The 144,179-nt window shown below is 41.7% G+C and overlaps 7 protein-coding genes, 1 non-coding gene and 1 pseudogene across 16 annotated transcripts; 5 read left to right on the top strand and 4 right to left on the bottom strand.

Annotated features, from left to right (window-relative positions):
- Positions 1-7,159: 7,159 nt before the first annotated feature.
- LOC110498125 (snake venom 5'-nucleotidase) lies at positions 7,160-18,156 on the top strand. The gene is made up of 9 exons (XM_021574721.2): positions 7,160-7,643; positions 7,990-8,212; positions 8,345-8,533; positions 9,701-9,898; positions 10,490-10,644; positions 10,803-10,911; positions 11,162-11,311; positions 11,582-11,782; positions 16,200-18,156. The coding sequence occupies exons 1-9, from the start codon at positions 7,302-7,304 to the stop codon at positions 16,364-16,366; spliced, it is 1,734 nt and encodes a 577-aa protein (XP_021430396.1). The 5' UTR covers positions 7,160-7,301; the 3' UTR covers positions 16,367-18,156.
- Positions 18,157-35,867: 17,711 nt separating this feature from the next.
- Positions 35,868-44,494, bottom strand: LOC110498127 (heterogeneous nuclear ribonucleoprotein Q). 4 transcript variants are annotated; one of them, XM_021574726.2, is made up of 12 exons: positions 43,913-44,494; positions 42,320-42,479; positions 41,463-41,581; positions 40,914-41,021; positions 40,674-40,787; positions 40,255-40,431; positions 40,016-40,151; positions 39,010-39,215; positions 38,651-38,800; positions 38,428-38,549; positions 37,874-38,238; positions 35,868-37,200 (listed from the first exon to the last, which is right to left on the bottom strand). In XM_021574726.2, exons 2-12 carry the CDS (start codon positions 42,465-42,467, stop codon positions 37,175-37,177), a joined length of 1,671 nt encoding a protein of 556 aa, XP_021430401.1. In that variant the 5' UTR covers positions 42,468-42,479; positions 43,913-44,494; the 3' UTR covers positions 35,868-37,174. The 4 variants fall into 4 exon arrangements, with proteins under 4 accessions (XP_021430401.1, XP_021430400.1, XP_021430402.1 ...); XM_021574725.2 differs by lacking the exon at positions 43,913-44,494 and adding an exon at positions 43,695-43,842; XM_021574727.2 differs by lacking the exon at positions 43,913-44,494 and adding an exon at positions 43,695-43,841 and having other exon boundaries at positions 37,901-38,238.
- Positions 44,495-59,534: 15,040 nt separating this feature from the next.
- LOC110498386 lies at positions 59,535-63,239 on the top strand (annotated as a pseudogene).
- LOC110498128 (glycoprotein hormones alpha chain 1) lies at positions 63,008-64,556 on the top strand. The gene is made up of 4 exons (XM_021574729.2): positions 63,008-63,157; positions 63,287-63,399; positions 63,636-63,823; positions 64,026-64,556. Exons 2-4 carry the CDS (start codon positions 63,306-63,308, stop codon positions 64,098-64,100), a joined length of 357 nt encoding a protein of 118 aa, XP_021430404.1. The 5' UTR covers positions 63,008-63,157; positions 63,287-63,305; the 3' UTR covers positions 64,101-64,556.
- A 4,835-nt stretch (positions 64,557-69,391) lies between these two features.
- LOC110498129 (zinc finger protein 292) lies at positions 69,392-81,742 on the top strand. The gene is made up of 8 exons (XM_021574730.2): positions 69,392-69,694; positions 72,780-72,934; positions 73,239-73,317; positions 73,572-73,707; positions 73,832-74,034; positions 74,420-74,556; positions 74,914-75,055; positions 75,156-81,742. The coding sequence occupies exons 1-8, from the start codon at positions 69,545-69,547 to the stop codon at positions 81,288-81,290; spliced, it is 7,137 nt and encodes a 2,378-aa protein (XP_021430405.2). The 5' UTR covers positions 69,392-69,544; the 3' UTR covers positions 81,291-81,742.
- Positions 74,218-74,287, bottom strand: trnaa-cgc. The gene has a single exon. It is a non-coding gene; the product is annotated as a tRNA-Ala (tRNA).
- A 695-nt stretch (positions 81,743-82,437) lies between the features above and the next one.
- orc3 (origin recognition complex, subunit 3) lies at positions 82,438-91,274 on the top strand. Of its 2 annotated transcripts, XM_021574731.2 has the most exons (20): positions 82,438-82,597; positions 82,807-82,861; positions 82,988-83,085; positions 83,357-83,501; positions 83,757-83,861; positions 83,979-84,139; positions 84,294-84,433; positions 84,775-84,934; positions 85,199-85,312; positions 85,512-85,645; positions 85,761-85,824; positions 85,930-86,046; positions 86,161-86,240; positions 86,411-86,544; positions 86,637-86,722; positions 86,874-86,971; positions 87,118-87,259; positions 87,500-87,616; positions 89,583-89,662; positions 91,098-91,274. In XM_021574731.2, the coding sequence occupies exons 1-20, from the start codon at positions 82,577-82,579 to the stop codon at positions 91,201-91,203; spliced, it is 2,157 nt and encodes a 718-aa protein (XP_021430406.1). In that variant the 5' UTR covers positions 82,438-82,576; the 3' UTR covers positions 91,204-91,274. The 2 variants fall into 2 exon arrangements, with proteins under 2 accessions (XP_021430406.1, XP_036811001.1); XM_036955106.1 differs by lacking the exon at positions 83,757-83,861.
- A 7,339-nt stretch (positions 91,275-98,613) lies between these two features.
- LOC100499589 (akirin 2(2b)) lies at positions 98,614-101,439 on the bottom strand. Of its 5 annotated transcripts, none has more exons than XM_021573141.2 (6): positions 101,261-101,439; positions 100,744-100,942; positions 100,125-100,259; positions 99,676-99,825; positions 99,500-99,571; positions 98,614-99,334 (listed from the first exon to the last, which is right to left on the bottom strand). In XM_021573141.2, exons 2-6 carry the CDS (start codon positions 100,916-100,918, stop codon positions 99,324-99,326), a joined length of 543 nt encoding a protein of 180 aa, XP_021428816.1. In that variant the 5' UTR covers positions 100,919-100,942; positions 101,261-101,439; the 3' UTR covers positions 98,614-99,323.
- Positions 101,440-105,266: 3,827 nt separating this feature from the next.
- Positions 105,267-108,421, bottom strand: LOC110498131 (cannabinoid receptor type 1A). Its single transcript, XM_021574733.2, has 2 exons — positions 108,132-108,421; positions 105,267-106,982 (listed from the first exon to the last, which is right to left on the bottom strand). The coding sequence occupies exon 2, from the start codon at positions 106,936-106,938 to the stop codon at positions 105,541-105,543; it is 1,398 nt and encodes a 465-aa protein (XP_021430408.2). The 5' UTR covers positions 106,939-106,982; positions 108,132-108,421; the 3' UTR covers positions 105,267-105,540.
- Between the last annotated feature and the right edge of the window lie 35,758 nt (positions 108,422-144,179).

The raw sequence follows: 144,179 nt of genomic DNA on the forward strand, positions 1-144,179 counted from the left end.
TGGACGGTGTCACAGGAAATGAGATGATGATTGATGATTGGCTGGTATTTATGCAGGGAGGTCATGATGATAATGGATCGTTGAAGAGTCCATTTAGGAGGTGAATGAATGGCGGGTAACTTCCTCGCCACAAAATATCAATGTGCCTCCCTCACTCCATCAGTACTCATTAAGTGTAGGAAGTGGAACTGTTCCACACTTTGTTGAGGATAAAGCGCATGATGATGTATCAAGACAAGGGGGTTTACTCTGTTTGGATAATGTGATGATGCCCTAGAGCAGGGGTATCAAACGTATTCCATGGAGGGGCTAGTGACTACTGGTTTTCGGTTATTCCTTTAAATGAAGACCTAGACAACCAGGTGAGCGGAGTTCCAAACTAATCAATGATCTTAATTCATTAATCAAGTACAAGGGAGGAGCGAAAACCCACAGACATTCTGGCCCTACCTGGAATGAGTTTGACACGTGTATCATAGAGCGTTTACCATTGTGGATGTTGTAGGTATTGTTGTTCTCTAAGGATCCTTCTGGTTCACCAACATTAATTTCAATTCTCACGCTCCTTTCATCTTTACAACATTATGATCATGGGCATGGGTGGCCATTTTGAAAGTTCTGCACCAGTGGTTCAACCTCACTTTTCGAGATTACACAAAAGTAGATCAATCTAAAAAACAATATTGTACTCTCTTTGGGGATTTTCTAATGCTGAGATAACACACAAAGACATCAATGGATGGAATATCAAGCAGAATCACCCAGGAGGACTCATTTCAGTCTTTTGTAGGTAGCGATCCCGTGTAATGTCATACTATCTGGGGTGACACTTTATTCACCAGCTCACGGAGATAAAAGCTGTTGCTTTTTTAAAGGGTTTGTGTGTCCGTGTGTGTGTGTGTGTGTGTGTGTGTGTGTGTGTGTGTGTGTGTGTGTGTGTGTGTGTGTGTGTGTGTGTGTGTGTGTGTGTGTGTGTGTGATGGTGGTGGTGGTTTGACGGGTGCTGGTGTATGTGGTGATGGTGGAGGTGGTGGTGGTGGTGGTAGTGATGGTGGTGGAGACGGTGATGGTAGTGGTGTAGGAGATGGTGGTGATGGTGGTGGTGGAGATGGTGGTGGTGGAGGTGATGGTGGAGGTGGAGGTGGTGGAGGTAAGGAAGGTGGAGGTAGTGGTGGAGGTGATGGTGGTGGAGTTGGAGACGGTGGTGGTGGAGTTGGCGGTGGTGGACCACAATTTTATTACGTTTGCAATCGCAACAAATAGTCTGTTCAGACCCCAACCAAGAATCATCAAAAGTCATGCCTTAAATTCTCAGATAACCCAAAGATTATTGATGCCCTTCCAGACTCCCTCAATTTAACCTTGCTAAAAACATTTGTCATAAGAAACTAGCTCCCTGGAATACAGAAAATACCCGAGCTCTGAAGCAAGCTTAAAGAAAATTGGAACGGAAATGGCGCCACACCAAACTGGAAGTCTTCTGACTAGCTTGGAAAGACAGTACCGTGCAGTATCGAGGAGCCCTCACTGCTGCTCGATCATCCTATTTTTCTAACTTAATTGAGGAAAATAAGAACAATCCAAAATGTATTTTTGATACTGTTGTAAAGCTAACTTAAAAACAGCATTCCCCAAGAGAGGATGGCTTTCACTTCAGCAGTAATAAATTCATGAACTTCTTTGAGAAAAAGATCATGATCATTAGAAAGCAAGTTACAGACTCCTCTTTAAATCTGCATATTCCTCCAAAGCTCAGTTGTCCTGAGTCTGCACAACTCTGCCAGGACCTAGGATCAAGGGAGACACTCAAGTGTTTTCGTACTATATCTCTTGACACAATGATGAAAATAATCATGGCCTCTAAACCTTCAAGCTGCATACTGGATCCTATTCCAACTAAACCACTGAAAGAGCTGCTTCCTGTGCTTGGCCCTCCTATGTTGAACATAATAAACAGCTCTCTATCCACCGGATGTGTACCAAACTCACTAAAAGTGGCAGTAATAAAGCCTCTCTTGAAAAAGCCAAACCTTGACCCAGAAAATATAAAAAACTATCGGCCTATATCGAATCACCCATTCCTCTCTCAAATTTTAGAGAAAGCTGTTGTGCAGCAACTCACTGCCTTCCCGAAGACAAATAATGCATACGAAATGCTTCAGTCTGGTTTTAGACCCCATCATAGCAGTGAGACTGCACTTGTGAAGGTGGTAAATTACCTTTTAATGGCGTCTGACCGAGGCTCTACATCTGTCCTCGTGCTCCTAGACCTTAGTGCTGCTTTTGATACCATCGATCACCACATTCTTTTGGAGAGATTGGAAACCCAAAATGCTCTACACAGACAAGTTCTGGCCTGGTTTAGATCATATCTGTCGGAAAGATATTAGTTTGTCTCTGTGGATGGTTTGTCTTCTGACAAATCAACTGTAAATTTCAGTGTTCCTCAATGTTCCGTTTTTGCATTGTCTGCTGTCTGGGGTTTTAGGCTGGGTTTCTGTACAGCACTTTGAGATATCAGCTGGTATCATCTAAGAAGGGCTATATAAATACATTTGATTTGAAATTTGATTTTGGAGGTGGTGCTGGTGGTGATAGCGGTGGAGATGGTGATGGTGGAGGTGATGTTGGAGGTGATGTTTCGCTGTCTCTATCTGTTTCTATGCCTTTGTATGCTAGTCTGTCTCTCTTTCCATTTCTCAGTTTCTCATTTCTCTATTCCTCTCTCCCTGTCTTTTCTAGCTCCCTTTTGCCCTTAACTAAGATATATGCCAACTCACCATGAAAGGAGTTTTTAATGTGATGCCATTATCTGTCTTTTTGAAGCACACATTCCCATATTTGATCTGACTTACAGAGAGGTCATGATTTCCTTTCTAATCAAACTAAGATACTCACTGTGATCATGTAGAGACCACATATTATGTCCACTCAGGAGAGGTTATGTTGAGGGTAATATCAAATACATTATAGTCAGTGGGATGTTAACATATACTACTCTGACCCATATAGAGTGAACCTTTAAAGTTGCAATATATAACTTTTTGGGCGACCCGACAAAATTCACATAAAAAATCCCATGGAAAGCAAGTCTAGGAAGCGGTAGATCTGTTCTATGTGCGCTATTTCTATGCTTCATGTTTTTAGGTTGAGTTTTTGTGTCTTTTGCTTTCAGTTTTGTTCGCCAGCTTCAAACAGTTGAAAATACAATATTTTTAGTTATGGAAACAATATTTCACAGCGGTCTAGATGCTACAATCATTCTCTACACTATACTTTCTTGTTTTGACACATAAACTGAAATTAGGCAAACTATTAGAATTTTTGCAACCAGGAAATGGCAGATCAATTTTTGCATAGTGCATCTTTAAGTGTATTTTAAAGGGACATTAAAAGTTGGCATACCAATATACCAACTTACCAATATCAAAAAAAAAATTATGGAACCTATTTTCACGCCATTTGTTTTGTAGATGGTGCCAATCCTTCCCATTTAGTCAGATTTTCTTATCAAATCAGCAAGGAGTTCTGTTTGTGTATGAAAGGCTGTGAAGAATTTGTAGTCAATCATATTAATAAATTGTGTCTCATCATTAGAGATCTGTAGCTCCTCCCATATTCTAATTCCTCATTCTATAGTTCCAGCCATCCTGTTTTCCCTATTAAGTAGTATTCTTGATTTAGCCAAAGACATTATGCGTCCATCAGAAATGCATGTTTCCTCTCCAGTCGTTACCACAAACCTGTCCTACCCAATTAAAGTGCCACCAATCTCTTGTGGTGGATACCCAGACTGCTCTCAGGGCAGGTGTGTGATGTAAGAATCAGGCGCAGAGAGCAGAGAGTTCCAAAGGGAAAAGTGCACTTTAATATGGCACCAAAATACAATGCCCAAAGCAGGGCGCGATAAATACTGACCAACCCAAAACACAGATTACACGGTCCGGAGCACCAACACACCCAACGACAACAACAACAACAACAACAACAAAATCAAACCCGCACAAAACAAGGGCGTGTTTACTAGCCTTAAATAAGGAAGCACATCAGGTAAACACAATTAGACACAGGTGCAACTAATAAGACAAAACAAACAGAAAGGGGAAAGGGGATCGGTGGCGGCTAGTAGGCCGGTGACGACGAGCACCGAGCACCGCCCGAACAGGCAGGGGAGCCAACTTCGACGGAAGTCGTGACAATTGTCCCCAACACGACTCAAACATATCTAGCTACAACCAGGCCTGCCCTGAGAACAGTCTTGGTTTTATTTCGGACATGTAGGCTAGGAATTGTATAGTACAATGTTCTCCAGTGCCTTGTTATATTCCCTGTAATTATATAGCTAGGTAACTTCTGTATAGTTTATGTGGGTATCTTATTGTGAATTGTTTCAGGCAGTTGCGTGAGGATGATGGTGCTATGTTGTAGAGCGGTGAGGCGGCTAACCAGCACCTGGGAGCGAACACATAAAGTAAAGCCTAAGAATTTACAGACCACCAAGTTCTTCATTACAGTTTGACAGTTATGGCTTCGGTGTAGTTTTCCCACTTTGGGACTGTGCACACCTTTGTAAGGCAATAATACGTTTTGTTAAGCACTACAAACAAAAAAGTAAAGGAAGTCATTTTATTGAAATCCCAGTGATCTCATCATAGAGAAGTTCTCTGTTTATCTCTGTCAGCTCCTCTGTTGTATTGCAGTGGAACCTTTGAGTGTTTGAAGTGTTACGTGTCACCACCTGCCGTGCAGTCTTCACATCACATTTCCGCTTCACTTCTAACAAGCCACGGCATCTATAAAGTGATGACAGATGTCATATGCAGTATATTTTTGACTCTTATGATAAGGATGTGACTGTTTAAATGCATTCCAACTTTATAAGCAATGGCATCAGTTCGGATGGTCAAGTTTAAGTGTTTAAGTATCTATCAGTTGTGATCACAAGGAAAGCCTTAAAAATGTTACTGATGGGACCATTTGAAGACTGCTATGAAGGACTTGATGAATAAACTGGCAGTGTGCCATCATTCCTTTTGGATCCCCACCTAACCCCAGAGACTAAATGTAAAAAGTATGTCCCTTATCTCTCAGGATGTGAACTCTGGAGATGCCAAGATTGCATCCAGTTCATTTTGTGGTGAGCCATGAAAGCGGCACAGACTTTGATATGACTTTAAAAACTCTTCAAACGTTCATGTTGCACCCATCACATTTGTTTGAAACCTACCAGTGAGATATTCCTATTAATTTGTCATTTATTTTGGTCTAATTAATTATATTATCTTTTGCTCTTCTTGAAAGCTCTTTTTCTACCTTTTGTTTTATGCATTGACCTTGCCACCCCTTGATAAACTTGCAATAGCTTAATGTTGATGTTTTTTACTCTTTAATCAAATGTTCATTTAACTAATTCATCGTAAATGTGCAGGTTTCCCATTGAAGTATCACAGCGTTGTTGTGACAGATCACACACAAGGGATATAAATCAAAGGCAAAAAAAATATTTTGCTGCATACAACATGATAGCCAGAAATCCTCCAAAATATAGTCCATAACGAGAGCCTCCCTAAAGAGATTAAAGGGAACTGAAAATTGCATGGTGATTGATGACGTGAATCAGGATTTCACTGAAAACATATTTGAAAGGGAGTTGTACTTCATGAAAGGCTTCGGTGGGCTTCAATTTACCTTCAATATTCACTAGAGGGTACTGTTACATAGTGTTTTTAGTCGGGGAGGTAAATTGAGCCTAGCAGGTTCAATCAAGCAAGGGTAGAATAGAGGTATCTATCTGGTCTGAAGTTCATGTGGTCTATCACTTTTACAGCCTCACAAATAGAGTAACACATCACCTTTGTAGTACTTTCCTACAACAATTGACAGCAACCCTATTTTCAGAACACCTCCAAGAGTTCCAGGACACCCCCAAGAGTTTCATGACACCTCCAAGAGTCCATGTATTTTGGACCTTGCTACTGGGCAGCATTTCTCATAATGCTAATGTCTAGCCTGTGACACTGATATGCTGGATCATAGCATACACTGCCATTCAAAAGTTTGCGGTCATTTAGAAATGTCCTTGTTTTTGAAAGAAAAGCACATTTTTTGTCCATTAAAATAACATAAAATTGATCAGAAATACAGTGTAGTCAATGTTAATGTTGTAAATGACTATTGTAGCTGGAAACGGCTGATTTTTTTATGGAATATCTACATAGGCGTACAGAGACCCATTATCAGCAACCATCACTCTTGTTCCAATGGCACGCTGTGTTAGCTAATCCAAGTTTATCATTTTAAAAGGCTAATTGATCATTAGGAAACTTATGCAATTATGTTAGCACAGCTGAAAACTGTTGTTCTGATTAAAGAAGCAATAAAACTGGCCTTCTTTAGAATAGTTGAGTATCTGGAGCATCAGCATTTGTGGGTTCGATTATAGGCTCAAAATGACCAGAAACAAAGATCTTTCTTCTGAAACTTGTCCGTCTATTCTTGTTCTGAAAAATGAAGGCTATTCCATGCGAGAAATTGCCAAGAAACTGAAGATCTCGTACAACGCTGTGTACTACTCCCTTCACAGAACAGGCTGTAACCAGAATAGAAAGAGGAGTGGGAGGCCCCGGTGCTCAACTGAGCAAGAGGACACGTACATTAGAGTGTCTAGTTTGAGAAACAGACTCTTCACAAGTCCTCAACTGGCAGCTTCATTAAATAGTACCCGCAAAACACCAGTCTCAACGTCAACAGTGAAGAGGCGACTCCGGGATGCTGGCCTTCTAGACAACGTTGCAAAGGAAAAGCCATATCTCAGACTGGCCAATAAAAATAAAAGATTAAGATGGACAAAATAACACAGACACTGGACAGAGGAACTCTGCCTAGAAGGCCAGCATCCCAGAGTCACCTCTTCACTGTTGATGTTGAGACTGGTGTAATGTACATTTTACTTGACACTGAAAACAGAATGCATTGAAGATTTTGCCAATAAAACTGAACAAATGTTTGCATATATTTAGCCATATAAATCCAGCGTAGCCACATGGTATTATAGTGAGGCACTGTGTGGAAAACATGAATAGGTATTCATGTGGCCTTAGCTCCTCAACTAAACCTACTATTGTTCTTTGTGGAGAAAATTATAGGGACAGACGACCACGGCAACAACATCCGAGGAGCCAAGTATTTAAACATGTGTTAACACTTAACTACCCATGTACACGCCTACTAAATTAGTTTAATTTGGAACTGGAGTCTAGGCACAGAGCCTATTGCACAGTACACGCTTTGACGTGAGTGAAATGGATGTGTGGAGGACTCTGCCTCCGTGCATGCGTTTGGCTTTGCTCTTTTTCTTCATGCATTTTGAAAGTGTGTCAACTTTCGAGCTTACATTGCTACACACCAACGATGCTCACGCTCGGATTGAGGAGAATAGTAGAGAGTCGGGTAAATGTAGCCCAGGTAGTCCTTGTTTTGGCGGAGTGGCCAGGAGGTTCACAAAAATAGCAGACATCCGGAGCAAAGAACGGAATGTGTTATTGCTGGATGCTGGCGATCAGTTTCAGGGTACTGTCTGGTTCAACTACTACAAAGGGGAGGAAGCTGCGTATTTCATGAACAAGCTTGGATATGATGCGATGGTAAGCCATTTCCATCAACCTTGATGAAATTGTGAATTAGGTATAGTACATTTTATCACACTTTATCTTTCTCAGTATCTCTCACACACACGCACAAGTACATACATACACACACACACACACACACACACACACACACACACACACACACACACTCACACACACACACACACACACACACACACACACACACACACACACACACACACACACACACACACACACACACACACACACACACACACACACACACAGAGAGAGAGAGAGACAAAGAGCATGATCTGATATAATAATTCACATAATCATGTAGTGAGACATGTAACATTTATCTTTCCCTGGCTTTCAGGCATTTGGAAACCATGAGTTTGACAATGGAGTGGAGGGCCTGCTCCGCCCTTTTCTGCAGAAGGTGAACTTCACTGTTCTCAGTGCCAACATCAAGGCAGATGCAACACTCGCCCCAACTATCAATGGTTACTATCAACCCTACACAACATTCACGATGGGCTCTGAAATAGTGGCTGTGGTAGGTTACACCTCAGTGGAAACTCCAGTCTTATCCTTACCAGGTAAAATAGAGGGTTTGGTTGATGGATCATTTGATGGGTTGCTCGCTTAATCACTAGCTTATTCGAGGAATTTCAGGTCAAGTCACTCAGTTGTGTGACTCACCTTAAACTTTTCTATTGTGTACACTCCAGGTCCACACCTGATCTTTGAGGATGAGATCAAAGCCTTGCAGGTCCAGGTGGATAAACTGATCACTCTTGGTTACAATAAGATCATCGCCCTTGGTCACTCTGGATTTGACGTGGATATAGACATCGCCAAGCGAGTGAAAGGCGTGGACCTGGTCATCGGCGGACACACCAACACTTTCCTCTACACCGGTGCCCAATTATTCAGATGTTACATTGTCATAGCTCTGTGATTACAGCTCTAGATCATAAAAGAAAGTTGAACTATGTGGATGTGTAAACAGGGTCAATGTCCACTATGTCAGCTTTCACAAGTATCCTCTTGGGTTTTATCATATCAGTCACATTTTGGGAGTTTCTTGTTCAGCAAGGAAATACACTACCGTTCAAAAGTTTGGGGTCACTTAGTCCTTGTTTTTATAAGAAAAGCACATTTGTTGTCCATTAAAATAACATCAAATTGATCAGAAATATAGTGTATTTATTGTTAATGTTGTAAATGACTATTGTAGCTGGAAACGGCTGACTTTCTATGGAATATCTACATAGGCATACCGAGGCCCATGATCAGCAACCACCATTCCTGTGTTCCAACCGGCTGTAACCAGAATAGAAAGAGGAATGGGAGGACCCAACTGCACAACTGAGCAAGAGGACAAGTACATTAGAGTGTCTATTTTAAGAAACAGACGCCTCACAAGTCCTCAACTGGCAGCTTCATTAAATAGTACCCGCAAAACACCAGTCTCAACGTCAACAGTGAAGAAGCGACTCTGGGATGCTGGCCTTCCAGACAGAGTTGCAAAGAAAAAGCCATATCTCAGACTGGTCAATAAAAATAAAAGATAGGCAAAATAACACAGACACTGGACAGAGGAACTCTGCCTAGAAGGCCAGCATCCCGGAGTCGCCTCTTCACTGTTGATGTTGAGACTGTTGTTTAAAATAATAAACTTGGATTAGCTAACACAACGTGCTGTTGGAACACAGGAGTGATGGTTGCTGTTAATGGGCCTCTGTACGCCTACGTAGATATTCCACTAAAAATCAGCTGTTTCCAGCTACAATAGTCATTTACAACATTAACCATGTCTACACTGTATTTCTGATCAATTTGATGTTATTTTAATGGACAAAAAAATTGCTTTTCTTTCAAAAACAAGGACATTTCTAAGTGACCCCAAACTTTTGAATGGCAGTGTATGTTACAAACCAAATTGAGATATTGGCATAATTTGAATGAAGCACACACTGTTAAGTGTCAATGTAGCAGGTCAATGTTAAGACACAATGATAAAGTTCAAATGTGAAATAGTCAAGTGGGAGGAAGATAGATAACAGGCCTGTTTGTCATTGTAGGGAGTGTCCCATCTTCAGAGGTGCCGGCGGGTCCCTACCCCTTCACGGTGAGGTCTGAGGACGGGAGAGATGTCCCTGTGGTACAGGCTTTTGCCTTTGGGAAGTACCTGGGATACCTCAAGTTGGTCTTCGATAAATCTGGGAACGTGCTGAAGGCGAATGGAAACCCCATCCTGCTGGACAGCAGCATAGCCCAGGGTAAACTACTGGAAGAGTTGTGACTGACTATCTGGATCTGACTGATAACAATAGACATCAATATGCACTAGCCAACACAGTGGTTGTTTTGGCGGTGTCTGAGGTGGAACTGCGTGATAGCTGTCAAACCAGAAGAAGATCATTGTGTTAACTTATCGCGGACACTGCTATTGGATGCAACAAAACCACATGCGACTTTATATCAGAGAAATCCTATGCAGCCGCATTACAAGTTTGAACACTCAAATGCGTGATGTACTATTGTCTACACATCGATTTGACATATTTATATCATCGCTTGAGCCTACACCTTCTATTGAGGTTTTGAACTTTTAACACAGTAGAGATAATAGGGAGTATTATTTTTTTTTACACTCCCTTCCTATCAGCTCATACCGCAGTTACGCAGTTAGTTATCTCCTGCCACTGCCAAAACATCCACTATGCGGATGTCGGACAACGCAGGTTAACGCTCGATCTGATTGAATCGAGGCCTAACTGCAGTCATTGCTTTCCTCTTTCTTTTGTTGAACATTCATTCAAAGCCATGTTTTTACACTAAACAACATGACTCCTGTCTCTGTCTCTCAGATCCAGGTATCCTTGCTGATGTTGACGAGTGGAAGAAGAACTTGGCCCAGTACTCGTCTCAGTACGTGGGGAAAACCCTGGTGTATCTCAATGGAACCTTCAATGAGTGCCGGTTCCGAGAGTGCAACCTGGGGAACCTCATCTGTGACGCAATGGTGAGTATGTGGCAGACGCTTTCACCATGCGGAATATCATTCTCAGCCCAGGTGGAAGTATGTCAGTGTTCTGTCCATTACAGGTGGACTTGCCCCAGATTGAGGGCTTTCCCCTATACTGAAGTGTGTGACCATTGTGTTTCCACTGGCTCTTCTAGATTCATCACAATATCAAGTATGCAGATGAGATCCAGTGGAATCACGTCAGTTTATGCATCCTGAACAGTGGAGGCATAAGGACAGGAATAGATGAAAGTCACAAAAATGGTGTGTCATAACTCATAATTGGTTCATAAAGTGTTTTGAAAGTTCTGCCAACTAATTTAAGAATCCTTATATTACTAACTAAACAGTCATTTTAAAATGGAAAAATTAGCCACTTTACAGTGATGCCATTCATGACTTCAGAAATGAAGGTCCTCACTTCTACAGTGTGAGGCTGTCCTAATAAACTTCTACAGAGTAAGGCTGTCCATATTATGGACACCATACATTTATTCTACATTGCTTTCTCAAGGCACCATCACCATGGAGGAAGTTATATCAGTCTTACCATTTGGGGGCACTTTTGATCTGGTGCAGTTGAAGGGATCAACCTTGAAAAAGGCATTTGAAAACTCTGTCCGAAGATACGGGAGCAGCAGAGGAGAATTTCTTCAAGTTTCAGGTACCAGTCAATAAGTGATTATTTTGGGCACTGTGGTTTAAAAATATAATTGGAGGATATACTGTACATTATAGTTCTATTTTACATTCCTTTGAATGAAACAGCACTTCTGTAATACACTCACTGTGATCTTTATAGATTTGACTTAATTCCTTCCTGTACTTTTTGTATACAGTGTATTGACCAACAGGTTGTATTTTTGGATCCCACTGCTGCCACCAAATGTAAAGATTGATACTGAATCCCTTTCTGGCTGTTTCAACTTCCCAGGAATCCATGTGGAATACGACCTGTCACGGTCGGTGGGGGACCGTGTGACGTCCTTGAGCCTCCGCTGCTCTCAGTGCCGTGTGCCCAGATACGAATCTCTGGACCCAGACAGGCTGTACAAGCTGGTCCTACCATCCTACATCGCAGACGGAGGAGATGGTTTTACCATGATTAAGGAGGAGAAACTGAAACATGACACTGGTGAGTCCATTGGGCAGGGTGCGATGGTTTGAAGGTGCAAAGATACAGAACTTTCACATTGAAATGACCGTCTCTCATGGAGGATAGGGAATTATAAAACTGTTTGTTTGGATCCTAGATGCTGACTGGACAAGCAGCGTTCCAAACCATGCTGTATTGGTGGACACAGGCCCACTATGGCCACTAACAGTTCCATCTGAAAATGATCACTGCGCCTCATAAGAATATCATGTTCATGTGGCTGTCGAAACATCTCTTGTATTTATCTCAACTCGCACATTATTTCCCTTTGCTTCCAGACTAGCATTTATTTTGGTACAGCAGTACCAGTACCAGATCAATGTGGAGCTATATACAGGTATTACCAGTACCAGATCAATGTGGAGCTATATACAGGTATTACCAGTACCAGATCAATATGGAGCTATATACAGGTATTACCAGTACCAGATCAATATGGAGCTATATACAGGTATTACCAGTACCAGATCAAAGTGGAGCTATATCCAGGTATTACCAGTACCAGATCAATGTGGTGCTATATACAGGTATTACCAGTACCAAATCAATGTGGAGCTATATACAGGTATTACCAGTACCAGATCAATGTGGAGCAAAATACAGGTATTACCAATACCAGATCAATGTGGAGATATATACAGGTATTACCAGTACCAGATCAATGTGGAGCTATATACAGGTATTACCAGTACCAGATCAATATGGAGCAAAATACAGGTATTACCAGTACCAGATCAATGTGGAGCTATATACAGGTATTACCAGTACCAGATCAATGTGGATCTATAATATAGTCTAGTGAGTGTTTATATGGTGTGTATAAAGTCTGGTGAATGTGTGTATATGGTGTGTATATATAGTTACCGTTTTATAGTTACCGTTTTCCGAACTGTAGCAGAGTGAACAGTCTATTGCTTGGGTGGCTGGAGTCTTTGGCAATTTTTCAGGCCTTCCTCTGACACGGCCTGATATAGAGGTCCAGGATGTAGGGGGGCTCGGCCCCAGTGATGTACTGGGCTGTCCGCACCACCCTCTGTAGCGCTTTGCGATCAACGGCGGTGCAATTGCCATACCAAGCGGTGATGCAGCCAGTCAAGGTGCTCTTGATGGTAAAGCTGTAGAACGTTTTGAGAATCTATGGGCCCATGCCGAATCTTTTCAGTCTCCTGGGGGGGAAGAGGCACTGCCGTGCTCTCTTCACAACTGTGCGGGTGTGTGTGGACCATGTTAAGTCCTTAGTGATGTGGATGCCAAGGAACTTAAAGCTTTCGACCCGCTCGACAATAGCCCCATCGATGTGGATTGGTTAGGATACGTTCTTATATTCACTGTGAGGATGACATCATCAATGAGGACATCGTCAATGATGAAGCCTGTGGCTGTTGTGCTAAACTCCTCAATTTAATTACGTAGCAACATGCCCAAAAGAACTAACAACCAGATTTTTGTCTGGACTATATCTTCTTGTGGGAACCTAACAACGCCATTTACCTGTGACTGTATTCATGGCGCAGCACTTCCTGGTGTGCCTTATTGCTTAAATTATGTGACCTCTAATCATTACAATTCACCTCACTGAACATACCCGAGAAACAAAATTGTACAAAGTTAATTTGGAAAGTATTCAGACCCCTTGACTTCTTCCACATTTGCTATGTTACAGCCTTACTCTAAAATGGATTCAATCATTTTTTTCTCATTAATCTACACATAATACCCCATCATGACAAAGCAAAAAAAGGTTTTAGAAAATGTTGCAAAAAACTCAAATAGAAATACCTTATTTACATAGTAAATTCAGACTGTTTGCTGTGAGACTTGAAATTGAGCTCAGATGCATCCTGTTTCCGTTGATCATCCTTGAGATGTTTCTACAACTTGATTGGAGTCCACCTGTGGTAAATTCAATTGATTGGACATGATTTGGAAAGGCACACACCTATCTATATAAGGTCCCACAGTTGACAGTGCATATCAGAGCAAAAACCAAGCCATGAGGTCGAAGGAATTGTCTGTAGAGTTCCGAGACAGGATTGTGTCGAGGCACAGATACCAAAGGAAGGATACCAAAACATTTCTGCAGCATTGAAGGTCCCCAAGAACCAAGTAGCCTCCATCATTCTTAAATGGAAGAAGTTTGGAACCACCAAGACTCTTCCTAGAGCTGGCCGCCTGGCCAAACTGAGCAATCGGGGGAGAAGGGCCTTGGCCAAGGAGGTGACCAAGAACCTGATGATCACTCTGACAGAGCTACAGAGTCCCTCTGTGGAGATGGGATAACCTTCCAGAAGGACAACCATCTCTGCAGCATTCCACCAATCAGGCCTTTATGGTAGAGTGGCCAGACGGAAGCCACTCCTCAGTAAAAGGCACATGACAGACTGCTTGTAGTTTGCCAAAAGGCACCTAAAGGACTCTCAGGCCTTGAGTAACAAAATTCTCTGGTCTGATGAAAACAAGATTGAACTCTTTGGCCTGAATGCCAAGCGTCACGTCTGGAGGAAACCTGGCACCATACTTACGGTGAAGCATGGTGGTGGCAACATCATGCTGTGGGGATGTTTTTCAGCAGCAGGGACTGGGAAACTAGTCAGGATCGAGGGACAGATTAAACGGAGCAGAGTACAGCGAGATCCTTGATGAAAACCTGCTCCAGTGTGCTCAGGACCTCAGACTGGGGCAAAGGTTCACCTTCCAACAGGACAACGACCTTTAGAACACAGCCAAGACAACGCAGGATCAGCTTTGGGACAAGTCTCTGAATGTCCTTGAGTGGCCCAGCCAGAGCTCGGACTTGAACCCAATCAAACATTTCTGGAGAGACCTGAAAATAGCTGTGCAGCGACACTCCCCATCCAATCTGACAGAGCTTGAGAGGATCTACAGAGAATAATGGGAGAAACTCCCCAAATACAGGTTTGCCAAGCTTGTAGATCATACTCAAGAATAATCAAGGCTGTAATCGCTGCCAAAGGTGCTTCAAAAAGGTACTGAGTAAAGGGTCTGAATACTTATGTAAATCTGATATTTCAGTTTTTCTTTTTTAGAAATGTGCAAAAATTCCTACAAATCTGTTTTTGCTTTGTCATTATGGGGTATTGTGTGTAGATTGATGAGGGGGTAAAGACAAGTTAATCCATTTTAGAAAAAGGCTGTATCGTAACAAAATGTGGAAAAAGTCAAGGGGTCTGAATACTTGCCAAATGCACTGTATGTACTGAAGCCTGGTTGGTAGTGAAATTGAATGAAAAATAGGAATAAATAACCCCTGTGCCTCATTATAAATTACAAATAGGCTCATAACGTAACTTTTCTGGAGGACAAATATCCAAATGAAAAGTCTCAAATGAGAAATCAATGTTCTCTGTTTTCTGAAAATACCTTTGAGTTGTAGTAACCTCAATTTAATGGGCCGTTGGACGTGGCTGGCTCATCTGGTGAGCATCTGTGTCAAGGTTATGACAAAACACTAGTTTAGGAGACCATGGTGTCATCCTCCTCGATTTGACTAGCAACATCCCTATGAGCAAAAGATGTTGATTTAGTTGAAAATACATATTATCAGCATCTTGTGCTCACTGGGATACAGCTAACTAAGTCGTTTTCCTGATGACCAACAAGCAACCTTTAAAGTTACATTCAGTGTTACATTAGAATTGGTTGCCATTCAGTGTTACGTTAGAATTAGTTATCATTCAGTGTTATATTAGAAAATGTTCACATACATGGTCTGGTGTATGTCCGACCAGTGAGTGTCACTCAAGAGTAACAACAGGTGTTACCATGAATTAGCATTTTGTGAACTCTGGGCCTGTTAAACACTTCAGAAATGTTTCCCAGACCCAAAGTAAATCTTTTACAGAAGCATATTACTGTACGTACAATCTAAACAACCTTTCTTTAAACATTTTTCGTACATGTAAAAATACTCTATTTGTCCTCTAAAAGCTAAAACACTGCACAGATGAAGGCATTGACTCTGCTGCTGTAACACTGTATATGACATTACATTACAGAGAAGATTAAATAAAAGGCCTTCAACTTCCAGAAAATATCTGTGAAAAAAGTATCCTAGTTATATGAACTCGTAAGCACCCATTATTACTTCATGAGTACAGGCTTAAAATACTTGTTGACTGTGCTTATTGCGTATTGCATGTCATACAGGCTTAAAAAATATGCCATTACAATGCAGTAAACATATTCACAGAGGGTTCAAATGATCTTGTTAACCAACATGGTTTTAACTAATATTGGTTGTGGCAACCTTGATGCCTTACCTCAAGCCATACAGTGAGTGAATACCATAGTACATGTAAAAAAATAAATAAAGAATCTATAACCCTGCTATAGCAACAGAGGATTAAACTCATATTTTCTATACTATCGCCTATAGGTGATCTGGACATCTCGGTTTTCGCCAACTACATCAAGGAGATGAAGAGGGTGTACCCAACTGTGGAGGGCCGCATCAAGTTCAGAAACTCATCCGTGGCGGCTGGGGCCAACTGTCTGACTTTGTTACTGCTAGGCCTGATGTGGGCCCTGTCCACAAGTTTATGAGAGATTATTTCCAGAAGATCACAATATGGCAGGTTTCTGTGGTGATGTGTCACATATTTCAATTTTTCTAAAATGGCTGCTGTTTATGAGAAAGAGTATTATACTATTTCAAGAAATAATGTATTTATATTTGCATTACTACAGTATATAGTAATGCAGGGTAGCCTAGTGGGGGCGGCAGGGTAGCCTAGTGGTTAGAGCGTTGGACTAGTAACCGAAAGGTTGCAAGTTCAAACTCCCGAGCTGACAAGGTACAAATCTGTCATTCTGCTGTTCCTAGGCCATCATTGAAAATAACAATTTGTTCCTAACTGACTTGCCTAGTTAAATAAAGGTAAAATAAATATGCAGGTACATACAGGCAAGTGACACGAAAACTGCCAATGTTTTTTTTTGTTTTGTCACTTTTATAGAGTCATGTATATTTGTATTTTATTGTTGTTGTAATTTAGCCGTATTGATTGACATATTTGTGAAAGTTAATGAAAGCAAAATATTTTAGGTTAAAACCTTTTGATACTCTCAGACCTCTTAAAGATTTAGTAGATGAAGAGCTGGTGCATGTCAGATGTGTATTTTGCATGCAGGATATGCAGCAGAGTGCCTTCAGAAAGTATTCATACCCCTTGACTTCTTCCACATTTCGTTGCGTTCCAGCCTGAATTTAAAATGAATTAAATAGATTAAGTCAATTGGTATGAATACTTTCTGAATGCACTGTACAGTAACTCTGACTGTCCTGTGTGTTCGGGGGAGGTGTTGTGTTTCCACTGAAGTGATGACAGTTCCGATGAAGGAATCTAAAGAATTCTCACCATTTAGCTCTAAGGCAAGCCAAATAATATCATGGAAAAACCCATGGCATTAAAACATCACTATTTCCAAGTCTTTCCGGAAAGGCAGGACTGCAAGCTGCCAATGACAGCGGCAGAGTGCAGACTAAAATGAGTCATGGCTCTGAACATGCGCATGTTTACTTCATGATAATTATAGGCCTATAAGGGCACAAGGCGAGACCCAAATGCAGACACAGGAGGCAGATGGTAAAGCTCCGATATTTATTATAACAAAGGGAGTAGGCAAAGGCAGGTCGGGGACAGGCGAGAGTTCATAACCCAGGTCAGAGTCCAAACAGTACCAGGCGATAGGCAGTCTCAATGCCAGGCCAGGCAGAGGTCAGAAACCAGATCGAGTCCAAAACAGCACAAGGGGATAGGAAGGCTGTTGGTCAGAACAAGCAGAGTGGTCAGGCAGGCGGGTTCGGAGTCAGTACAGGCAAGGGTCGAAACCAGGAGGACTAGAAACAAACAGAGACTGGGAAAAATAGGAGCTTGGAAAACCGCTGGTTGACTTGGCAAACAAGAGGAACTGGCACAGAGAGACAGGAAACACAGGGATATATACACCGGGGATAATAAGCGACACCTGGAGGGGGTGGAGACAATCACAAGGACATGTGAACCAGATCAGGGTGTGACAAGGCCAGACAAGAAACGATATGGGGAGGTTTACAAAAGCAGCGACCAAGTTTGATTAATGAGTCTTCAGACGTTTTTATTTTATTATCACAATCATGTTTAGTCACAACCCCTTTTCAGTATTATTGTTTTATGAATCAGTAAAAATGATCACAAGTGCAGCGGTATGAGTGGTTTAAGTGCTGTATATACAGTTTATTCCAACAACATGCAGCAGATGAAGCAGAGACTAAAGCCAGACAATCCTCTTGCCACGTCCATGGAGCCATGTTAGAAGCAGCCTCCTGCTGTCCCTGCTGCTGGTTGTAAAAACCCCCCACATCAAATCCACATGTACAATGTATGTATTAACACTGAAGGCTGTAAAGCCCAAACATCTGTATGCTGATGCAGTGAAAATAATTAAAAACATTGAATAATGAAGTAAGCTTTAGGTGACACATTTTTGAGTGTGGACCCACTACACATTTGTGTTTGTATTAACAATGATGGAATGATTATAGGATGAATGTTCTGCTTTATCAGTCAGTAGAGCCATACATCAGCATTTCAATAAAGTGAATTAAACATTGAAAAGTATTGTCTGGAAAAGTTGTGTGAATCAAATGACATGTTCCAACACAGCTACTAGAGTCTCCTAGCAGACATGCAGGTGCCTCACTTTCAAGAAGTTACATTGAAATAATCATAACATAACTCATCAATTTACCTTGTTCAGTTCAGGAAACAGTTCTAATAGAACCAGGTCCAGTCAACTGAGGAAAATAGACGCAAATGAATACAAACTCTGACACATCCTAATCTGGTCTTTTCATCACTGAACTGAAATGTGTTTACTTCTGTTTAAATCATACAGTACAGTCAAACAGCCCTTAAAAGTTGTTGATGAATTGTGGTAAACTATGTTGTGCAGTGTACTGCACTGAATACCCTGGGTGCCATACTTACTAGGGGTGTATAATATTTGTGCATCTAACTTTTCACATACTGTACATAAAGTAGACCCCTTCCACAGTGATCATCTTCATGAAGTAGTTCTGGTTGTGTTTCTTCTCTGCTCTCTCCGATCGGTTGGCATTGTTCTTGAACAGGTCATTGAAGAGCTAGGGAGTTCAAAACAAACATCACTTTAAAATGCAGTGGAGAAGATTACAACATGAAATAAAACTTCCAGCAATGGCAATGCATTTCTAGGATCGTTTCTCATTTGGCTGGGCGATCAAATGTCTCTCCTAACTAAAAACACTTGTCAGCTGAGGTAGGCAGTTCTCTGCTGCCAATGACTGGAACGAATAGCAAAAATCACTGAAGCTGGAGACTCATATCTCCCTCACTAACTTTAAGCATCAGCTGTCAGAGCAGCTCACAGATCACTGCACATAGCGCATCTGTAAATAGCCCATCCAACTACCTCATCCCCATATTGTTATTGTTATTTATTTATTTTGCTCCTTTGCACCCCAGAATCTCTACTTGCACATTCATCTTCTGCACATCTATCACTCCAGTGTTTAATTGCAATTACTTCGCCACTACGACCTATTTATTGCCTTACCTCCATAATCTTACCTCATTTGCACACACTGTATATAGATTTTTTTCCTATTGTGTTATTGACTGTATGTTTGTTTATTCCATGTGTAACTCTGTGTTGTTGTTTGTGTCGCACTGCTTTGCTTTATCTTGGCCAGGTCGCAGTTGTAAATGAGAACTTGTTCTCAACTGGCCGACCTGGTTAAATAAAGGTGAAATAAAAATAAATAAAAAAAGGCGTGTGGGAGTCTGTGTGCCAGACACAGGTCGGAAAAGTATTAGTTTCCCTTTCAAATATGTTGCGTGCATTTGATTTAACTTCCCCAGTTTAATGGAACCAATGGAAAAGTGCAAAGTCCAACCTAAAAAAAACAGAAAGTAAACAAATACTATTTAGATCCAGCTGTGGTGTGTGTGACCACCTTCCTGTCATTCTCTGACATGGGACTGAGGATGGTCAGCTCTGGCAGGCTGGGTTTGGGGCTTGGGTAATTCACAAAGGACTGGCGGAATGGCTCCAAATACTGGCCTTTCTGAGATGGAAAAAACACAGAGGAGATTCCTTATACGTTACCGGCCAGTTTATTAGGTTCACCCATCTAGTACCGGGTCGGACCCCCCTTTGCCTCCAGAACAGCCTGAATTCTTTGGAGCATTCTACAAGATGTCGGAAACGTTCCACAGGGATGTTGGTCCATGCTGACATCACGCAGTTGCTGCAGATTGGACAATGTTACATTCATGCTGCAAAAAGCCCATTCCATTTCATCCCAAAAATGCTCTATTGGGTTGAGGTCTGGGGACTGCGCAGGCCGCTCAAACTGAACTCACTGTCATGTTAGACAACAAAAAATTCCGCTCCTCAATTGTCCATTGTTGGTCGTCTGCTGCAATAGCCCATGTGACAAAGATTGATGAGTTGTGCGTTCCAAGATGCTGTTCTGCGCCATTATTTATCTGTTTGTGGCCCAACTGTTAGCTTGCACAATTCTTGCCATTCTCCTTCGACCTCTCTCATCAACTAGCTGTTTTCGCGCACAGGACTGCCGTTGACTGGATGTTTTTGTTTGTCGCACCATTTTCGGTAAACCCTAGACACTGTCGTGCGTGTTTGTAGGAGCCATCCATTTTTGTGAACGGGGTGGTGGAGCTCATGAACTGAGAAAGTTTGATCTAAAACAGTTACATTTGTTATGTTACACTGGAGACATTGGATCCCTGCTCTTCCTATTTATTTAAACTGGCGTACTATAATAACATAGCTGACATGAGTTATAGGTAGATTCCACAGGCATGTTGGGCTTACATTCTTAAAGGACTATTAAAGGAATTTACAGGAGGCTGCTGATGGGAGGACGGCTCATAATAATGGCTGGAATGGAATCGAACGCATGGAAGCCATGTGTTTGATAACATTCCATTTCTTCCGTTCCAGCCATTACTATGAGCCCGTCCTCCCCAATTAAGGTGCCACCGGCCCGCCTGTACCGGGAATTATTTTACCATGATGCCCCAACAGCATTCTTTCCCCACCAAAGTCGAAAAAGCATGATGTACTTATTTTATCAGTTGTCTAGGCACTGAGTTTATGGTCAAAGGAGTTCAACAGGAGAGCAGGTTGTGAGAGATGCTATTAACATAGAACCGCACAAGACCGCACAAACAGATCTGGGACCAGGCTACTTGGCCAGTGTTGCATACCTAGATTGACATCAGGCAGCATCTTGTCCACGAACTGAGTCCAGAATGTGAGGAGATGGGAAGTCTGCCAGCAGCTGACTGTTGCTCAGCTCTGGGTCCTGGAGCAGTTTCTGGAAGATAGCCAACAATATTCACTTTGTTTACAGATTCATAGAGGGCTGACAGAATAGCACTTTGTTATTAATTTAGAACAATGGAACTTGAGAGACTGGAAACAGTGCAGGGTAAACCACAGTAAGCCTATATTTGGGGTTCAGTGGTAGATTTTGACCACACCAGCCCTGGGATTTGAGCCATCGACCTTTTGGTTACTAATCCACCTCTCTAACCTCTACACTTACGGCAGCCACTACATAAGCTGGTAGGTATTCATATGGTGACAGACCACAAAGCTATTTCTGAAGAATGATCTATTTTGTTTTACTGGTGCAGTGTGAAGTTGCCCCTAGAAGCTGATCAGCTGATCATTTTCCTCACTAATGGTTAAGGTTATGGTTGGGGAGCGGAAGTTGATCCTAGATCTGTACCTAAGGGACACTTCACCCCAGAGCTTGTTTACTCCATAATGACTACCTGGATGTACTCCTGGAACTTCTTGGTACCAGAACACATTAAAAAACAATGTTATAATAAACCATTGCTTGCTTTGAATTCACAAAGGATCTCAGAGTAGGAGTGCTGATCTAGGATCAGGTTCCCCCTCTCTAGTTAATCGCAATCATTACAATCTGATCCTATATCAGCATGCCTACTCCAACACTATTGTGAATACAGGCACAGGCTTGTGTGGAACGGCACAGAACTGCAGCAAGGTTAAAGGGGAAACACATTGCAAAGGACCACTGTGATTGAGTGACATATACAGGAAGTACTGTAATAAACTAGTACAGGATCTAAAATAGGATATGTATTCACTGACAACAGCTCTAGTAGGGGTAAAATACAGCTAGAATGGGAAATATCTAGCGCATCAGCTACGGAAGACTCTGGGAGAAGAATAATAAGAGCAATATACTGAGGTTCAAGTCTGCTGAGCAATGCTGTGGGAATTATGAGGATGAAATAGTCAGAGGGCAGTGGTCTCTGCCAGTGAATCACACATTTGATCACACAACATTACATATTTTCTTAGCAGATACCCTTAAATGATAATCCTGCTTGAAATGAATAACAGCAAAACAAGTAACTTTGACAACTTTGTAAGTTCACTAATGATCTTGAAAGGAGTTAGTCTCAGAGCTCCTTTGAATGGATATTTCTGAATATTTTCCCCATTCACCTTTGTACAAAGAAAGAAACAAATCATGGTATTGAATAAGCAAATGTATAGGCCAGTAAATCAACATACGTTGTACAGAACAGATCTTGATTCACAAAATTGACTGTGTGCCTTCGTAACTAATCCTGGATCCCCACTGCCACCCAGGGGCCACACACTGTACAACCTACCATGTCGTCCTCTGCCTCCACCAGGGCGTAGGAGGGCAACATGGCTCCCTCCATGGTGGTGGGCTAGAACAGGCTGCACGTTTTAGTTTTTGCCGTAGCACTACACAACTGATTCAAATAACCAACTCCTCATCAAGCTTTGATTATTTGAATTACCTGTGTGGTGCTAGGGTGTGTGTCCTGACCTCGTCGTTGTGGCAGAACATGGGGGTGAAGACGTTGTCCAGCAGGAACAGGAAGTGCTCGTAGGCCTCGTACAGGCAGCGTACGGTCTGCAGCTTCACCACCTGCCCGCTTGGCCCTGTTCAGGGGTATCTTCGGATGGGGCCACAGTGTCTCCCGACCCCTCCTGTCTCAGCCTCCAGCATTTATGCTGCAGTAGTTTGTGTCGGGGGGCTAGGGTCAGTCTGTTATATCTGTAGTATTTCTCCTGTCTTATCCGGTGTCCTGTGTGCATTTAAGTTTGCTCTCTAATTCTCTCTCTCTTTTTATCTCTTGGAGGACCTGAGCCCTAAGACCATGCCTCAGGAATACCTGGCCTGATGACTCCTTGCTGTCCCCAGTCCACCTTGCTGTGCTGCTCCAGTTTCAACTGTTCTGCCTGTGGCTATGGAACCCTGACCTGTTCACTGGACGTGCTACCTGTCCAAGACCTGCTGTTTTCAACTCTCTAGAGACAGCGGGAGCTGTAGAGATACTCTGAATGATCAGCTATGAAAAGCCAACTGACATTTACTCCTGAGGTGCTGACCTGTTGCACCCTCGACAACCACTGTGATTATTATTTTTTGACCCTGCTGGTCATCTATGAACATTTGAACATCTTGGCCATGTTCTGTTATAATCTCCACCTGGCACAGCCAGAAGAGGACTGGCCACCCCTCATAGCCTGGTTCCTCTCTAGGTTTCTTCCTAGGTTCTGGCCTTTCTAGGGAGTTTTTCCTAGCCACCGTGCTTCTACACCTGCATTCCTTGCTGTTTGGGGTTTTAGGCTGGGTTTCTGTACAGCACTTTGTGACATCAGCTGATGTAACAAGGGCTTTATAAATACATTTGATTGATTGATGAGGACCTCAGCAACTGGAGAGAGAAACACATATCAGCATGACTTAACAAACCTGCCATTTGTAAAAATGAATATTCTGCTTAGAAAACTGTTCATATGGGGCTCCCGGGTGGTACAGCGGTCTAAGGCACTGCATCTGGGCTAGAGGTGGCACTACAGACCATGGTTCGATTCCAGACTGTATCACAACCAGCCGGGATTGGGAGTCCCATAGGGTAGCGCACAATTGGCCCAGCGTCGTTAAGGTATGGCCAGGGTAGGCCGTCATTGTAAATAATAAATTGTTCTTAACTGACTTGCCTAGTGAAATAAAGATTCAATACAATAAATAAAAAATAAACAGGAAGGGATTACCTGTACTTCAAAACCCCTTCTTTTTTTGCCGTTGCATAACAGTTTAAAATAACATGACCCCAGGCCTTACCAGCAGCAGACAGGCTGCTCTAGCAGACTTGTTGCACCATGTAAACCCTTCAACTTCGCAGACATGTCCTCTCAGTGCCACTTGACACCAATTTACATTTTCACTTGGTGATAAGTAAGTCACCACAGACAGAGGAAGACAAGAGTGGTGAATGAGAGGGAGGAACTACAACCAGTGCTATAGCTAATTAAGGAATGTGTATACAGTGTGAAATAAATACATCTTTAATTCGCCTATTAGAGGGCTAGGTGAACTCAGTACCTTATTTCCTGTGTAATGAAGGGCAGAAGGGAGGGGAATCAAGACTTGGACCTGGTCCAGAAACAACCCTTCCCCCTTCGGTAAACAACCCCTTCCCCTTTGGTGATTGCAGATTTTAAGCCTTCAATTTTGACTGGAGAGTTTCTGCCATATTGCTTTCACTTATCCATTTCCTTCAGATTTCTAAACACCGAAGGAATAGAGGCTAGGGGGGTTGTTTCTGGGCCAGGACATAGAGATACAATAGACTGAAAACTATCTGGGATATAGGTGAATGGCCAAAGCCTTACCCACCGTGAGGCAGAACTGGAGCACGTGCACTGCACCCTCCAGCGTGAGGAAGTTCATGAAGCAGAAGAGCAGGTCCTGCTGCTCCCTGATCTTCAGCTGTAGCTTCAGCACTTGAGAGACTTGCTTGGCAATGTAAACATGTTTCCCATGACAATAAAGCCCTTTCAATTCAAATGAATTGAGAGAGGGTTATCAGACCTAGGAGGAAAATAGTTGTAGGGAAGGGCAGTATTTGGGAGAAGAGGAAGGAGGGAGGGGTTACTAAGCTACTTACAGAGGGCTTCTTGTTGCAAACGTCACAGTAGTTGTGCAGTAAGGGAACCAAGGTTGAGCTAGGCTCTATGGCGGCCTTGGGAGGAAAGTTGTCTATGAATATGAGAAGCAAATGGTTCATGGAGTCCTAAAATGGGAATGAGAATTTATTTATAATGGCCCATTTTGGCTTGTTTAAGTCCTGGGAGAGACAGCAAATCAAGCCTGAAAACAACCTTTTTCTATGTGAATCAGAATATAAATAATCTCTGATGTGTCAATGAAACATTTTACAGGTTAAATATTATTAAGGTAAAAAAATCTGATCACTAGAATAGTTTAAAGCCTGTTTTATCTTTTGAGTTCGGCGTACAAGCACAGCAGCAACAAAATGCAGAGTCACTCAGCTCATCCTCAAACACCTCATCATCTGTAATATCCCTTCACTGGTGAAAACAACCAGGTCATATGTCTATGCATACAAATATTTAATGCAACATGAAGCACTACTTTAGAGGAATACAGTAACACACCTGAGGTGCGTTCAACAAGGTAAATAGTTAGCTAACATATTCCATTTGTTTTGTGTTAGCCGCTAACAGTCTGAAGGGCATAGAAGATAGTGTGCGGCGAACAATGGTGTGTTCATAAATTCACTCTGGGTTGTCAGAAAAAGCTCAGAGTGTGCTCTGGGCGTTTGTAAATTCACTGCGTTGTCAGATTGTCCTCAGAGGTTTTGGCCCTCGGAGTGTTCCGAACGTGCTCTGGAACCTCTAGCCGAGGAGTAGGGTTGATCCGAGGATTCTGACCTCACAACGGCAGTCAAGCACCCAATATAACCGGCTAAAGTTAGCTAGCTTGCTAGCTACTTTCAGACAAATGAGAGAACACCCCACTCTGGCCATTTTTCTCACCCTAGCAGAGCTGGTTAGGCTGTTTATGTTATCTAATGCGTTGGTGACTGTAACTGTGCTGCTGGAAACAATTGAATTTCTGTTTTTTGCCAGAAGTTTATTGACACTGGTCATATTCAACAGGTGTTGCGCGTTTGTAAATTCAGTTATTTTGTACTCTTGCACACAGATGAGAGTCCTCTGAAATCGGAATAGATACAGTGCCTTGCGAAAGTATTCGGCCCCCTTGAACTTTGCGACCTTTTGCCACATTTCAGACTTCAAACATAAAGATATAAAACTGTATTTTTTTGTGAAGAATCAACAACAAGTGGGACACAATCATGAAGTGGAACGACATTTATTGGATATTTCAAACTTTTTTAACAAATCAAAAACTGAAAAATTGGGCGTGCAAAATTATTCAGCCCCCTTAAGTTAATACTTTGTAGCGCCACCTTTTGCTGCGATTACAGCTGTAAGTCGCTTGGGGTATGTCTCTATCAGTTTTGCACATCGAGAGACTGAAATTTTTTCCCATTCCTCCTTGCAAAACAGCTCGAGCTCAGTGAGGTTGGATGGAGAGCATTTGTGAACAGCAGTTTTCAGTTCTTTCCACAGATTCTCGATTGGATTCAGGTCTGGACTTTGACTTGGCCATTCTAACACCTGGATATGTTTATTTTTGAACCATTCCATTGTAGATTTTGCTTTATGTTTTGGATCATTGTCTTGTTGGAAGACAAATCTCCATCCCAGTCTCAGGTCTTTTGCAGACTCCATCAGGTTTTCTTCCAGAATGGTCCTGTATTTGGCTCCATCCATCTTCCCATCAATTTTAACCATCTTCCCTGTCCCTGCTGAAGAAAAGCAGGCCCAAACCATGATGCTGCCACCACCATGTTTGACAGTGGGGATGGTGTGTTCAGCTGTGTTGCTTTTACGCCAAACATAACGTTTTGCATTGTTGCCAAAAAGTTCAATTTTGGTTTAATCTGACCAGAGCACATTCTTCCACATGTTTGGTGTGTCTCCCAGGTGGCTTGTGGAAAACTTTAAACAACACTTTTTATGGATATCTTTAAGAAATGGCTTTCTTCTTGCCACTCTTCCATAAAGGCCAGATTTGTGCAATATACGACTGATTGTTGTCCTATGGACAGAGTCTCCCTCCTCAGCTGTAGATCTCTGCAGTTCATCCAGAGTGATCATGGGCCTCTTGGCTGCATCTCTGATCAGTCTTCTCCTTGTATGAGCTGAAAGTTTAGAGGGACGGCCAGGTCTTGGTAGATTTGCAGTGGTCTGATACTCCTTCCATTTCAATATTATCGCTTGCACAGTGCTCCTTGGGATGTTTAAAGCTTGGGAAATCTTTTTGTATCCAAATCCGGCTTTAAACTTCTTCACAACAGTATCTCGGACCTGCCTGGTGTGTTCCTTGTTCTTCATGATGCTCTCTGCGTTTTTAACGGACCTCTGAGACTATCACAGTGCAGGTGCATTTATACGGAGACTTGATTACACACAGGTGGATTGTATTTATCATCATTAGTCATTTAGGTCAACATTGGATCATTCAGAGATCCTCACTGAACTTCTGGAGAGAGTTTGCTGCACTGAAAGTAAAGGGGCTGAATAATTTTGCACGCCCAATTTTTCAGTTTTGATTTGTTAAAAAAGTTTGAAATATCCAATAAATGTCGTTCCACTTCATGATTGTGTCCCACTTGTTGTTGATTCTTCACAAAAAAATACAGTTTTACATCTTTATGTTTGAAGCCTGAAATGTGGCAAAAGGTTGCAAAGTTCAAGGGGGCCGAATACTTTCGCAAGGCACTGTAGCTAAAGGGAATTTACAAACACACTCTAAGTGTCTGGTTTGGGCCTAAACTTGGACTGTTCATTCAAATCATTCAACTGAAATTGATACTCTGGCAACATGTTCACTGCAAACAGAAGCCTTGTTTAACCTGCCAGTGATCCTCTGTACCAGGGATACACAACTTTTTGAAGAATCAGTTCCAGAACCTTGAAACACAGCAAAAAAATATCACATCTTATAACAACATAACCACTTAAGAATGCACAAAATAAGGAGATCTTTTCAATGTCCCATACCTCTACCTAAAGAGAGGCATCCACTTGAGGGAACTTTCATGTCCAGCCATGGTTGATAGTTCTCTAGAAGTAAGGTTGGTCTGTCGATAGATAAATATTAAGATAAATAATGCCAATTAACTGATAAATATTGATAAAACCATTAGTCCAACCTTTTGTCACATATAGCCAAATTAATAAAAGTGCTCAAGTGGGACCCTTTCAATTCCATGATGTGCGGCAGTATACTATTTGGCCAATGGGAGGCAGTAAAACATAAGACTGATGGTACTTCATTCATTTATTACTGTGTTGCGTGAATCTATTAAAATGAACCGTAAACTCAGAGGCCTTCTCAGAGACTTAACAGTAGGAACAGTACATTCTTCATTCTCAAACTCACAGAAATACAATATGACCTAATAGACATTCAGTCACACACATCTTTTGTAGCAGCGGACTTACAGTGGGGCAAAAAAGTATTTAGTCAGCCACCAATTGTGCAAGTTCTCCCACTTAAAAAGATGAGAGAGGCCTGTAATTTTCATCATCGGTACACTTCAACTATGACAGACAAAATGAGAAAAAAAATCCAGAAAATCACATTGTATGATTTTTAATGAATTTATTTGCAAATTATGGTGGAAAATAAGTATTTGGTCACCTACAAACAAGCTAGATTTCTGGCTCTCACAGACCTGTAACTTCTTCTTTAAGAGGCTCCTCTGTCCTCCACTCGTTACCTGTATTAATGGCAAGTGTTTGAACTTGTTATCAGTATAAAAGACACCTGTCCACAACCTCAAACAGTCACACTCCAAAGTCCACTATGGCCAAGACCAAAGAGCTGTCAAAGGACACCAGAAACAAAATTGTAGACCTGCACCAGGCTGGGAAGACTGAATCTGCAATAGGTAAGCAGCTTGGTTTGAAGAAATCAACTGTGGTAGCAATTATTAGGAAATGGAAGACATACAAGACCACTGATAATCTCCCTCAATCTGGGGCTCCACGCAAGATCTCACCCCGTGGGGTCAAAATGATCACAAGAACGGTGAGCAAAAATTCCAGAACCACACGGGTGGACCTAGTGAATGACCTGCAGAGAGCTGGGACCAAAGTAACAAAGCCTACCATCAGTAACACACTATGCCGCCAGGGACTCAAATCCTGCAGTGCCAGACGTGTCCCCCTGCTTAAGCCAGTACATGTCCAGGCCCGTCTGAAGTTCGCTAGAGAGCATTTGGATGATCCAGAAGAAGATTGGGAGAATGTCATATGGTCAGATGAAACCAAAATATAACCTTTTGGTTAAAACTCAACTCGTCGTGTTTGGAGGACAAAGAATGCTGAGTTGCATCCATAGAACACCATGCCTACTGTGAAGCATGGGGGTGGAAACATCATGCTTTGGGGCTATTTTTCTGCAAAGGGACCAGGACGACTGATCTGTGTAAAGGACAGAACAAATGGGGCCATGTATCGTGAGATTTTGAGTGAAAACCTCCTTCCATCAGCAAGGGCATTGAAGATGAAACGTGGCTGGGTCTTTCAGCATGACAATGATCCCAAACACACAGCCCGGGCAACGAAGGAGTGTCTTCGTAAGAAGCATTTCAAGGTCCTGGAGTGGCCTAGCCAGTCTCCAGATCTCAACCCGATAGAAAATCTTTGGAGGGAGTTGAAAGTCCGTGTTGCCCAGCAACAGACCCAAACGTCACTGCTCTAGAGGAGATCTGCATGGAGAAATGGGCCAAAATATACCAGCAACAGTGTGTGAAAACCTTGTGAAGACTTACAGAAAACGTTTGACCTCTGTCATTGCCAACAAAGGGTATATAACAAAGTATTGAGATGTCAGAATAATAGTAAAGAGAATAATTTAATTCAGATTTAATTTTATCACATCCCCAGTGGGTCAGAAGTTTACATACACTCAATTAGTATTTGGTAGCATTGCCTTTAAATTGTTTAACTTGGGTCAAACGTTTCGGGTAGCCTTCCACAAGCTTCCCACAATAAGTTGGGTGAATTTTGATCCATTCCTCCTGAAAGAGCTGGTGTAACTGAGTCAAGTTTGTAGACATCCTTGCTCGCACATGCTTTTTCAGTTCTGCCCACACATTTTCTATGGGATTGAGGTCAGGGCTTTGTGATGGCCACTCCAACACCTTGACTTTGTTGTCCTTAAGCCATTTTGCCACAACTTTGGAAGTAGGCTTGGGGTCATTGTCCATTTGTAAGACCCATTTGCGACCAAGATTTAACTTCCAGAATGATGTCTTGAGATGTTGCTTCAATATATCCACATTATTTTTCTCCCTCATGATGCCATCTATTTTATGAAATGCACCAGCCCTTCCTGCACCAATGCACCCCCACAACATGATGCTGCCACCCCCGGGCTTCCCAGTTGGGATGGTGTTCTCACGGCTTGCAAGCCTCCCCCTTTTCCTCCAAACATAACGATGGTCATTATGGCCAAACAGTTCTATTTTTGTTTCATCAGACCAGAGGACATTTATCCAAAAAGTACAACATTTGTCCCCATGTGCAATTGCAAACCGTAGTCTGGATTTTTTATGGTGGTTTTGGAGCAGTGGCTTCTTCCTTGCTGAGCGGCCTTTCAGGTTATGTCGATAAAGGACTCGTTTTACTGTGGATATACTGTAGATACCTTTGTACCTGTTTCCTCCAGCATCTTCACAAGGTCCTTTGCTGTTGTTCTGGGATTGATTTGCACATTTTGCACCAAAGTACGTTCATCTCTAGGAGACATAACACGTCTCCATCCTGAGCGGTATGACGGCTGCGTGGTCCCATGGTGTTTTTACTTGCGTTCAATTGTTTGTACAGATGAACGTGGTACCTTCAGGCTTTGGTTTAGGTAGTACCTTCAGGCGTTTGAAATTGTAGACCTTGTGGAGGTCAACTATTTTTTTCCTGAGGTCTTGGTTGATTTCTTTTGATTTTCCCAGGATATCAAGCAAAGAGGCACTGAGTTTGAAGGTAGGCCTTGAAATACATCCACAGGTACACCTCCAATTGACATCAAATTATATAAATTAGCCTATCAGAATCTTCTAAAGCCATGACATAATTTTCTGGAATTTTCCAAGCTGTTTGAAGGAGCAGTCAACTTTGTGTATGTAAACTTCTGACTCACTGGAATTGTGATATAGTGAATTATAAGTGAAATAATCTGTCTGTAAACAATTGTTGGAAAAATGACTTGTGTCATGCACAAAGTGGATGTCCTAACCAATTTACCAGAACTATAGTTTGTTTACAAGAAATGTGTGGAGTGGTTGAAAAATGAGTTTTAATGCCTACAACCTAAGTGTATGTAAACTTCCGACTTCAACTGTAATACGAATTGTAATTTATAACATATGATACAAAATGGTTGATGGACATCCACAAATTATTACGTACCATACGAAACATAACGTTGTGGAAAGAGTTCGCAAAAATACTCTCCTAACCTGCGACGAAAAGCGCAGCCATGGGTGGGTCTGAGAGGTCATAGGCGCACCCACTGGGTAGCCAGGTCCAGTCAATCAGAATGAGTTTTTCCCCACAAAAGGGCTTTATTACTGACATAAATAGTTCTGTTTCATCATCTGTCTGGGTGGTTGGTCTCAGACGATCCCACAGGTGAGAAGCTGGATGTGGAGGTCCTGGGCTGATATGGTCTGCGGTTGTGAGGCCTGTTGGACGTATCACCAAATTCTCTAAAACAACATTGCTTATGGTAGAGAAATTAACAAATTCTCTGGCAACAGCTCTAGTGGACATTCTTGCAGTCAGCATGCCAATTACATGCTCCCTCAAAACTTTAGACATCTGTGGCATTGTGTTGTGTGACAAAACTGCACATTTTAGAATGGCATTTTATTGTTCCCAGCACAAGGTACACCTGTGTAATGATTATGCTGTTTAATCAGATTCTTGATATTCCACACCTGTCAGGTGGATGGTTTATTTTAGCAAAGAAGAATTGCCTACGAGTAGGGATGGAAACAAATGTGTGCAGAACATTTTAGAGAAATAAGCTTTTTGTGCATATGGAACATTTCTGAGATCGTTTATTTTCAGCACATGAAACATGGGACCAACACTTTACATGTTGCGTTTATGTTTTTGTTCAGTATACAAATACGTAGATATTACAAAGAGGAAAAAATGCTCAATCTCCAGATGAGTACGAGGTGGGAGTTTAAGTACTATTCTTACAAGCTGTTTGGCTGTTACCTTATTCTTTAGATGTTTGGGGCTGCTGTTGAACCATGATGTGCAGGCATAATCAAAGTGACACTGGACTAGTGCAGAAGATTTTAATTTACCAGACATTTAAGAAATTTGACAGACATCCATATGCATTCAGAGTCAACCTGGCACAGCCAGCACCATGATTGTCACTAACTGGATCGTAGTCCGTAACAAAAAGGGAGACAACGCAGAGATCAAGGAATAACAAAAATATATTTTTAAAAATATATAGAAAGCAAAAGGACAAAACAAAATAAACAGTGGTCAGTCACGTGACTCTTCTAAGGCGGTGTCACAGTTGTGTATTCATTAGATCGGAGCGGGGCACAGATAACGGGATCGCAGGAAAAATACTGACAGATTTCTTTGTAACATCGTTAGCCGGTGCAGCGACTAGGTCGCCACCGCTAATGGAACGCTTCACTGCGCACGCAGAGAACACCTCTGGGAAAATGCGCGCGCTCATCCATTCAAAAGACCGCTAGACGGAAACCACTAGCGGTGGAGACAATAGGCCAAACACGCTCACCGGCCAAATTATTCCCCGAATCAGTCTCAGCAGAGAAGGGTAACACAGACTAACACAAACGACTCAAAGGCACCTGGGTCCCTCAGGATCGTCACGAAAGGTAAACGATCTGGGTCAATTGGGACTTTCACTGCTGGCGAAACGGAGTGATAGGAGTGAACAGATGTGGGACCGGCGCTGCTAATGCTGTAGGCTTGATTTAACTTTAGCGCAAGTACTGAATTTACCCTTAGCCCTGAGAACAGGACATTCATTTTTTCCAATGACCTGAACAATGACAGGAGTGACACTTGACTTATTAAGTAAGCTTTACCCTGTCTACGATACTGGTTCCCAATTGGGAATCAACCCTCCCACGTTCAGCTGAAACGGTGGCGCATGGAACGCAAAAATATTCTTAAAAATATTTAACCTCCACACATTAACAAGTCCAATAGCTCAAATGAAAGATAAACACCTTGTTCATCTAGCCAGCAAGTCAGATTTCTAAAATGTTTTACGGCGAAAACATAGCACATATATATGTAAAACCACCACCAGACACAGCTCATTTCAATAGCCAAAACATGCAATCAACAAACGCAGGATTAAAAAATAAATCGCTCACTAACCTTTTGAAAATCTTCATCAGATGACAGTAATATGACATGTTACACAGTACATATTTTTTTTTTTTCAATAATATGCCATTTATATCCATAAATGTCCATTTACAGTGAGTTCACGTTCAGAAATTACTCAAAAATGCCCGCAGGAAATCTATGTAGCGCGGCAAGATAACGTAAATAGACATCATAAACTTTGACTAAATATACATGTTCTACATATAGTTAGAAAGATACACTGCTTCTTTATGCAACCGCTGTGTTAGATTTATTTTTAACGTTACAGAAATCGCACACTATTCCATATGCTGAGACAGCGCTCAGTTCCAAGCTACATTTCCACGTAATGTTGGAGTCAACAGAAACACAGATTTAAGTATAAATATTCCCTTACCTTCGATGGTCTTCGTTCAGAATGTTCTGGAAGGCTTCATACTTACCCAATACATCGTTTGGTTTCAAGTCTTGCGTCTTTGTATTAGCTACTGCTAATAACATCAGCTGAAATGCACCCAAAACGTCCTCTGGTCCGGAAAAGTTGCGCATCAAAACTTCAAAATTACATATTATATGTCGACTAAACAGGTCAAACTAAGTGCAGAAGCAAGCTTTATGATGTTTTAGACACGCAAAACAAACTTCAATTCAATCGGCCATCGTCTGCTCTTCTCTTGAGTGCTGGAACAAAGGAATGGCTGGGACCAATTCGCGCCCATACGCACAGCCTATTCTCTCGTGGCACGCACTAATTTCACTCCCATAGGGTCAATTCTCGCGGGATTTGAACGATTCAAAGCTCTAATGAAAGAGGACATCTAGCGGAAGAGATAGAAAGTGTCCCCAGAATCATAACTGGTTGGGAAGGGTGGGGGCCATGACGTCAAAGTTGCTCCAACTTTCATGGCCACAAAAACTAGTTTGGAAGAATGCCTGCCCTGTGAGTTCTGCTATACTTACAGACATAATTCCAACGGTTTTAGAATCTTTAGAGTGTTTTCTATCCAATAATAATTTTTATTTGCATATATTAGCAATTTTTGACAGATTTTTTTTCCAGTTTACTAGGGGTACCCAATCTCTCCAAAGGGGGCGTATGTCTGCCATATCCTTAACAGGGTTACCACAGGAGCCAGGCTCAACCCTAGATGAATGAAGCTCTGCCCGTAAACCAGAGGGTCTCAGTGGGCCAGGCCAAAATCTCTGAACGTCCCCACTCCCTCCAAATACGGGGCTCTGCAAAGCCACTTGTGTGTCAAAACATACTCATCCGCCAAAACCGAAGCTTCGGAGAAATGTTTCGATCTTTAATGTACGTGGTTATACGATTAGGGATTGTGTCCTTAAATAGCTCTAGCATAATCAGATCACACAGCCCCTGGAAAGTCGTAACCGCAGAGGCGGAACCACACATTTAAACTGAGGATAACTCTTGCGCAAACTCAACATGTCTGTTTATCAGCCTTTTTTATAGTTCTAAATCGTTGACGTAAGCCTCAGGAACCAATTCATAAATCTGTAACAGCCATTTTAACCTTATCATAGCTGACACTGTCAGAGATCAAGGAATAACAAAAATATTTTTATTAACTAAAGTAAACTATATACAATTAACAATGGTGAGTGGTTGCATGCATAGACAGTGCCAAAACAAACAAACCACAAAATTCCACAAACAAATATATGTCTGCATGTAATCTCCTCAAATGGGGGAAAGGTGTATTTATCCCCGGGACACGCCCGGGCCCAAGTGTGTGAGATTTCGCTGACGACCCTCCCGGCTCCGCCCACCGACATCCTATGTCAAGTCTGAGACTTCCTCACCTCAAGTTCAACTGTCAGTCAGTTGGAGAGCCAGAGCGCACTGCCTTCCTATCATAGGCCTGCAGTAACTAAAGTTTAATAATAGCCACACCATACCTTCACAAATGTTTCTAAAATGTATTATGGTAATATCAAAAGTTAAGCTATTGTTTATAGGGAAAGTATGTGCAGAAGAGTGAATTTAAACCAGAGAAGAAAAAAAACTACCCTCCCCCGTGCCGCCCCCGAAAAAGTCAACCTTCCCCAAAACAAAAAAAATTAAAGAAAACTCACCCCTATTTTGGAACACCCATGTCCCTTCATTACATTTCGAGCTGTCCCTTAGCGGAAGACTTGCTTGTGTCAACAATGGCTTCCCCATGCATTCACGGTCTTTGTATTTATGAATATTAATCATACACCCAACATGTGTTTTCGTCATCAAAATAACGGGAGTCGGTCTTCGCCATGCTTGTCACCTCCGGTTCATTATGGGATCACGCAACATTGTTGGCCGTTATTTTTTTTATAGCCTATACGTAGACATCACCTTCTATCATAACGATACACAATATTCTAAAAGCAAAGCATATATTAATCTCTACAACGCTCATTTCATGTTGCAGCAGGCTGACGACAAAACCGATGTGTCACTGCCAAGTACTGATCAACGTAATGATTCAATTGAAATCACAGGACAGTACACATGTGCCTCTGGTTGAAGAATCCCTGCGTGAGAAAGTAGTGCTTACTGTGTTGTGTGAATCAGAAAGGATATGTTACAATTCTATGCTATAATCAGTGCATAACTGAGATGGTTCAACAGAAAGTCATACAGAGAGTAAGACACAGATAGAAATCAAAAACTTTATTACAAAAATAAGTTACACTCACCTCCATTTTACAGTATAAAACAATTTATTTGCAGGAATGCAAAAAACGTTGTTGGCCACCAACAATGGTTTAAAACTGCTAACATCTTTTCAAAAGGTGGTTGTAATGATTTTATTGAGGGAGTTAACTGTGTACAAAACCGGATGAATAGTTCGGTATCCTTTTTCGCTATACATGGAATACAAATCATAGCTGCAGTATCCCTTTGACCACAATGACAACGATCCCCCACCCCCCTGAAACAGCTACAGGCACACAGGCAATTCATTTCAATCAAGTGGCTTAACTAAATAGTAGCTGGCTTAGAGTTAGAGGGGGACTGTTCAAGATTTCACATGATTGGGACATTTCTTTTAAACTAAATGGGGGGGGGGGGGGTAACTGACTGAACATAATTATGTTCTATTCTTTTTTTATTTTATTTTTATCCATTGGAGTGGCAAAGGGACACTGCAGGGCTTTTTCAAAGGCAGTTGATGCCTTCGTTGATGTTCAAGCCTTTACAAAAGTAACATTTTCCAAACTATACAACCAGTAACTACAATAATCTGAATAAGCAAGGCAGCTAATTCAGTTGAAAATAGGATAAAAGCAGGGCTTGTTCAGGCTCATCATATGCAATTATTTTGCACGGCCAGTTTGACTGTTTGCAGTGTCAGAACTGCAACAAAATTACTATATTACATTAAGTACTTTCGGGTTGTTCTGCTGCTCTTGTGCATATTTTGTAGGAAACAAGCCCTGCTTTCATCAATATAGTTTCCCTATTTACAGTACAGGCAGGGTAGTTTAATCCTCTGTACTGAGGTAGTTAACCAACCCTTTAAAAGACAAGTTCTGAAAAGAACCACTTTCCTGGAATGCCTGACTTATCCATGCCTGGTGGTCACACCCAAAACCTGCAGATGTTCTCTTCAAACATCCAAATCAAACGATTAAGATTAACATGGATATTCCGACAATAAAAATTCCGATTAGCACAAAAATATACAATAGCATCAAGCTCCTTTGAGCCACTTCAAACTAAAACTTAAAAAGTGCAAATTCTTCAATAATTATCTAAAATGGCATTGGGGGAGGGGGGGGGGGGTGGTGGTGTGTGTGTGTGTGTATCTAAATAATCTGGTGATTGTTTAGGTGGCAGTTTGGGGGAGATGCTTCTGTAAGGCTGGAATATTGGACCATTTCGCTGACTTATCCATCCGTATCCGTTGCCGCTTTTGGTGTAACCCAACACAGTAGGTCAGTCTTCATAGTGACAGGTCAGGATCGGCCTCGAGCCCTTTTCCCTGTTGGCCAAGCAACAGAGACAGAATATAAACATCACTAATGACATTCAATCATTTAACATTATATAAAACTAGTTCAGGGTAATCCTAATATGCAGATCTAAATCTACATATATGCCAATCTAAATATGCAGAGGAACAGACCTTTCAGAGTTGTTGCTCTGAAAGGTGACACCAGTCAAAGCAGTTGTCTTCAAATGTTGAGAATAAGCATACTTGCCCATCAATGGACACAAATCTGAGGACGTCTTCTAGTCATGTATATAATAACCTAAAATGTCCAAAGTGTCCAATCAGATCTTAGCGGTAAACTATCAGCGTAACTAGAGTTACTCCAGGATAGAATAAGTATTTCATCATTTGGACATAAAGCTAAAGACATTTGCATACATAACATTTGTCCAATTTAATGTGAGGGACATCTAGCCCAGCTTTCAAAAGTAGAAATAAAATGGGTCCATCTGTATGACTGATTCCTTACTTTCTAGGCTTATTATATACACACACACCTTGGGTCAATTTATGCCAAATGCAGGTAAAAAAAATATATTTGTATAAAAAGGTAATTCAAGTTAAGGGGGAAAAAGTCCTGTCCAAATAGTATGTTTGCATTTAACATATAGCTGATGGCAAAGATTTGCTTTGACTATTAACACAGCTAGTCCCCATTTACCCAGTGCCCCTTTGGTCCCCTGCACACCTCTGCTTGATCCAGGGCCACTTCCTCCTCGCTGGGAGAAACCCCCTAGTCTGCCCCTGGGCGTGACGGCTCCACGGCCCCGGGAGGATAGGGCACCACCACCACGGGCTCCGCCTCGGGATCGTCCTCGGCCGGGAGATTGGAAGTCCTCATAGCCATAGTAGGGGTCTTCATAGCCGCCCCGGTAGTTGTGGTAGTCGTAGCCATAGTAATCGTAGTAATCGTCATAGCCGTAGTAGTCAGGGGGGTAGGAATAGCCACCACGGCCGCCGCCTCGTCCTCTGCCTCTTGTGGGAGGTGGCATCTGGGGTGGGCCGTAGAAATAGTAATCGTCATACCTGTGAAGAATGGGTAGGCGAGAGGATATGCACTTGTTTAGTAACCATACAGGACACAATAATTTGTTTTTATTATGTTATGTTTTAAACTTCTCTGTTCAGTCACTCAAGAGAACTCAATGATGAAAGGCCACCCAACAATGTAACTAATGAAGGTCTCGAATAACTGCAAATCAATGGTTTGCTTACATTTGTGTTTTAGCCGCTTGCCTCTGGGCTTTGCGTTCTTTCCTCTTCTGATCAGGTGGCTTGGCGAAGACTATTTCAATGTGCTCTCCCTCCAGGTCTTTCCCATTCAGGTCGGCCAAGGCCTGTCAAGATGCAAGTTTAATAACTATTCAAAAAAATGTGCAATTTTTACCACAATTCCGTGATACTCTAGTTAGAGAAATATAAAGACTCCAGCCTGTACCTTGACTGCTCCGTCTCTCTCCTCAAAGTGGATGAAGGCGTAGTCTTTCAGCTTCTTCACCCGCTCCAACTTGCCAAACTGACTGAAGGCCTTTTCAAGTATTTCCTCCGTTACAGTACTCGCAAGGTTCCGGACAAACAGCACTTTCACCTGGGAGGGGAAAAGTAGTGGTGGGTTATCAATCCCGTAAATCCGTTTCTGGCTCTCAGACACGGGTGGTTACCTCTATTCTTACTCCTTGGTCAACAGCCTCCAACACAAATCAGTGTTCTTCTACAAGTTTATGGATAGGCAGAACAAAGATCAAAACACAATTTATTCAGAAGCAAAATGAGCCATGTTATCTTTGCTCCCCATACCTTGGCCATGACTTCAGGATCAGGGTCTTCTATTGGGTCGGCCCACTCCACAGTCACCACATTCCCCCACACCTTGACCTTGCCACTCATCAGCCTGCGGCGGGCCTGAGCTGCAGTTTTGTGGTCTTCGTATTCCAAGAAGCAAAAGCCTCTGTTCTTTTTCTTGTCATCTGGCTGATGGTACAGTATGACATCGTTAAGACCCTCTGTTGAAAGAGGGGCAGAAGGGGAAAGGCATAAAGGGTATCCTAGCTGAACAGTGACCAGTGCACCAGACATCTCGCTCTAGCTCCTCCATATGCAATGCCAAGTAAAAAAAATTGAACTCTGAGTACCTTACTGAAAAGCATACAACAGTTGGCACCAGAAGAGAATATTTCACATTCAAGACTTTATGCAATCAAAGAATGTTCCCTTCAGTTTACTCAAAACATTTAGTGTCTCCTTTATTTGACACAGCTGTTCTCTTTGGACATTGGCCTCGAGAGACTGTTGATTTGTGCCCAGTTAAGTGTCCAGTCAGATCTTAGCGGTAAACTATCAGCGTAAACAGATTTACTCCAGGGTAGAATATATGCATTTCATCATTTGGACACAGAACCACCACATTGGGAATTAACTATTACATTACAAAATATAGCCCTCACATAACTCTTAACTCAGACTAAACGCAATCTAACACACTAGTGCAGGCCTGACAATCCTTGTCCTGGAGGGCCCAAGCACTGTTTTTCATCCTCTTCTAATCAGGGACAGATTCAGACCTGGGACACCAGGTGAGTGCAATTAACTGCCAGGTGAAACAAAAAACAGAGGTGTTTTGTCCCTCCAGGACCAGGATTGGGCAGCCCTGCTCTAGTGCTTGATCATGATTGGTGCATTCAGTAATAGTAAGGCAAAGTCTACAGACAGTTGTCAAAGTTACTGCTAAGCCAAGGAAACGATCACTTTTGCCAAAACAACATGACTGGCCTTTCAAAATGTCCAGAGGATCATTCAACCTTACCTGTGACTTTAGCAAACTCTTCCACAATCTGATCTTTTGTTTTACTCTTGGGGATGGAACCAACGAACAGTCTATTATTGGCCACAGAGATGCACACGCCAATATGTTTGCCGGGTCGAATTTCATTGTTGTTACACTGTGGGGAGAGAATAAGAGAGTTCATGACATGGTTGGGTGGGCTTAAATTCTCCATTCCTACTGTTCTGTCAGGAGAGAAGTTTACCACAAGTGTTTCATACCAGCTTGACAGCCTCCTGTGCCGCCTCTTTAGTGCAGAAAGTGACAAAGGCGTAACCTCTGTTGAGGCCACTGAGTGGATCCATCATCAGACGCAGGTCCCAAATGGGCCCAGCTTTCTCAAACAGAGGTACCAGCTCATCCTCAAATAGATCTCTGGGGATCTTGCCAACAAAAATCTGAGATGATAGCAAAATGGAGGTTATCTTGGTGTGAAAGAAACATTGTTAAAATAAATCTCCAAAATACAGAATTAATGTGTCCAGTCAGATCTTAGTGGTAAACCATCAATGCAACTGAAGTCACTCCAGGAAAAAGTACATGATTTCATCATTTGGACACAGAATGCAGAAACACCATCCACACTGAGGAAAACTATTACACACTAATCAAACACTATTTAAATATTGTAGAGACATACCTCTGTACCGATCGTGGGCTGTGTCCCTGAGTGATCCGACTCCGGGGGAGGGCCTCCATACTTCCGCTGACCCGTTGTCACGTCAAGTGTGTAGCCAGTTCTCTCCAGCAGGGCCTGTTCATTTAAATAACATAATTAAGGTCAAACACCCTCCAGAGAACAACTGCACATCATAAAATAATGATGCCTTTATAAAATCTCTACGACTGCTTATTTCAAGAATATTTGTTAAAACCATACTTTGATTTTGGCCTCATCTGGTCCTTTGCTGGAGTCTGAGACTTTGGTCCCCTGTTTCTCCCTCTGTCTGTATGTCTTCATAACTCCACAAAGAAAGGCACTTTTGTTCTGTTGAGTAAAAAAATGCAACAAATTTAACAAAAAAATAAAAATAAATAATCAATACATATACTTTATAGCAGTGTTTCCCAACCCTGGTCCTCAAGTACCCACAACAGTACATATTTTCATTGTAGCCTGGACAAACACACCTCATTTAGCTCATTCAGGGCTTGATGATTAGTTGAGAAGTTGAATCAGGTGTGCTACTTCGGGGTTACAATAAAAATGTGTACTGTTGGGGGTACTCAAGGACCAGGGTTGGGAAACACTGCTTTAGATGGTGAAATGGTGGCATTTAATTTAAAGAAGCATAGTGCAGTCTAATCATTTACATTTGAGTCATTTAGTAGACGCTCTTAACCAGAGCGACACAGTAGTGAGCATACATTTTCATACTAATCATGCAGCTGACCCAACTTCTACTACGCCGTCCCCCTCCAAACATACCTGGACATGTGAGAGGTCGCTGTCCTTGAACTGCAACAGAACTTGCAGAGCACCTTCTTCGTTGAACTCTTTCAGAGCCTCGATCGCTCTATCATCTAAGTCACTGTGAGATACTAAACCTGAGGAGACACCAGAAAACATCCATTACTAGCAGGAACAGAACTACGGGATCTCTTCTCAAAACGGATCTAGCCGCAATGCATGTTTGGAGGTATCAAAGTTCTTATTTTTGTGGCTATAACTGCGTTGGGGATCTCTGAAATTTTGAATGCAGTCATACTTCAGATAACATTGTCAGATTTTTTGGGGGACAAAGTGCATTGAGTAACAGCACCTTCAACCCTTGCAGAACTAATCACAACAGATGTGATGTAACAGTCCTCTGCACTGTGCGTTCCTAATGAGCGTGTCCACATTCTGCTCTTGGAAGACCCATCACCTGTCCCAGCCACCGACAGCTGCTGCCATTGTTCCTGCATGCGCCCATCTGGCTGAATTCTCTGCCTGAGACTGTACAGAGAGACCTCCGCCGAACTGTGGCCTAACTCGCCGCTCATCTGTGCTGATACACTTGAATTCTTAAACACAACACTTGCCGTGTCGCCAGTGGTCTCTGCCCAGATGTACCTCTAAGACAACGGAAATGTAGACATGACATTTATTTCACACCGATATTGGTGGTGTCCAAATTCTCTTTTTTCATAACACTGCAGTACCCATTTTGGTAGGAAACCACAAAAAGTTGCTTGAGGATCCCAATTCCCACATTCAAAATGTAATGTAATACATGACAGCACATGCAATAGCAAAAATTTAAATTATGTATACAAATATGCTGGGTATTCAGTGTGCCTTACCTGCTATGTAAATTTCATCTAGTTTTTCAGCAACTTTCTGTGGTAAACCAGCTTCTAATAAAGTCTGGAAGTGTTCAGAATGGGTAACTGCAGCAGTGGTGTCCATTGGTTCTTCTGGACCATTTCCATTAATATGTTCTGTGGCCATGTCTCCAGAAATCTGTGCAAATGCAATGAGCCAAATTAATGCTGGGTCAAGTGCAAGGCTGTTGAGAGCTTTTGGGGGATGTCACGTTCAACAGGCACACATGGGTCCATGTGGTCCCTTACAGTGGAATCAGGTCACATTTTAATTACAATATTTGATTTTGCATGTCTAGCAAATTTGATAATGCTGACACTTATGAATACCAATGATTTTTAAAAAGTTTAACTGCATACGTTAATTTCATTTCCATTTGTGAGGACAGTTAGCTAGGCTACATGGTAAAATGTGTGTACACGCAATTACATATTTCCCGCCTTTGACTAGGTTTGAAGAACACATTTGCACAACACGCTAACTAACATTTACAAGGGCTTGGCCTGATTGCTAAATGATAAATTAGTCTACTGATTGCTGACTTCAGCACTAACTAACGTTATAGTTGATACACGTGTTCCATCGGCAGTGTAACTACCACCAGTTTCCGGTAGTTAGCAAGCCGGTCAACAAGCATGTGTACAGGAGTATACTACGTGGTCGACTATTAACAATGGTTATAACAAATGTTTGATACGTTGTCTCAAGACACTGACGCTGTATTAACTAGTAAGCAAACTTAGCGAGCATAAATGTAAGTCAAATTGAACTCCCGTTATTTCATTGCAGCCAATATCTAACTAATCCATTTAGCTGGGTTGCTAAGTAGTTATCTATATCAACCAAAAACGCATAGTTAGCATTGTGGCCTAACGTTAGCCAACGTCAACTAGCTAGCTGCGTTATCCAAATACTGTATATAGCCCAACAACTTAACGTTAGCTAGCTAACCAACGTTAGCTAAATAATAGCATGCGGTACTAACTAGCTAATGATAGTCCTCACGCTGTCAAGTCAATAACAAACCTTACTAGCTAAGCATGCCAGTTGGCGGGATGTAATGAAATGTTTTATTAGCCAACATTGGTTAGCTGAAGAACTAGCTCGCGAGTTGCAATAAAACTATGGCAGAAGGCAATCCTCTTGAAGTTTGCACGCTCACGCGTTGCTCCTTGGCAGGCTGGGTTAGCCACGGGCTGGGCTAGCCCGTGACAATGAACATGTGTCATTCCTGATCTGTCAGAATTAGCTCACTTGGCTAAATTAGCTATCTAGCAACATTAAAAACATGATAGCTCATATGTAACTTGCTGGTTGACATAATTTGGCTCGAATGTCATAGGTTGATGTTACCAGCATCTTGGGTTTAACAGAGGCCTTCTTGTAGTATGCTAGCTAGCTTCGTGGTTTGTCAACGTGCCGCCACATAGGGAGAGTCCATTTTCAAAAAGCCGGTCTGTAGAACCCGTCCCAACCACCAGTTTCCACATTGTTTGAAACACCACAAGCTCACAGACTTTAGCTATACATTGTACTATGATCACGTGACCAGTTAGTAGTATTCATCATACCTGCCGATGGATCACCAACTTGTATGGTGTTGATTGTTTCGGAAGGAAAATGTGAGAATTAAAAGAGGAAAAAGTGTAAAAACTCCCGGCACTGGTCCGGCTCCACTCATTCACTCTTGAGGATGTAAAATGGCTGCCACGTTCACGCGGTTTCTACTAGTTACCACAGCCACAAAGTAAAACAATATTTTAAAATGGCTTTCGTAAACATTAATTAAAACAAAAAACTGATTTTGGGGTTTAATTTAAGGTTAGGGTTAGACATCCGGTTAGCACTGTGGTTAGGTTTAGGTTCAAAATAACATGTTAAGAAGATTAATTATAGAACAAGGCGGGGTTTATGACTTTGTGGCAGTGGTAACTAGCGAAGACCCGTTCACGCCGCGAGTTTTTTCTCATCGATGGGGTTTCTTAGACACCCATGCACGGGCTTGCCTAGTGGAGTGGCAGATGATCAAGGTTTTGTATGGAAGGCCATTCCCGCCACGATTTTTTAAAACGTCGATAGCTACTGTCTAAACATTGACATACTAACTAAAAATGTCGAGATAGCTTCTTCATTTGTAGCATTATATGGCGATTTCCATCTATCCATGCTGCAGAGATCAACAGAGCAGGGCTGCCAGCAGACGAGCTGGCATATGCCCCAACACTTTGGATTCAGTTTAATACAAAATATTGACACGCGTTGATTAAAGGGACAAACGACTATTGAGACTGATTTGTCACATGATTTGCCAACTCGTGCACAATTAATCTGTGATTCAGTTCATTAGCCTACTGAGAACAATCAAAGCTGCAGGTAGGCAAGAAAAGCCTTTTCGCTCCGTTTGCCTCTGCCCACTGTAAACAAAGCGGTAACATCAAATCAAATTTATTTATATAGCCCTTTGTACATCAGCTGATATCTCAAAGTGCTGTACAGAAACCCAGCCTAAAACCCCAAACAGCAAGCAATGCAGGTGTAGAAGCACGGTGGGAAAAACTCCCTAGAAAGCAACAAACCTAGGAAGAAACCTAGAGAGGAACCAGGCTATGTGGGGTGGCCAGTCCTCTTCTGGCTGTGCCGGGTGGAGATTATAACAGAACATGGCCAAGATGTTCATAAATGACCAGCATGGTCAAATAATAATAATCACAGGCAGAACAGTTGAAACTGGAGCAGCAGCACGGCCAGGTGGACTGGGGACAGCAAGGAGTCATCATGTCAGGTAGTCCTGAGGCATGGTCCTAGGGCTCAGGTCCTCCGAGAGAGATAAAGAAAGAGAGAATTAGAGAGAGCATACTTAAATTCACACAGGACACCGGATAGGAGAAGTACTCCAGATATAACAAACAGATAAACTGACCCTAGCCCCCCCGCACTAACTAATGCAGCATGGATTTATAGCCTAAAATCGGCCCATTTGTGTTAATAGAAAATGTGAATGTGATCCAATTTGGTTTTGTATTAAAATGTATCAATCCGGGGCCTAGTGTTTAGAGCGTTGGGCCAGTAACCAAAAGGTTGCTGGATCGAATCCCCGAGCTGACAATGTAAAAATCTGTCTTTCTGCCCCTGAACAAGGCAGTTAAACCACTGTTCCCCGATAGGCCGTCATTGTAAATAAGAATTTTTCTTAACTGACTTACCTAGTTAAATAAAAGGTTCAATTTAAAAAAATAAAAAAATGATTGGAATTAAATAGACAAAATAGTGATGACATACTGTGTGAGCAACTTACAGCAACAAAGGCCTACAGGACTCTAACCTGCATAAAGCAAACTCCGCCATGTTAGTTCTATTTTCCAATCAGTTGTTGCCAAAAATGTTTTAAACAATATGACCTGGTCAGAAATAATCTGGTCCCATCATAGCCCATTAAAACGGTTTTACAGCTGATTTATTACTATATCATACCCTCCAACTAGGGTCCAGAGTTTTATCTGGTTAGGTTAGCCCAGTGGTTTTCAAATCTCTTCTAGGGACTTTCACAATTTTGTGTTAGATGTTCACCTGATTCACCTAATCAAGGGTTAGCTGACAAGTTGAATCAGGTGTGCTAGTTCTGGAATAGATCAAATACATGAACTGGCTGAGGATGCCCGAGGAGAGGTTTGAGAACCACTGGGTTAGCCTAGCAGATCAGGAAAAACTCTGGGCCCCAGGATCCCCCTGTCTGCACAACACATATTGCAGGAACTATAAAATGTGAGATGATGTATCCTGACTGTTTATTGAAATACCCCCCTCCTCCACCATATATTGGACCTGTGGTGCCACCTCTGAAATCACATAATGTTACAAATGAAGAAACATATCCTATAAGTATGCTCTACCACCCTCAAATTCAACTCTGGACCTTGAAACCAGTTGTACCCCACTAATTAGGGACTGATTTAGACCTGGGGCAACAGGTGGGTGCAATTATTATCAGGTAAAACAGAAAACCAGCAGGCTCCGGCCCTGGTAGGGTAAGAGGTGAATACCCCTGCTTTACTCTCTCGAAAATTTCAACTTAGTATCTCAACATTTTGAGATAGTATCCCGAAATGTTGACTCGCGTATCTTAAAATTTCTACTTAGTATCTTGAAATGATGAGATTGTATTGACCTAAAAAAATGACATTAAAAAAAATGTGCTGGGAATGGGATTCCATAGTTCTGTCTAAAAGGGATGCAGCTTTTGTCAAAATTGACTTTTCGTAGCAGGTTTAGGAGAACTTACACAGCAGGTTAGGAGAATTAGCGTAGCAGATTTGGTTAGGAAAAGGGTTAGGGTTAGCTAAAAGCCCCCAAAAATCTATTTACGATGTCAATTTGACAAATCTGTACCCCAAATCAAATCCAAATAAAATGTTATTTGTCACATGGTGTAGACAAAAAGTGTAATGCTTACTTACAATTCATTTTCCAACAATGCAGAGTTAAAGATAAATATAGAAAAAAAGTTGAAATAGTGAGACTAGGAATAAATACACAGTGAATAACAAATAACAATAATGAGTAAAAATAACATGACTACCGAGTCGATGTACAGGGGTACGAGGTAATTGAGGTACCTATGTATGTGTAAGATATGTGTAAAGTGACCAGGCAACAGGATAGATAATACACAGTAGCAGCAGCATATATAGTGAGTGTGAAAGTGTGTGTGTGTGTGTGTGTCATCTAGATATGACCGATTATCAACAGTAAATTGACCAATCCCATTACTGAAATGAATGAATTTAAGTGGAATTAACCTCAATCCTTTTCATTATATTTTAAAAACGAGTTGGCTGTGTTTGATACTATTAGGATATGCTATTTTCAACTAAATTACAATTTTTTAGACATCATAGTAACTAGTATGTGTCAGTCAGGTTTTTAAGCTACACAGTTCAGATCCTATTAAATTTCACTCAATATTTTTTTGAAGAATAATCAGACACACTAATTCCTGCAAACCTCTGAGGTGTAGAGGCCGATATTATTGTCTCAGTCTAACTGTCCTGGTAATGCAGGGTTGTATTCACTAGTGCAAAACTTTAAATGTTTCACAACAGAAAATAAAAACAATTGATTCTTATTGGACAAGTTCAGGTAGATACCTCCTGGTTCCAGCTTGTTTTCATCTGTTTGGTGCCTAATGAATTACGATTCCAGAGAGTTACATATTTTGCCAGAGCCATTTGATCATGCCCTTTGCTTATTCATAAGGTGTGGAGCCTGAGCAAAGGGCATGACCAATGTCATTGTGCAGGGCCCTTGTCATTTATGAGCTCTAGGCTCACCATAAGACGGGACCCTAAGAATGATGGGTTTGTAACTAATTAATTCACTTGGCAGACGGAAGCCGGACATGCTGCATTAATTACGCAAGCCATCTTTGTAAAATATGCTATTCTTTCTGCATATGTCACCCATGGATGACTCATAATCAATTTGCGTAGCTTGAAGGGGTGGTTGGAAGAAGTTTCTGAACTTCCTAAATATTCACATATGGCCACTGTATGTCTCCACATCTCAGTGGTAAATTTGTAGGCAGGAAAAGCTGACCTTGATCGTGACCTGACTCTACAACACACGTATCTACTCAATCTCCCATTCAAGGGTCTGATTTCCACTGTCCCTCGGGAATAGGGATCCTTGCACGAATGGAGCTAAACATATGTTTGTACTTTAGTTATGTTTTATACTCTAGTTATTACAAAGCATTGGTACCTATGACCTAGTCAGTTGTGTAGAGAAAGTGAGAGATTAACTATTTTAAACTATTGTATGATAAGTAGATTTGATTAATATGTTTCCCTCCAAAAATCATGATATTCTGTGTTATTAACTAGCTAGATCATTACTCTCCGTAACTTACAGTTTTAGGCTGTGCATTTGTCATTTAAATGAAGATTTGGAAGAAGGGCTCTAGCTAGTTCTTTTGGTTTCTTTTCAAGTGCCCTTCAATCTTTTACATTACATTCAAAAACATAGTAGCCTGAAAGTCAAAGAGCTCAGCTCTATTACATTGAATGAATGTGTTAGCTCTGATCAGTGATGGAAAAAGTGCCCAAACGTCATACTTGAGTAAAGGTAAATATACCTTAATGGAAAATGACTCAAGTAAAAGTGAAAGTCACCCAGTAAAATACTAGTTGAGTAAAAGTCTAAAAGTATTTGGTTTTAAATATACTTCAGTATAAATGTAATTGCAGAAATATACTTAAGCATCAAAAGTGAAAAGTATAAATAATTTGAAATGGCTTATATTTAGCCAACGAGACAGCACAATTTCTTTAAAAAAATGTATTTACAGATTACCAGGGCCACACTCCAACACTCAGACATAATTAACAAACTAAACATTTGTGTTTAGTGAGTCCGCCAGATAAGAGGCAGTAGGGGAAGACCAGGGATATTCTCTTGATAAGTGTGTTAATTGGACCATTTTCCTGTTTTAATGTCAAGGTAGTCCACAGAAATTGTATCCATGTGCATATTACTCAAAAAGCTGTCTCCTGCAGAGAGGAACTATGATGTTGGCGATCGGGAGCTCCTGGCAGTGAAGTTGGCATTAGAGTGGAGACACTGGCTGGAGGGCACCCAGGACCCATTTCCCATCCTCAATGACCATCGGAACTGGAGTATATACGGACAGCAAGGCGAAGGAACCCGCGCCAAGTCAGGTGGGCCCTTTTCTTCACCAGATTCGATTTCACACTGACATATCACCCAGGTTAAAAAAAACAACATCAAAGCCGATGCCCTGTCCCGTCTCTACGATTCGGGAGAGGTTCCTGTCTTGAGTGCACCCATAATCCCGCCCTCTCGAGTCTTAGCCCCCGTGCTCTGGGATGTAGATATGGACATTCGCCAGGCCCTGGAGAGGGAATCCACCCCTGCCACTTGTCCTCCTGAGCCTCAGCATCCCTGGTCTCATCTGTCCATTGACTCTGTCACTGATCTCCCCTCTTCTGATGGTTTTACCACCAGTTTGGTAATAGTGGACAGATTCTCTAAATACTTTTGTTTCATCCTTCTCTTGTCTCCCTCTTGTCTCCCTATATTTGGAATAGAAATTGACCAACCAGCTGAATTTTTTTAAATGTCTGGAGCAAAATAATAATCACATGCAATTATGGGGAGAGTGCATCTAGGAATTGGCATAATGACAACATAGCCAGGGGTGGACTGGCCATCTGGCATTTCGGGCAAATGCTAGATGGGCTAGTCCATTTTAAGCCTAGTGGGCCTGTCTAACTTGGTTTTTTGAGCAAAAGTATAATGGTGTTCTCAAGGAAATAAATGCGTTGTGTAGGGGCCTCAAGGAATTTTCTGTCCCAGTTTACCCCTAAACATATCCCGTTGCATGTGCTTTGTACCAGATACAAGGCAGTTGTATGAATCACCAACCCCAGGCTGTCTGCTGCCTTCTGAGGCTCTGTGGGGGTATTTACAGTGCCTTGCGAAAGTATTCGGCCCCCTTGAACTTTGCGACCTTTTGCCACATTTCAGGCTTCAAACATAAAGATATAAAACTGTATTTTTTTTGTGAAGAATCAACAACAAGTGGGACACAATCATGAAGTGGAACGACATTTATTGGATATTTCAAACTTTTTTAACAAATCAAAAACTGAAAAATTGGGCGTGCAAAATTATTCAGCCCCCTTAAGTTAATACTTTGTAGCGCCACCTTTTGCTGCGATTACAGCTGTAATTCGCTTGGGGTATGTCTCTATCAGTTTTGCACATCGAGAGACTGACATTTTTTCCCATTCCTCCTTGCAAAACAGCTCGAGCTCAGTGAGGTTGGATGGAGAGCATTTGTGAACAGCAGTTTACAGTTATTTCCACAGATTCTCGATTGGATTCAGGTCTGGACTTTGACTTGGCCATTCTAACACCTGGATATGTTTATTTTTGAACCATTCCATTGTAGATTTTGCTTTATGTTTTGGATCATTGTCTTGTTGGAAGACAAATCTCCGTCCCAGTCTCAGGTCTTTTGCAGACTCCATCAGGTTTTCTTCCAGAATGGTCCTGTATTTGGCTCCATCCATCTTCCCATCAATTTTAACCATCTTCCCTGTCCCTGCTGAAGAAAAGCAGGCCCAAACCATGATGCTGCCACCACCATGTTTGACAGTGGGGATGGTGTGTTCAGCTGTGTTGCTTTTACGCCAAACATAACGTTTTGCATTGTTGCCAAAAAGTTCAATTTTGGTTTCATCTGACCAGAGCACCTTCTTCCACATGTTTGGTGTGTCTCCCAGGTGGCTTGTGGCAAACTTTAAACAACACTTTTTATGGATATCTTTAAGAAATGGCTTTCTTCTTGCCACTCTTCCATAAAGGCCAGATTTGTGCAATATACGACTGATTGTTGTCCTATGGACAGAGTCTCCCACCTCAGCTGTAGATCTCTGCAGTTCATCCAGAGTGATCATGGGCCTCTTGGCTGCATCTCTGATCAGTCTTCTCCATGTATGAGCTGAAAGTTTAGAGGGACGGCCAGGTCTTGGTAGATTTGCAGTGGTCTGATACTCCTTCCATTTCAATATTATCACTTGCACAGTGCTCCTTGGGATGTTTAAAGCTTGGGAAATCTCTTTGTATCCAAATCCGGCTTTAAACTTCTTCACAACAGTATCTCGGACCTGCCTGGTGTGTTCCTTGTTCTTCATGATGCTGTCTGCGCTTTTAACGGACCTCTGAGACTATCACAGTGTAGGTGCATTTATACGGAGACTTGATTACACACAGGTGGATTGTATTTATCATCATTAGTCATTTAGGTCAACATTGGATCATTCAGAGATCCTCACTGAACTTCTGGAGAGAGTTTGCTGCACTGAAAGTAAAGGGGCTGAATAATTTTGCACGCCCAATTTTTCAGTTTTTGATTTGTTAAAAAAGTTTGAAATATCCAATAAATGTCGTTCCACTTCATGATTGTGTCCCACTTGTTGTTGATTCTTCACAAAAAAATACAGTTTTATATCTTTATGTTTGAAGCCTGAAATGTGGCAAAAGGTCGCAAAGTTCAAGGGGGCCGAATACTTTCGCAAGGCACTGTACTTTACAGATCTGTGAGACTGGGAACATGGCAAAGCAGGATTTATCTAAGGTTAAAGAACCCTGTGTCAGAGGTGTGTACAGGAGGCAAAGTCAGATGCAGGAGAGCAGAGTGTAATAAACAGGCGCACTTTAATTCCGGTCCAAAAATGACAGCACATAAGAAGAATAACGTGCCGAAAACACGGAACATAGCAAAAGTATAGCGCCTGACAAAATGCACATAACAATAAACAATTACACACAAAGACATTGTGGAGAACAGAGGACTAAATACATTCAGTAATTATGGAATGAAAACCAGGTGTGTAATAGAACAAGACAAAACAAATGGATATATGAGAAATGGAGCGGCGATGGCTAGAAAGCTGGTGACGTTGATCCCCGAACGCCGCCCGAACAAGGAGAGGTGCCGACTTCGGTGGAAGTCGTGACACCCTGGTCCATGGTCAATGATGCAAAGAACACCTCTTAAAAGAAGAGCTCTAACAGCGATCGAAGACATCAGGGTTTAGTTCCAGCAACTCCAAAAACTCTGCCTACTGCTGGGCATATTAAGGGATGACAGAGCCTGTCCTGCTTCATACTGGCAGTACCTCACTGATCAAAGAACGTCTTTGGAAGTCTGGGAGCCAGAGGCAGTGCTGTTGTCTCCATGTCAGGACCAGACGTTTACCCTTGCTAATGGCCAGTCCCAGGGGGGGGGGGGGCACTTGTGTAATCACAGGTGACCTTAGAATTTCTTCCCAGGTGACCTTCGAATGAAAGCTCCTGGTACTTTGATGTCGATGTAATGGCCAACTGCCATCCACTATTAAATGGCACCTGGCTTTACAGGTACGAACACAACTCAAACTAGATTTCATCAGGAACAGGCCGTTCCTGGCAAGGGAAGCATATTCTCTTCTTTATCTAAAGAGGCTCTCCATGTGCTGGCAGAATGATAGGCCACTTCATAACTCTATACTGTGTCTCCTCCACCAGTACTCAGATTTACTGGATAACATTTGGGATGTAGGGAACCATGTATTCAACAGAACGAAGCCAAACCAGATCCATTCATCTAGCATTACTTTCACACCTCTGATGATGTCCCTGTGAGTTGGGCTGTCTTTGTAACCTTCTCCAAGCACAACATTAGCAAGCAACAAAGTTGAAGCATACCTTGTTTAGGAGATGAAAGCCTTTTTAAGATACAAGATTCGTGGTCGTGCTAATGTCCACTTCACAGTTATAGGATATAGAGAATTTGTTCTCCATGACTTTGGCAAAAATACCAATAATCCATACTTGTAATTACTAATTTCATTCAGACCCAATGAGGTGAAACATAAGTAGACACTATCATTGAGCTTAGTGAAAGCTGTGATATAGAGGACAAAAGCTTCCCTTAATTGAATTAATCACAACTCTACTTATCGTCTGAAAGGACGTGTATGGAATTTGAGGCAAAGGCTGTTGAAACAGTTTGATGTACGAGATTTCGCATTTGAGTCCTCTACTCTCTGGCTGGAGGTGATGTAAAATTAGAGAGGTTAGCTATTTTCCCCTTACACTGACAGCCTCAATCAAGCATGGACAAGTACATGGACACGCTATGCAGCCAAAGCCTTGGAGACCTACAGATGTAGGATCTATTTTTGTATTTTGTTTGAGAATTTCCCTGTAGTGCAGGAAATGGAGACTAGTAGTGTATTTGAGCTTTAAAACCTTTTCTAAAAAGTTTGTCATTTCCACTTTGAAATTTCAAACTTTATTTGCCCTAACGAAAAATGTATCAACCCCTACAAAAATGTTCGTTAATTATAATCCACATAATCATTCAAACTTCCTGTTGCTGCAGGATTATTTTCCTACTGTCACAAAATATCTCAAATTAAGATCCTACATATGAAGCCAATGAATGAGGCCTTGGGAGAAGATCTTCGGGAGGGGCAGGAGCAACCACAACATGATGTTGCAGAGAGACAGGGTTTTGTAATGTTCATCATCACAATTAGCCTCATAGTAGGTGTTTATGACATGAAAGCAGACAGCTTTGAAAGTTCTCTATTTAGTGTTTGTTGATACTATTTATTTTCATTGAGAGGTTTATAGAACTGGGTCATTCTACAAATAGAGTGCCTTTTTGGTAGCCTAGTGTAAAAAATCTATATCATAATACCGTATGCCTCTCAGCTGCGGTAGGATCGATGTTCTTCATTTTAGGTTCAAAAGAAGCTCGTCGTCCTCTCAGATGGTACTGGCAACTTTACATTCCACTGTGTTTTGTATAATTTTTTTGTTGTTGTTGTTTTTGTGTTTTGGAATGTCCGGTATCCCTGGGATACCATGCTGTCACAAAGTAAGTGATGTAAAACACATCTGTAGAATGAGTTCCTTACACCCATAATGCTCATTGACTGGACCTTCCAAGTAACCTTAGGAATTATGCATCACAATCAGTGGAGGCTGATGAGGGGAGGACGGCTCACAATAATGGCTGGAACAGAGCAAATGGATTAGCACATGGAAACCATGTGTTTGTTGTATTTTATACCATTCCACCTATTCTACTCCAATCAATCAAATTTTAATCAAATGTATTTATGAAGCCCTATTTACATCAGCCAATGTCACAAAGTGCTGTCATGACGTTGGCCTGGGGGTAGGTTTATGACAGTCATAAACACACACCCCCCCCCCTTTCCTCTCTCTACCCTACTGATGTGACATTTGAAAATCCCTTGGTTAACATAGAGATTCTGGGAACATCAGAAAGTGGGGGGAAATGAACCATATTTTTGTAATCCGACCAGTTGAACATATGCGTGGGTACTTAATGAATATGATGTCAGTTCGGTGGTCATCTGAGACATTCTCATCAATGATAGGGTGACATAAACTCTACAGTGGAAAGTGTACACATTATAGTTATCGGATTCACATGGAATTGTTGTTCAATTTAAATGTTAGAATATACAATTATTGGTGAAAAGATTAAATGTAATTTTAGCTTCCAAATGAGAGATTTGGGTTTTCATAAGGTTAGGGCTCTGCTCAATCAGTGGCCCGCCCCTGTGAACAGACCTGGGTTATAAAATTATGAAAACACACCCTTCTCCCTCCTCTATATAAAGCCTTGACGAAAATGTAACCTCCCATTCCGGGTACATTAGGATGACGATCCGATGTCAGAATGGTTCAGATAATAACTACAGAACGAAGCTAACCTTAGCGTGAGCTTTGGTTGCGAATGGTATGAACTTTGAACTCTTATTAACTACAGAAGTGATACCTGCTAGCCGTTGAGTTAGCAACAACAGCTAAAAACGTGGGTTAGGAAAGGACAGACAGACTATCCCGTCTACCACCCAACGACGACACTACAACGTTTCCCATTCACCTCCAGAGACACTCTTCAAAGGACGAAGGACTGTTGGGCAACACGGCCATCCATCTACCACCAACCTTAAAATGAATCACCTTAAAATCAATCACTAATAACATTAAATAAATAAGAATCTTCAGAAATTACTTTGTCAAAGCAACAAAATAACTAGGACTTTACAATGATGGTGAAAACATGGAGAAATGTTAGGGTTAAGTGGGTTAAAATCTTCCTGGAAGACACATGGCATGCACAGAAGGAAATGTCAAAATGCTGAATTGTGGCATTTTAGAAGTCTTTATTCATATTACAATCTGATTTACTGAATTTTCCATGTCTATATTAAAGGGAACTTAATTTAATATAACATGCTTTTAAAATTCAATATTTGTGCACAATTTCTACAAACAATATCAAAGGGACACTAAAGGCACTCATTTCGTGGAATGATCCATAAATAAGATTGATTAATGCGACAGACACTTAATGGTCCAATCAAAATGGACAATGTTCAAAAAGGCCCCACATTTAACTACTGTATCCTCCTGACCACCAATGAGACAAGAAAAAAATATGTTCAATAGATTGCATCATGTAAGGGGATGGATGTAATTATTTATCATCCTAGAGCATCTGATCGAAAACAAAGTAAAGGGTTTCAGACCCAGTGCTTATCTATTAAACACAAAAATGTATTTATTTTCGACCATATCAACATGTTAACTATTGCATTCTCTGTGACCTGACCACACACAAATCTCTCAGTGTTCATAAAAACCACAACTCTGGTCCTGTCCGTGGAAGTAAACTGGCATTCATCTGGCAAGGGAAAGTAACTACATGTAGAGGAATGATTGGGCATGCAAGACAAAAATGGCACCCTATCATGTTACGAGTGATGAATCACTAATCTCACTTGCCCCCTGGGCTGTTTGTGCTAATCATGTTTCGAGTTTCAATGTCACATGCACAAGTACAATGAAATGCCTTTCTTGCAAGCTCTAACCCCAACAATGACAGAATGTTAAAACATTGTTTTCAATAACAATGTAATACTAAAGATAACAAGGCAGAACAAAAACACACAAGATATAAAAATAAGAAGAACACGATAAAGTAAGTAAGCATACTATATACAGGGTCAGTCAGTTTCAGTACCGTATTTACAATGTTCAGGAATACTGGAGTGATAAAGATAGATACACTATATATACAAAAGTATGTGGACACCCCTTCAAATGAGTGGATTCGCCTATTTCAGCCACACCCGTAGCTGACAGGTGTATAAAATCGAGCAACAACATTCTAGACAATTCTTTGCTTCCAACTTTGTGGCAACCGTTTTAGTGAAGGCCCTTTCCTGTTTTAACATGGCAATGCTACCGTGCACAAAGCGAGGTCCATACAGAAATGGTTTGTCAAGATCGGTGTGGAAGAACTTGACTGGCCTGCACAGAGCCAGTCAAGAACGCAGACTGCAAGCCAGGCCTAATCGCCCAACATCAGTGCCAGACCTCACTAATGCTCGTGGCTGAATGGAAGCAGGTCCGCCCACCAATGTTCCAACATCTAGTGGACGCTGTTATAGCAGCAAAGGGGGGATCAACTCCATATTAATACCCATGATTTTAGAATGAGATGTTCGACAAGTAGGTGTCCACATACATTTGGTCATGAAGTGTATGTCACTTTATATTTTATGATGACTTTTTTGGGTGGCGGTACCCCCTAAACCCACTGGGCTCTGTACAGGGCATAAAACAACCACTCAGAGTTTAACAGGTTAAGAAGAGATGCTGGACTGTTCTGGAGTGGCCGTCGAAGAGTCTAGGTCTGAATCACATCCATAACCTATGGCGAGATCTGAAAAAAGCATTTGGGGTAGGGAACCCCTCAAATATTGAAGAGCAGTTTGTGGCTGAAAAGTGGGTCAAATTGTCAGTAGAAAGATGCAGCAAGCTCATTGGTGGATGTTTGTCTGCAGTTCTCTTGGCTAAAGGCTGTGCAACCAAGTACTAGCTCTGGGGTGCCAATAATTTCGTCCGTGCAATTTGTCTTAAAAATGTCAACTCTGTTTAGACATTTTTTATTGGTGAAATTTTGAAAAATCCAATAACAAGGTGTGGTGCACAATTTTTTTATTTTTACATTTGAACTTATTTTAGAAGAAATGGAGAAACTCTATTCATCAAATATCCTCAGAAAACCCACATTGCAAAGAATCCCACACAAGTAGGCTACTCATCCAGCGACAATTTATATCTCATTAGTGGTCGCCATATTCATTTAAACCATAGGATGCAGTTGCACACTATTGACTGAAGAGGTTGAATCTCTTTACTACTGCTGGGAAATAGCCAATGTGTGTTTTCATCCGAATTAGCCTGTGGGGAGTCTTTGTATGGTCATTTATAGTAATTCCATGCATGTGCGTGCACTGCGCATAGGAACACATAGGTTACTGTATTATGCATATACTTGTATGGCATGGCGGGAAAGTTCCGTCTGTCCCCAATTCGCAAACGTGCCCGTGTTGCTAACCTCCCACGCCATGGAGGAATGTCACCTTTAATTCTCCAGGAGAGAGAAAGCCTACTGTCACTCCAATCGATAAATTGCCTCCCTTATTGGGCAGCAATTGGACAGTGCCAAACTCCCGCGCCGTGCGCACTCGTGCATTCCTCTGAAATGATGGAGGTCCATCTGACCTGTCCTTAAGACGATATTGCTGACTTCAGACACATTTGAGAGTTCCATCACAAAAAAAACATTTATTTGGATACTTTCAAAGGATGAGACTAAATGTGTTGTGATGGATAAACGATGATTGAACCATTCAGAAGGTATGTGCCCACATTTATAGCCTGATATATGTTGGTTGCCCTTTCATTATTTTTGGTAGCATACCATAGGCTATAACCTATTTTTGATGTGTTTTTTTTAAGGATAGTTTCATTTTATCATACCGAGGCTATGATAGGCTATCATATTATCAAATAACATGTTGGTCATTATTAGGGACCAGCTTCCATTTTAATACATTTGTTTTGCTTCTTCATCTAATCTTTGAATGCATTATGGCATTGCAAGAGGAAAATTGTAACTAATAACCTCTACAAAATTAGCTTCTTGAGTTTAATGAGAGATATCAGGACACCAGGTACAGGTGCTGCAGGTGTTGCAGAGTCTATATTTGAAAAACTTGGGGTGCATGCCCCAAACGTAAACTTTAAGACTATAACAAGTCAAAACAACTGTATGTTCAATATGTGCAAATGAAAAATAGTTGAGTAAAGGTCAAATAACACCCAGCACAAAGATTTCATATTTATCAATGGGAGTGAGTGAGCAATGGAATAACGGACAACAGGATGAAGGGTGATGGCCTTGTATGACTGATCCCTTTAGCACAGGAATGGCTGAGTCACAAGCCAGTCACTTATGGACACAATGCTCCACAGAGTATGTGGCACAGTATTACCATTATTGTTATCCCACAGACAGGTTTTTGATTGATTTCCAAACAAACAATTTTGGTGTATAACTCAGCTCAGCCACTACCTTGACAAAGCGAAAGTTTAAGCCACAGGGTGTGATAACAGCACAGGTAGGCTATTTCTAGTCAGCTGGGTGGCTAAACTTGAAGAGCCACTAGTTGAAATGACAAAGTTATAGAAAGACAACATTAAATTATTTGAAGAACCACTGATTGCAAGTGTCAGATATAAATACTTAATTTGAAACTATTTTAATTCTGTTCATATTAGGCTTCCTTCTCTCAATGGATGCACACACATCAGGCTAGGAATTTACATTCAAGATATTTACATTTAGAAATGCTTATAATTGCCTTTCCAATTAAAAACTGTGACAGACCCATCCCCGTGTTGTGGTTTGAGCAGGGATGCCCATGGAAGTAATGAAAATAATGCTTTTTGTATTTCATCCCACATACATTGTATGTCCGTTGTTCAAGCATGACAAAGCCATAATACCATTTGCATAAGTAATGTGATTTGCAGCCATTTAAATAAGCCAGACTCTAGATATGTTTGTAAATGTAATTTTCTTTTCATATTTTTTTTTGTACCAACAGCTGTTTGGAAGTGTCACTGACTGAAATTGGTCCTTTTTAATATGGCCTTCATGAAAAACCAATTTGCCTCCGTATGCAAAACATCCAGCTACTCCCTAGTAGGCAGTAATAAAGTCTTGAGTGTTCCCTATGCTCCTAAATTGAATTTAGGGGCGAAAGGATTACATTTAGAGCTTCATGCTGAGTATTGACTTGACGTTGATGTCATGGGGCTGCAATGACACAGTTAGAATACTATGCTGAGCATAACAGCCTCCAATATGACCGTGAATCACTGATTCCCTGATCATTTCTGCCACCGTGTGGAGAAGTGATCTACTCATCGAGAAAATGTGTCAATTTGAATACAAATAACCTGTATCATGCTATAATATTCTCTAATCAATGTTTTGTCACACAAAAATAATCATCCAAAAATTATGTTTTTTTCCCCCCTTCGCAGTGGCTCCAAATATAAGGGAAGGCAGGGAAAGTATGGTAGGGAAAGCATGGTAGTAAGAGAGAGAAAAGGATCTGGATTAGGGACAAAGACATAGTAATGGAGAACGAGGAGTATGGTAGATAGTTCTGGAGCCTAAGAGTTTAAATAAACTGCATGTCAGGACCAGAAGGCTCCTTCAAAATGGAACCAAAGACTGATATGGTGTTGGTAGTGATCTTTCTCAGCATTGTGACCCTGATCACTGCCTTAATGAACAGTGCAGTCATATTGACGATCATTAACACAAAAAAACTCCACCTGCCCGCAAACTACCTGATCTGCTCTCTGGCTGTCACTGACTTCCTGGTGGCCATCTTGGTGATGCCCCTTAGCGTCCTCTACATCGCCACAAAGAAGTGGCTGCTGGGATGTGTCGTCTGTGAGGAATGGCTGAGCGTGGACATGACCTGCTGCACCTGCTCCATCCTGCATCTGTGTGCCATCGCACTGGACCGCCACGGGGCCACCAACTGCCACCAATGCCCTGGAGTACGCCTGCAAGAGAACCCCGCGCCACGTCGCCATCATGGTTACCATCACGTGGACCATCTCTGTCCTCATTTCAGTGCCGCCTCTGTTATGGAGGCACAGCGGGGATGACAACTTCGGCAATTACATCAAGTGTCTCATCAAGCATGACCACATCGGCTACACCATCTATTCCACCTTCGGGGCCTTCTACATCCCAATGGCCATCATCTTCATCCTCTACTACCAGATCTTCATCGCAGCCCGGACCTTGTACCACATACGGAGCTCCTCGGGAGCCCAGTGTAAGAGGAGAGCCAGCAGCCACAACTGCCTCAGTAGCAGTTTCAGTCAGTGACACTTCGCACCAACGTCTCTCTGTGCGTCTGAGCAGTCTGCCTCGGACCCCACGCTAAACACAGAGCTAAATATACTCAAATATGACCGGGGGGGACCTGTGATGAGAGGACCCAGATCTGTGCATCCAGAGAGAGGAAGGCTGCCAGCACACTGGGCCTCATCCTGGGGGCTTTTATCGTATGCTGGCTGCCTTTCTTTGTTAAGGAGTTACTGGTGGGCCTCCGGGTGTTTCATGCCTCAGCACAGGTGTCAGACTTTCTCACGTGGCTGGGATACGTTAACTCACTCATAACTCACTCACCCTGCTCTACACCAGCTTCAATGAGGACTTCAAGCAGGCCTTTAGGAAACAAATATGCAAATATGACTGCTTTCTTGGATATGTCTGGGCTGATTGTTTTTTTTACCCCCTTTTTCTCCCCAATTTTGTAGTTTCCAATTATTAGTAGTTACTATCTTGTTACTATCTTGTCTCATCGCTACAACTCCCGTACGGGCTCGGGAGAGACGAAGGTCGAAAGTCATGCGCCCACCGAAACACAACCCAACCAAGCCGCACTGCTTCTTAACACAGCGCACATCCAACCCGGAAGCCAGCCGCATGTGTCGGAGGAAACACTGTGCACCTGGCGACCTTGGCTAGCGTGCACTGCGCCCGGCCCGCCACAGGAGTCGCTGGTGCGCGATGAGGCAAGGATATCCCTACCGGCCAAACCCTCCCTAACCCGGACGACGCTAGGCCAATTGTGCGTTGCCCCACGGACCTCCCAGTCGCGGCCGGCTGCGACAGAGCCTGGGCGCGAACCCAGTCTCTGGTGGCACAGCTAGCGCTGCGATGCAGTGCCCTAGACCACTGCGCCACCTGGGAGGCCCCCTGGGCTGATTGTTGATTGGCTGTAAACAATATATTAAAGAAGCCATATGTTTTTATACATGAAGAATACATTTTCTTTTGGAATAAAAGCTGGTTTCATTCTAACTGAAACAATTGTATTGCTCCTTTATCCAGAAGAGTTCTAAACAGATAATTTACAATAAGTAAATACAGTGCATTTATTTGACGATATGTTAATAAAAACAAAAGTAATACAATACTAAAAGCAATTAGTCTTAATGCTTTACAGTAGCTTATAGAATGAACATTTTGAATCCAATAATACAATTACTGAGTGGAGTAAAGTTATGACTCATGACATTGTTGCTGAGCTAAGAAGAGCCTTTAATGCTCAGAGATTTCATGTGCCATCCTCCATGCTTATTGAGTTACATCTGCCTAGTGTCCAACGCAACCAAGGCCGGGAGACTTAAAAACACAGGTAAACGGAGAGATGAAGAGATACTTCCGCAACTTAAAGGGGCAATCTGCAATTTAAACAATAACAAAGCCCACCCCACCACTGTTTCGGTACAGCTAAAAGATGGTGCTGGAGAAATGTAACCACTCAAATTCATAAACAACAATAGATGCAATAGATACATGATCAACATTATAGTTTTCTCTATGTTTTTAGGCCATAAAGTGTTTGTTTACAATTACATGGAGTATAACAATGGAGTACAACAAGCTTATATTTTGGGTTCTGAGGGGGTATGACAGTTGAGCTAAGCTCATGAAGCATGTATAAGTTATAGTCTTCCAAGAATCAATGGGTAAATCTAATTCATTTAAATGTCCACAATTATTTTCCCTTTGATATACATCCTTTACATTTCCAACTTTCAGAGGTAGATAGATGGATATATTCCTGATTATTCTTCAAGCATTCATGAATTGTCATTACTTATTGTAATTACAGTTGAAGTCGGAAGTTTACATACACTTAGGTTGGAGGCATTAAAACTCGTTTTTCAACCACTCCACAAATTTCTTGTTAACAAACTATAGTTTCGGCCAGTCGGTTAGTATATCTACTTTGTGCATGACACAAGTAATTTTTCCAACAATTGTTTACAGACACATTATTTCACTTATAATTCACTGTATCACAATTCCAGTGGGTCAGAAGTTTACATACACTAAGTTGACTGACTTTCAACAGCTTGGAAAATTCCAGAAAATGATGTCATGGCTTTAGAAGCTTCTGATAGGCTAATTTCCATAATTTGAGTCAATTGAGGATTTGGCTCTCTGTGAGGGTAACATTATTTCACATACAGTATTTATTGCTTGCACACGTTAGCACTGCCGCAGAGGATTCTAGATCAGGGCCAGGGTCTAGCCCTCATGGTTTATTTTAGAAACCCTGTTTATTTCATGAGAAATCTTTCACTTTTGTGTGTACATATTTACTCATTTTTGGGGTTATAATCCAGCATCGAAAGATGAATCAAATATTCAAAGTATTAAAAATTACCTTAGATGTTTTTTAATTTTTACCTTTATTTAACTAGACAAGTCAGTTAAGAACAAATTCTTATTTTCAATGACGGCCTAGGAACAGTGGGTTAACTGCCTGTTCAGGGGCAGAATGACAGATTTGTACCTTGTCAGCTCGGGGATTTGAACTTGCAACCTTCCCGTTACTAGTCCAACGCTCTAACCACTAGGCCTTTGTAATGATTTACAAAGCAAAAGACCATGAACATAAGGTAAACTAATGAACCAATGATCCCGCCTCGCCCCCAGTTGCATAACAACAGTTACCTAGTAACATCCCATCTGTTTAAGGGATTAGAAGCTCCCATCCATAGTCAGGATGGAAGTTTGTTTTGTCTTTCGACTGCAGTGCAGTTCCTTTTTTCATTTCAAGGATTATGAGGCATGTGGCTAAGTGGCCAATGACTTGCACAAAGAGATCACTGATAAAGTTGGAGGGGTTTACCTAATCCCGGTTGAGCACATGGGCAGAGGGACAGCAGTATAAAAGTTCACGATGGGAGCAGTATGCTCTTCACTGAGCACTGAACAGGCTTCCACCAAGAGAAACACACAACAGGTAATGCTTTTTCCATTCAGTATGTTGTTTCTCCAATGTATATTTTACAGTCTTTTTGTGTTTATCAGCTATCAACTTCTGATATGTTAATATGTTGGTTTTGAATGATTTGTTAATTTTTCTTGTCAGATTATTGCCACCCGCCACTATGATGTGCTTGTTGAAATCAATTGGAGTATCCCTCATCCTGTCCATACTTCTGTACATGGCAGACTCTTATCCAAACAGTGACATGCCAAACGGTAAACTTTACGTTACATTACCGTGAAAGTACTGTTTTTGTCCAAATGACCAGTGAGTTATTCTTGGAGATGGCCTACTGTTGTCATTAGAGAATATAAATCGGTACATAACCTCCTTATTGCCAGTGTGTGTTTACAAGGATGAGAGACACACATTTGCAGTACAAGGTGAATAAAGTTTACAGATCAGATTGTTCATTCGATTTTCAATTAATTTATGTCTTCACTATCTTCAGTGGGCTGTGAGGAATGCAAACTGAAGGAGAACAAAGTATTCTCTAACCCAGGCGCCCCTGTCTACCAGTGTACAGGCTGCTGCTTTTCCAGAGCTTATCCAACCCCACTGCAGTCTAAGAAAGCCATGTTGGTCCCAAAGAACATCACCTCTGAAGCCACATGCTGCGTTGCAAAAGAAGGTGAAAGGGTAAGACAATATATTTATCTAATTAAGTGTAAGAGTTGGGATTGATATCCTCAGTTTGATCATCTGACATGAAGACATTCCTAGTGTCATGCACATAACGTGTAAATGTAACATTTAACAACAACTAGAATGAACCAGAATGTGGTTTTTCAAACCATCTCTCTTTCTCTTGATTCTTCTTCTCCTTCTCCTCCTCTCTCAGGTGGTGGTGGACAACATCAAGCTGACGAACCACACAGAGTGTTGGTGCAACACCTGTTATCACCATAAGTCATAAACTGCCTGTGAGGCCAGAAATATCCTTATCGCAGAAGTAAAAGCTTGGCAACAGATACTAGGCATTTTGCACAACTTATTCCTGAAGTGTTTTAAGAGAAATCACATATTAAGAGATCATTGGCTGCATTTAAACAAGCAACCCACTTCTGTTATTTTTTTCAGTATTTGGTATTTTGAACAAACACCTCAACTCTTTTCACATCAGCTATTTTTTCCAGAGTTGATCTGATTAATCAAAAGACCAATTAGTGAAAAAAATATCAGAATTGGGCTGCCTGCATAAACCCAGCCAATGTCATCCACAAAAGGTGATAGTCTGCTGATAATATTTATAGTGCTCTTAATATATTACTGTCACAATTATGAAGTTGTATTCCTGTAGCCTACTGTGTTGATCAAATGTAGACTTTACTATATGAATTGAATACTGATTAAAATGTTTTTCAGTATTTTACCACGTTGTGTCCTCTACTTCTTTTTTTGAGCAACGGATGCCTTGAAGTAAAAAAAAAAATAGTTTCTCTCCCAAGCCACACCACACTCAATAGCCTATGGATCAAAACTCAGGATTTTATCTTCACACAGCTGCCTCAGGTAGGCTTAAAAGGCTGTTACACAGGCAGCCCAATTCTGATATTATTTTGTATTATTAATTTGTTTTTTGACCAATCAGATCAGCCCTGAAAAAGATATGATGTGAAAAGATCTGATGTGATTGGTCAAAAGACAAAATTAGTGGTTGAAAAAAATAACAGAATTTGACTTTAACTGCTGTCTATTCTTCTTCCGTGGATTACCCCAACAAGAGAAGGTCACAAGTGTTTCCCTAAAAGCTGTCTGGGTTTAAACACCTTCTATTGTACAGAAAGTGAATAGCTTAATCAATTGATAGTGACAGAATTAGATTACTTCGCAAGCAAAGTCAATTTTTTGTCTCCTCAGCTATGAAAGGTTATAGCTCAGCTTCTGAGTGTCAAAGAAACTAAACAATGATATATCCTTGTTTCTAGCATAAAGCATAGTGGATCAAAGCACTGTTATAGGTCCCTTTATATAATCAGATCTGCTTAATTTTCTTCAAAATCTTAAGCTAACAAGGGGTAAGTCTGTGTTTTCTGCCATTTTCTTTAATAAACTGTAGGCCAATGGCATACCATCTCTCAATTTGAGTTTTAATTTAACAGCCTTGACACAGAGGTAGGCTATTTAAAGAGTGCATGGTGGGTGGAGGAATTGACCGCCAAATCTATGATTTTAACAGCCTATAGCCTAATTTTGTCTGTCAAACAGGTAGGCCTACCTCTTGTTTCTTAAATAGGAAGAGAATGGCTCCAATGGTTCCAACACAAAGACCTCTTGTTGTTAGTAAAAACGAATTAAAATGGAGATGGTTGAATGAATAATGCCGAATGGAATTTGACAAGTTCCAGCACCATGAACTGCCCATTTCTGATTGATTTTATTGCGGCTCCTGCTTCAAGATTGACCACCACCAGTGGCAGACTGTCATTCAGGGACGGTGGGGCAGGTGTTGTGAGCCCCACATTTTTAGCAATTGTTATTACAAAATGTAAATAAAAAAAAAACATTTTTAAAAATGGGGGGGGGGCTCTGGCCCACCGTCCCTGAATGACAGTCTGCCACTGGTGGTGGTCAATCTTGAAGCAGGAGCCACAGCAAAATACATCAGAAAAGGACAGTTCATGGTGCTGAAACTTGCCTGTTTGGCATGTTATTTTGACATGAATAAGTGCAATATATCAGTTCATTGGCCACAAATAAAATTACTTCAAATCACATTATATATTCAGTAGCGTTCAAAATCTTGGCTAGCAGTCATCATCATGAATCAAGGCGACAATCTACTGGCAAATTCCTTTTAATCCTTGTCATATGAAGATAAATAATAAAGAGAAATTATAGATAAAACGTATGCTCATCAACAATTGGACATAAATATTACACAAGTTGGAAATCTCAAATTCAATAAAGAGTGGTTTGGAAGGAATCAGTGGCTAACTGCAAGCATTGCAAAGCCTGCTATTCAGTGGAGTGGCTGTGAGGTCCCAAATCTGAGATTAAGGATCTGTTTTAAACATTGGCCATGCTGTCACTGAAGCGTGATTTGTGCTGTTGTAACAGTATCATTTTAAACCGTCCCCTCGCCCATACCCGGGCGCGAACTATAGGGACCTTCTGCACACATCAACAGTCACCCTCGAAGCATCGTTACCCATCGCTCCACAAAAGCCGCGGCCCTTGCAGAGCAAGGGGAACTACTACTTCAAGGTCTCAGAGCAAGTGACGTCACTGATTGAAACGCTATTTAGCGCCCACGCTAACTAAGCTAGCCGTTTCACATCCGTTACACTGTGCTCAAAACAACTGTTAATTCGGAACTGCAAAATCTGACTTTAGTGAGTTCAAGACATCTGGAAACTTAGGAAAAACGAGCTACGACTGGGAAAATAGGTTTTGAACTTCCATCCAACTCGGAATTGTAAATCGGGAACTCGGGCCTCTTTCTTGAGCTACGACCTGAAGATTACTCACGTCATCATGATCCAACCATTTTTCCCCCTGAGTTTCCAGTTGTCTTGAAAGCACCATAAATCCAGACAGACTGGAATGACAGACTTTGATAACAAAATTTGCCCACGAAGGACCGCCACGCCACCTTCCTGTTCACAACAATGCTGCTGCATAAATGACGTAATATGCATACTGTAGCTAAGAAAGTAATATTATGTGTCTCACCCTGATAATTGGGTCTATTTTCACCTCTTAATTTCACCTACTGTTCTGACTTTTTTTATTTAACTAGGCAAGTCAGTTAAGAACAAATTATTATTTACAATGACAGCCAATAAATATTTCACTGTGGTTGTGCTCTTCATTGACTGCACTGAAGCTCCTCTGTAATTTCAAAGTCTGGGGTTATGTCTCGACAGAATATCAACAACTGTGCCGTTTCGTGGGCATCCCTGCTCTCATCCAGGGCCAAGGAGAAATAGGTAACATCCTTTACCTTGTCTCTCAATTGCTGTTCCATATTCTCTGCGATGTCTCCAACATGCCGTGTCACTGTTCGTCTTGACAGGGAAACATTTTCAAACAGCTCTTTCTTGTCGGGGCAAAGTATTGCTGCAGAGTCAAATGGCTTGCTATGTTTAGAAATGTTGTGGGACAGTACATAGCTAGCTCTCACAATTCCGTTGTTTGCTGAATGCAGTTTTGTGAAATGTCCTTGCTGCTTTTGCAACTGAGAAAGCAACTCTTTCGATGCATTTGCCCTCTGCTCAGAAGACTTATTCCTATATTTCTCTGCATGCTTCGTCTGGAAATGGCTGGACAAATTGTAGTCTTTCAAGACAGCGATGCTCTCTTTGCACACTAAGTACACAGCTTTCCCTGATACCTTAATACATAAATAGTTCGATGTCCACTCTTGCTGGAGGAACACCCTACATTCATTGTCTACTTTCCTTTTCTTTAAAATCTTTGAAAAACATTTTTTGGCGCAATTTCGAGCTAGCTACTATTTAAAACTGTGACTGTCAGCCTGTCAGTCACTATCTGTCCTCGTGCAGTTGTTAGTTATACGTGCCTTCAAAATAAATGTCCCCCAGGCGGTGGGAGTTAAATCATTGCATAAAGGCGAGTATTCATTTGGCTTTTAATTTGAATAACAAATACATTTTTTCAAAACTTTTCAATCTCAAATTCTTTATGTGATCTGAGCATAATTCCACAGGCCACATTGAATCAAGTCGCAGGTCGCATATTGCCCCGGGCAGGCCTTTGCCCAGGCCTGCCTCATGCCATAGTTTGTACATCTCAATTGTCAGTAGAAACCACATTTGTTTAAGCAAGTCAGCCATCTCAGCTATGTTTTTTTTAGTAAATGTGGCTGAATGAACTGTTTTGCTGCCAGACAAGGCTCCACTGATAGCCAGGTGTAGCAGTGGTAAAGTGTTGGGACTGCTGTTGGGCCCTAACAGTTTGTGGGCACCGTTTGTCACCTTTATAGTGCAATTAATGTATTGTTTAGTGTTGTGTTGTGTGTAGTGGCTTTGCTGGCATGCATCTAACATATTATTTGTTTTGCCTCACCAAGATTTACATGCTAAAAATGCCACTGACCACCATAATGACAGTTACTTGAATCTGTCTTATTGTGAGGTCAATAACTCTGATAAATACATCATAGGCAATAAACATATTGTTTTTAATAAAATAAATTATAGTAGTAGCAAGCTATCAAAGTTGACATCCAGTCTTCAGCAGCATACCACCCTGCATCCCACTGCTAGCTTGCTTCTCAAGCTAAGCAGAGTTGGTCCTGGTCAGTCCCTGGATGGGAGTCTGATGGAAGTGGTGTTGTAGGGATGGTAAGAAGCACTCTTTCATCTAGACTAAAAAAATATCCCAATACCCTAGGGGAGTGATTGTGGACATGGCCCTGTGTAGGCAGCTGTCTTTTGGATGGGATGATAAACGGGTGTCCTGACTCTCTGTGCTCACTAAAGATCCCATGACATTTATCGTAAGAGTGTCCTGGCTAAATTCCCAGTCTGGCCTTCATGGCCACCTAGCCATCCCCAGTTTACAAGTAGCTCATTCATCCTCCTGTAACTATTCCCCAGGTTGTTGCTGTAAATGAGAATGTGTTCTCAGTCAATTTACCTGGTAAAATAAGGGTTAAATAAAAAATAGCTTCATGCTCTCCTTCTCAAATTGAACAGAATATAGGCTATTTTAGGGATTAGGCCTAATCAACAACAAACAATTCTGAAGAAGCATTTGAACTGCCACCGTAGACTACACAGTCAATGGTTAGGCAGAATACGACAACGTTATTGATCAGCAAGAGCAGAGCAGGCAGGGGCTCAGGGTTGGAACATCCATTGCAGTGTGTAATGCAGCCTAGTTGTATTTACCAGCCTCTATCTTGGAAATATAACTTTGCACTGTGCTTCTCCAAGCATGCACTTCGTGGCTTTAGGCTATGAATCACTTGATTGAGACCACACCAATCAATAGCCTATAGGCGCAATTGATATTGCGGCCCAGTACAGAATCAGAGGGGCAGCACCAGGCACACAGCCATAGATAGCCTAAAAAGCAACTCATTGTAAACGCTGAGAAAAATCGACATTTCATCAATTACAAATTACATGACCCTCCCTTGGACTAGATTTAAAAAATAATACTACTAAACCCTCCCCTTGACTGAAAAGGAAAAAGCATGACCCTCCCCCATTTTCCTAACGGTAACCATTCGGTAAATTTCGATCCATCTCTTAGGGTTGGCGAAAAGTCACTTAGAAGTGGCGTGTTTTTAGGCAGACCCTCGCCTCTCCCTTCCCCCCCTTTGCGTGTGCGTGTGCGATTCTGGCAGCGTAACATCTGTGCGTACGCGGTCGTGATTGTGTTGTGAAGATGGCGGAGGGAGAGACAGAGAAGGAATATGCCACAAGAAAAGCTATCGAGCGGCTCCGAGAACGGTTCCAGGAATTGTCTACAACACTTAAAGAAAGCCCGGAATCGCCGTCGGACGCCTCTTTGCGTTTCTGCCAGGAATTCTGCCAGGTCCGCATGTTTTTCCAACTACCCATCCTAGCTAGTTTGCAGCCTTCCATCCAGCTTCCTGGCTGATGATGCGCGTGTACGTTAGCTACAACAATGTAGCTAGCTAGCTAGCTCGCGCTAGCCACATCAGAACAGATATATAAACACACACCATTACTCCCTGTTTTACCGTTTGATTATTGTAGTTAGTAAAATATATACATTCGTTTTTTCCGATATGTAGTTTAATCTATTACTTTGGCATGATATCTTATCATCACTCATTTTCCCCTGCTAGTTGACGTTAGCTAGCTGCTAGATGAATGTTGGCTAGTTAGCTAGTTGATCAGGCTCCTTCATGCTGAGAAGAGCTAGCTTGGTTTTTGTGCGGATTTGCATTCAAATGCACCGGTGTTTTAGGTTTGCACGACACGAAACGAATTTCATCCATGTAAATGTGCATATTTAAAATAGAAATTAAGGCAAATTAACGTTTTTCCATTCGTCCATTGTGTTAGTGGATCAATATTGAGTGTGCCTGTAAAAGTCTAATGTATAGGCCTGGCCTACCAAATACCTAAGTAGTATTTATTTTCATGCAACTCATAGGTTAACTACGTGTGTAAGGTTTTAATTGTTAGAAAAACAATTATTAACTCATCAGCCTGTCAGTTGGTAGGTTTATTCGGTTCTGTGTATTGTATGACAAACCTGCTGGGCCTTGTTTGAAACCCCCCCAGTGCGAAGTGATGCATTTATTGATTTATTTTACCAGGTAAGTTGACTGAGAACTCGTTCTTATTTACAGCAACGACATGGGGAATAGTTACGGGGGGATGAATGAGCCAATTGGAAGCTGGGGATGATTATGTTAGTGATGATGCATGATGCACAATCTCAAACTATCAGGTCAAATTTGGAGATAAAACTGCAATGGTGATTAATCATCTGACACAGATTAGTAACAATATACACATAAGATAGCCTTGTACCATATGTTTTCTTACTAAGAAATGGTATTTAGACAGTTGCAGAAAAAATACTTAGTCACTTCAAGATTGTGTGTTATCAAGTGTTTATTTATTATTTTTTACATGTGCTGTGCAATGTATTGAAATACCATGTTACATTTAGCAATAGCCACACTTTGATGGCCTAGCTACAATTTGAAAGGGCGGTTATATGTGAATGCTTCCATACAGCTTATAGGCAGTGTTAATAAGCAGGGTTTCCCAAACTCGGTCCAGGGTTCTCACCTGGGTGCACGGTTTTTACCCTATCACTACACAGCTGATTCAAATAACCAACTCATTGTCAAGCTTTGATTATTTGAATCAGTTGCATAGTGCTAGGGTGAAAACTAAAATGTGCAGGACCGAGTTGGTGAAACCCTGATGTAAAGCATAGTACAGAGAATTTTGGACCAACCTTGGTGATACTTTCTCAATTCCCGACATGGAAGACAATACATATTCTAAAGTTATATATTTAGTTGCAGGGGTTTTGTTTTAAAATTGAGAAAATTCTTAAAAAAAAAAAAAAAAAAAGTTTGCTCCATGAAGTAATCCAACAGCAATGTGTACGCCGCCATCGTGTCTATTTCAACTCTTCTCACATTGATTGAGACAGGTGGGTGTCCACTCCAAAGTGCTTCATGTCATGATTACATTAGTCTCTCTCGATCAATGAGAAGATTTTTAAATAGACAATATGGCGGCGTACACATTGTTGGATTACTTCATGGAGCAAAGAATTCATTGAATTTAATAGCGGAGCCTCTTCTAAATTCAAATTAACCCACTGCAACTAGACATGGACATTTAGCAGACGTGTTGTCTTCCAAGTCAGGAAGTTAGAAAGTATTTTTTCTGCGCAAAGGTTGGTCAAATTCTCTGTGCTATGCTTTACACTATCTACCTTATAACAACTGTATGGAAACGTTCACATATCGCCACCTTTTCAAAGTGTAACTATAGAAGAGCCACACTCATTTGCGCAGAGATTAGGCTTCCCCTTGAATGGGAGAAGGGATGACGGACAAGGAAAAGATTGTCAGTACTTGTAGTATTCAAGCTTGTCTCACTCAACTGAATATTAGGCCTGCATCCTACATGGTTAGCCTACTCACTACTCGGTGTGGTTTAGCCTATTATAGGTTACTACATGGCTTCCAATTGGCCCTCACTATAGCCTTGATTCAGCAGCCCCACTTATAGAATTTAAAGCAGCATCCCGTATACTGCTCGTCTAGCAGTGGTGGAAAAAGTACCCAATTGTCATACTTAAGTAAATGTAAAGAAATCTTTAATAGAAAATGACTCAAGTAAAGGTCACCCAGTAAAATTTTACTTGAGTAAAAGTATTTGGTTTTAAATATACTTAAGTATCAAAAGTAAAATTATAATAATTTCATATTCCTTCTATTAAGCAAACCAGACTGCACCATTTTCTCTTTTTTTTTAAATGTATGGATAGCCAGGGGCACACTCCAACATTCAGACATAATTTACAAACAAAGCATGTGTGTTTAGTGAGTCCGCCAGATCAGAGGCACTAGGGATGACCAGGGATGTTCTGTTGCTAAGTGCGTGAATTGGACCATTTTCCTGTCCTAAGCATTAAAATGTTCTGAGTACTTTTGGGTGTCAAGCAAAACATATGGATTAAAAAGTACAATATTTTCTTAATGAATGTAGTAAGAGTAGTCAAATATAAATAGTCAACTACAGATACCCCCAAAAATAACTTAAGTAGTATTTTAAAGTGTTTTTTACTTACGTACTTTACACCATTGTCGTCTAGCTATGTTGGTTCATCTTACTTTTTTAATCACAGTAATAAAGAGGTTGTTAGCAGTCCAACAGTCTTCATTACATTGGTGATTGACATAAATATTCCTACCAGGAGACTGCACTAGGAATCGTATTATTAGCTGTTCTCAATGTTATATTTTAATGGAATGTAGCGTAATTTACCTAGAAGGACTAATAATTATTGCAATTGTGCAATTACACTTTGTATGGTAATTGTTAAGGAGTTAGCTAGTTGAAGAAATACATTAATTTAATAGCAGGCACTAATCAGCTTGCCATGCTTTTGTTTGCAGATCCTTGTGGAACATGCAGGTCGATGGAAGGCTGAGGAGGAGCCGCTGCCTTTACTGGAGGTGTACACAGTGGCCATACTCAGTTATGCAAAGGCCATCACCTGTCTCTCCTCCGAATGTGAAAACGTGCCACTCGTACTTGAAAACCTAGGACTGTGAGTACTCAAAGATAAAACGTCAATATCTGATTTACATGCATGAATGCTTCATGGAACCAGCTGTGCAGTTTTTCAGATGGTAGTAGGCCTATGTTATTAAATGACAGTGAGCATTCCATTTTTATTAGCGCAAGTGACCAATACAACTGTACATTGCCCCACTAATTTGACAAGATAAATAAATTAGGCTTCGTGTATATGAGCTGCGGCAGAAGGGGGTAGTGCTCCTTTAATTTTACAACTGTAGCATCATTAGCATGAACCAAAACAAACTCATTGAATGACCCTGTTTTACTTGCAGGAGCTGTGTGGAGCTCCTGCTCTCATTGCCTGAGAGTGTCCCTGGTGCCTTATGGGAGGAGTTCCAGTCCTGTGTCAAGGTTAGTCTCCAGTGCTGCTCTATTTTTCTTCGAACAGCAATGTTTGTAATGAGCCTATTATGCCAATTATCTTTTGAAAAAGAATGACTAGGTGACCCAATCAAAGTAAAAAATATATGATATGTGCATGCATTGAAACATGCACATATCACCCTGTTTGACATAATTAGTTAATCTAGGCCTATGTTTTGAAAAGTTTAGTTTTTTTGTTGTGCATAGCTCTAAAGTATTAAGTTATATGCTCTCCTTTACAGTCGGCACACAGCCTTCTGCAAAAACATGGGAACACACAGCTTCACATGCTATCAGCTATGGCACAGGAGCCTGGCGTGTGGACCAACACCACTTTGTGCAGCATTCTGTCTAATGAGATGCCTGAAATTGACAGAGGTTAGTTTTAACCTACCTGTGTAGTTTTTTGTTGCAAGAACACATGAGATGACTGATTTTTAAATGTTGTGGTGACTGCTCAGTAGTGTTATTTGTAATCGTGTTCCCTTTTTCTACTCCCCAGTTCATGAGTTCCTGCAAATGGAAGGTCCCACACTCCTTAATATGCGAATAAAGCACCTTATCAAACAGAATCGAGCAGAGAAAGCAGCTGTCTTAGCGAAGATGTGCTCAGAGTATCCAGAGTATGAAGGAAAGGGGAACTTCAAGCAGACGTACCTTGTTTGCCTGTGTATGACAAAAACACAAGAACAACTCATGCAAGAGGTGAGTGGATAGCATTTTTTACATCAAGTCGTTTAACAGACTAGTGCATTCAAAAAGGAGGTTGAACAAGGGCTTGTCTTTTTAAATTTTTTAAATGTAATTTTTATATATAAACATTTGAGTCATTTAGCAGACACTCTTATCCAGAGTGACTTACAGTAGTGAGTGCATACATTTTCGTGCTGGTCCCCAGTGGGAATCGAACCCACAGCCCTGGTGTTGCGAGCCCCATGCTCTACCAACTGAGCCAAACTGATGGAGTTTTGATGAAGAAATGAAATGACAAACTCCAGTTGGATAATGATGAATGAAAATAACCCTGATGGAAAATCAACTGTGGGTGACTGTAGAATACCATAATTATGACATGTTATCTCTGGGTCAGATCATGCAGGTAGACTGTAAGGATGGATTGGAGATGATTTGTAACCTGGAGTCGGATGGGGATGAAAAAGGAGCCCTTTGTTTGTGCTCTGCATTCCTTGAGCGGCAGCTTCTCCAGGGAGATGTGTATTGTGCCTGGTGAGTATTGCCCTCTAATTTCCATTTTCCACTTGCTTTGTTTAATGTGGATGTGACGTAATTTGTATTTATTTAGTTATTTTTTTCCGTGGGGTGGGGTGTAACAGGTACAATATACATTTCTCTAAATGTTTTTCTTGAAATTATATGAAAGGTACATAAATACTAAGTATGGATCATTATGATCATTATGATCATATTACAGAGTTAGAAAAGTAATAATACATTTAGTATGTAAAGGAGACAAAAATAAGTGAGCCAACCTCCTAATGGATGTCGTATGTCGACGACAAACTTATCTCTTGTAAAGCCCTTCATGTGTGACAGACCAATGATGATACACTTTTCTTTTTACAGGGAGCTCACACTATTCTGGAGCAAGCTTTTAATGCGGTCAGAGTCTTCAGCTGATGCATTTCTTGGTGAATGCAGAAAGTTGGTTCTGCTTTCCAGGAGCGTCTGTCATATCCTCTTCCTCATCAAGGTTATCCAATCGGAGGTGAAATTCTTGAATGTGTAAAATTTTATAGGTTACTGCTTGTATATACCATGTAACGATTTATATTCTCATGACTGACTTTGGCTTTATTTTTTCTCAGGTTGGAGAAGTGGGACTGCCGGTGTGCATTGAAATGTGCATTCAAGCTCTACAAATGGCATCCAGTGACAACACGGACAGCAGGACCACCATCTGCAAAACTATTTCCTGCCTTTTGCCCACTGATTTTGAGGTGAAACGGGCATGCCAACTAACAGAGTTCCTCTTTCAGCCAACTGTGGACTCATATTATGCTGTTGAAGCACTCTATAATGAACCTGATGAAAAGCTTGAGGACGAGAATCTTCCAGTACCCAACTCACTACGCTGTGAGTTACTGTTGGCCTTGAAGACACAGTGGCCTTTTGATCCAGAGTTCTGGGACTGGAGAACCTTGAAGCGCAATTGTTTGGCATTGATGGGTGAGGAGGGATCCATTGTGTCATCTATCGACACTCTCAATGACGCAGATGAGGGACTTGAGGATGATGCAGCAGAAAAAGGTCCAGAATTCAAAGACCTTGAGGACTTTATTTTGAATACTACAAATGAATTGAATGAAATTGCAGATGAAAAAGAGAAAAATAGGGAAGCTAAGAAATTAAGGGAGAAAGGGTTTGTATCTGCAAGATTTAGGAATTGGCGAGCCTATATGCAGTATTGTGTTCTATGTGATAAAGAGTTCCTTGGCCACAGGATAGTCCGCCATGCACAGAAGCATTTTAAAGATGGGGTCTACACCTGTCCAATTTGTGCTGACAGCTTTGACACTAAGGAGATTCTTGAGCCACATGTAGCATCCCACGTGAAGCAGTCTTGCAAAGAGCGACTTGCTGCTATGAAAGCAACAAGGAAATTGCCCAAGCCAACACAATCTACCAGTAGTCATTGTAATAATTTTAAAGACGGAGCTGTGGTGAAGCTTGAGGCAGAGACCATTGTCAGTCCAAATGATGCTCATTCTCTGGATGGAAATTGCAACAGTGCTGAAACGGTCAAAGTCAGTCCTCCAAAGCCTGTACAAACTAAGGTCAGTCCTCAAAAGCCTGTACCAACTAGATATGAAGCAGAATTTACTGAGGATTGTGTCTGCCCTGTTACATACTGTCAGAAGGTATTCAAGTTTTTTCGGAGTCTTGTAACGCATGTAAAAGCCCACAAAAATGACGAGGAAGCAACACGTTTTCTGGAGATACAACGACAGAAGGTTGTGTGTCAGTATTGCCGTCGGCAGTTTGTGAATTCCAGACATCTCAATGATCATTTGCAAATGCACTGTGGCGCTAAGCCATACTATTGCATACAGCTGAATTGCACAGCCAGCTTTCACTGCAATTCGGAACTTCTCATGCACAAAAAACAACACACTGACTTTAAGTCACAGTGTATGTTTCCTAATTGTGGAAGGATTTTCAACGAGGCCTACCTGTTGTATGATCATGAGGCACAACATTACCTTACATTCACTTGCAAAATAGCTAATTGTGGGAATATTTTCTATTCACAGTCCCAGCTAAATTTGCATCAGCAGAACCATGACACTAATGAAATGCCCGTCGCAAGTGAGAACAATCCTATACCTGAAATAGAACCTTCCACCCAGTGCTCCGCTAGGCAAGAGGAAACCTGCTCTGCCTCTGTCAATCTAGATCAGAAGACGGCACAGGATTATGTGACGGAAGAAGTGGTTAAATCAGGTTCGTCAACAGTTCCTGAGAACCCAAAATGCCCAATGAAAATAAAACATTCAGTCGAGAGTATGTTGAGCAGTTCTGTTGTCAATCCCAGAAAGGAGTTTCGGAAGTGTTATGTTCCACTGATCAAAACTAAGCTGGGATTGGAGAATGCAAAACTATCTCCTGTCGTCCCACGCCAAGAAATGATAGCAAATCATGTGGATCCCCAATATCACTGTGGAACAAATCCTTTGAAAGGGTGCCCAAAAGAGGAGCAGAATAACAGACCAACTGAAGCTGTTCAGAAAGTGTTACCACAGGCCTTTCCTCCACGAGAAATTAAGAGTGAACCCCCATTTATTCTACATCCATATCAAAACACTCCTGCAATAACTGGTAGAGATGAGGATGAGTATAGTTGTCCACTTGAAGCATGTGACCGCAAATACAGTACCTCCAAAAGTCTCTCCCGACATGTAAAGAAAAACCATCCAGACATTTTTGAAGACTGGAAACTGGCAAAGAAGTACAAGAAAGTTGTCAAAATAACTTCGAGAAAGGTTCCATCAGTGAACAAGACTTCACAGGACCCAGAGAACAAAACATTACTTCATCAAGCACCACTATGCAGCAATAGTGGATTACAGCAGTTTGAATATCCGGTGGCATGTTCAAATTTACCTGTAATTTGCCCCGTTTGGGAAACCCCCCCAAACCAGACTGGTCTAATGCAGTCCGAGATGGGTGACTCATGGACATCTACATTGAACGATTGCTATGCAGAGGTCTTCCATCTGAATGAATACCCCAATAAGAGCATAACTCCTTGGCAATCAGAACCGTATCAACTGTTGGAAAGGGGCAGAGAACATACACCAGCAAATATGCATGATAGTGCCATCCAACCCATTAAATCAGAGTCAAGTCTGATGAATCAGATGTCGGAATATGTGTCAAGCTCTCTTATGCTGGATAATGGAGGACAACACTATGGGATAACTAATTCTGGGGATAATGTTGATGTTTCCCTAATGGGAAAAAACTATTCCAGTATGTCTGGCCAAGAAAGTAACAATTTGTCAGCTGGAGGTTCCCATGCTTCATATGTCCCAAATGAATATGTCCTTAATTCAAGGGCATCAATAGACATTCCAAGCAATGCAGTGAGCCATGATGGCCAAGTAGCACCAAGAAACACAGTGGAGATGACCAACATGGAGGATGTAACTCATCTTACATCACCCAATTATGAGAATCAGATGAGCAGCTCTGTAGATGAAATGCTTCTTAGTCCGCATGCTTCTATCCAAAAAGATTTATCGTACAACGAGGACACTCATGCAGAACCTGAAGCTATCCCTGCAGACGAGAAGATTGCTGATCATGAGACACAGAAAGTAAAACGCTGCAGACTCAGCAAGAGAACGAAATGGCCTGCTATCATAAAGGATGGCAAAGTCATCTGCCGAAGATGCTTTAGAGAATTCTCAAGCACAAAGTCTCTCGGAGGTCATCTTTCAAAACGCTCCCAGTGCAAGCCATTAGTTGAAATGGACTTAACGGCTGATTTGCCTATGTCATTTCTCGACTTTCTCAATGACCCAAATGTTCCTGAAACTGGATCAATATACAACATACTAAATGGTGAATTCCCACAGGAAGGTGTTGGTAATCCCTCCACGCCAAATCCTTCTAATTTGTCACAAAAGGAAACCCAAAAACCACTGGATTCTCAATCATCAAACACTTTTCCTTCAGTTTCGGCCGGTAGACAATCCAAACTCAGCCCAAATAAAACAGTGTGGATAGAATTGAAAGAGTCAAAGAATTATGCTGGCAGTCAGCAGGATGGGGAGTCAAAAGGCAGTCTTGCTGAAAAAAGGTCAAGTGCAACTTCCTTTGCGGCATGTCAAGATGACAAGGTTATAGAAATTCAAAATGCCCTACAAATGTTGGATTTAGTTGAAGCTGCACATGAGAAAAGTTTGCAGGAAACTTGTTCCTCAAAGTACAGTGGCAGCCAAAGCAATGCAATCTCAAGCTATAATGTCATGCAAAAAGATAATGTTCAAAACACGACAACAAAAACGATTGTCAAGAAGGAAGACCAGAATCGTGACAATGGCCCCAAGCCGTTCAAGTGTGAAATGGATTATTGTGAATATGGGTTCATGACAAAAGAGGCATTATTCAGACACCTTGGTAGAGTTCATGATTACACCATTGAGATGATTGAGGAACTCAAGAAAACCCCAGTCAAATTCTCTCCATATCCTTGTTACATTTGCCCAAAAACATTTACCAGAACCACAGGCCTAAGAATTCACTATGAAAAAGTCCACCACCTGACGCAGGCAGAGATGAACAAGTTAAAGGTCGGAAATCGCAAAAAAAGGTCAAGCAACCCCAATATTGAAACAGAGGTAGAGAGTAGTCATGGAACTGGATCTGCAGTTGTGTCAACTTTCATCAAACAAGAGCCAATTGATATTGACACTGGCTGTTCAATTCAAAGCACAAATCAAGACGGCCATGCACAATCCTCTGAGATCATTACAGCTGGAGATGCAGTTCAAGAGGATTCCATGCATCAATTAACAGTTGAGAGAGTGCAATCACCACAAGATACCTTGGATGACTTGGACAAGTCATTTTACGAATTAGAATCACCATCAAAGACCAGATATACCAAGAATGAGACATTAATGACAGCCTCACAAATTAACCACACTCCAGTGTTGAAGCAAAAATTAGGTCAAGGTGACACTGCGGAAAGGCCAGCTGCACGTTCCGATGCTAGATCTTTTAGCCATGCAACAGAGGTGGCATCCAGCCAGGCTGTGAAACCCTCACCAGAAAAAGCAAGTTGTTCAAAAAACACAATATCCAAAGATGAGGTTCATTTCCAAAGGAAAGAAAAGGTTCAGAAAAGGTTGGGGCTTCAACTGTGTGACGCTGACAATTCTTTCAGCCCATATAGGCCCTACCGTTGTGTTCATGAAGGATGCGCTGCAGCCTTTACCATCCAGCAAAATCTGATCCTTCACTCCAGGGCTATGCATCAGTCATCCCTTCCCTTGTCTTCAGGAGACCTTGATACTGTAAAGGCTGTCACTGGTGAACAAGCTGCTGAAGTGGAGAATAATGAAATCCGATGTCAAGTGAAAGACTGTTCAAGGATATTTCCAGGGATTACAACCTTGGTGCAGCATTACCTATTGCTTCATAAATTCACTCGAGATAAAACCACTGCTATGATGTCAAGCCTCAATATCGGGACATTCCAGTGTGACCGGTCAGAATGTACACTCTCCTTCACCTCTGTGGAGAAATACATTGACCACATCAAAAACTTTCACAAGGAAATAAACATCTCTGAGAGAGGCAGTGTGGATCAGACTTTCAAGTGTGGGTATGATGGCTGTGACCGGGTCTACACTACAAAGTCAAACCTCCTTCGTCATGAGATGAAAAAGCATAATTTAATTTATATTCCCAGAACACAGCAACAGAGAACAACATGCGTCAAGCCCAACAATGGCAAAGAGAACAATGAAAACGCAGTCAAATTGAACAAGAAGAACACTAAGAAAGATGACGGATCGCTCGACCACTGGACTAACTTTGGAAAACCCTCTCTGAAATCTATGGATGAGGCATCTGCCATCTGCACCCAAAAATTATCTTTGCAATATCCATGCATGATAAAAGGCTGCGACACTGTTGAACGGACTGAACGGAATATATTCAAACATTACACCACACATGGCCTCACCGAGAAATATATAGAGGATCAGAGAAGCCAGTTTATGTTCTGTAAAAAGTACCCACGCTCAAGAGTCAAAGATGCAAACAAATCCGAGGGTATGTCAACAGACTCCTCTGAGGAGTCGGACCCTGACGAGGATGAGCCTGAGACTTCAGAGACCAACTGTCAGAGGCAAGAAGTGTTGGATGGTGATATTCAAGCAGAGGCTAAACTTTCAACTGATGAGATTTCTGAATCCCAGTATTTTACTTCAGAGGTCAAAAAGAGGGGTTGCCCCCGAAAATCAGAGCGGAGAGCATTAGCTTGTCCGGACAGAAGGTTGACTCTGAGAAATCGGCCGGCAGATAAAGTTCACCAGTTGACAGAGGCTTCGGACCAGGGCTCCACTGCTTCTCAAGAGGAAGAAAGCAAGGGCGGTGTTGCACTGGACAGTTTCCCGAAGTTCCTGGATACTTCACCACCGACCCACACTCCCAAAAGAAAAATTAGTGGAGGTTCAAGGAGTGAGTTGCCATTAAAACGACAGCGTACCCTTAAGCAGAAGACCGCTAATATTATGTCCGCAACACCTGATGAAGTTATTGGAGCCTGTCAAAACCTTGTAGACTTCAGAAATCCTCAAAATCTTCAATCCGTGAACAATGTGAAGATTGTAATGGACAAAACCTTTTCCAACGGTGCTGATCTTTTGCTAAAGCAACTTCAAGATATGCGACCCATGGTTATAATACAAAAGTGGCTTTATAGTTGATGGATTGCTCACAGCCTGATGCTTTTATTTTCGACTAACTCAGGATTAGAAAAGTAACATGCTGCAAACAGATCTGTTAATATTGTATCAGATATCCAATGGTAAACAGTTTTGACCATTAGACAATTGAAGATGGAGTATTTTCTACTTATGACATGTTATTGTTGATTTTAAGTTTGGATAATGTATGTTACTCATATAAGAACCAGGTAATCTGTAGGGAACATAGACTTTAGAACATGTTTGTATTTATTAGGCTTCTAGTACTAAAATTGTTTTTTGCTAAATTGATAATTTTAAGGAAAAACAAAAGTTTTTATATATCCCTATGGGATTTTATTTTTTGTTTGTATTTATTTTATTTTTAAACACTATCTGTAATATTTACATGTCTTCCACAAAGTGTTCAATAAAATGTAACTGTTTGCTTTTATAAAAGTTGATGTACAGAACTTTGTTTTGCAAGTTATTTATTTACATTCAGTCATTATTATAAAGCAACTCTGTGGAGAGCCGATTTGGTGTCAAATGTAGCAGCTGGTTTTAAGACGCATCAAGTTCAAGACAGCCATAACCCTTACTGAATCCATAAGAGCTGACGTTTAATTTGTCATGGATGTATTTATTCAGTCACACCTGTATTAGTTTGAACCCTGACGCATTTTGGTGTAATTTTGTTATTTTACTATCAACCTCTTGTCTCATAAACTAGCAGCCTCTACATGGTTTTCAGCGTGTTATTGTTATTAAGTTGTGGGCCAAATTGGGCGATCCTCTCCCCCTATCGGTCTCCTTGCAACCTGTTCAAGTTCCGCAATATATTGCAACTCACTGTTGGAAAATTGCGAGCAACATATCCCAACCGGCCGGCAGATGGCGTTATTATTCATTTTACGTCTTGTCATCAATGGCAAACGATGTAAAAATGAATAACAGCGCCATCTGACGGCCGGTTGGGATATGTTGCTCACAATTTACGCAGTTCATTTGTTTGGTTTTTAAAACAAAATAACTCTTAGACAGTTCACGCTTGTTTGTTGGCTTGTTTTACCGATGTCCGTTCACATGAATCTTGAAACACTCAGCCAAGAATAAAATTATAATTGAATGAACTCACGGTCTATACACAAATTCATAGACGTCACAACGGCGGGAAAATAGAGGAAGTGTGGAATGATTACATCCGGCTAACAAAGTTTTTGTTTGTTTCTGTCAATCGTTTGGTAAAAGAAGACATATATTTTAATGAAGAAAGTATATATGGGATTGTCACAGTTCTGCTGGAAATGACTTCATCGGTGTCAAAGGTAGGCTAACGACTGTAAATTGTTGAAATGCGATTTCCTTAGCGTATTTGGAGTGAGTGCTGTATATGTAATTTTACCACGATGGAAGTCAGTTGGAGGGGCGATCCAAGGATCCATAATAGCAAATAAGATAATTTAAGTATTTGCTGGTATGTTCATTCAATTGTTCCAGTGATTGCGTCGTCATAATCTGTATATTCCCCGTTTAGGGTTGCTTTGTGTTCAAGCCCAGTGCCAACAAGAGAAGGAAGACTCCAACAGTGGGTGAGTGATTTTATAGATAACTAGCTGGGTCGCTGGTCATATTTAATCATATCTATACTTTGAATATTCAGTTTCAAGAAATAAAGTATCGGGTAGCATTGACTATCAGTATCGTGTGTTCTCCAGAGGATTATTTCACTCATGGCTGTGAGGACACGGAGAACAGCAAACTACGTTTCAGAAACTGTCAGACATTATGGGAGAAAATGAAGGCAGACACCGAGGTGAGTGTCCATCTGCACCTTGTTCGTCATCCTCCCAACTTTGGGCATTGCCATCATTGTGCTCATGCCAGGATGCTACGGAATGTTCAGACAGACCACCATATCGGTTTAATATAATTCTGTCTGTCATGCAGAATAGGGGATTGTGCTAGCTTTACTTGCAACATTTCTCTCTGTAACGTTGTGAACATTTCACTTCACCGAATACACCCCAGGTCAAAGTTACGAGCTTTTGTCAGACATGACAGTTTACATTGTTTGCTTTCTACAGCTTCTGCAGGATGAGCTGAACAGGAAAATCTTAGACAGCCTCTTGGCGTTTATCAGAAAGAGCGTCTCCACTTTTCAGCGTGGCACGGATGACTGGGCGTCGCGTATGAGAGCCCACGAGATTCCGACAGCAGCCCTAGTGCTTGGTATGTGGCTCAAAAGACAATGCACATGCAAAAATATTTTGGTATGACCTGGGCCCATGATATAGGCCTAAAGGAGTGTATTTTGATAAATGCCACAGTACAGACAGAGATTGCACTAGTATAGAGCGTTTTGGCTGGAGGAAAGAAAGCATGTAAGGCATATTTGTAACGTTCTCTTACTTAATGAGGCAAGTCTGTTAAGAACAAACTCTTATTTACAATGAAGGCCTTAACTAAGCAACTCTACCTGTGTAGGAGTGAATGTACCAGATCATGATATGACCTTCCAGTGCCTCTCTGACCAGTTGCAGCAGTCAGTGACTCCCTTTGTGGTCTCTGTACAAGCCACAGAGTGTGCAGGTCAGTCCTGTGTGTGTGTGGTACTCGAGAAATGTCCCTATTGCTATTAGCCTTTTTGTATTATGACATGTGGATACCTAACTCAAATAATAATATTTTAATTTGTTCTGTCCTCAGCCCTGAATCACATGCTGCAGAGGGTTCTAGAGAGACTGATGGGTACTAGTGTGTCTGTGGATAATGAGGAAGAGCCTGAGCAGCGCAGTACCAATGTAAACCAGAAGAGGGTGCACTGCTCCCTCATCACACTCTGTAACTGGTACAAGACTGTGACAAAGGTATGTAGCTACTGCAAAGAAGTAAGGACTATTATGATGCTTTTATGTACAACTGTCAAATGTATAGATGTTGACCTTACAATTTCTGCATCAAAGTTATGAGCTTTTGTCATTACAAATCATGCATCCTGTGTAAATAATTTGCTCCTCTCAGAAAGCTGCCTCCGGCACCGCAAGAAAAAAGCGTACTTCCGTTGGCAAAGACATGCAACAGCATCCTCCTATTGTAGTGATCTTCAAAGACCTAGAGGCTTTCAACCCTAAAGTGCTGCAAGATTTCATCCTCATCTGCAGGTAGGAGTTCTAACCTCCATCTCTGTTAGGGGCGGCAGGTAGCTTAGTAGTTAGAGCGTTGGGCCAGTAACTGAAAGGTTGCTGGATTGAATCCCCAAGCTGACAAGGTCAAAATCTGTCTTTCTGACCCTGAAAAAGGCAGTTGATCCACTGTTCCCCTTGGTAGGCTGTCATTGTAAACAAGAATTTGTTCTTAACTGACTTGCCTAGTTAAATTTAAAAAATAATATTGATTGAATATATACATAATCTGAAAGTACACTTGTAGCTGTGTAATGGCACCTCACATGAAAACTGTTTATGCATTCCATGCTGCATAATCTCCCTGTTCTCTTCAACAGTCGGTACGTTGAACAGCTTCCTCTGATGTTCGTTTTTGGCATTGCCACTTCTCCCAGCACCATTCAACACATGCTGCCCCACTCTGTGTCCTCTCTGCTGGGCATCGAGCTCTTCCAGTCACTGTCCTGCACCCAGCACCTGGCTTCTGTCATAGACAAGGTAGGTACTTAAAAACGAGTCTGTAGCCACCTTGGATCCATCCATTCACTTTGTGAATGTAGTTGTATTGGACACATAGTGAGCATGCTTGTCTGTGCCCTTTTCCTTAAACCCAACAGGGTTCTCAAGTTGCAGTTTGCAAATGTCAACGAACATTTTCACTCAAGACCCCCATTGATGATGACATGTCTTGTGTTACTCATGTTTATTTCAAGTTAGGATTCAGACTTTAGTTTGAGTATTGTTTTCCCTCTCTTTCTCCAGGTGATCCTAACTTCCCAGTTTCCCTTCAAGCTCAATGGCAAGGTGCTGCAAGTGCTGGTCAGCATCTTCCTCTACCACGACTTCTCTGTACGCAACTTCATCAATGGCCTGCAGGTGAGGACTGCCCTCTGATTGTTGGGGTGACAAATGTGTTGAAAGGGCATTCTCCTTTAACTGATGTTTAACCCACAATGTTGGTTGTGCTCTGTACCTGCTTTCAAAGACTAACTTTGAGATATGCTTGCTGGATGTATTCTGTTGGACTGTGCATTCCTGTGAATTTGTGTGTTGATCTTGATGGGGCCCCCCTCAGTTGGCTCTGCTGGAGCACTTCCACAGCCAGCCTCTGAGCGTGCTGTGCTGCAAGGAGGCGGCGGCCCTGGTCCACGCCACTGAGCTCAGCCACAGGGATGTAGAGCGGCTCCAACAGCTGCCCTCCTTCATGAGGTGACTGTCACTCACACTCTTCTACCCATAGGATGGTGGAGAACGTTATCAGAATGTTGTGTGATTTGTCTGTTTAAAAACTTGATGTTCTGTGTTTACCTCCCCTTTCACCCAGGTACGTAGAGGAACAGGGTCCCCAGGAGCAAGTGGAGCTGTTGACTAGTGATGACCATGTGAAGGTAAATATTGAGTGCTGTCGAGAGGTTCTGAACAGTATATTGACATGAATTATGAGCTTACCAAAAATGGTCTTGAGTGATTGCGTGTCCTTCCCATTATTTTAGGAAGTGTGTCAGAAACTACTGAAAGATCTTTGCAAATACCACAAGAACTACTACCCCACTCTGAGGTGTCTCCACATTCTGACGGCTTCTCTACCCAAATACCCTCTGGGAAAACAGGTTGGAACGTTTTGTTTGTCAAGGTTGCCATTGAAATAATACATGCATTAGGAATGGAATTGTAGAGCATGGCACGGACTGTCTCACCTGTTCCACATATGCCTCTATTTTTAGATAAGAGAGCTGCACATATCCTGTCTGGAGAAGAATGTGTGGGAGAATGATGAGTATGTGTCTGCCATGCAGCTTCTGAGGTGATACATTTGAGATTATAAATTTATTAATTACAAAATCATTGATATAAAGGATAAACATTGCTTAGCAAAACACAGTTTTATATTCAAGCTGTCATACTCTTTTACCTGCTAAGATAAAGTTAAGTTTGTTTGCTCTCCTTTTGTCAACACTCAACTTTTCACTCCAGGATGATGGCTAAAGACGAGCTCACCTCAGCGCTGCAAAAGTGTGCTGAGATCCTGAAATCTGTCAAGACAAAGAAAATGAGGGCTGCACTGCTTCAACTGGACAATTTACTCTCCAAATTTGACCAGCCAGGCGGTAAGTAGTGATGATGGCTGTAACAGTTTACCATTTCACCAAATGCTTTCCTGACCCATTGAAATGTGCTTCTCTTGCTTCTGCCCAATTAGATCTTGTTGAGAATGCAGCAGGGGAGGACCTCACATCTACAGGGAAAGGCCTCCAGAAGAAAACAGACTTGTTCCAACTGCAAAAGGTAACAACTTTCTGCTATAACGGATAGTTATTTTGCTCAAACGGTTTCATACATTTCTGATATATAATGGATCTACGCCTCTCTAAAAAATATATTGTATGTAGTGCTTGTGATATGAAGGGCCTCAGCATTTACTGTCCTCTCTGTTTAGACTCTACTGGAGATGAAGACATCTCGAAGAACCAAGAAAATGAGTCAGTTCGAGATACTCCGAGACCAAGCCTTGGAGTTCATTGACAGCCTTGTGAGGTGAAGTAGTATACAGTAATGATACAACCAAATCAATTGACTGACTCAACAGTGGCTGGATAGATTATGCTCATTCTTTTAAATGAGCTCGGTGTAAATGGATGGCACAGTATTTGATGGTGCTGCTCACCTCTGTGTGTTTTCAGGTCCCACCTGGCCCCACCCGAATCCCAACCACTGTACGAGGTATGCTACTACAGCTCCTCTGCTGTCCTGAGACGCCACCTCAACGCCACGCCACGCACCTCCATCCAGACCGCGCTCAGCAACCCCTACCACTACCTGAAAGTAAATAGCTACCACTGAGAGGCTGTCTCAATTGTCTAGTGAACGCTGTTTGTATCCTAATCTGCACCAATCTGGAAAATTTGATGGGTGGGCTGCCATTATTGGCCTTTTACCTGTTCACAATTGTTTCAGATCAGTGCCGACGAAAGATAGACTGACCGCATTCCCTGTCTTTAGACAACTCAGCCAAAGTTTATAGTGTTAAACAGTAGCTCATACTGATGCTAATCTGTGCTTCAGAATGAAGATCTGCGGGCCGAGGACGGGACAGTCTCCAATGCTGCTCCTGACATCTGCATTGTGTACAAGCTGCATCTGGAGTGTGGGAGACTCATCAACCTGTATGACTGGCTGGAGGTAGGTTTAATAAAGAATAAAGTGAAATACTATTGGTATCATATTCACTGCGTGTACAAAACATTACGAACACACCTTCCCCTTCCATGAGACTGACCAGGTGAAAGCTATGATCCTGTATTGATGTCACTTATTAAATCCTCTTCAGTGTAGATGAAGGGGAAAAGACAGGTTAAATAATATTTTTTAAGCCTTGTGACATGGATTGTGCATGTGTGCCATTGAGGGTAAATGGGCAAGACGAAAGATTTGTCTTTGAATGGGGTAAAGTGCGCCTGCTGGGTTTTTCATGCTCAACAGTTTCTTGTGTGTATCAAGAATGGTCCACCACCCAAAGGACATCCAGTCAACTTGACACAACTGTGGGAAGCACTGGAGTCAACATGGGCCAGCATCCCTGTGGAATGCTTTCGACACCTTGTAGAGTCCATGCCCTGATTTATTTCAGCTTTTGTTTCATCACATTCCCAGTGGGTCAGTTTACATACACTCAATTAGTATTTGGTAGCATTGCCTTTTTAAATTGTTTAAACTTGGGTCAAATGTTTTGGGTAGCCTTCCACAAGCTTCCCACAATAAGTTGGATGAATTTTGGCCCATTCCTCCTGGTGTAACTGTCAGGTTTGTTGGCCTCCTAGCTCGCACACGCTTTTTCAGTTCTGCCCACAAATGTTCTATAGGATTGAGGTCAGGGCTTTGTGATGGCCACTCCACTACCTTGACTTTGTTGTCCTTAAGCCATTTTGCCACAACTTTGGAAGTATGCTTTGGGTCATTGTCCATTTGGAAGACCCATTTGCGACCAAGCTTTAACTTCTTGACTGATGTCTTGAGATGTTGCTTCAATATATCCAAATGTTCCTACCTCATGATGCCATCTATTTTGTGAAGTACACCAGACCCTGCTGCAGGAAAAAAAAAGCCCCAAAACATGATGTTCCACCCCTGTGCGTCACGGTTGGGGAGGGTATTCTTCGGCTTGCAAGCCTCTTCCTTTTTACTTCAAATATAACAATGGTCATTATGGCCAAACAATTTTTTTTTGTTTCATCAGACCAGAGGACATTTCTCCAAAAAGTATGATCTTTGTCCCCATGTGCAGTTGCAAACCGTAGTCTGGCTTTTTAATGGAGGTTTTGGAGCAGTGGCTTCTTCCTGAGTGGTCTTTCAGGTTATATCGATATAGGACTCGTTTTACTGTGGATATAGATACTTTTGTACCTGTTTCCTCCAGCATCTTCACAAGGTCCTTTGCTGCGATTCTGGGATTGATTTGCACATTTTGCACCAAAGTACGTTCATCTCTAGGAGACAGAACGTGTCTCCTTTCTGAGCGGTATGACGGTTGCGTGGTCCCTTGGTGTTTATTCTTGCGTACTATTGTTTGTACAGATGAACGTGGTACCTTCAGGTGTTTGGAAATTGCTCACAAGGATGAACCAGACTTGTGAAGGTCTACAATTTCTTTCTGAGTTCTTGGCTGATTTCTTTTGATTCCCATGATGCCAAGCAAAGAGGCACTGAGTTTGAAGGTAGGCCTTGAAATACATCCACAGGTACACCTCCAATTGACTCAAATTATGTCAATTAGCCTATCAGAAGCTTCTAAAGCCATGACATTTTCTGGAATTTTCCAAGCTGTTTAAAGGCACAGTCAACTTAGTGTATGTACATTTCTGACCCACTGGAATTGTGATGCAGTGAAATAATCTGTCGGTAAACAGTTGTTGGAAAATGTACTTGTGTCATGCACAAAGTAGATGTCCTAACCGACTTGCCAAAACTAGTTTGTTTACAAGAAATTTGTGGAGCGATTGAAAAACGAGTTTTAATGACTCAAACCTAAGTGTATGTAAACTTCCGACTTCAACTGTGTCCCTTTGGGTTTATACCTCTGTAGAAACATATGCCTTGATGCTGGTATATTGAATGAGAAACGAGTGTGTTAATTTTCATGTATCTGCAGGCTTATGCTACTGTGGTCTCGGCAGCAGAGGGTAAGGATCCTGACTCTGCGGACTTTGGCAAAGTGGATGAACTCAAACAGTATCCTTTAATTGTTGGATGTCTTAAAATGCTTCATGGTGACTACTTTTGAATATATGGTAAGATGTTTAATAAACAAGCACTGCATGGGGCGGCAGATTTTTGGGGGGGATTTTGCCCTTGAGCAAGGCAATTAACCCTTATTGGATAAGAGCATCTGTTAAATGGCTAATGTAAAATACTCTGAATAGACAAGTATCCTATCATAAGCACTTTCAATTTAACTGGTATGCAACTTAATATTAGGAAGATGTTAATGTTTTGTACAGTGCATTTTAACACATCAGACTATTCTTAATTTAATCTTATATTAGTGAAGACATACATTTATTTAGAATGTCCCGTTATGAAATTGGCAGGAACAGTGGCAGGGGGGAAAAACACATGTCGTCCATATGCACTTGAATAGTGAATGGAGGCTGTGCCTTCCCGGTTCCTTTTTCAATCATGCCAGGTATGCTACTACGGTTTTACAGTGGAGCAATGTGCTTAATTCACAGGACGGTTGAGCTAATGTGATTAGCATGAGGTTGTAAGTAACAAGAACATTTCCCTAGACATCTTATATTGGCAGAAAGCTTAAATTCTTGTTAATCTAACTGCACTGTCCAATTTACAGTAGCTATTACAGTGAAATAATGCCAATCTATTGAGTGCACAGTTTTGAATTTGAAAAGTTATTAATAAAACAATTACACGTTTGGGCAGTTTTGATATAAAATTCTTAACATAAATGCAATGGTTCATTGGATCAGTCTAAAATTTTGCTCATACACTGATGTCATCTAGTGGCCAGAATCTAAATTGCACATGGGTTGGAATATTACATTACGGCCTTTTCTCTTGCATTTCAAAGATACAAAAACATATTTTTTTTCTTGGTATTATCTTTTACCAGATCTGTGTTAGTTTCCTACATTGCTTTCACATTTCCACAAACTTTCTTTAATTTCAAATGGTATCAAGAATATGCATATCCTTGCTTCAGGGCCTGAGCTACAGGCAGTTAGATTTGGGTAGGTCATTTTAGGCGAAAATTGAAAAAAGGGACAGATTATTTTAGTAGCAGCTGAGAAATGAATATAGTAGCACCTGGGATCCTTTTTTTTATTGGCAAGTTGCATGTAGAAATGTCTGGGCCTATAAGAACCCTTATTTCACTCCATGCATTAACCACTGTTTGAGCAGCAGCCAGCCTCTTGCTGTGCGACAGGTGATATTCTGTATGCCATGGGCTCTCCAACCCTGTTCCTGCAGCTACCCAATGATTAGTTTTGGAAACCAAGTGAAATCTTTCCGGGAACATGTTTTCACAAATTGAATTAAACTGTTGACAGCCCCTCTGTGCTCGAGAAAGGAATAGAAATATGTGTATGCATGTTTTGATAAATTATTAAAATATGCTTTTTCACAGTTGTTCCTCAACTCCTACAAGTGCTCGTTTTATCCAGGCGGTATCTGAGCTGGAGTTCCTGGGATTCATCAAATCCACCAAGCAGAAGACGGACCATGTGTCACGACTGACCTGGGGAGGCTGTTGATTCACCGTCTGGGAGCTTGTACTATACAACACATGTCAATTGTTTTTGAATAAAATGTGATTTCAATTGAGTACCATGATTTGCTCATTGTGCTCTTAAAAGGTGTGGAAAATGCAAGTGGTTAACTCCAGTAACAAACACTCTGAAAGAAGTGTATACAATATTATATGAAACACCATCAGTCTTATCAAGTAGCCAGGGGTACATTCATTTGTAAAGATGCTGTGGGAACAGATGGGTCCTCATGGGTGACGACTACTGCGAGGTGATCATTACACCACTTCAGGGCTGAATCAAAGATGAAGTGTTAACTGGGACTTTAACTCCATAGTGCTGGCAGGGTGCCAAGTTGTGACGCAATGCCAGAAATGACTGAATTGACATCTCGATATTGTAGGTATTTTATCTACTTGATTACTCATTAGCTTAACATCAAATCAAACTTTATTTGCCACATGCGCTGAATACAACAAGTGTAGACTACTGTGAAATGCTTACAAGACCTTAACCAACAGTGCAGTTCAAGAAGAAAATATTTACCTTGTAGGCTAAGACTGCTAAACAATTCATTTAAAAAAATCACCACTGGACAATTTACATTGACCCCCCCTCTTGTACACTGCTGCTACTCGCTGTTGGTTACCTATGCACAATCACTTCGCCCCCACCTACATGTACAGATTACCTCAACTAGCCTGTACCCCTGACTCGGTACCCCCTGTATGTTGTTATTCTTGTTACTTTTTATTATTTTAGCCTACAAGGTAAATATTTTCTTCTTGAACTGCACTGTTGGTTAAGGTCTTGTAAGCATTTCACAGTAGTCTACACTTGTTGTATTCAGCGCATGTGGCAAATAAAGTTTGATTTGATGTTAAGCTAATGAGTAATCAAGTAGATAAAATACCTACAATATCGAGATGTCAATTCAGTCATTTCTGGCATTGCGTCACAACTTGGCACCCTGCCAGCACTATGGAGTTAAAGTCCCAGTTAACACTTCATCTTTGATTCAGCCCTGAAGTGGTGTAATGATCACCTCGCAGTAGTCGTCACCCATGAGGACCCATCTGTTCCCACAGCATCTTTACAAATGAATGTGCGGTAGCAGAGAAAACATAACTTGGGTGACTGGAATCTCTGACAAGTTTATGGGCTTTCCTCTGACACCGCCTATTATATACAGTGCCTTGCGAAAGTATTCGGCCCCCTTGAACTTTGCGACCTTTTGCCACATTTCAGGCTTCAAACATAAAGATAAACTGTATTTTTGTGTCAAGAATCAACAACAAGTGGGACACAATCATGAAGTGGAACGACATTTATTGGATATTTCAAACTTTTTTAACAAATCAAAAACTGAAAAATTGGGCGTGCAAAATTATTCAGCCCCCTTAAGTTAATACTTTGTAGCGCCACCTTTTGCTGCGATTACAGCTGTAAGTCGCTTGGGGTATGTCTCTATCAGTTTTTCCCATTCCTCCTTCCAAAACAGCTCGAGCTCAGTGAGGTTGGATGGAGAGCATTTGTGAACAGCAGTTTTCAGTTCTTTCCACAGATTCTCGATTGGATTCAGGTCTGGACTTTGACTTGGCCATTCTAACACCTGGATATGTTTATTTTTGAACCATTCCATTGTAGATTTTGCTTTATGTTTTGGATCATTGTCTTGTTGGAAGACAAATCTCCGTCCCAGTCTCAGGTCTTTTGCAGACTCCAGGTTTTCTTCCAGAATGGTCCTGTATTTGGCTCCATCCATCTTCCCTGTCCCTGCTGAAGAAAAGCAGGCCCAAACCATGATGCTGCCACCACCATGTTTGACAGTGGGGATGGTGTGTTCAGCTGTGTTGCTTTTACGCCAAACATAACGTTTTGCATTGTTGCCAAAAAGTTCCATTTTGGTTTCATCTGACGTCATTCTGAAGTCATTCTTGCCACTCTTCCATAAAGGCCAGATTTGTGCAATATACGACTGATTGTTGTCCTATGGACAGAGTCTCCCACCTCAGCTGTAGATCTCTGCAGTTCATCCAGAGTGATCATGGGCCTCTTGGCTGCATCTCTGATCAGTCTTCTCCTTGTATGAGCTGAAAGTTTAGAGGGACGGCCAGGTCTTGGTAGATTTGCAGTGGTCTGATACTCCTTCCATTTCAATATTATCGCTTGCACAGTGCTCCTTGGGATGTTTAAAGCTTGGGAAATCTTTTTGTATCCAAATACGGCTTTAAACTTCTTCACAACAGTATCTCGGACCTGCCTGGTGTGTTCCTTGTTCTTCATGATGCTTTCTGCGCTTTTAACGGACCTCTGAGACTATCACAGTGCAGGTGCATTTATACGGAGACTTGATTACACACAGGTGGATTGTATTTATCATCATTAGTCATTTAGGTCAACATTGGATCATTCAGAGATCCTCACTGAACTTCTGGAGAGAGTTTGCTGCACTGAAAGTAAAGGGGCTGAATAATTTTGCACGCCCAATTTTTCAGTTTTTGATTTGTTAAAAAAGTTTGAAATATCCAATGAATGTCGTTCCACTTCATGATTGTGTCCCACTTGTTGTTGATTCTTCACAAAAAAATACAGTTTTATATCTATGTTTGAAGCCTGAAATGTGGCAAAAGGTCGCAAAGTTCAAGGGGGCCGAATACTTTCGCAAGGCACTGTAGGTCCTGGATGGCAGGAAGCTTGGCCCCAGTGATGTACTGGGCAGTTCGCACTACCTTCTGTAGTGCCTTGTGGTCAGATGCCGAGCAGTTGCCATATCAGGCGGTGATGCAACCGATCAGGATGGTATAGCAGTAGAAACTTTTGAGGATCTGGGGGCCCATGCCAAATCTTTTCAGTCTCCTGAGGGGGAAAAGGTTTTGTCGTACCCTCTTCAGGACTGTCTTGGTATGTTTGGACCATGATAGTTTGTTGATGTGGACACCAAGGAACTTAACCCTCGACCCGCTCCACTGCAGCCCCGTCGATGTTAATGGGGGCCTGTTCTGCCCGCCTTTTCCTGTAGTCCAACATCAGCTCCTTTGTCTTGCTCACATTGAGGGAGAGGTTGTTGTCCTGGCACCACACTGCCAGTTCTCTGACCTTCTCCCTATAGGCTGTCTCATCGTTGTCGGTGAACAGGCCTACCACTGTTGTGTCGTCAGCAAACTTAATGATGGTGTTGGAGTTGTGTTTGGCCTTGCAGTCGTGGGTGAACAAGGAATACAGGAGGGGACTAAGTACATTTTGCCTTGTTCTTATGCTATATTAGTGACTCAAACATAACAATCAATGGGGACCCCATGCCATTTTTTTTGTGACTTTCAGTTCTCAAAAATGTTGTTCCATTTAAGAATAATTGCTCCATTATCTGTTCTACATATTTTATCTGGTTTTAGTCGTTTAAGTTTACACTGAAAACATTTTACCATCCCCAAAATGTTTTCTATAATTAAAGGTTGCATTGCTTTGTCCTCTTTTCTTTAAAGAACCACTGCACATGTTGATTGGCGTGTTTTTCTGTGCTCATTAGAAAAAAAATGAGATGTCAGTCTTGAAGGTGTGTTTCCTGACCGATTCCATGTTTGGTTAATGAGGTTTCAACTCAAATGTTATTGGTCACACACATTTTTAGCAGATGTTATTGCGGGTGTAGTAAAATGCTTGTGTTCCTAGCTCTAACAGTGCAGTAGTATCTAACAATTCACAACAATACATACATCTAAAAGTAAAATAATGGAAATAAGAAATAATACGGTACCAGTCAAAAGTTTGGACACACCTACTCATTCAAGAGTTTTTCTTATTTTTGACTATTTTCAACATTGTAGAATAATAGTGAAGACATCAACACTATGAAATAACACATAGAATCATGTAGTAAAAAAAAAGGTGTTTAACAATTCAAAATATTTGATATTCTTAAAAGCAGCCAACCTTTTCCTTGATGACAGCTTTGCACACTCTTGGCATTCCCTCAACCAGTCTCATGAGGTAGTCACCTGGAATGCTTTTCCAACCGTCTTCGAGTTCCACATATGCTGAGCACTTGTTGGCTCCTTTTCCTTCGCTCTGCCGTCCAACTCATCCCGAACCATCTCAATTGGGTTGAGGTTTGGTGATTGTGGATGCCAGGTCATCTGATGCAGCGCTCCATCACTCTCCTTCTTGGTCAAATAGCCCTTACACAGCCCGAAGGTGTGTTTTGGGGTCAATGTCCTGTTGAAAAACAAATTATAGTCCCACTAAGTGCAAACCAGATGGGATGGCGCATCGCTGCAGAATGCTGTGGTAGCCATGCTGGTTAAGTGTTTCTTGAATTCTAAATAAATCACTGAGAGTGTCACCAGCAAAGCACCATCACACCTCCATGCTTCACGGTGGGAGCCACATATGCAGAGATCATCTGTTCACCTACTCTGCGTCTCTAAAAGACACAGCCGTTGAACCAGAAATCTTACATTTTGATTCATCAGACAAAAGGACAGATTTCCACCGGTCTAATGTCCATTGCTCGTGTTTCTTATTGGTGTTCTTTAGTAGTGGTTTCTTTGCAGAAATTCGACCATGAAGGCCTGATTCACGCAGTCTCTGAACAGTTGATGTTGAGATGTGTCTGTTACTTGAACTCTGTGAAGTGTTTATTTGGGCTGCAATCTGAGGTACAGTTAAGTGCTGATTTCTGAGGCTGGTAACTTACGAACTTACCCTCTGCAGCAGAGGTAACTCTGGGTCTTCCTTTCCTGTGGCAGTCCTCATGAGAGCCAGTTTCATCATAGACATTGATGGTTGTTGCGACTGCACTTGAAGTTCTTGACATTTTCCGGATTGACTGACCTTCATGTCTCAAAGTAATGATGGTTTCTCTTTGCTTATTTGAGCTGTTTTTGCCATAATATGGACTTGGTCTTTTACCAAATAGGGCTATCTTCTGTATACCACCCCTACCATGTCACAACACAACTGATTGGCTCAAACATATTAAGGAAAGAAATTCCACAAATTAACTAAGTAACAAGGCACACCTGTTAATTGGAATGAATTCCAGGTGACTACCTCATGAAGCTGGTTGAGAGAATGCCAAGAGTGTGCAAAGCTGACATCAAGGCAAAGGGTGGCTACATTGAATAATCTAAAAAAAGATATTTTGATTTGTTTAACACATTTTGGTTTACTACATGATTCCATGTGTTATTTCATAGTTTTGAAGTCTTCAATATTCTACAATGTAGAAAATAGTACAAATAAAAACCCTTGAATGAGTAGGTGTGTCCGAACTTTTGACCGATACTGTATATATTAAGACAAGCAATGTCGGAGTGGCATTGACTAAAATACAGTAGAATAGAATACAGTATATACATATGAGATGAGTAAAGTAGTATGTAAACATTATTAAAGTGACTAGTGTTCATTATTAAAGTGGCCAGTGATTCCATGTCTATGTATATAGAGCAGCCTCTAAGGTGCAGGGTTGAGTGACCGGGTGGTAGCTGGCTAGTGTTGGCTATTTAAGTGCCTGATGACCTTGAGATAGAAGCTGTTTTTCAGTCTCGGTCCCAGCTTTGATGCACCTGTACTGACTGCCTTCTGGATAATGGCAGGGTGAACAGGCTGTGGCTCAGGTGAGGGATGTCCTTGATGATCTTTTTGGCTTTCCTGAGACATTGTGTCCTGGAGGGACAGCGTGCCATCGGTGATGCGTTGGGCAGACCGCATCACCATCTGAAGAGCCCTGCAGTTGCGGGAAGTGCAGTTGCCCTACCAGTCTGTGATACAGCCTGACATGATGCTCTCAATTGTGCATCTGTTATATTTCGTGAGGGTCTTAGGGGACAAGACAAATTTCTTCACCCTCCTGAGATTGAAGAGCCGCTGTTGCTCCTTCTTCACCACACTGTCTGTGTGGGTGGACCATTTCAGATGGTCAGTGATGTGTATGTTGAGGAACTTGAAGCTTTCCACTTTCTCCACTGCAGTCCCGTCGATGTGGATAGGGGCGTGCTCCCTCTGCTGTTTCATGAAGTCAACGATCAGCGCCTTCATTTTGTTGACATTGAGTGAGAGGTTATTTTCCTGGTACCACTCCACCAGGGCCCTCACCTCCCTGTAGGCGAACTCGTCATTGTTGGTAATCCGGCCTACTACTGTTGTGTCGTCTGCAAACTTGATGATTGAGTTGGAGGCGTGCGTGGCCAAGGAGTCTTGGGTGAACAAGGAGTACAGGAGGGGGCTCAGCATGTACACTTGTGGGGTTCCTGTGTTGAGGATCAGCGAAGTGGGTGTTGTTGTTTTTTACCTTCACCAGCTGGGGGCAGCCCATCAGGTAGTCCAGGACCCAGTTGCACAGGGCAGGGTTCAGACCCATTGCCCTCTAGCTTGGTGGGTACTATGGTGTTGAAGACTGAGATATATTAAATTAACTGCATTCTTACGTAGGTATTCCTCTTGTCCAGATGGGTTAGAGCAGTGTGATTGCATCGTCTGTGCATCTATTGGGGCAGTAAGCAAATTGCAGTGGGTCTAGGGTGTCAGGTAACATAGAGGTGATATGATCCTTACTAGCCTCTTAAAGCACTTCATGGTGACAGAAGTGAGTGCTACGGAGCAATAGTCATTTAGTTCAGTTACCTTTGCTTTCTTGGATACAGGAACAATGGTGGACATCTTGAAGCAAGTGGGGACAGCAGACTGGGATAGGGAGATTGAATATGTCTGTAAACACTCCAGCCAGATGGTCTGCGCATGCTCTGAGGACGCTGCTAGGGATGCCGTCTGCCTGGCGAGGGTTAACACGCTTAAAATGTCTTAGGTCGGCCACGGAGAATGAGAACCCACAGTCCTTGGGAGCAGGCCGCGTCAGTGGCACCGTGTTATCCTCAAAGCGGGCGAAGGAAGCAAAACGTCAGTGTCTGACCCCCAGAATGAATTTAAGAGAACTCAAAATCTGTAATTAATTTTGACATTTTAGTAGCACAATTGTACATTAACTAAAGTGTTTGGTGCAGTATTTCTCAAGTAAAAAAAGTGTGCAACGTGTTGTCTTATGTAAACAGTTGGAGCTGCTGTGCAGGTCTTTCCTACGGTCTATGCTATTGGATAGAGAGCCATTAACGCAACTGTTCACCCCATGTTAGTGGGCAAATAGACATCGTCAAATCAAAACCCAACCTTAATTTACCAAACTCACGTTTTAGACGAGACTTTATGACCAAACGATCCTATTTACACGTAGTCTTTGGATCTAGAATAACAGTTTCTGATTTATTTCGAGGCCACGTTGGCCGTTTTCAAAGGCATTCATGGTTTTAAAGAGAGTTGCACTTTAATTTGCAGGGGCGGTGTGCCGTATAGGGGAAACACTGGTAGTACTTGACTTAGAGCATTACCCTGTTGTGACAGCATAAAACTTTTAAATCATAAGCCTTAAAACATTTTATTGTTTGGTTTTCCACTAAGTACATAGGTTTGAAAGTAATACCAGGAAAACAAAAATGACAAAATAAAATAAACATTTTGAAAGGGGGAAAAAAAAAAAAAATCTAACTTACACTTTGTAAAGTCCCATACAAAAAAAAGTTACTGATGCATCCCCATATTCTCTTCTCCAAACTGTACTAACTTGCATCTTCCACTTGCTCATAGATTGACCAGCAAACCTTACATGGATTTCGACATTGCTTTATCATTATATATATATATATATAATATATGATATATATATGATATATATATCATATATGATATATATATCATATATGATATATATATATATATATATATATATATATATATATATATATATATATATATATATATACACATATAACAAAGAAATAAAACAATTAATAAAGTTTGGAATTCCTTGTAAGAGTGAGGCCTTATCGATACAAGTACAGCAGGAGAAACGTAGGCCACTGGTAGAGAGGGCCTATACATTTACATTAGGAAGCACCTAGCTGCTTGCGAGAGAGAGTGATAACCACTGACAACGGCTTATAAACCTTTGCCCAAAGGAGAAATATGGCACAGTAAGAAAAGTTTAAATAAACCAAATCTCTTGCGGTGATTTCCCAAGATTTAAACTTGATAGCTTGCAGCAACAGGTCATCTGGCAGACTGGGACGCTTTCAGGAAACATCTGGTGAAGAAGGGATAAAAATAGAAAAAAACAGAAAACCAGCCATGTTACCATAACCTTTAGAGGTTTTCCATTCAAGTGTAATGGTAGCCTTCTTGCATTCAACAATGGGATGGTACATGCACTGAGAATCTTATATAAAAAGGAGAGGAAAATAAAACTCACAGCTTGCAGGTTGCTCTCCAAATCTTCGCATCAACTGGTCATGTGTAAACTTCACAAAAGTGTCATATTGTTCTGTAATAGAAATGTGGGAGGAAAGGGTTTAATAAGTTTAACTGTAAAAATCACATACCACCTTAGGTTGCACTTTCTGAATCCTGTATTTTGACAGTCCACACCTGCCAACTTGGAAGTCATGGTCTCCTCATATTCCTCCCGAACTTTATCTTCACGCTCCTTCAGTAGACGTTCACAAATAATTCCAACTTGTCTAAGAGTAAATAAGGGCTGTTCTTTCCTTGATGGAGAAGAACCTCCAGCCGATGTGCCTGCAGATGACACGAGGAGAGAAATTAGGTTATTTGCATGTTGAGGGGGGGGGGGTCTAGTTCATCCTGCACTCTGGATCTCCCCTCCTCACCTAGGTTTAGGATTTGAGCTGTTCAATTCCGGTCCTGGAGGGCCGAAACACCTCTGTTTTTTGTTTCTACCTGGTAGTTCATTGCACTCACCTGGTGTCCCAGGTCTGAATTAGTCTCTCAGAAGCAGAAGATGAAAACAAGAAGTGTTTTTGGCCCTCAAGGACCGACATTGAACCTGGCTAGGCTAACAGTACACTACAACAAACCTGGCATACTGGATCCACCTAGAGGGGGTGGAGCCTCTAGGGAGTAGCAACCCTCTGTCTGTTGGTAAACTCCATCGATGTGTTTTCTCTTCTGAATGCGCTTGTACTCCTGCTTGATGTTGTTCAGAATTTTCTCTTGAATGAGATAGTACACAGCATGAGTCAAAACCATTCAGGGAGGAAGTTAGTCAAACAACTTGTCACATCTAATGGAGGCCTCACGTTATAGTGCAATCCTTATAGCTCCTATTATGCTGTGTAACACAAAAAGGGTCAAGATGACACCATGGGAAGATCTCAATTGCATACACCTCGCGTCCTCTCTCCTCGTCTCCTTCTCAAAACCCATTGGATGAGAAAGTCTGCGGTTTCAGAGGTTGCAAGAAGTATGCAATTGAGATCTTCCCAATGTCAACGTGCTATATCGACATCATGTTATCTTTTCAAGATAGTTACTCATGTTATTGCAGCATATCTACCTAACTATTGGCTAACATCTAATATGGTCTTGGAAAATAGTATGCTAAGTTAAGGGTTAGCTGGCAATGCAGAAAGCTAGCACACTGGCCTGGGTAGCTAACGGGTTTATCCGGTAAATTAGTTAACTAACGTTAATTACCAGCTGAAAGTCTTGACGACACCTCTCCAAATGGTGACGGCTCCATGCGAAGGTATTTCCGTGGGGATGAGGAGGATGATGGGGAAACCGGGATACACCTTCTCCTTTTAGGCGACGTTGGACTCATCAATGGATCAAACTCCATGGTTCTTTTCAGGGTCGCTCCACACGCCATGATTTTGATTTAAGGAGGGTCCAGCTACAAAGAACGAACGAGGAACAGTGTATAGTAGCTAATGCGAAACAAAAGAAAATGGCTTTCGAGATAGGAAGGAGCTTATTATCCCGATTATGTATTTTCAGCTAGCTGGCTAGTTACCTAGCTTTGCAACTTCGACAAGTCCAGGAAGGAGTCTTGCGACTGTTGTTGGCTAACGTACAGTAACGTTATTAGGTTAAGCTAGCGTTAGCCAACAAAATCAAATGAAAACAAATTCCCACCTTTCCGGGGAAAAGTTGCCCTCCGTTCCTATCCGACGCTCGTGTATCTTTGACGTTTGTTTCACTTATATCTTACCTCTATTTGAATGTCCTTAGCTACGTTATAAATTCAGACGAAGCTATAACAACCTGCCTACCAGCTTGAAAGCCAGCTAGCTTCTTGTTTTTGATCTCCGAGCCGTCTGGTTCTAGGGTTGAAGACGTCAAAAAATTGGAGCGCATGCCGGTGGGCATGCGCTGATGATGGTGGGATTTGTAGTGCAGTCAAGACAGAGGTGGTGGTTTGTGTTGTTCGAAATCACATTTAATCATTTTCGCTGTTATAATATTTTGGTGCTGCCATGATTTTGCGCTGCTATATCTATACACATTAGCAGTAGGCCTGTTCTTCATTCACATTATTGGAAATTAATGTATTTTGTTAGTCTTTGCCACTTTATTTTGTTCTACAAATCCATGGGCCCATAATGTAAAATGGATTGTTACACTTATACGTTTTTTTGCCTTTTCTGTTACATTTTTTTCACTTGGGGTAAAAACTTGGGGTAAAAACGTGGTTTTACCTTTCTAACCAGCCCCATCGTACTATACTCTGATTCCACAAGAGGGCAGTACAGTACCTCACACAACACACGGCACATCGTCCCATGTGCCACTGCCAACTCTTTCTCCTCCTCCAGAGACTTAAAAACATACCACCAAAGCCCATATCTGATATAGGGGAAAGGGGGGTCCTAGTTAGTTGTACAACTGAATGCCTTCAGTTGAAATGTGTCTTCCTTATTTAACCCAAAACCTCTGAATCAGAGAGGTGCGGGAGTTGTCTTAATCAACATCCACGTCTTCAGTGCCCGGGGAACAGTGGGTTAACTGCCTTGCTCATGGGCAGAACGACAGATTTTTACCTTGTCAGCTCGGGGATATCGTACATGCCTTATGAGTATTGTGCAAATTTGACTTTATTCAGAAGCTTGGAAACCAAACCATACACAGGTGTTTGAATGGGGAAGCCACAATAATTTGGAATATAAATTATACATGCAATATTTGCTCATTTTTTATCTTAGCAGAGACAACTGAAAAATTCAAATTCCTCTGGTTTTATACTTACTTAAAGATCTTCTGTTGATTTGACAGTTCTTGGTTGGTGAAACACTATATATACAAAAGTATGTGGACACCCCTTCAAATTAGCAGATTTGGCTATTTCAGCCACACTAGTTGCTGACAGATGTATACAATCAAAGAGCTCAGTGACTTTCAACGTGGCACCATCATAGGATGCCACCTTTCCAACAAGTCAGTTTGTAAAATTTCTGCCCTGCTAGAGCTGCCCTGGTCAAGTCTAGGAGAAACAACGAGAAGTGGTAGGCCACACAAGCTCACAGAACAGGAAGCGTGTAGCGCGTAAAAATCATCTGTCCTCTGTAAATTGTCTGTCCTCGGTTGGATCAGAAGCAACATCAGCACAATAACTGTTTGTCGGGAGTTTCATGAAATGGGTTTCCATGGCCGAGCCTAAGATCACCATGTGCAAAGTGTTGGCTGGAGTGGTGTAACGCTCACCGCCATTGGGCTCTGGAGCAGTGGAAACCCATTCTCGTTCTCTGGAGTGATGAATCATGCATCACCATCTGACAGTTCAAAGGATGTATCTGGGTTTGGCGGATGCCAGGAGAATGCTACCTGCCCGAATGCATAGTGCCAGCTGTACATTTTGGTGGAAGAGGAATAATGTTCTCTGGCTGTTTTTCATGGTTCGGGCTAGGTCCCTTAGTTCCAGTGATGGGAAATCTTTATACTACAATACAATTCTAGATGATTCTGTGCTTCCAACTTTGTGGCATCAGTTTGGGGAAGGCTCTTTCCTGTTTCAGCATGACAATGCCCCCATGCATAAATCGAGGTCCATACAGAAATGGTTTGTTGAGATCGGTGTGGAAGAGCTTGACTGGCCTGCACAGAGCCCTGACCTCAACCCCATCGAACACCTTTGGGATAAATTGTAACGCCGACTGCAAGCCAGGCCTAATCGCCCAACATCAGTGCCGACCTCACTAATGCTCTTATGGCTGAATGGAAGCAAGTCCCCTCAGGAATGTTCCAACATCTAGTGGAGGCTGTTATAGCAGCAGAGGGGGGGGGGGACCAACTAAATATTAATACCCATGATTTTGGAATGAGATGTTCGACGAGCAGTTGTCCACATACTTTTGGGAATGCAGTGTAGATGATGACATTTTTGCTGTAAGTTTTTCTATTGATGTGTTCAGATGAAAGCATTTGTGTACATGATATACATACATTGCTTATTACTAAATTAGTCTGGTCTTAAATAAGATGAGTAACTACACAAATACAAAATGTTTTTTCTCTCTCTGGAGTTTCATGAGATAAGTTCACAAGGTGCTTCCTGAATATTTTTATTGAATCAAAACATAAATTAAGATGTTAATTCACAGAAAAATACTTAACATATATGAAGAGATGGAGGGGGGGGGGGGGGGGGGGGGGGGGACGTATTTAATACATTACATGTCTTTATGGTTGTGGTTCTTCTTTGGGGAAATCTGTCTCCCAGTTAGTTGAAATAATGTGACTCATTGAAAAGATGTACATTATCTACTCTTGTATGGAATAACATGACCCTCAATTATACATCATTTAAAAAATAAGGCAATCAAAACAGTTTCACAAAACATACTTTATGACAAGAACTACAAACCATCACAATGTAATAATTTACAGTATAATTTACAGTGGAAAGAGCAGCCAATTTCACCTAGAAGCATTTTAATGGCTCAAACCATACAGTCAGGGCAGATCAGCATGACACTAAATACACAACTGTACAGTTAAACAATGCTTATTGTCACTATTTCCCTATGAAAATAAATTAATGAAGTGGTTCTGAAAACATTGAATTACGCTGAACAAAAATATAAATACAACATACAACAATTTCAAAGATTTTACTAAGTTACAGGTCATATAAGTAAATCAGTCAATTGAAATAAATAAATTAGGCCCTAATCTATGGATTTCACATGACTGGGAATACAGATACGCATCTGTTGGTTGCTTTAAAAAAAAAGGTAGGGGTGTGGATCAGAAAACCAGTCAGTATCTGCTGTGACCACCATTTGCCTCATGTAGAGCGACACATCTCCTTCGCATAGAGTTTATCAGGCTGTTGATTGTGTCCTGTGGAATGTTGTCTCACTCCTCTTCAATGGCTGTGCGAAGTTGCTAGATATTGGCAGGAACTGGAACACGATGTCGATCCAGATCGTCCAAAACATGCTCAATGGGTGACATGTCTGGTGAGTATGCAGGCCATGGAAGTACTGGGAAATTTTCAGCTTCCAGGAAATGTGTACAGATCCTTGCAACATGGGGCCATGCATTATCATGCTGAAACATGAGGTGATGATGACTGGCACGACAATGGGCCTCAGGATCTCGTCACGGTATCTCTGTGCATTAAAATTCCCTTCGATAAAATGCCATTGTGTTCGTTGTCCGTAGCGTATGCCTGCCCATACCATAACCCCACTGCCACCATGGGGCACTCTGTTCACAACGTTGACATCAGCAAACCGCTCTCCCACACAATGCCATACATGCTGTCTGCCATCTGCCTGGTAAAGTTGAAACCGGGATTCATCCGAGAAGAGCACACTTCTCCAGCGTGCCAGTGGCCATCAAAGAAGCCGGATGTGGAGGTCCTGGGCTTGCGTGGTTACACGTGGTCTGCGGTTGTGAGGCTGTTGGAAGTACTGCCAAATTCTCTAAAACAACGTTGGAGGCAGCTTACTGGCAACAGCTCTGGTGGACATTCCTACAGTCAGAATGCCAATTGCACGCTTCCTCAAAAATTGAGGCATCTGTGGCATTGTGTTGTGTGACAAAACTGCACATTTTAGAATGGCCTTTTATTGTTGCCAGTACAAGGTGCACCTGTGTAATGATCATGCTGTTTAATCAGCTTCTTGATATGCCACACCTGTCAAGTGGATGGATTATCTTGGCAATGGAGAAATGCTTACTAACAGGGATGTAAACAAATTTATGCACTAAATTTGAGAGAAATAAGGTTTTTGTGTGTATGGAAAATGTCTGGGATTTTTTATTTCAGCTCATGAAACATGGGGCCAACACTTTACATGTTGCATTTATATTTTTGTTCAGTATAATAATCCACATTATTTTATGCTACAGCTACATAGACTTCAAAGCTCAATTTAAAGTTCATGGTTGGCAAACTTTCTGGACAGCGCTAATTGGGGTAGTGTCTATTCTAGATAAATTCTTCACAGTCAATACCTTCACAGTCACATGATGGCAGAAAGGTTCTCAGACCATCTCTGCGGAGACCGACAGGGTGACTTTGGCCACTTTTACAGTGGTGTTTGCACAGCTAGCCGTGGATTTGTAGGCTGTGCCTTTGATGCTCCTGCTGTGGCAATCAGACTCAGCACTGTTGTCCAGTGGTTGAGAAGATCCCCTGCACGTCCGGCAGATGTTAAGGAAGGCCCGGCGCAGGTCCTTACTCCTCAGTGCATAGATGACGGGGTTGACGGTGGAGTTGAGCAGGCAGAGCATGCTGCAGAAGGCAAAGACCGTCTTGATAACGTTGTTCATCTTCCAGAAGAGGTCGTAGACCATGATGGCTAGCACAGGGCCCCAGCAGATGATGAGGACCACCAGGATCAGCACCAAGGTCTTGGCCAGGCGGATGTCCATGCGAGTCTGCTCGGGTCGCATGGTCTGAGCCTTGGTTCCATTTGCCGTGTAGACAATGATGCTCTTCTGGGAGCTGCGGCTCATCATGCGCACAGTGTGGTGGTGGGCCTTCCACAGGATGAACATGTAGGCGTAGATGATGAACAGAAGTAGCACACTGGTCATCCCTATCCAGAACATCAGGTACTTCTCGTCGATGAGTGGGAAAATGTCTGAGCACACCGAGTTCAGTTGCTTACAGTTCCAGCCCAGTAGGGGGAGAATCGCAATGACGATGGAGATAGTCCACATCATGCAGAAGGCAATGACAGCCTTGTTCTTGGTGACGATCCGCTTGTAAGCCATCGGCCTGTGGATAGAGATATAGCGGTCGATGGCCGTGAGAAAGAGACTGCCCACAGAGGCAGTGAAAGAGGCGATGACTCCACTGAGTTTAAATAGAAACACATTGGGACTGTCCTTCCGGTGCAGCACATGGAAGTCCAAGAAACTGTACACAAATATGACACTGCCCAGAAGGTCGGCTACAGCCAGGCTTCCTATGAAGTGGTATGAGGGCCGACAGCGCAGGATGTGGGAGTGGAGGATCACACACAATACGATAAGGTTCTCCAGCACTGTGAAGGTTCCCAGGGTGAGTGCCATGACCGCTACTACTAACTGCTGGCTGGGGGTCAGAATCATGAAGCACTCCATGTCCACAATGTTCTCCCCGCATTGGAGAGAACCCCCGACCTCCCATCGGGTCCCATTGCCAAGCATTTCAGAGAAGTTGGTCGGGTAAATGGAGTTGCCATTATAGATGAGCTCCTTGTCCCCAGGTACTTGTACAGGGAAGGAGTTACTAAGTGGGGCAGAGTGAGTCTTCTGTAAGTGGAATCCAGTCTTGGCGAAGCCAGAATCAATGGACGGGTCATCATAGCTCACATCGTTGGAGCCAAGATACTGCAAACCAGTAGTCATTGTTCGGAAAGTGGTGTCAGCTATTCCATCCAGAGCAGACTTCATGGCTACTCAGCTGACTGGTAAATTATGTAGCATTAGATGCGTGTCTAGACAGAAAAGAGAGTTCAATAACATTTTGAAATCATTAATACTTTCTATTATTTGGTCAGTTTAATTGTGACAAATGTGGGGGTAGGCAAATGTGTATGTATTTAACTGTGGGGGATTTTAACTGTGGGTGATATGGGAATGTTGCTGGGTGACATTATTGGTATCCCTGTACCAGCCAGCTGACTCTACAGCAGATGTGTCTCAGACAATGGTGAGAGAATTAACAGTCAATGACAAATGATTGAGACCCATATCTAACCTTCTGTGCTGCCCCTAGAACAAAAACATTGCATTAAGATGCCAATGTAGGTCAATCTTTCCTATTAATTAAGGGGTAATACAGGATTAGGTTTAAAAAAAAATATGATTCAATGAATGATGCATCAAAGGAGGTAGTTATATTCTCTCAAGAGAAGAGTGAATTGATTTTGTAGAATCAATCTATAGATTTTTACAGGACTATTTTTTTCTCTCAGACTCTTATTATATGGCTCAGTTTATACACTGCCCCCATCCCCAATACAAGAGTAAATATTGGACTATAACTATAACCTTCCTGTAGTCTATTATACGTATGCTAAAATGTTTATCCTATTCTACTGAGCTATTTACTTTTTGTTCGTATTCTTATCTTTTATTATTTCTTATTGTTTTTGCATTGTCGAAAAGGAACCTGCAAGTAAGCATTTCGTTGGACGATGTATACCATGCGTATCCCGTCCATAAGACTAACGAAACGTAAAACACATAGATAAACGGCACATAATCCCTGCCATTAGATCATGAATAGGACTAGATCTGTACATTTTGTTAAGAAAAATTACAATAACCTACATATGTTTTTCATTCATAAAAACAAGTAGACTAATGAGAATATTTGATAAAACATTGTCATGCGGATGTTTATAGATGGGCAAAAAAAATTCTGGTAGTGATTTAGGCTATACAACAATGTGACGATGCCCCTTGTCCCATTTATGAATTAGTAAAACAGACCAACAACAAGGAAGGTTATGGAGAGGCTGCAAGCAAGTAATTAGACTCGATAAACTCTCACTAAGGGTACAGCAAAATCAACAAATAAATAGATTATGCATTAATGGCACATTTGCATTCCATTTGAGTAAACAAAAAATAGTTATTACCTTCATATTCTTTGCACAAAGAATTTGCGTTGTTTCTTATGCCAGATTTAATTTATGACATAAAGACAAGAGGAAGTGTGTCCACTAATCCAATCTCAGGAATTGTATTATATTGATGTCAACAGTTGCTTTTATCAAAGTGTATCAAATCGTTGAAAATTATTTTTAGCAGAGTGAATGTGTCATAATGAGCCTCGCATCCCTGTATAGTAACAGCGATGTGTCTGTCTGTCTGAGCTACGCAATTATTTTTTATAAGGATTCGCTTTGTGCGCTTCTGTGTCACGTGCTCCGAGGTGCCACAGCGCCTTGGACCAGAGTAGTGCGCTCGCGTCGCATCCTACATTCACGCTCACTCAGTAACGAGACACTCCATCATTTTGAACCCACACCCCATCATCATCGACCAGCGTGATTCAGGAAAACGAAACTATTATTCTATTTAATGTTAAAACACTATAATTTATTTCGTAGACGTATTTTCATTACTATTGTAGTTTAGACTCTCACTTCAACCTATAAGCAATTATGACCTCCTCCCAGCTTCTCAGGGTTAGGCTGTGTGTGTATGTATGATGTACATATGTTATTGTATGCATGCAAATGTCACTGATGTGAGAGTATACCATTTATTTTGACTGGCAGAAATGCATGATGTCTAATAACCTGGAAGGAAAGGTAAACATTAATGGTTAAGCAATATCCAGCCAATTTGTATATATTTAACCACGTGTAGCATAGGATGAAATGCCTTGTATATCTTGCCAGTGTATAGGAATAGTAGGAGCTGCAGAGGTGTCGAATGAAGGTGGGTGAGGTGTGTAGTGGGACAATAGCAGAGAATAGGCTATGTCTCTGGTAAGTGGGTTATCTGAGTCAGCTGCCTATCATCATGTGCCCAATTCCAATTTAGGAAATTATGCCTTTCCTTATTCACGCCTTTCCTACAGACTTCTCAGTAGTTGGTATTCAGACTTACAGTACCCTATGAAGCTTTGCAGGCGTGGTTCCCTTGGCACTCTGAATCAATTTAATTCAACTGCTGAAAACCCTCCCACACGCTGGCCAACATATTTATCCTTCAATAGGGTTTTAAGGACATTTATCTTTAGCCATCCCTTTAAATATGGTGTACTTTTTAGTTTGAATTTTGAAGACAGACGGAATAGAATATATCAATAAAACAGGTTCAGAATATTAGTTAGGGATCAATGAAAGAAAGACATATGTCTTCTTTTCAGCACCAATTTGTAGGTTTTAAAATACTCTGTAATCTTGGAGATTATTTAGGGTTAGGAAGTATTTATGAATCATAAAAACTGGTTTGGAAAGCCTTTACGGTGGTTTGATTCACTTAAATTCACTTGTCACATTCAGTTATTTAACCCCCCATTAGGCCTTACTGATGGTCAATGCTGAGAGTGGCTAAAATGAATCACGATAGAAACAAGAACAAGCAGAGACAGTCAGGGTAGTTTATAATTAAGACAATCCAGAGTGCCTATCCCTGCTAGTTAAAAGGCCATACAATTTAAATTCTGCATATGTCATTCCATAAACCTTACTGTGTTGATATGCTTCAGTTATGCTGCTATATGGATGGTTTCACAGTTGTCTTCAGCGATTATAAGGTAAATTACAATGGGGCAAAAAAGTATTTAGTCAGCCACCAATTGTGCAAGTTCTCCGACTTAAAAAGATGAGAGAGGCCTGTAATTCATCATAGGTACACTTCAACTATGACAGACAAAATGAGAGAAAAAAATCCAGAAAATCACATTGTAGGATTTTTAATGAATTTATTTGCAAATTATGGTGGAAAATAAGTATTTGGTCACCTACAAACAAGCAAGATTTCTGGCTCTCACAGACCTGTATCTTCTTCTTTAAGAGGCTCCTCTGTCCTCCACTCGTTACCTGTGTTAATGGCACCTGTTTGAACTTGTTATCAGTATAAAAGACACCTGTCCACAACCTCAAACAGTCACACTCCAAACTCCACTATGGCCAAGATCAAAAAGCTGTCAAAGGACACCAGAAACAAAATTGTAGACATGCACCAGGCTGGGAAGACTGAATCTGCAATAGGTAAGCAGCTTGGTTTGAAGAAATCAACTGTGGGTGCAATTATTAGGAAATGGAAGACATACAAGACCACTGATAATCTCCCTCGATCTGGGGCTCCACGCAAGATCTCACCCCATGGGGTCAAAATGATCACAAGAACGGTGAGCAAAAATCCCAGAACCACACGGGGGGACCTAGTGAATGACCTGCAGAGAGCTGGGACCAAAGTAACAAAGCCTACCATCAGTAACACTCTACGCCGCAGAGACTCATATCCTGCAGTGCCAGACGTGTCCCCCTGCTTAAGCCAGTACATGTCCAGGCCCGTCTGAAGTTTGCTAGAGAGCATTTGGATGATCCAGAAGAAGATTGTGAGAATGTCATATGGTCAGATGAAACCAAAATATAACTTTTTGGTAAAAACTCAACTCGTCGTGTTTGGAGGACAAATAATGCTGAGTTGCATCCAAAGAACACCATACCTACTGTGAAGCATGGGGGTGGAAACATCATGCTTTGGGGCTGTTTTTCTGCAAAGGGACCAGGACGACTGATCCGTGTAAAGGAAAGAATGAATGGGGCCATGTATTGTGAGATTTTGAGTGAAAACCTCCTTCCATCAGCAAGGGCATTGAAGATGAAACGTGGCTGGGTCTTTCAGCATGACAATGATCCCAAACACACCGCCCGGGCAACGAAGGAGTGGCTTCGTAAGAAGCATTTCAAGGTCCTGGAGTGGCCTAGCCAGTCTCCAGATCTCAACCCCATAGAAAATCTTTGGAGGGAGTTGAAAGTCCGTGTTGCCCAGCAACAGCCCCAAAACATCACTGCTCTAGAGGAAATCTGCATGGAGGAATGGGACAAAATACCAGCAACAGTTTGTGAAAACCTTGTGAAGACCTACAGAAAACGTTTGACCTCTGTCATTGCCAACAAAGGGTATATAACAAAGTATTGAGATAAACTTTTGTTATTGTACCAAATACTTATTTTCCACCATAATTTGCAAATAAATTCATTAAAAATCCTACAATGTGATTTTCTGGATTTTTTTCTTCTCATTTTGTCTGTCATAGTTGAAGTGTACCTACGATGAAAATTACAGGCCTCTCTCATCTTTTTAAGTGGGAGAACTTGCACAATTGGTGGCTGACTAAATACTTTCATGCCCCACTGTATATCTAAACAAGTTCCCTTATCCAAAAGGATTGCTCATTTTCCTAGCTCTCATCCATAGCTCTTATCAAGTGGTAAATTGCAGTACGTGCAGAATGTTTTTTCAGATAGATATAACACCTGTATTCATGGTTTCCTCATGTGTAATGGTGGTGGAATTATGAGGGAATTAAGTCAAGGTCAGAATATGGTTTATCTGTAGACAGACCTCCGCCTCTGCTTCATTTATTCCATCTCCACCCAAAATTAATAGCATGCTATTCTCCTGCTTAAGTTCAAGGTCAGAATATGCATAGAGAGAAAAGTGCATAAAAAAAGGAATAATGTTCCATTTATGCATGCTTAACTCGGGTCGGAATCAGGCCCCATGTAGATTCAGTCTGAGGAGGACTTTGCTATGAAGAAGGAAATTAAGGAAATTAGAGTGACTCTGGCTCTACCATGCTGGACCAGTCTTTGTTTACACAGGGTTTTATGTATTTTGTTATGGTGGCTATTTTTGCTAGTATTATTTGTGTGTTTTGTGTGCCTTTTCTCACATTTCACCCATTAAAATAATGAAATAATGTGTGAAGACTGGAGTAGTTCCTCTATGTGTTGCGCAGCTGCAAAATGACTTCCACCTCCATGCAACCCAAATACCCCCAGCACCAAATTACAAATATATTTTAGGGATAATAACATGCTATTTTGTGACCTCTCCAACACAGCAAAGGTGGAATTCAGCACTTACTCTTGGACTGGCACATAAAATGTGTCCAAAGGCAACACTGTATTCAGATGCCATTGATAATGTAATCTAAACACTTTATCAGGTCCATTAAGTATCCTCTGTTCCATGTCACTGTATTTTTAGACTGTAAAATGTCAGGTGTTATGAATGTGGGAATACATTCATTTATAGTTTCTGCTTGTCTTTTGTTGCTTCATGTATAAGCCTGTTAGACATAGAGAAGCAGTGGAGTAACAGTGTTGATGAAACCTGCTGTCTCTCCCTTCATATGAAACAATATGAGACACAATATGCCAATCTGTTCCATCTAGCTCAATTATGGCCATCATTTGAGGTGTCATCAACAAAGAAAAACACCAAAATGCAGAGGGACTTCAAACAAACAGAGTGCTTTCTGTGATGCTCCCAAATTACAAAGGGCTCATACAGATGGCTGTCATGACAACAAGTGCCATTTCTTCAATAGAAAAGCTATCATACCACACATAGCCTCCATTGTAGATATGGTTAGATGTGAGACTTTTGCTGTTTTTGATGTGTGCAAGTGCTGAGTGATCTGTGAGGTATTCATTTTCCATTGTTTTCCAGTGTTAGTGAGTGATACTGTATATTTGCAGGGGCACAACACTCTTTCCCTTCTCTGGAATTTTGTGGCTGCCCGTAAATTTGGCAGGTTGAAGATTATTGGGATGAGCAGAGTACATTTGTCAGGTGGACGTTTATTGGGATGAGCAGGGCTCTAACCTTTGGGTGCCCTAAGCAATATTTGGTTGGGGGGGCCCCCCACCTCACGCCAAAACATTTCAGTGGCCCCCCTCTTGACAGTTGAGAGAAAAATGTCATTTTTTAAATTTAATTTCTTGCAGTTCTACACATTTTGCCATGGGGAAGGGTAGAGAAAATAATGCAGTTTAAAGCAAATTTTCAGCAATTCTACTCCTTTTGCCATGGGGCGGAGAGAAAAAAATCTGAAGTTTTACAGCTAAATCCCATTTTTACATGGGGTAAAGATACATTTCCTGCAATTCTACACATTTTGTACTGACTTATGCCATGTTAACATGATAGCTGACTAACAGGGGGGAGGTCAGGGCCCCTGGACAAGCGCCCGGTAGGTATTCGGCCATGATTACTGCAAGTTTAGATAGTTTAGCCAGCTAACTACCAATCTAAAAATTGTTAGCTGACACAGCTTATTGAATGACTGAATTTGGAAATTGCACCTGGTTACACCTCTAGTTGCCAGGGGATCTGCAGCAGCCAGGGGGCCCTAAGCAACCGCTTATGTTGGTTATGCCTGAAACCGGCCCTGGGGATGAGTCTTGTCCTGGAGGCAGAACTGCAAGATTTCAGTTAGATGGGCCAGTTGAAAATTGTAAAATTGCTTTTTAGTCTTAATTTAAGATTAGGGTTAGGCATTAGGGTTAGCAATGTGGTTAAGGTTAGGGTTAGGTTTAAAATCAGATTTCAGGACTTTGTTTCTGTGCCATCTAGTGACCACTCTGTAGAGCTGGCTCCAGAACAAGATTTACGAGGAACATTTTTAACCTGTATAATTTTCTTGGTCCAGCTCAATGTACCTGCAGATATTTTCTGTCTCAAATGGATTATAGGGTGATAGAGCTGGAAATGTTTCCATTTATTATTAGTTATGAGAAAATGTTGACATAAACATAACATAACATAAAATAACACTTCATTGTCTTCATAGTCCAAATATGGATGTTTCAATGGACTCAATGTAGGATATAAAAGTCATCAATGTTGCCTCTGACACCCATTCTATGTATATCATTAGCTATCCTATTTGTATTGGGCTCACTGCCTTTGTATGATAATTGGAAACAGGCAGCACAGAACAAAAGATGATTGATGATTATTGCCATGAAAACGGTTGTCTTTAGCTAGTAGGCTAATGGTTCCAGTTGCAGGTTGCTTGTGGAAGGCCAGGGGACAAGGGGAGGAAAATAATCTTACCACTACATATCTGTACGGTGAGAATGTTGACAGGGGACTGGGAGCTTCTATGCACAATATTTTAAAAAGCCCACAGCAAAACATTTATTATTAATTTTGCAGTCTCACATTACAATTAATCTCTCTGTGCACACCAAACAGACATTATCTCCCTGGGCTGACAGAAAGAGGTGGGAGAGACAGGCACAGTCTGTGGACGGTGATGTTCGGTCCTAAGCAGCGTGCACATCATGAGTTATGTTTCACCAGATAATTGTTATCTTTCAGAAATGTTGGCCAAATGAAAGCAAATGGGTTAACAATTTGGGTAAACAAGATGGGCAAAGAATTTGTTGAAACAATGGGGGTATACTTATCATATTGGAAAACAACTAATCAGCACTGTGTCTTAAATAACATCATTAACATCGTTTTCAGATGGAGGAAGAGGAAGTAAGGAGGGAGAGGGAGGCTGAGGGAGTAAGGAGGAAGAGGGAGGAAGAAGGATGGAGTAAATAGGGAGAGGGAGAAAGGGGGAGTGGGAAGGAAAGGAGGAGGAAGATGGTGGAAGGAGGGAGGCACCCCCCTTGAGCTCGTGCCGTGGAGAAGATCTTTGTGGGCTATACTCGGCCTTGTCTTAGGGTAGTAAGTTGGTGGTTGAAGATATCCTTCAAGAGCGTGGGGTAATATCCTGCCTGGTTGGCCCTCTCCGGGGGTATCGTCGGATGGGGCCACAGTGTCTCCCAACCCCTCCTGTCTCAGCCTCCAGTATTTATGCTGCAATAGTTTATGTGTTTGGGGGGCTAGGGTCAGTCTGTTATATCTGGAGTATTTCTCCTGTCTTATCCAGTGTCCTGTGTGAATTTAAGTATGCTCCCTTTAACTCTCTCTTTCTCTCGGAGGACCTGAGCCCTAGGACCATGCCTCAGTCCACCTGGTCGTGCTGCTGCTCTAGTTTGAACTATTCTGCCTGCGGCTATGGAACCCTGACCTGTTCACCGGACGTGCTACCTTGTCCCGGACCTACTGTTTTCAACTCTGTCTCTCTCTAACGCACCTGCTGTCTCTAACTCTGAATGATTGGCTATGAAAAGCCAACTGACCTGTTGCACCCTCTACAACCACTGTGATTATTATTATTTGGCCCTGAAGGTCATCTATGAATGTTTGAACATCTTGGCCATGTACTGTTATAATCTCCACCCGGCACAGCCAAAAGAGTACTGGCCACCCCCCAGAGCCTGGCTCCTCTCTAGGTTTCTTCCTAGGTTCCTGCCTTTCTATAGAGCTTTTCCTAGCCAGCGTGCTTCTACATCTGCATTGCTTTCTGTTTGGGGTTTTAGGCTGCGTTTCGGCTTAGCACTTTGTGACATCGGCTGATGTAAAAAGGTCTTTATTAATACATTTGATTGATTGAGGGGGAGAGGAAGGAGAGGAGGAGGAAGAGGGAGGAAGCAGGGAGAGGAGGAATAATGTTTTTTTTTCTGTGACCTGGACCTAAGAAAAACATGCTTTTTAGATTATGAGGTAATACAACTATCATGCAATAATTATGAGCAATGGGTTGAATGAGCTCATTTCAAGAATCCAGCTAGCACTCATATATTTTTTCTGCCCTAAAACCTACGCATGATCGACCATCCAGTCTCATCATCCACTTCAGAGACCAATTATGTGACTCAACCTGAGCCACTGGCTTCATTAGGCTAATTAGAGGTGTTTGTCAGCCATGACCTACTTCTGTGGGCCCTGGACTGAACAACCAACTCTGGCTTTTCACTCAGAGCAGCATTCAGAGCCAGCTTTGTCTGATCAAATGAATGCCATTATGATAATAGTCATGACTTTGTGCAAACTATAGTTCTATAAAGGCCGTAATTGTAAATAAGAATTTGTTCTTAACTGACTTGCCTAGTTAAATAAAGGTTAAATATTCCTGGTTGATGTTTTCAGTAGCTATAAATGCATTACAAAGTTGGAATCACAGGGAGTTCTCTGTCAGTTGTTTCACTCGACATAACTTATAGGTATGGGGTATTTCTTGTCCCTACAGTTTGGCTGAAGTGACAGTATAGTCACCACGATATGCTTAAGAGTCGTGTCCATCCTAGGATTAATCTGAGCCTCCCAGAGGGTGCCGTACAAACCCCCTGCGACATGGCACTACATCCGTTTCCTTATCCCTTTTACCTATACCAGCAGAAGAGTACTATTGCTATTTAAGATAATTAGCTAAAGGATCATTGCTTTTCCTACATAGGTTAGTAGTGTATTTCTCTTGTCCCTCATTAATGGAGAAGCCACATTTGCCTCAGAGAGGTAGAAATGACACAAAGGTTGTTACATGTCAGCAGTGAGAAAGTGATTCTGTTATTAGTGTCATACTGTACAGCATTACTGCCATCGCACATACCCTGAAGAACATCAGATATCTACTCAGTGCATCGTTGTGTAAATCACCTCGTGTCATCATGAGGTGTCCCCAAATCACAACATTTTGACAGGTTATAACTGTACAGCGTGGGTAGTGTGTGTAACAAGCAGAGTTGGGGTCAATTCCATTTCAATCCGTTCATTCCAACCCTGGTAACAAGTGTGTAACAGAAATATACTCTTTGCATCTTCATACAAAAACAAGCAAATGAATGCAACGTGACAATGCCATAGTAACACGAAAGACTTCATCTGACTAAACTGCTCCCACTTACAATGTGTGATCACATGCACACATGATCATTTTGTGGGAGTAATTTCTGTCTCAAGTGCTCCCTGCAGTTTTAGACTTACATAACGATCAATACATTCACTGCCATCATTCTGTAAAACAGTGCTGTTTGATCCCACTTGATACAGTTCATCATGGGGAGCTCAGACAAAGGAGGCTTGAGGGTGTAAAAACATGTTCCGTGATGTGATACAATATAAAACTAGTGGGCAGGCTGATACTTTTCCAAAAAGTGGGGAAGATGACATGGAGTGTGGCGCAACGCCACACCATCGATACATGCTGGGACTGAACCACCTGCTGAGCTCTTTATTAAGGCGACTGCTCCAGCTATGACACATCGTATAATGAAACCTGATGCAGTGAATCACACAGAGATTAGACTAGATTAGGAGGACAGGCATGTCTCTGAAAACCACCAATACAAACACCTGAAAATAGACTTCGATTTTTGATACATTTAAATGAAAAGCAACTTCCTTTTTCAACTTCCTGTAGACATTGTTGATGGCCAACATTTGCAATATCTCCTTATTCTATATGAACACTCCTTTCATCACTGGATGATAATAAACGTGCTGTTTATTATCTATGCACCCCTACCTACATGTACATATTACCTCAATTACCTCGACTAACCTGAACTTCCACACATTGACTCTGTACCGGTACCCCCTGTACATAGCCTCGTTATTGTTAATTTTATTTTTTACTTTAGTTTATTTAGTAAATATTTTTCTAAACTCTTATTTTTCTTAAAACTGCATTGTTGATTAAGGGCTTGTAAGTAAGCATTTCACGGTAAGCATTTCACCTGTTGTATTCGGCGCATGTGACAAATACAATTTGATTGGCTTTTTGATTTGCTTTGATTTGCTTTGATTTGGAGTAAAAACACATATTCAATTAATCTGAACTAACAACTTGTGAATTTGCCCTCTACCTAGTAGATTATGTTTATTAGAAAGAGTTCATGTGAAACTTGGTGGAGTGGGATCGGATGGGTTTGGGTGAGGTGAGGGTTAAAGAGATGGAAACGGGTTTGGTCAGCAGCAGACATTTTAGTCATCTCGGGTCTCCAGACACTCTTGACTTAGATTTCTTCACTCCACAGTTCGCTGAAGACTCCACAAAGCCCCACACGTTTCTTATTCTCTGGGGCTGGAACAGTCCATAGAAATGTTTGGCTTATTGATTCATGACATCAAAATGACCTATATGGTATTATCTGATAAGTTAACAGATCGAGAAGTCCCACATTGTCAATTGTCTATGTCCGCATTCCTGGGCTTCTCAGCAATGGGCTGTAAACAGAGTAGATCTGAGGTAACTTTTATAAACAGCTGTTGCACTTGACACACTGGTAGAAGTTCTTTGCAGTACTTTGTGAGATATATATAGCCATAGAAGTGTGATGGTTATAGAAGCACCAGTATATACTTCAACTAGTGATTTTATAGCTCCTCTTACCGTAGGGGAGGGTGGGGTAAGTTGAGCCAAAGGGTTAGTTGAGTCACCCCTTTTTTCTAGGCAACCACACAAGAATGAGATGTAAACACAATAAAGAATATGACAAAAACGAAGGTAGTTATATTACCAAGTTTCAAGTTTTTATTGTCACGTGCACAGTGAAATAGCTATATACAGGGTCAGTTCCACAGGGTCAGTAGCTATATACAGGGTCAGTTCCAGGGTAAGTAGCTATATACAGCGTCAGTTTCAGGGTCAGTAGCTATATACAGGGTCAGTTCCAGGGTCGTCATGTGATCGAGGGCGGTGCAGTTGCCATACCAAGCAGTGATAAAGCCAGTGATGATGCTCTCAATGGTGCAGCTGTATAACTTTCTGAGGATTTGAGGGCATGTCATGCCAAATAGTGTACCCCTGCCAAATAGTATACCCCGCTGCGTCACAATGGGATTTGATGAGCTCTAATTTCCATTGCCAGGGTTGTTGCTAGAACTTGCACAATTCTGACCGGTCTACGTTATGAACCAAAGCGTCCGTTGCTATGCTGGTTGCTTGGCTCTATTTTACCTCGTAGCGGTCGTAGAGGACAGAGGACACAGGCAGTTCTAGTTCTAGTTCACCTCATAAGTGCTCGCTCAGGCAGAGCAAATGTAATACCTCAGAATCAAGATGCTCTCAATGGTGCAGCTGTATAACTTTTTGAGAATTAAAGGGCCCGTGCCAAAGTTTTTCAACCTCCTGAGGGGGAAGAGGCGCTGTCTCGCCTTCTTCGCGACTTTGCGCATGTGTGTGGACAGCCCCATTGATGTGGATGGGGACTAAGCACACACCCCTGTGGGTCCCCCGTGTTGAGAGTCAGCATGGCGGAGGTAATGTTGCCTACCCTCACCACCTGGGGTCGGCCCTTTAGGAAGTCCAGCATCCAGCGGCAGAGGGAGGTATTCAGTCCCAGTGTCCCAAGCTTGGTGACGAGATTGGAGGGGACTATGGTGTTGAATGCAGAGCTGTATTCAATGAACAGCGTTCTCACATTGGTATTCCTATTATGTAGGTGGGTGAGGGCAGTGTGGAGTGCAATTGAGATTGTATCATCCATGGATCTGTTGGTATGCAAATTGAAGTGGGTCTAAGGTGTCTGTGATGATGGAGAATATGTGTGCCATAACGAGTCTTTCAAAGCACTTAATGATTACAGATGTGAGTGCTACAGGGCGGTAGTCATTGTGGCAGGTAGCCTTAGAGTTCTCGGGAACAGGAATGTTTGTGGTCAGCTTGAGACATGGAGATTACAGACTGGGACAAGGAGTGATTGAAAATGACCGTGACTATGCCTGCCAGCTGTTTTGCGCATGCTCTGAGAACGCGACCTGGAATACCGTCCGGCCCCGTGACCTTACGAGTGTTGACCTGTTTAAAAACCTTTCTCACGGCCTCAGAAAGTCAGCTCACCCAGTCCATTGGGTCAGCGGGGGCCCTCGTGTAGGGCTCAGTGTTGTTGTTTTGCACTAAGTTCGTCTGGTAGAGAGGCATCGTTGGGCGGATCACAGCTTGGTCTTCCTTTGTAATCTGTAATGGACTATAGCCTCTACCACATGCGAGGGGGCGTTGGAGTCTGTGTAATAGGATTCAATCCACTTTGATCCTATATTGTCCTTTTGCTTGTCTGACGGCTCTGTGGAGGTCGTTGCTGGAATTCTTGTACTTGTTTGTGTCCTCAACCATAGCCTCAGGGTTGGCTGCGATAGCCCTGTGCACGGTAGCCTTGTCCTTTAGTTTACCGCCAACCTCTGTGTTCATCCAGGGCTTTTGATTGGGGAAGCAGTGAACCTTCACTGTGGGGACAACTTCGTTGATGCATTTCCTTCCATAAGTGAGTGAGAGATGCATGGGAAGTTGCTCCAGACTGAGGACTCAGCTCATAGCTAATAACCCCAGAGATGAGGTTCTGACAGCAGCGACAGTGATGAAGTGAGAGAGCCTCCCTGAGCCCCTGTCTAGGAGGTTGCTATATCCTCATCCAGCAGAATAGGAATGGCCTGGGTCTTATGATATATGACCCTGAGTCAGGGTGAGGCACCACTCCCTGCTTGTGTCAGACTTGACAGACAGTGTGAATGCTGGCAGTGGGGTGATATTGCTGGTCTTCTGAACCGAGTTGCATGAAAGCACATAACACTATGCCTGAAAATCTCCACAATCCATTTGAGCAGACTGTCCATTCCTTGAATCAGCCAAGTTAAAGGAAAATTCCACCCAAACTTGTTAACATTCAAAATAGGTGAATCTTTCCTTTAATGTTTTTCTTCTATAGAGACAAATTCATCTCTCTCTCTCAGACATATTCTTCTGTGTTACACTTTGCAGACATCAATGATTTTCCCCATGACTACACTCAGCTTAGAAAAATATACACTGTCTCTGAGTCCCTCATGTACTGGAAGTGTGTCACAGACTTTAGGCTAAACAGCAGATGACAGGAGATATACAACTGTAAACAGTAGCAGATTTCTGTGTAACCCAGACTCCTGAGAGCTTAGAGAGCGAGAGTGCTCCTGACAGGGCCTGAGCCCAGGGAGGAGACACAGTATTGTGGACATCGCTAGAGCCGACAGAGGATCGGTTGATGGAACGTTCTGAAACATGCTGTTAGAATCTACTCCAGAAAGAAAGCGCTCTGAGCATACAGGACAGTGAGCAGAGAAATGGATAGTGCCTTGAGTCTCTCTAGTTTCATGTTGGAGGGCAAACTATGTGTGTCATGTAAGCAGAGAGGCACATCATATGAAATATCTAGCTATGTGGCCGCCACATACAATACTGTACATCATAACCCAAACTAAAGCAAACCTATTGCAATGCCAAAAAGTCCCGTGGAGTTGTCCAAACTGAGCTTACAGTTTTACCTGTCAGGTAATATACACTGAGTGTACAAAACATTACATAGACTGGCCAGGTGAATCCAGGTGAAATCTATGATCCCTTATTGATGTCACTGAAGAAGGATTTTCAAGCCTTGAGACAATTGAGACATGGATTGTGTATGTGTGCCATTCAGAGGGTTAATGGGCAAGACAAAACATGTACTGTATGTGCCTTTCAACGTGGTGTTAGTAAGTACCAGGCGCACTGGTTTGCGTCAAGAACTGCAAAGCTGCTGGGTTTTTCACGCTCAACAGTTTCCCATGTGTATCAAGAATGGTCCACCACACAAAGAAATCCAGCCAACAACTGTGGTAGGCATTGGAATCAACTTGGGCCAGCATCCCTGTGTAACGCTTTTGACACCTTGTAGATTCCATGCCCTGGTCACGACAGTTAATATAATTATCCAAACACACCCAGAGGGTTTGTGCATATTGTAATTTTCTTTCACTCCTTGCAGGCCAGTGATTCACAGGTTCAGATTTATTCATTATCTCCACACCCAGCTGTAAGGTTGGAAAGACTGACTGCGAACCAAATGGCCTTGACCATAATGTACAAAAAGTAATTTTTTCGTCCAATCACTTGCCTCTGTCTGCGGAATGAGTACTTTTTACACCGTTTTCAGCAACTGAAAATTAATAATTTTATGATTTTGTGTGTCATGTGGAAAAGGGGAAATTTGTCAGTCTAAAATGTGATAAATTTAATGACTTTGAAACCCTTTGAATGTACTAGTAATGCACAAAGAACAAAAGATATTGGGAGAGAACAGACGTTTTTAATTAACATGCCTTAATTTTGCTTTTGAAATTTGTTTCCCAATATATTACTTTTGCAGTGTTTTGGGCAGAAAGGTGAACAGCAGAGCATAAACTCTGTCACTAGCAGTTGAGAGAGACATTCGATGAGCTGTGAGACACTTCTAAAACTTTGCCTGGTGTTTGATGAGGGATGAAAATTTACACTAGCATAGACAAAAACTGTTTGAACTTATAAAAAAGGCAACTGCTTGACCACCTATGGAAAACTATGACCTTGACCTACAGCTTTTTAATGTCATCTTTCACATCAAATATACATTTTGAAAGAAAACATTATTTGACAAATTATGCATATGACAAAGGATTTTGTATCATAGCGCACCAGTGACCGAATAGGTCAAATTATAAACATTTTTAGGAGAGACTTACTAACCTTGCTGTTCCTGGCTGGGGGTCCTTCAGTATCTTCTTTCTGATGCAATGACCTGCCATATGACTATGGCAGTGCATTATGGTCTGTCTGTTATACTGAATGACATTGTATGAAATCCCAATGTAGCGACAAAAGTCCTTGAAGCATACAAATGTAATGTCACAATATTTGTTATATTGATGCAAACAGCAAACAATTATGCCCAGATGAGGGTTGACTTGTCACACCCTCATCTGTGTTTCAGGTTTCACCTGTCTTTGTGATTGTCTCCATCCCCTCCAGCTGTCACCCATCCTCCCCATTATCCCCTGTGTATTTATACCTGTGTTTTCTGTCTGTCGGTGCCAGTTTGTCTTGTTTGTGGGGGTGCTTTGCTATGCTATGGGGAAGCTTTGCTGTGTATATACTGTATGTGTATACGTTAATGTTTTTTCCTGCAGTAGTGGATGGACGCAGATATCCAGACTGGTAAATTAACAGAATGAATGAATGCTGATCCGAGTATTATTAAAGGATACACCATAAAAGTAGTGCATTTGAATCAACATTTGGGTATTAAAGTTACTCTAGAAGAAGGAGCCTCCATGTTTAAGAATCGGAATCCAAACTACGAGTATGAATGAAGAAATGAGAGAAGTGTGTAGAGTCGGTAAGGAGGTAGAACTATTTAGCCTATACATACTCAGCCTACCGAACCTATACTGTAAGTCAAAGAGAGGTCATTTTTGTAAGGAATGGGTGGAGGCAAGGGAACAGAGACTTGTGGCGACAGGGATACTTCCCTCTCTTAGGCTACCAGCCGGTGAACACAGGCAGTGACACGATTGGGTGTAGAAGCAGATGAGGAATAAAGAGTTGGCTATAAGAGTTGTCAAAGTAAGTTTAGGGCGTTTCCAGAGACAGAAAAGGACGTTCCAGAAAAAAGCTGAAAACGACTCAGGTTGCTAAAGGTGGTGGACAAGTTAATTCCATCACAGACAATTTATAATTTGAAGCTCAAGCACTATATGGTGGAGTTTCAGGCATGTCACAAAAGGCACACGTCACTGTTCGCGTCGAATTAAGAGTAGCTCCATTTCAAGAAGATATTTTGGGATTGGCTATGTTGTCAATTTTCCCTAGAGCATGGGTATGTTCTGAAGGTGTGTTGTTTAATCTAACATGAGTATGAAATGTAGAGACACATTTGGATTCTAAATGGAAAAACTTATGGCTGTTGGGTGACTGACATTGGATTGTGGAAAATTGATAGGCATGTGGTAATAGAAGGGTCCCCTCCAGATCCGGTGAGACGGTGCACCACTGGGAAGGATGCAGAGGCAGCAGTGGCTAGGGATGTGCCAGTAGCAGTGGAAAGAGGGCTAGGGATGTGGCAGTACCAGTGGAAATAGGGCTAAGGATGTGGCAGTAGCAGTGGAAAGAAGGCTAAGGATGTGGCAGTACCAGTGGAAAGAGGGCTAAGGATATGGCAGTAGCAGTGGAAAGAAGGCTAAGGATGTGGCAGTAGCAGTGGAAAGAGGGCTAGGGATGTGGCAGTAGCAGTGGAAAGAGGGCTAGGGATGTGGCAGTACTAGTGGAAAGAGGGCTAAGGATGTGGCAGTAGCAGTGGAAAGAAGGCTAAGGATGTGGCAGTACCAGTGGAAAGAGGGCTAAGGATATGGCAGTAGCAGTGGAAAGAAGGCTAAGGATGTGGCAGTACCAGTGGAAAGAGGGCTAAGGATGTGGCAGTAGTTGTGGAAAGAGGGCTAGGTATGTGGCAGTGCCAGTGGAAAGAGGGCTAAGGATATGGCAGTACCAGTGGAAAGAGGGATAAGGATGTGGCAGTACCAGTGGAATGAGGGATCACCAACAGGTGTAATAGTCCTATGTTTCTGTTTCTAGGGGTGACAATGGGAGTCTAATGCTACATTTAACAGTAACGCTAACAGACTAGCACCAATTGTGACAGATCCTTCAACCTTGCTTTCCGCCATCCCACCCGCTGCCTGCATTTTCTCTGTGACGATCTGTCACCTGGCCACTAAAAATATGCTGAAAAGCTGTCATTTCATGGGAGGCTCCTCTTTGATCCAGTTCATAGACAATCTCCTACTGTGCTCAGACTCGCAGACGGTGCACAACGAGGGCCTTCTTATCCTCTTACGCAACCAAAGTTGGTCTGAAAGCCTCGCGTCAAAGGGCACAAATAGCACTACCTGAGGTAACATATCTAGGCCATACCATCACTCAGTGCAGAAAATCTCTGACAGTTGGCCGAGTAGATGTGATTAACAGTTGTCAATCCCAACAACAGTCACGGGGGTTAGGAAAACACTAGGTCTGTTTGGCTATGATCATAGTTTCATATAGTCATTTTTACTAATCCCATAGAGTTGATGTCCGTACCCCCACTGAAATCTAATTAGCACAATACAAATAATATCTGCATCTTACTATATATATTTTTTATTCCCAGTACAAATGACAAATATCATGCGCAAAAATTAACAATCAACAATTTACATCACTACATCAAACATGTCTAAACCAAAACAAAACTCGCAGGTAAAAACATGAACATGAAATATATACATAGCCAAAAGAAATAGTAAATTGCAATTGTATTCACTCAGAAAAAATCTAATTACAATGATTCAAAGTCAATACTTTGTAGAGCCACCTTTTGCAGCAATTACAGCTGCAAGTCTCTTGGGGTATGTCTCTACAAGCTTGGCACATCATGCCACTGGGAGTTTTGACCATTCTTCAAGGCAAAACTGCTCCAGCTCCTTCAAGTTGGATGGGTTCCGCTGGTGTACGTCAATCTTTATGCAATACCACAGATTCTCAATTGGATTGAGGTCGGGGTTTGACTAGGCCATTCCAAGGTATTTAAATGTTTCCCCTTTAACAACTTGAGTGTTGCTTTAGCAGTATGCTTAGGGGCATTGTCCTGCTGGAAGGGGAACCTCCGTCCCAGTCTCAAATCTCTGGAGGACTGAAACAGTTTTCCCTCAAGAATTTCCCTCAAGAATTTCCCTGAATTTAGCGCCATCCATCATTCCTTCAATTCTGACCAGTTTCCCAGTCCCTGACGATGAAAAACATCTCCACAGCATGATGCTGCCACCACCATGTTTCACTGTGGGGATGGTGTTCCCTGAGAGGTGTTAGGTTTAAGCCAGACATAGCATTTTCCTTGATGGCCAAAAATCTCAATTTTAGTCTTATCTGACCAGAGTACCTTCTTCCATATGTTTGGGGAGTCTCCCAGTCTCCTTTTGGCGAACACCAAACGTGTTTGCTTATTTTTTTCTTTAAGCAATGGCTTTTTTCTGGCCACTCTTCCATAAGCTAGCTCTGTGGAGTGTATGGCTTAAAGTGGTCCTATGGACAGATACTCTAAGCTTTACAGATCCTTCAAGGTTGTCTTTGGTCTCTTTGTTGCCTCTCTGATTAATGCCCTCCTTGCCTGGTTCGTGAGTTTTGGTGGGTGGCACTCTCTTGCCAGGTTTGTTGTGGTGCCATATTCTTTCCATTTTTTAATAATGGATTTAATGGTGCTCCGTAGGGTGTTCAAAGTTTCAGATATTTATAACCCAACCCTGATCTGTACTTCTCCAAAACTTTGGTCCTGACCTGTTTGGAAAGCTCCTTGGCCTTCATGGTGCCTTTTGCTTGGTGGTGCCCCTTGCTTAGTGGTCTTGCAGCTGAGCCGTTGTTGCTCCTAGATGTTTCCACAATAACAGCACTTACAGTTGACCGGGGCAACTCTAGCAGGGCAGAAATTTGAGTAACTGACTTGTTGGAAAGGTGGCATCCTTTGACGGTGCCACGTTGAAAGTTACTGAGCTCTTCAGTAAGGCCATTCTACTGCCAATGTTTATTGCATGGCTGTGTGCTCGATTTTATACACCTGTCAGCAACGGGTGTGACTGAAATAGCTGAATCCACTAATTTGAAGGGGTGTCCACATACTTTTGTATATATAGTGTATGTGTAATTTTGGTATAGAATTCTGGATTTTGTATTTGGCAACAAGAAAAAAACAATTCCCAATACTTTCAATGGTCTTATCATCATTGTAATAGTAACATATTGCAGTACAGCCTTCATGTCAAAACATGTATAGCATTCAAAATCAAAATATTTTTTCTGCAAAGTTTTCCCAAAAATCTATCACTGAATTGCATTCATAAAACAAGTGTGTAAGATTTTCACCTTTTCGCAGGAAACCCAGATGTCATCAACATCAACAAATTTGGACAAATGGAATTACATGGATATATCTTATGTAGAATCTTAAAGTGCACTTCCTTAAATGTGTTTGGTGTAGTATTTGTAATGCATCAACCAAGCTTTCCCCCCAACAATGTCAGGAATAAACATGTTCTAAAATGTTTTACCTCTAGGCGTAAATTGGTTCCTTGAATAGAACATTTGTCTTATGTTTTTGTTACAACAAGATTTCTCAAGTCAGACCACGCCTTCCTGGCTGTGTTCTGGATAAGTTCTGTGATCATTATCAAAGCAAAAATTATTTTTCATTAGTGTAGTTAGACCACTGGGAATAGCTTTGATTACAGAAATAAACTATCTGCAAGGTATTGGAAACTCATTCATTGTTAGAAATTGTTCATATGAAATAATATTAACCCTGTTGTCAAATACATCAAGAACAGAGTTAATAACATGTCAGCTAGGGTAGAACAATGACTTATTCCTTACAGTTTTGTCCTATTTCACAAAAGTGCCTTATGCAGGGAAAAGTTGTGCTGGAAAGATTTCCAGGACATTAATGCTTGTTGGTGAAACCTAGCCAATTTAGCGGGTAATCTTCTGGGAAGATAATTACATTTCAGTAAAAATTGAAGGTCTCCCAACACATTGTTTGGAATGAAATACCCAATTTATTCTGTATTGACCAAGCATCTTTTCAACCAATTGATTTTGAAAGAGTTAATTATGTCAACAAAATCGAACACTTCCAGACCTCCTTCAAGATATTTTATTTGAGAGGATAGACTTTTTTTAGTTTGTGAGAATTATTTTTTCAGATGAAGTCAAAAAAGGTCTTGTTGATCTCTTTACAGGTAGGGGGATTTACAAATAAAGATAACGAGAGGTACACAAAGTGAGACAGTCTCTCTGCCTTGGACAGAAGCACTGTCCCAAGTATAGAAAGACCCCTTTGTAGAGAAATATTAAATATATTTCTGGTTTTCTTAATTTTAGGAGAGAAATTCATATATTATCTGATTAGATGTATTCCTAAATATTTAACACAGTCCTTTATAGGAATATTTTCTATTTCTTTATTATCTTAGTCATATTAACACAAGATTTCACATTTAGAAACATTCAGGTTTAAACCAGACGTAATAGAGAATGCAGTGATGGCATTAAGGGCATGGCAACCTCTTCTTAATTTTATTTTTTAGTTTTTCCAGACAGCTGGAAAATGTAGATTTCTCTGTAAAAAACAATTATATGCCATGCAAATTGACATTAGAATATGTAGATAGAAGTTCCACTACAAAAATGAATAGAAAAGGTCAAATTGGACATTCCTGTAGTGCACGTCTGTTGATACTGAATCTTTTGGTTGAATTAAGGTTTAGTATCACAGAACTATTTATATATCTGTAAAACATGCAAATCACTTTGATACGTTTTTACAATGGGGGGAATGATTAATGTTTGTGCGCCTCATGCATTTGCCATTCTAGTCAACTCAGCAAAGACCCAGCATGTAACCAGACGCAGATGGCACAAATGGGAAGTAGTGCTCAATGGGCAGCACCTAACCTTTCACAGAGCAGTGGGGCTTTACCCAGCTACACTGATGCTCATGGAAGAGGAAGTGGTTATTCAACATTAGTTTTTGGCTGCTGATTGGGATTGCATTAAAATGCATTTGACAATTGAAACAAGCGCTATGTAAAGCTCGCACACTGGGAATAACATATATAAATAAAGAGTTTGCAATGTTTGTACATGAGGACAGGGGACACTGAAATGCAGTCATCACACAGAAACATGGGGGAAATGCATGAACTCGCTCTGGATCAGAACGTCTGCTAAATTACATTTTATTTTTACAAAAATGGGAAAGCGATGCCCAGTGATGTATTATAGTAGAAAACCTGATCCAATAGCGGCAGGAATGCTGTCATGTCAAGGGGGGTACAGACAACGGTTCTGGCAGTAAGATCTGCAACTGCTGTGACAATGGGGGGAATGATTCATGTACCAGTGAAGGCTTCTCAGAGGAGAAAGGGGAGGACCATCCTCCTCAGGGAATTTAATAAAAAGGTAAATTGTAAAGATTTAAAAAGTTACCCTTTTTAGATAAAATTAGACTAAATATAATCCCGTAGCCAAACAATTGATTAAAACACACTATTTTGCAAAGAAGATCTACAGTAGCCTTAACAGCACTCTGTAGGGTAGCACCATGGTGTAGCCGGAGGACAGCTAGCTTCCGTCCTCCTCTGGGTACATTGACTTCAATATAAAACCTTGGAGGCTCATGGTTCTCACCCCCTTCCATAGACTTAAACAGTAATTATGCCAACTTCCGGAGGACATCCTCCAGCCTATCAGAGCTCTTGCAGCATGAACTGACATGTTGTCCACCTAATCAAAGTATTAGAGAATTAATCTAGTACTGAAAGCATAAGCTACAACTAGCTAGCACTGCAGTGTATAAAATGTGGTGAGTAGTCACTCAAAGAGAGAGAAAGACAATAGTTGAACAGCTTTGAACAAATACATTTTTTCCAAAATGAAAGAGAAGCAAGAGAGAAATAGAGAGAGTGCCATTTTTTTTCAGTTTCAGTTTCACTTACTTAGCTAGCAATTGCAGCTACTTAGTTTAGCCTACTGAAACAGTCTGCTCAAACAGTGGGATGCTATGTTAGCTAGCTGGCTATGCCTATCCAACAACACTGGAACTCTTCCAAGTCAAGGTAAGCTTTTGGTATTACTAATTTAGTGCCACCGGGGCCCACTGGTGTAACTGCTTACTGACTGCACACTACCATTACTGCATGATTGTAGCGGGTTTTCTAACGCATTAGTTCTATTAGCTATGCTGACTATGATGTTACTTTAGCTAACATGGTGACAACGATGTAGGCTGTGTGTAGTGGTTTGGCTTGGAAAGGTTTTTTCGCCTGGTCACATACAGCTGATGTGTTGTGCATTGAGATCCACAAGCAAAGGGACAAGATGAGAGGAGGAGAGCGCATAGAAGGATTACAATGTGGCTGCTATGAAAGTGAACTGTGTTTACACGTGATCAGGTGTGTACTCATTCCGCAGATTCTGTTGAAAAACTTTTCTTAAACGGAAGTAAAAGGAGCAAAACAGCAATAAACATACCTGAATTTGTCCAACAGAAACTCTTGTTTGCAACTGTTGGACTAATGATTACACCCTATATCAGCATGAGTGTGCAAGGCGGTATTAAATGTCACTGTCTGTCAATGTGTCTGTCACTGTCTGTCGCCTCAAATTTGTCTCTCGATCTGTGTGCACCTACGTTGTAAACCTTCATTCATGGGCTAGGATGTAGCAACCTCATGATGAGTATAGGGAACATTTGAAAAAAAAAGTGTCCTCCCTCATCTTAAACGGCCCTGACTGCCACTGTCAGTATGCAGTATTCACCTCATGCATTTGACATTCTAGTCAACTTAGCAAAGACCCAGCATGTAACCGCACGCAGATGGCATAAATGGGAAGTAGTGCTGAATGGGGAGCACCTTTCACATAGTAGTGGGGCTTAACCCAGCTACACTGATGCCCATGGAAGAGGAAGTGTGTATTCCACATGAGTGGAATTGGGTGGGTAGAGTGGGTTGCCAAGTACGAAGAGAGAGTCAGAACAAAATCTGTTGCAGCAGTGTTGGTTGTCAAACACAGGGGAAAGGTGACATGGCTAGCTACAGTTGAAAACAGGAATAGTACATTAGACGTGGTATTAGTTTAGACAGTGGTATGGAAAGAATGAAATGGAACAGACAGTTTGAAGAACAAAACCAGATTCTTACTTTTGTCTTGGTATAATGTGTTGGGGCTTTCGATTGGAAGAGGGTCAATCATTAACCACAGAGATTCCGAAAGTTCTGAACACCTCATGCTAAGGTTGATGAATCAAGGGATAGTGGTATTCCACATGTGTTGTGCCATATAGAACAGTAACTAAGGGAGTGAGGTGGTCAGGGAAGGCTCTGGACAGCAACAGACCCTGGGGAAAATAGCTTGCCAGGGAAATCATGCGCTGAACACCATTATGCAGAGAGAGTATGGTAATCAGAAAGTTCTGTTAATGAAACATCACGAGGAAGAGGAATGATATGAGCAGATGAAAACCTACCTACAGGCGTGTTTAGGAACCACTCTGGTTTAATGAGACAGAGATCCATCAGTACAAATGGCATAGTGGGGGAAGCACAGGACAGTCTTATGGTGTGTTAGCGGCAGATTCTGGTAGAACAAATGTAAGTTTAGTCTGTGGGGTTCCAAAAATCAAAAGCTTTAGTTTTAATTAGGACTGGAAAGAGTGAAATAAATGTGAAAAGACAAAGACAGGCTTAGCGCATATAATGTAGAAGTCGGTTTTAAGAGTCTAGAAAATGACATCACCTCTCTGTGTAGTTAATACGGGGGATAAATCGCAGTAGGGGAGGGGCTGTGACGTTAACAGTGTCGTAAGCACTATAAAGATAAGCTGAATGCCACTCATAGGAGAATAATGAAAGTAGTCGCAGAGATAGTATTACGGTGAGGGATTCAACAAGGAAGGTACAACCCTTGACCATCTAGCCACAGACCCCTGTATACAGGAAGCCATGTCCCCAGAGGGGAAGTTGTCTGTGTTAGAGGCAGCTCATCTGCTGCAGGGTGCAATTAGTAAGCATGTAACTCAGAGTTTTGTATGATTAGACACTCTCTCAATGCCATTACTCTCTCCACCAACCCTGCTGTCGAGCAAACATTTGACGTACATCTCAGAGGACTGGGACCAAGCTAATGTAAAAGGAAACAGTCAGATAATTGCTGAATATCAAGCATTAGATGCTAAGGTCTATACGGCCCATAGGGTTTTCACCAAGGGGTGGTGTTTAGGATGGCCTAGGAATCAGCGGTATGCCCTAGACCTGAGTATGGGTAAATAATATCCACAAATACCAACTGCGGCCCAGCACAAGGGGTTGATAGAAGCCTTAGCTGGTAAGTAACTGTGAAGTGAATGGGAAACAGGCAGAGAATATCTGAAAGACCTGATTCTCGACCTCTCTGTAGTAGCCAGAGTAGAACCCACAGCAGGGGACAAATTCGGAGCGGAAGCTATACTTGCGGTAGCATTAGGAGTGGCAACAGAAGGGGCAGCAGGTGTGGTCCCGAATGCTCTAGTGACAGATGCAGAATATTCTGAATATGCTGCATGGGCAGCATGCCTGCCCTATCACTCATTGAAGGCCTTGATGCTAAAACATGTGTATAGTGCAGATTTTCCCCAAGACAAGGTGAAACTGATTAAGGCCACAGCCCTAGTGTACCGTGTGGTTATGGAGGTGAGGAGGATATGGCTTTGGACACCTCCGGTAGACATGCAGCTTAAGGATGAAGTCTGTGTACAAGCATGAGGAGGTATATAGAGGCTTTATTTTTGCAGACCCCAGCAGAAAGGATGCCAAAGGCATAGAGTCAGGTTGGAGAGAGAGTGGGGAGCGTCATGTTTTCAAACTTCACCTTCAATATGTACACGCACGCATTGCTAATCATTGTTATTATGTTTTTTCTATTTTCTTAAGTATTTTACTATCACACCCTCAGGACCGAGACTGAAGGATGAAGAGCGAGTCAGGAGCTCCATTTAAAATGTCAATGTCAACCGTAAGAAAGTTTAAACAATAGGGAATTGAGTTTAAAATGGGTGACTGATAGATTGTAAATACTTGCTGTTTGTGTGATTAATGAGAGGTAGAATGAAGCCTTAAGTCTCTGGGATGTTTTGCCTTAAAAAGTCATAGTGAAAGTAGAGAAAATGGTTATGCTGTGTGGGTTTGAAGAAGTGTCTATGTACTCCCTGTGACCAGAGACACCCAACTGGTTATCTGGAGCCACAGTAGAAGAAGTGTCTATGTACTCCCTGTGACCAGAGACACCCAACTGGTTATCTGGAGCCACAGTAGAAGAAGTGTCTATGTACTCCCTGTGACCAGAGACACCCAACTGGTTATCTGGAGCCACAGTAGAAGAAGTGTCTATGTACTCCCTGTGACCAGAGACACCCAACTGGTTATCTGGAGCCACAGTAGAAGAAGTGTCTATGTACTCCCTGTGACCAGAGACACCCAACTGGTTATCTGGAGCCACAGTAGAAGAAGTGTCTATGTACTCCCTGTGACCAGAGACACCCAACTGGTTATCTGGAGCCACAGTAGAAGAAGTGTCTATGTACTCCCTGTGACCAGAGACACCCAACTGGTTATCTGGAGCCACAGTAGAAGAAGTGTCTATGTACTCCCTGTGACCAGAGACACCCAACTGGTAATCTGGAGCCACAGTAGAAGAAGTGTCTATGTACTCCCTGTGACCAGAGACACCCAACTGGTAATCTGGAGCCACAGTAGAAGAAGTGTCTATGTACTCCCTGTGACCAGAGACACCCAACTGGTTATCTGGAGCCACAGTAGAAGAAGGGGAAGAGGAAGGGATATTGAAACTATTGACATGGTCTGAAAAGGACTTAAATAGGGTAAAAGGGTCTAAGTCAACCACAGTAGAAAACTGCTGAAGTATAACATTGTATTGGAGTGGGGGAGCTTTGCTTAGATATAAGAGAGTGTTGCGCCACTCGAGAGGTACGTAAATTCAGCTACACTACTCAAGGAACACGCATTACAGTTGTTGCGTCTTTTGGTATTAAGCAATTGAACTTCACTCTGAGTTTTGACTATTTTGTGGTAAATGAGTTTATTGCATATTGAACCAAACTTGATTCCCCATGGTATTTTATTTAACCTATTGTAAATCATGCATTCAGATGTTTTGAATTGAAAAAGTGTGTCAGTTAACTTGTGACTAATATTGTATGACTGAGGGATATGTCACTATCTATGTCATACCAATCCAGCAAATGTCTTCCTCAGATATTTGGTTAGGATTAATTTAGTTCATTTAATTAATTTGGTTAGTATTAAGAGGATTACTACTTCCTTGCAAAAACATACTAACTGTATACTACTGGTGTGGCAGGTAGCCTAGTGGTTAGAGCGTTGGGCCAGTAACCTGTTTCATAACCACATCTTTGATATTTTTTGCAGACATCTATTCCATCTATTCTCATGCAGCTCAACCAGAGATGTCAGAGATGACATTTTTATCAAACACAGAAATCTGTCAGGACCAAAGAGAGAAGGTGCTAGGGGAATCCTCATGGTTCTGGGGGTGGATTCATAGCCTCTCATCATAAACTCACATTCATAAGCATGCGTTTCCTACAGTGCAGCAATCCGATTACACTCTTGATATTTATAATATTCTGGAACATTGGACGCATCATAATACCCATAAAACCTGGTGGTCAAACACAAAAATGGTTCCAATAGTTTTTTCACTATTCATTTTTCACATAGTGAATTTTACAAACACTTCAAACTAGGTGTGACATTTTGATAACTGTGTAATTCTCTCTCAGACAAGGTGAGTTTTATCAATATATTTAGCCTCAATTTACTCTAAAACATTTTCAAAATCCTAATTAGCAACAGAGATAACTACAAATTCCTCCAGGAAGCTCCTGCAAGTCATCTCTAGCCGACACTGTCATTTACCGTTCACCAGCTCAATCAGAGACCTGTGCCCAATCCATGATGAATCCATGTGCTGGATTGAAATTAATTGAATAAAGTGTTGAACTTCTTCCATCCCCTTTCTCTGTCTTAGCTAGCCACTGACTACACTTTAGCTAGCTAATTAGCAGAACAGTAGATCAAGCCTAGATACTAGATTGTACAGTATGTCAACTTTGGTGTCTGTTTCAGATCTCATGGCATTTTTCAAGGATGAGCATAAGAGCATTAAAATGGGAGAAGACCACTATAAGTCTGGTCATGTGGAGAAGTGCAGCTATAGTGAGGGGCAACTTACCGGTTTGGTCAGGACCAGCATGAGGGATAAAGTTTATCCTGTGTCGGTGAGTGTAGCTGTTAAGTTAAGTTTGAGCATCTTAGCAATACAATGTGTTCTATACTGCTGTCAACATTCAGAAAAGAGCCACTCAATTATATAATAATTTACCAGATTACCCCAGATACCAAACTTAGATAACTGATGACTCAGTTCTAGAATGTTGTCATTGATGAAAATGAATACAACAATCTATTGACATTCAGAATTGAGTGTCAAGATTTAATTGTGTGACTTAATTTGTCCTTTTTTTCCTGATCTTGGCAGTTCATAATATTGGCCATATGGGCGTGGAATGCGAGTGGAGGAAGCCAGCCGTGCCCAACAAAATGCAGTCAGTGGAGGGCTTGTACCCAGCCAAAGACTACAACGCTCTGTCCCGAGAGCACACAGACGATGTTCAGTGACTAATGAACTGTCTCCGGGGCAGGTTCAGTGGAATGGCATGTTTCCTTGAACCTGAGCCAGAACAACTGCTACCCTCCCTGTCATCCCTGTCTGTACTGAAAATTATTAAAAAACAAGAGCACCTGGGGCATGCAGGCATCCTGGCTGGCATGGCGCTGTCGGTGGAGCAGCAGGAGGCTAAACGGCAGGCAACAGTTGGACAGCGCACCAACACCAACTGACACACCATGAGGAGAAGAAGGTTGACCGCCAGCAATTATAAACCAGTGGTTAGGGCCAAGCGTGTTACTCCGCTTCTTAAAAGGGTCCTCAGATCACAGTCGTTGGATGGGGTGTTATCTATGAAGTGGGGCACAGCTATCTTTGTTTTGAAGGGCATCAAGTCATTCAAAATGTCTACAGAGATGGAAGTGCAGGAGTCAGGGCTTTGGGTCACGGGGTCTGTGATCCTGGGTGCCTCACCGGATGGTCTGGTGGGTGCCAAAGCACTGATGGAGGTCAGGTGTCCCTATGGTGCAAGGGATCTTACCATTGAAGAGGCAGTGAAGTCGAAGGAGTTCTATATCAAGGAGGGAGGGTCTTACCGCCTCCGTGAAGACCATCCTTACTGCCATCAGGTCCAAGGTCCACACCACATCACTGGAAGGGACACCTGCTTCTTCATTGTGTGGACCACCAAAGCCTCCATCACCATCCCCATCCAGCGTGACGACCTCTGACAGACTCATTTTGCTCCTCCTGTCAGTACCTGTTTTCAGGCAAGCCAATGGTCCAACATATTCCACATAGTTCATACACACACTATGCACCTTTAATTGGTTATATTACATGAAAGTTTTGCTCAAAGTAATGGAGTTAACGTAAGTTCAATCACAAAGGCTGATCTGAGTGCATCTCCTCACAGTTTCATTCAGTAGTACAACACAGTTCACATTGTATGTTATCATGGGCATAGTGGAAATTTATATCTGTGATGTTTAAATTATGTTTTACCTCCAGAGTGAGAGAGAGAGAGTGAGTACATCACTTCAAATCCGATCTCCTTGCTAATGCACCGCTTCTCGTGGGGTGAGCCTGATGTTCCGCATGTCACGCCTCATGTCTTAAACATGGGGTAAAGGGGACATGAAGTAAAAAATGAAGATGCATATACAATTTCAATGTTTTACACAATATTGCATCATGGATGGGACATTTCTACTGTGATGGAGGAATTATCTGAAATGCTCAAATATATTGATCAGGACAGTCTAGGGTACTGTTTGCTCGAAGTGGTGAAGTATTGCGATGAGCTGTACGACTGTACTTCTGATTAGAATTGTCAAGAGGAAAGTTAAAACCCTCAGCAGTGAGGTCACAACACCGGTTGTGTTTTGTTTAGGAAAACATTGAGCCCACAAGTCCTTAGTGAGCTAGCTAGCCAGCTAGTTAACGTTAGCTCATCACCCGCAAAACACCAGTCTCAGTTACTCGGGATGCTGGCCTTCTAGGCAGAGTTCCTCTGTCCAGTGTCTGTGTTCCTTTGCCCATCTCAAACTTTCCTTTTATTGGCCAGTCTGAGATATGGCTTTTCATTGCAACTCTGCCGAGAAGGCCAGCATCCCGGAGTTGCCTCTTCACTGTTGACGTTGTTGACTGGTGTTTTGCGGATACAATTTAATGAATCTGCCAGTTGAGGACTTGTGAGGCGTCTGTTTCTCAAACTCTCTAATGTACTTGTCCTCTTGCTCAGTTGTGCACCGGGGCCTCTCACCCCTCTTTCTATTCTGGTTAGAGCCAGTTTGCGCTGTTCTGCAAATGGAGTAGTTCACAGTGTTGTATGAGATGTTCAGTTTCTTGGCAATGTCTCGCATGGAATAGCCTTCATTTCTCAGAACAAGAATAGACTGACGAGTTTCATAAGAAAGAGTCTTTGTTTCTGGCCATTTTAAGCCTGTAATCGAACGCACAAATGCTGACGCTCCAGATACTCAACTAGTCTAAAGAAGGCCAGTTTAATTGCTTCTTTGATCAGCACAACAGTTTTCAACAGTGCTAACGTAATTGCAAAAGTGTTTTCTAATGATCAATTAGCCTTTTAAAATGATAAACTTGGATTAGCTAACACAACTTGCCATTGGGACACAGGAGTGATGATTGCTGATAATGGGCCTCTGTATGACTATGTAGATATTATATAAAAAAATCAGCCATTTCCAGCAACAATAATCAGTAACAGCATTAACAATATCTACCTTTATTTTTGATAAATGTTATGTTATTTTAATGGACAAAAAAAGCGCTTTTCTTTCAAAGACAAGGACATTTCTAAGTGACCCAAAATATTTTAACGGTAGTGTATACAGTTGAAGTAGGAAGTTTACATACACCTTAGCCAAAAACATTTAAACTCAGTTTTTCACAATTCCTGACATTTAATCCTAGTGAGAATTCCCTTGGGTCAGTTAGGATCACCACTTTACTTTAAGAATGTGAAATGTCAGAATAATAGTAGAGAGATTGATTTATTTCAGCTTTTATTTCTTTCATCACATTCCCTGTGGGTTAGAAGTTTACATACACTAAATTATTATTTGTTAGTATTGCCTTTAAATTGTTTAACTTGGGTCAAACGTTTCGGGTAGCCTTCCACAAGCTGCCCACAATAAGTTGGGTGAATTTTGGCCCATTCCTCCTGACAGAGCTGGTGTAACTGAGTCAGGTTTGTAGGCTTTCTTGCTCGCTCACGCTTTTTCAGTTCTGACCACACATTTTCTATGGGATTGAGGTCAGGGCTTTGTGATGGCCACCCCAATACATTGACTTTGTTGTCCTTAAGCCATTTTGCCACAACTTTGGAAGTATGCTTGGGGTCATTGTCCATTTGGAAGACCCATTTGCAACCAAGCTTTAACTTCCTGACTGATGTCTTGAGATGTTGCTTCAACATATCCACATCATTTTTCTGCCTCATGATGTCATCTATTTTGTGAAGTGCACCAGTCCCTCCTGCAGCAAAGCACGCCCACAACATGATGTTGCCACCCCCGTGCTTCACGGTTGGGTTTGTGTTCTATGGCTTGCAAGCCTCCCCCTTTTTCCTTCTAACATAACGATGGTCATTATGGCCAAACAGTTCTATTTTTGTTCCATCAGACCAGAGGACATTTCTTCAAAAAGTACGATCTTTGTCCCCTGTGCAGTTGCAAACCGTAGTCTGGCTTTTTTATGGTGGTTTTGGAGCAGTGGCTTCTTTCTTGCTGAGCAGCCTTTCAGGTTATTGTCGATATAGTTCTCATTTTACTGTGGATATAGATACTTTTGTACCTGTTTCCTCCAGTGTCTTCACAAGGTCCTTTGCTGTTGTTCTGGGATTCATTTACACTTTTCGCACCAAAGTACATTCATCTCTAGGAGACAGAACGCGTCTCCTTCCTGAGAGGTATGATGGCTGCGTGGTCCCATGATGTTTATACTTTTGTAGTATTGTTTGTACAGATGAACGTGGTACCTTCAGGTGTTTGGAAATTTCTCCCAAGGATGAACCAGACTTGTGTAGGTCTACAATTTCCTTTAAACTTTCCCATGATGTCAAGCAAAGAGGCACTGAGTTTGAAGGTAGGCTTTGAAATACATCCACAGGTACACCTCCAATTGACTCAAATAGTTTCAATTAGCCTATCAGAAGCTTCTAAAGCCATGACATAATTTTCTGGAATTTTCCAAGCTGTTTAAAGGCATACTCAACTTAGCGTATGTAAACTTCTGATCCATTGGAATTATGATACAGTGAATTATAAGAGAAATAATCTGTCTGTAAACAATTGTTGGAAAAATTACTTGTGTCATGCACAAAGTTGATGTCCTAACTGACTTGCCAAAACTATAGCTTGTTAATAAGAAATGTGTGGAGTGGTTGAAAAACAAGTTTTAATGACTCCAACCTAAGTGTTTGTAAACTTCCAACTTCAACTGTATATACTGTATATTCTTTTTTTGGGGGGGTAAATACACTATGTGGACACCCCTTCAATTCGTGGATTCGGCTATTTCAGCTTTATCCGTTGTTGACAGGTGTGTAAAATTGAGCAAACAGACATGCAATCTCCATAGACAAACATTGACTTTCAACATGACACCGTCATAGTATGCCACCTTTCCAACAAGTCAGTTAGTCAAATTTCTGTCCTGCTAGAGCTGCCCCGGTCAACTATAAGTGCTGTTATTGTGAAGTGGAAACTTCTCGGAGCAAAGCAACAACTGTTAAGCCATGAAGTGATAGGCCACGCAAACGCACAGAACCGGCCCGCCGAGTGCTGAAGCACATAGCGCGTTAAAATCGCATGTCCTCGGTTGTAACACTCTCAACCGAGTTCCAAACTGCCTCTGGAAGCAACATCAGCACAAAAACTGTTCGTCTGGAGCTTCATGAAATGGGTTTCCATGGCCGAGCAGCCGCACACAAGCCTAAGATCATGTCAAGCGTCGGCTGGAGTGGTGGAGTGCTGAATCCCGCTTCACCATCTGCCAGTCCGACTGACAATTCTTGGTTTGGCAGATTCCAAAGGAATATTGGTCTAGGGCTGTTTTTCATGGTTTGGGCTAGGCCCCTTATTTCCAGTGAAGGAAAATCTTAACACTACAGCATACAATGACATTCAAGATGATTCTATGCTTAATTTTTTGTGGAAACAGTTTGGGGAAGGCCCTTTCCTGTTTCATTATAACAATGCACCCGTGCACAAAGCGAGGTCCATACAGAAATGTTTTGTCGAGATCGGTGTGGAAGAACTTGACTGACCCGCACAGAGCCCTGACGTCAACTCCATTGAACACATTTGGGATGAATTGGAACGCTGACTGCGAGCCAGACATATTTGCCCAACATCAGTGTCCGACCTCACTAATGCTCTTGTGGCTGAATGAAAGACAGTCCCCACACCAATGTTGCAACATCTTGTTGAAAGCTCTCCATATTAATGCCCATGATCTTGGAATGAGATGTTCCACGAGCAGGTGTCCACATACTGTTGGTCATGTAGTTTATCTCTGAAGACCATCCAGTTTTGATTTCGAGCTGCCAAGTGATCTCTTTTCAGCAAAATCTGCAGAGCTGGGATGGTTGTATCTTCCATATGTTTAACATTATATTAGTTGCAAGAATGTTGTATAATAATTTAAATAGAAAAACCCAGAATTGCTTTGTGTATCAGTTCATAAACCATGTGCCATGGAATCGGTACATCGAAAATCTCCTACCAAACTATTTTGCGACCTGCATGGTGCAGCTGTTAAGTTTTTGGTCCCTAAATGAAACTGGTATACTTTTTACTTGTCACAATTTTCTTTAGCCAATTTTGTTTTTTAATGCAGGGCCCATATACAAGTTCCTTACCTTCTCCCTTTTCTTTAAGTGTGTATCTTGGTTTTCATTTTAAAATAAGTGAATTGGAAACAAGGGCTATTACCGTACATTTCCATTCTTTACAAGGAACAGATGAACAGTACCTTGTGTTCAGTATTAAAAACTACTAGTTGTCTCCTATACACATTGTTATTTTATGAAGGTTTTTTTATGAAAACATTTTTTTTAATAAAGGAGTGCATCAGGAGTGGAATTATCATTTAATTTATCATCAGTTTCAGTGGTGGAGCACACTAATGTGGCATGCATGCATTCTCCTTCATTTTGCATTCACTGTTAGACCCATATTCTATTACGGCTAACTTCCAACGACTACTCTTTCTATGTGCACTGTGTTCCTTTGACTCTTCCGTTAATTTCTGACTGTCATGGTAACATCACACACTTACAACGGAGGTGTCGCCATCAGGACACATCTTTGCCTGAGACCACAGCTATTCCCTACTTGTGCAACGCCACTACAATGCTTTTATAAGTAATGGACAAAGCCTCTCTACTGATAGGCTTGGGTTGTTGGTCTCCTTGACAACAGGCTTCGCAGTTTTTCTCACCAGTGTCCCATGAGTCCCATGTCCTCAACTGCCTCAGAACATCAATCTGGTAGGGGGGATGGAGGCTGGAGTGCTGTTGTACTAGAAACCTTGCTGAGGATCATGCTGACTTTTTTAAAGCTAGAGAGATCCCTTCAATTTAAACCTAACCCTGCACCTAGCTCAGCTCCTAGCCCAGCACCTAGCTCAGCTCCTAGCTCAGCACCTAGCTCAGCACCTAGCTCAGCACCTAGCTCAGCTCCTAGCCCAGCACCTAGCTCAGCTCCTAGCTCAGCACCTAGCTCAGCACCTAGCTCAGCTCCTAGCCCAGCACCTAGCTCAGCACCTAGCTCAGCTCCTAGCCCAGCACCGCTGATCAGCTCACTCCATGTAACCTAATTGTTTTCACGCTGAGCCTGAGACGAGATTGATGAGAGTGAATTCTTTGACCTTTCTTGCCGTATATTTGAGCCTGGTCAAAAGACAAATATTTTGTGGTGATTACCATCTCATCACATTATCCAATGTGTCTGTATAGCTGTCCCAGTGCTTTAGTAATTCAGACACTCTCACTGCTTCTATCCCTCGTACTCTAAGACTATATGTCCCCAATCAAACAACATCAAGACAAAGCAATTATCAAACCCCATTTTAAATGACATTTAGGGAGATTATGAGGACTAATACATTTGCACTAGCTTTGGAGGGCAAATCACCATAGCAACTTCCCCATGGCTCTTTGGCCATATTGTAACAGACACTCTGATACCCAACATGTCACATGCGCAAACCTCCCCAAGAGGCATATAGGCTACAGTACAGAGCTATAGCAGTCATTGGCTGAGGTAGTATTTGTATATATCTCTTGGGGCAATACCATGGCATTTCATGCAGATGACAACCCCAAGTACTACGTTTTGCCACCTCTGGTCTGTTGGCCCTCCCACCCCAATGGGAGGGCAGCTCCCGCTTAGGCCATTCAAAGCTATTCTCTGTCCTGGCACCCGAATGGTGGAATCAGATTCCCCCTGAAGCTAGCTAGGACAGCAGAGTCCCAGTCCATCTTCCGAAAACTTCTGAAACCCTACCTCTTCAAAGAGTATCAAAACATATTAAATGTAACTAAATGTAATCGAAAATGTAATCTACGATCTGTAATCCCCCCCCCCAAAAAAATGTGTCATAAGAAGACCATAAACAATAACTAGTAATGCTGTATACTCCAGGAAAGGGTAAAATCTCATCTTCCTGGTAAAAATAGTTATAAATTGCTGAGGTGTGGTCACGTTTGAGGACAGTAGCTCAAATACACAGTACAAATTTTATAAAATATGAAAATATGAAATATGTTAAGATTATTTTCCTATTCAACAAAACGGTTTGAATAAGGCTTGAAATGACGTATATATATTTTTTCAAATAGTATAATCAACTTCTAAAATGACTAACTATAAGATTTTACTCTTCTTATAATTGTAAAATACAAATGTGTATATTTTGTGTTAGAGACAACGTCGACTCTTCTTGGGTATCACGCTACATGCTTGGCACACCTGTATTTGGGGGTTGCCGTCATTCTTCTTTGCAGATAATCTCAAGCTCTGTCAGGTTGGATGGGGAGCATCGTTGCACAGCTATTTTCAGGTCTCTCCAGAGATGTTAGATCGGGTTCAAGTCCGGGCTCTGGCTGGGCCCCTCTGGCTGGGCTAGTCTAGTCCCGAAGCCACTCCTGCGTTGTATTGGCTGTGTGCTTAGGGTCGTTGTCCTGTTGGAAGGTGAACCTTTGCCCCAGTCTGAGGTCCTGAGCGCTCTGGAGCAGCTTTCAACAAGGATCTCTCTGTACTTTGCTCCGTTCATCTTTGCCTCAATCTTGACTAGTCTCCCAGTCCCTGCCGCTGAAAAACATGCCCACAGCATGATGCTGCCACCACCATGCTTCACAGTAGGGATGGTACCAGCCCATAAATCTAAATAAATCTAAATGATTTACACCTTAACTATATTGAATCTCTCTAACTGCTATGTGTGTCCATGCCCAAGGTCAAGGGCCAAGGCTACCTCAGCCCAGAGTTCATTGTTAGGTTTTGATTGATTAATTGAACTGTCAAACAAGGACACCTGTTCCCAAAAGAAGGTCAGCATATTATACTTTTCATTAAAAGCCCAAATGTAATGTTGATGTCCTAATATATTATTTCACTGTGGCCGCCTGGTCATTATCAGCCTGTCTTCCGACTGTTTGATGGGAACTGTGATTTCAGAATGGGGGAGTCTTGTACGAGCTTTGCATATGTCATTGATATATGAGATTTGGTTCAGGCTGGCTGGGACAAAGTCAGTCTAATGTCACAGCAGGTAGACATCAAGATCTCCATCTGTGATCATAGGATATTAGAGTAGCTTGTCTTCCGCTCTAATGAGTGTCATTATTTCTCATCCACTGTTCCCTATCTGGTTTCAAAGAAGAGCAATACCCCTCAGTTCATCAAAGGAGGAGTTTTGTTGTCGTAGTTTGATGCTTTTAGGACATAATTTAATAGAAACATAGCCTATGCCGAGTCCCCAACAACCGGATGTTCCGGTTTTCAGGGGAAATGGAGCAGAGCCTGTAACGCAACTTCCGCTTTTGGATCTTAACAAGGCGACACCCCGTCTTATCTCCTCCTCCACATTTACTGGATTGGCTGAACAGTGCAGAAGAGAACCTTCAAGGCCAGTATGTAGGGAATCTAGTTTCAGGCGTTTCATTTACAGCTGCTACGTTAGGTTAATAGAAACACAATCTTTCCATGTTTTAGAACACTGATACATAAGGTTCTAAAGCTTACAAACATCTCTGAGTATGGGTGCAGACTCTGCAGAGGGATATAATGTTCGGATTCAGTACTGACATTGATGTCATCTCGTCAATGAGGTCATGCTCCCAAATACTGTCTTAGAGACCAATATTGTGGACATGGTTTGAGTTCATGTTGAACAGAACAACCATTATGGAAGAGGAAAGGGAAATAGTAAGATATATTAGAATGATGTATTTAAAGAATTGGGCAACTTTTAGAATTTTGAATATCATTCTAATTTGAGACATTCTGTTACATAGTTAAAAAAACAAAATTCCCCATATATGTCACAACCTGACCTTAGAGGGCCTTTTTATGTCTCTATTTGGTTTGGTCAGTGTGTGATTTGGGGTGGGCATTTTATGTTTTGTTTTCTATGATTTTGTGTTTCTATGTTTTGGCCGGGTATGGTTCTCAATCAGGGACAGCTGTCTATC

The sequence above is a fragment of the Oncorhynchus mykiss genome, chromosome 19 (genome assembly GCF_013265735.2).
Source record: "Oncorhynchus mykiss isolate Arlee chromosome 19, USDA_OmykA_1.1, whole genome shotgun sequence".
NCBI lineage: Eukaryota > Metazoa > Chordata > Actinopteri > Salmoniformes > Salmonidae > Oncorhynchus > Oncorhynchus mykiss.

What these genes read in the sequence shown, in the direction of transcription:
- LOC110498125 (XM_021574721.2), top strand. Translation starts at nt 7,302, where the DNA reads ATGGATGTGTGGAGGACTCTGCCTCCGTGCATGCGTTTGGCTTTGCTC. An exon ending in AGAATTTCTTCAAGTTTCAG is followed by an intron (nt 11,312 to 11,581) that starts GTACCAGTCAAT and finishes TCAACTTCCCAG; the next exon opens with GAATCCATGTGGAATACGAC. An exon ending in GAAACTGAAACATGACACTG is followed by an intron (nt 11,783 to 16,199) that starts GTGAGTCCATTG and finishes TATCGCCTATAG; the next exon opens with GTGATCTGGACATCTCGGTT.
- LOC110498127 (XM_021574725.2), bottom strand. An exon ending in AGATGAAATTTACATAGCAG is followed by an intron (nt 41,582 to 42,319) that starts GTAAGGCACACT and finishes GTGTCTCCTCAG; the next exon opens with GTTTAGTATCTCACAGTGAC. An exon ending in ATCCTGAAGTCATGGCCAAG is followed by an intron (nt 38,801 to 39,009) that starts GTATGGGGAGCA and finishes TTCCCCTCCCAG; the next exon opens with GTGAAAGTGCTGTTTGTCCG.
- LOC110498128 (XM_021574729.2), top strand. Translation starts at nt 63,306, where the DNA reads ATGATGTGCTTGTTGAAATCAATTGGAGTATCCCTCATCCTGTCCATA. An exon ending in AAACAGTGACATGCCAAACG is followed by an intron (nt 63,400 to 63,635) that starts GTAAACTTTACG and finishes CACTATCTTCAG; the next exon opens with TGGGCTGTGAGGAATGCAAA. An exon ending in TTGCAAAAGAAGGTGAAAGG is followed by an intron (nt 63,824 to 64,025) that starts GTAAGACAATAT and finishes CTCCTCTCTCAG; the next exon opens with GTGGTGGTGGACAACATCAA.
- LOC110498129 (XM_021574730.2), top strand. Translation starts at nt 69,545, where the DNA reads ATGGCGGAGGGAGAGACAGAGAAGGAATATGCCACAAGAAAAGCTATC. An exon ending in AGTTCCAGTCCTGTGTCAAG is followed by an intron (nt 73,318 to 73,571) that starts GTTAGTCTCCAG and finishes TCTCCTTTACAG; the next exon opens with TCGGCACACAGCCTTCTGCA. An exon ending in GATGCCTGAAATTGACAGAG is followed by an intron (nt 73,708 to 73,831) that starts GTTAGTTTTAAC and finishes TCTACTCCCCAG; the next exon opens with TTCATGAGTTCCTGCAAATG.
- orc3 (XM_021574731.2), top strand. Translation starts at nt 82,577, where the DNA reads ATGACTTCATCGGTGTCAAAG. An exon ending in AAATGAAGGCAGACACCGAG is followed by an intron (nt 83,086 to 83,356) that starts GTGAGTGTCCAT and finishes TGCTTTCTACAG; the next exon opens with CTTCTGCAGGATGAGCTGAA. An exon ending in TCTGCCATGCAGCTTCTGAG is followed by an intron (nt 86,241 to 86,410) that starts GTGATACATTTG and finishes TTTTCACTCCAG; the next exon opens with GATGATGGCTAAAGACGAGC.
- LOC100499589 (XM_021573141.2), bottom strand. Translation starts at nt 100,918, where the DNA reads ATGGCGTGTGGAGCGACCCTGAAAAGAACCATGGAGTTTGATCCATTG. An exon ending in GTCGTCAAGACTTTCAGCTG is followed by an intron (nt 100,260 to 100,743) that starts GTAATTAACGTT and finishes ATCTCATTCAAG; the next exon opens with AGAAAATTCTGAACAACATC. An exon ending in AGGTGGATCCAGTATGCCAG is followed by an intron (nt 99,826 to 100,124) that starts GTTTGTTGTAGT and finishes TGTCATCTGCAG; the next exon opens with GCACATCGGCTGGAGGTTCT.
- LOC110498131 (XM_021574733.2), bottom strand. Translation starts at nt 106,938, where the DNA reads ATGAAGTCTGCTCTGGATGGAATAGCTGACACCACTTTCCGAACAATG.